This window comes from Agelaius tricolor, unplaced genomic scaffold, assembly GCF_023055355.1.
Source record: "Agelaius tricolor isolate 1412-34295 unplaced genomic scaffold, bAgeTri1.0.p SCAF_3, whole genome shotgun sequence".
NCBI classification, from domain to species: Eukaryota; Metazoa; Chordata; class Aves; order Passeriformes; family Icteridae; genus Agelaius; species Agelaius tricolor.
The window spans coordinates 54262008-54383903 of NW_027269263.1; the positions used below are offsets into that span (position 1 = coordinate 54262008).

Consider the following 121896-nt stretch of genomic DNA (forward strand, 5'->3'; position numbering starts at 1 on the left):
GTTTGCCCTTTCTTATAAATGCATAATATGCATACTCAAAAGTAAATCACAGGGGAAATAAATCCAGTTGCTTTTTTCTATTTGGAGAGCAAGAAATACTCCCAGAACCCTCTTGCATTCGTCCCTTCAGCAACTCCATAAACTTGTGGGGTGTTGAAGCACTGCCAGGAGAGGGGCAGTCATATTGCAGTGAGTTTTGTACTGCCTGCAGGTCTTCCACACAGACAGATTCCTTAAAGGTGTTTCGAGGCAGTGAAAGGCTGGAGAGCTGATGCTTAAAAACATTTTAAGGTGAGCTGTGGTACTGAATAAGCAAAGAGCAGTGGGGAGCCCCTGGCAGCTGCAGCAGAATATGGGCCTGTTCTTTACAGGACAAAAATGCTTCTTCTGTGTTTTGTCCTCGTGAGCTGTGAACGCTGAACAACACCAGCATTTCCATGGAGATGGAGGCATTGCGTATTGTTGAAGAAAGGATGTGAATTTTAAACAGAAATATGAGAGATCTCCAAATACTGCTCAGGAGGCAAGGCACTGTTGTGATAAAAAAGTGTGTTTTCCAGCCCCCTGCCACGGGCATGGAGGGCTGACACTGTTAACTCCTTCAGTTCCAAACCCAATAGGCACCAGGACAGTGAACAGTTTGTCAAAGCTTAAAATCTGTTCAGAGATAGCAAAGTACTTGTGTGCCTGAGCACTCAGCCCCACTTTTCCCATGATACATCATTTCCATGCCAGAGTGGCAGAAAGTGCTCTCCCTGCAACAAATTAGGGAACTTCAGTACTCTGAGGGAATGAGAGTCTAGGCTCAGCATCCTGAAGGATAAAACCATCAGATTTTGGATTCGCAGAAGAATTTAATATGAGGAGTTAACCACAAAAAAACCCCAAAAACCCATACATTCAAAATATTCTATGTCAGCTTTCCATTAACTGCCAGAAAACACAAGGGAAACACATTATTCAAGCCAAACAAGTATTAGGGGCACATATTTTATCATTTTACATCTTCTTGTGACTTGACACTTAACTTAAACTGTGCTTGAAACCAGGAGAAAGCAGAGAAAGACCCGTGAAGGTGACTTGGAAAGTGGTTTCACTTACTTCTAGCTGAAGAAGCTCTCTCCTCACATAAAGGTCCTTTAAGCTTTCTTAGGAATGGGCAATCACAGAAATATGAGAAACAAGGTGCATTGTGCACCTGCATGAAAAAGTCTTGGTCCACCACTGTGGAGGTGCAGGCAGCCTTGCAAAAGCCCTCACCTGGATGGGAGTGGAGCAGTCAGCCAGGAAAGCACATGGGAGGGATGCTTGGGAGACACACATGGAGGTGGCCAGCCCTACAAAAATAAGAGAGAAGGTACCTGAGAGAAGGCAGATGGGAGCAGATGTGTTTGCTAACCCTGCCACAAGGACTTTAGCATGGTGGGAGGCAGGGAGAATATCAGCTCCCTGCCCAGGCAAAGCAGGCTCTCTGCTTCCCAAGGGGGCTGGCTGGGGAAAGCACCCTGTGCTGCCAGTGCCTCCAGACCCACAGCTCTCCTGTCACACAGCACACAGGGGGCCCCAAGGAACAGGCACTGCCATGAGCAGCAGCACCAGGAAAGACTCCAAAGCCTGTCATTTATCTGCAAAGAGCTGAATGCTTTGTGAATTGTCATTATGAAATGACTTTCTTTTATTTAGGACCAGAGATGGAGGGAGCGGATTGGGAGTTAGGAACACAGCCTCATGTGCTGCATTTCTGTCTATGGGAAGTAAAGAAACTCTAGCCCAGCAATCTTTAGGGCTCAGCATCCTTTCATCTTCTCAGAGAGGCATGCCTGAAGCACTAACAGCCCTTCCTGACCCTCAGGCTTTCCCAAGCACTCCCTCCTGCTCCCCAGAACGCCCAGCTGCATGGGCCTGTCCCCATTTCCCGTCTGGTTGTAGATGGAAAATCTCACTCTTTATATATATATTCAGTTCTTTATATAAAAAGAACTCTGTTGCATTTGCAACAAAAATATCTGTTTATCCTAAGGACCTTGTTGTCTACAGTATATGTTGTTTCTGAGCCCTATACAATTAATTGCATGGGGGCAGGTCAAATTCTTGTCTTTCTCTGCTCTTCAGATGCTACAGGAAAAGAAGCATTTTACTTAATAATCTTGGTTAGACAAATGGCCCACTGAAGGCAATATTCATTAAAATTCCATATACATAAGAATCATTAAAACACAGAGCTGGCTTGTCCACACACACAAATTTTCTAGTGTTAAATCATGGAATTTTAGCACTTAATGATGTTAGAAAAAGAGTTAATATGGCAACAAACCACCAAAAAAACTCCTGCAGGCCTGAAATTCCCAGTAAAACTATAGCTTGTTTGCTGGGTTAGGGGTTTTTTTGTGGGGTTTTTTTCAATCAACCCACAATGTCTGGAAACCACAGACTGAAAATTTCTTATCATTGCTGTAAATAAAAACACTGTGTGGGAGAGAGAAAGCAGAAAACACCAGGCTGCCGTTTGGCATGAGACTTTTGGGAGCACAGGGATAAACCTGGCACAGGGCTGGGGGGACCTCCCTGGTCAAGCAGTGAGCCCTGTCCATTTCCAGCAGGCAGGTAATAGAACCTTCATAAACTGACCTAGATCCACCTTAAAGTTACTAAGGTAAATACATTTCCTCCCCTAGGACACTATGGTTCTTGTTCTTCTAATAGACTGGGACACTTCTGGTAATTTCCAGCTTATGTTTATTAAAGACCAGTTTATAGCCCACATCTAAGCTGGCCTCCAGATCAAATATCCCTGAGGACCTTTCCCTGAATATTGAATATATTCTCTCTCCTTCCACATTTTCCTAGGCTAAACACAGACCCTTTGCTGCCTCTGGAATGGCAGCTTTTCCTTTCCACAGACAGCCAAACCAATGGCAGTGTCCCTGCTGGACACTGCTGATCAGACCTGCATGTTTGCTCTCCAGAGGATGGGTATGGATTTGAAGGGGGTCTATGTGGTCAATCTTATCAATGCTAAAGTAGCCTTATGGCTTGAGGGTCTTTGATGCTTGAGGAAGGCCATGATTTACCATCCAATTATATTGGCAAAAATAGTTTATTTCCCTGGTGATATTCTCAAAGAGAGCCAAGGGAAAGCTTAGGAAGGACATCCACCTTTGTGGCTGTGGCAGGATGGGCTGAAAGCACAGCTCTCTACCACCACTCATGGCTGGGGCTCTCCCATTTCATGCCTCCCAGGCTGCTGATTAGCTTGGCCTTCGTGTGGGTGCATCCTTACACTCCATCCAAGTGAGATTTGGATGTGACAAAAGGATTCAACATCATGCAAGTTTCAGAGCGAGTGACAGGAGTACTAAAATCTAAGCAGAGCATAAACATACAAGGTTAGCATGATCAAAATGAAATTACCTTCTCCTTATTGTTCTTTTATAGACCACATATTGACCATGAAAGTGAACTGCTTTCTGCAGCATGTCCAATTGACTTTGGGAAACTTCCTTAAATCAAATTGGAAATGTTTTGCGATTTCTCAAGAGAATAAATGAGAAATAAATAGCAAAGCAGCATTTTGCTGAAGTGTCTAGTCACCAGTCATCATTAGATCTGACAGACAGAACAAGATGTTTGGACAACTTATTGAATACGGTCTGTTATCTAGCTATGTATCAAGGCTTTTGTCTGACATATCTATGGTATTCTTTATATAAAAAGAACTCTGCTGCATTTGCCACAAAAATATCTGTTTATCCTAAGGACCTTGTTGTCTACAGCATGGTGTTTCTGAGCCCTATATAATTTATTTCATGGCAACATAGCTCTCTGTTTTAATATTGCTGTGAAAAATCAGGACCATTGCTGTTTATCTGGTGAAGGGCAGACAAAAATCTGCTCTTATTTACACTTGAATAAATCTAAAACAAGTGTTGACTTAAGCTGCTAATCTAGATACCCACTGCTGTACCAGAGGAGAAACTCCTCCACTGAATGCTCATTTTTTTCAATAATGGCTGTCCCCGCATGGCTGAGCCCAGGGTCCTGACGAATAATGTACAGAGATTTTGAAAAAGTCATTTTTCTCCATCCTAGATCTTCAGACTTCCTCTGACCCTGACTCCAGCCTTTCTCTGCTGTGTTAGAGACTCAGAAACTTCAGAAACCTTTTCCCTGGACAGGAGCTTACAGGCCATGACCAAGGCACTTAAGCTCTTCTGGATGAATTATACTGAGCTCTTGGCATGCTCTAAGCTTTTCCAGACTTCAAATCATTCTTGCAGTATTTCTGTGTATCCTCTCCAATTTATCAGCATATTTTTTAAACTGGGTATCCAAGAAGTGGACAGTTTGTTCCAGTAAAGCTCTTGCTAATGCCTCACAGAGTGATAATTTCCCTTCCTACTTCTCATGAGTATTTCCTTCCCATGCAGCCATGCATTACTTTAGCACTTTAACCACTTGGCTAGTCTGGGAGCCCATCAGCAGCCAGCTATCCACCGTGAAAACACTTCCTGGCCACTGCTTGCTGAAATAGAGTCCAAAGTCCTGTCACTGGTAACTGCATAAAAATATTCCAGCTGTGCAGCTCCATCTCCAGCAATTCAGCCCACTGTTAAAATGTGTGTTACCCAAGGGAGCCCGAGCTGCTGTGACAATGGAGAGCTCTGAAGGGCTGCCCTTTGTCCCCCTCCTCCACACAGACTTTTTGCAGTCAAGTCCATGGGGTGTATTTGCACCCTGGCTGCAGAGAATGGGATGAGAGCAGGACCATGAGCAGGCACCTTGTGAGCACCTCCACTGGGACACTGCTTTCTTAGATATAAATAATATATATTAATATATATTAATATATAATTCTGAGATCTGTCCATCAGCTGATTTCTGAGCCTTTTGGTAGGGATTTGTAATGCTTTATGTAAAGAAATGCTGGGTTTTTTCAGCAGAATGTTATCCATTATGAAATTAAATGCCTTGCAGTGTCAAGCTTGGCAATGCTGTTGCTTTTATCAGTCAAATGCATCTCAAAGAAAAAGCAATATCAAGTTCAACAGAAATACTGCTCTGTGCTCATTTCCCTATACATACAAAAAAGCAATCAAACTGCAAAACCTTGGCAAATAAGAAAATATATTCAGTTATTTAAATTTTCAAAGAAAAATCTTTTGTTCATCCAGTTTGCAATGTACCTGAAAACAGAAAGGTGTTTTCTCCTTCCTGATATTCAGCAACTCCTAAAAAGTCTGAGACAGCCAATTTCACTCTCAAGCTATTTAAAGCAGATGGATTGTAGCCATGCACAAAACTCTCTTATGAATAAGTAAAACTACAGTTACTTATTATATTATATAATAGCCATTTGTAAAGAACTGATCATTGAAGCAGCTGAAGTTTTCAGCTTCTCCCTGCCTTGCTTTATTTAATTGCCTTTGTCTGCCTGGGTTTTGCTGGGCATTTACTGCCATCCAGTGCTTCTCTGAGATATGACTCCACCATCCACTATTAAGAGCTAACACAAAGCAAGAGTATTTGGCTCTTAAGGCACTCACTGACCTCATTTGGAGAAGTGCTACAGGTATTTTACAGCAATGAGCCATGGCTGTGCTGCAGCAGTGCCTGACTGTGCTGGCAGCTCCATCCTGGTGGGACTGGGCTGCCAAACCCTGCAGTCAGACCCTGCAGTCAGACCCTGCCTGTCCGACTTCCAAGGGGGCTGATTTGAGCTGCTGTTTCACAGCTGTCAAAGAGAAAATGTTTCATGATAAGAAATCTAAATGAAGGTTTGCTTCAAATCTTCCGTGATTTTTTTTTTAATTCACCGCATACAATTTGCTTTTGTGTTTTGTAGCCTGTAAGTACTCAGTGTTCACTGCTTCTGCTTGCCTGAAAGATAAAGCTCCATACTTGAAAAGCATTCATCTTACTGGTTTGTTTTGGTTTTTTTGTTTTGGGTTTTTTTATTTTTTGGACCAAACCCACACTTCATAAGAACTGCTCATGTTTATGCAATGTGTAAGAAGATTAAAATAGTAAAGATTTTAATTATACAATACCCATTTTTTTCATATTTGCATGAAATGTTGAATGACATTCATAATGAACTATCTATGAAGCAAAACACCCAATGCTACTCCAATATTATACTGCTTTCAATAAGACAGAATGCCTTAATTCTGCAAGGAATAAACTGCGTCAGGCTTTGGAAAGGCCAAAACTGTTCTCAGATCTCATGGGGGGGGAGAGAGAGAGAGAGAGAGAGAGGACACACCAAGTGCAACAAGAAGTTTAGGGTAGTGAGCCAGGGGGTCAGACTCAACGTTGATCCTGGCCAAGTTGCTCAGACCATGGTTTGGAAGCTCTGTACACACTCCTTGTTTGGTTGGGTAAGAGATACCTAAATAGTTTTATGTATCAAGCCATTGTATTTGTTCCAGCTAGGGGCACTTTCCTTGCTGCAATAAGATAATACATTGTGGTAAAAATGTACATAGGATGAAATGTGTGTTTGTTTATTTAAACTGATTTCTATTTTGCTTTGTATGGTGATTTAAGGAAGCCAGAATTTGTAGTATACAGCACTTACCCACTATTTTTATTGTGAGAGATCAAACATGGAAAGGCTGCCCTGAGAGGCTGTAGGGTGTCCACCCTTGGCTGACTGGACATGGTCCTGAGCACCTTGCTGTGACTGACCCTATTCTGAGCAGGGGATGGACTAGATGGTCTTCTGAGATGCTTCCAGCTTCAGCAAGTTAGTTTTGTGTGGTACAATGCATAGCTTCGTCCTGAAACAAAATGTTAGATGGACACAGGAAAAAGTTGTACACAACAATAAAATTATAGCCAAACACTTTAATTATGGTCATGAGCTAACCACCTTTCACTTTCCAGCAAGATAATGAATCTCTAATGACACAGAAACTCATAATAGCATTCATAAATATCACAAAAATTGATTTCCTACATATAAAAATGTTCAAGTACGTGCTTAAGTATTGGAATAAGCCTACTGTGATCAATTCTCAGATTTAGACTAAGCATGTGTTAGATGAACATATAAACTTTACCTCTTTTAGCATGTTCATTGCTCTGGTATCTATTCCAGACCACAGAGCTGGGTAGTAAAGGGCAAAAGGAAAGTTATATATCCTAGAAGTTGGTGTGTGTCCAGGTGAGATAGAAGTGAACTGGAAAAACGAGAGCCCAGAAAGGGGAAAAGCTGACCCAGAAAACACTTTCTGATACAACCATAAATTCCCCATGTAAAACTTCCAGCACATGCAGCTGAGCTGCTCCACATATCCCACCCAAGTTTGGCCTCAGAATGGAAACATAGGGGATTTTTTCTTCTACAGCTGTGTTTAACCAGGAAAGTTGGCATATGGGAAGCCTCTCAGCTATCCTGATCCAGTTTTCCTTGCCTGGCACAGCACCCCAGTGGTCACCCCATCCCCAGGTCCCAACAGGCACAGCTCTCCCTGAGCACCAAAGCCTTCATCTCCCCTTACCATAAATCCCCCCTACATGTACACATCCAGCCCCCAGCTTTCCCTTTCTCCTTGAGTAGAATCAAAAAGCTTCCATAAAGCTCAACTGCACAATAGGAAAAGAGATGGTGGTTTTAAACTAGAGGAGGATAGATTTAAACTATATATAATGAAGAGATGTTTTATGATGAGAGTGGTGAAACAGTGGTACAGGTTTCCCAGAGGGGTGGTGGATGCCCTATCCCTGGAGATATTCTAGGCCACGTTGGATGGGGCTCTGAGCAACATGATCTGGTTGCAGGTGTCATTGCAGGAAGGTTGGACTTTTAAAGGTCCCTCCCAGCCCAAATTATTCCATGAATCTGTGATTCTCTGATGTGAACACTCAGATCACCACACAGAGATGCCACACTGCACCTGAATGTTCTATCCTGAGCTGCTGTCCCAGTGCAGCAGGAGGCTGCAAGGAACTGCTCAGTGCAGTGTTTCAGTATTAGATTTTGTGCTGCTGTGTTAAATTTTATTTTAAAATAATAATAATAACTAAAAATCTTTGCCTCTATTTATCTCCCTGATTTAGAGAATTTCAACTGAACTTTACAAAAATTATTTTCCTCTTTATCATTGTTTTTAATTCTGCATTTCTTACATAGCTATGATTCAAAGAGGTTTAATTGGACTCATTTGGCTTTATAATAGATTCCAAATCCAAATAGTTTTATACCCTTCAGATGCCTACACAGTGATGGCACAGAAATGCTGATCTATTCTAATGGATCAAAACTAAACCTGTCCTACAGACTTCCACCCTAATCTAAAGCCAAACACCAAAAATAATAAAAAAAATCAGCCAGGATTTTACTGAAAATCTGTATAGGAGACCTGAACGCTGGGAGTGTGGGGGGATAGAATGTAAGAAAATAAAGACAGTGCAGAAGGTAATCTCACCCCTGAGGAGTTGCAGCTGTACTAATCACCAGAGATTAGGAACAGGCCTGCCCTTAATAGGCCACAGCTGTCCAATAAGGATGAGTGCTACAAAAGAGTGGGGTAGCTGGGTGAGGAGTGAGCTAGGGTTTGCTGGTTGTGCTGTAGAAGTTGGAGGCAGTGCTGTGAGGAGATGTCCATGAGAAATCACCAAGAAGGTATGGGGGCTTTGTAATAAGGTAATAACATGGGGGAGCAAACTGTCTTTTTTAATTTTTAGTAAGAAACAAAACAATTTATCATTGAAATTTTTTTAGTTACCTATTATGCCTTAAAAAAAAAAAACCTCAGACACCAAGAAATTGCTTGAGTTTTGTGATTTGTAAGTGTAGGAGTGAATGTTGTTTGTTGGTCTTGCTTTCTTAAAAGGAAAGTTAGAGTCTCATCCTATAGCTGGACCTACTAGCAGCTTTACCACTCATGTGAGCCCCTTTATATCAAAATTATGCTCTTAATTTTAGCCTGGCCACAGCTTGTCTAAAATGGGAGCACTGAGATCCATATGAGCTGTGATATTGCTTTACCCATGGCTCTAAATGAAAAAACTGACAATTTTAAAGTTTATTTTAAAATATCTTTATTTATTCTTAAATATCTGTTTTAAAACCTGTAACATACTGAAATCATAACAAAACACAAAAGGTTTGCTTTGGAAGTGTTGGAGGAATGGGTTTGTTTTCTCCAACTAGTGTCTTAAAATTGGTAAAAGACACTACTTTGCCCTTGTTGTCAGTGATAATTTTATAAGATATTTCATCTTCTGTTTCTTCAAAGTTTTATCTAACTAGGTGCTTGCCTTTCCAGTGCCTCAGCTCCCTATTTCACCATGCCTTAGTCTGTTACTCATACTCTGAGGTTTCTCACAGTGTGTAACCTACCTGCTTCTAAGCTTTACCACCTCTGAAGAACTCTTGACCTTCTAAATCTGCTGACCTGAAAATATTTAAAGCTACAAGGCCATCCCATCAACATCTCTCCTGCACTGCATCAGACTCAGTTTCTTCAGGGGCTCCTCATGTCACTCAAAGTTTAAATTCTCTTTGGTTTATACTTTCTTCATGCTTTTAGAAACTCTGTGAATCATGTGAATGCCTCTCCCCACATTTTTAATTTTGTTTCTGGATCTGAAATGAGCATAAATATGTGATGGATGCTACAGAGCCTTGGCAGACCTGCGCACTAAAACAAGTGAAGGAAAGGGAAAGAAAACTTGATTCGAGTTTAGCCACAAAGAACATTTGCCTGCTTCCTGCCTGATTGCACCCAGAAATCTCTTTAGTCATTTCACAGTGCCTGATTTGGCAGAAATCCCACAAAACCGAAGATATCAATTGGGCCCTGTCTAATGTGAGAGCAATCTGGGAGTCAACACAGTTCTGAAGGTAACACAGCACAGGTAAATTCACCACACAGAATGTGGTGGGTTGTTTGAGTCTCATTTTTCAAGATGGGAATTTGGTGCCATTACCAAAAACATTTGCAATGCTCCAGCAGGAGCTTTCTATCAAAAGAAGGTTTTGATTCAGCATTACTGTGGGTAAATGATGGATGTGGTTACACCAATGAGAGGATCCTCAGACTCTCAAGCCTTCTTGTGCTCCCAGGAGGCTGATGGGAATCCATAAGAAGCTGGGTTGAGAGAAAGCAAAGTAGGTTGCTGTCTAATTGACATTTCTTCCCCAGGATTTTTGTCTGTGTGTTAGCTAAGCCTGAAGATTAATGCTTAATGCTACAGGGGAAAATGGGCACAAAGGGAATCTAAACTCATGGCCCCAAGGTCTGCAGCTTCAGGAACAGGTATGAGATGTAGATTGCAGCTTGAAACCAAAACATCAAGATGTTTTCAGATTAGTTAGTGTTTTTTGAACAATTTGTTCAGATTTTTATGTGTGCTCATGTGAATATTCCAACCTGCATCAGGCCAAACAACAAATATTGAAGAGCTAATGTTCCCCCTTGGATACAAAACCCAATATGTACTTGGCAGTAGAAAACAAACAATCTGCAGTAGCTTAGAGGCTTAATTAAAAGCCAGGTATACCTGTGGTAAAAACTGGCAAACATTGACTTTTCAGTGGTTTCTGTGAGAAATTCAAAGAAAAAAACCAACCAGAATTCAAACCTACTTGACTTGACAGTGTGAAGAGAAAAGCAATTGTGAAGAGCAGCTGGGCTTTGGGAACACAGCCTTTACTGATGGAAGCCTTGGAGATAAATACAGCTTAGACAAGCACTAAAGTGATGTACAGCATAGAAAAAGTTACTTTAACAAGATGTAATTTATAGAGCTGTGTGTTTTTACTACCAGCTTGCAACTAAGAACTCAGAAAAGAGAAGTAGAAGTGCTTTTGAAATGGTGGAAACAAAATGTATTGCCGTCTTGGCCAAGGGATCTGAGCCAGTCCCTCAGCTCTTGCTGTGCAGCTGAACACCTCGTGGGAAATGCAGTGAAGCTCAGCAGAGATCACAGTGGCAGGATTTTAAAGAAATTACACTAAAACCTGCAGAGTTTATGTTTCTTTCAAAGGAACATTTGCTGTGAACCTTCCAAGAAAGACCCTCACTTGCTCTCAGCCTGGCTCACAAGTGAAATGCAAGCTGTCCTTGCAGAGCTCAGTGCTATTCAGCTGTCCTCAATGCACTTTCCAACAAGAAGCTGTTAATGGCCTCCAACAGGAGAGCAGATGAACAGGAAACACTTTCTGTGAAACTCTCCTCCTTGCTGCTGCTCTAAAACACACTCTAAGGCTCGTTCCATTTGTGTGAATGGTTTCTAAACAGCCCACTTATTTAAAACTCCATTTTTGCTGGGCTAACTCTCCCTCCTAGAAGGAGAGCCAGGGTGACATTTATAGCAGTGCCACAGCCAGAGCCCCCCTGCCAGCACAGAGCTCCTTCCTGCTGCATTCTGGCTCCACACTGATGCATTACCAGGGAGAAGATGCAACAGCAAATCCTTTCAGTCTTGTTCATCTGTTAGTCAAATAAACAGAGAGGGAAGCTGGTTAATCTGGTAACAGGAAGCCTTTCCTCACTGAAACATCACAGGCAATAAATAACCACTCAGTGGGTTTTTGTTTGTTCTCTTCATTGCTCTGTGACTGACAAAAGATAATTCATCTGGTGTTACATTTTAATGAAGAAAAACATATATTCATTAATACAGAAATCATATGGGGAAAACTGAAGATATTTGCAAAGAAAGGTTGTAATGGAAAATAAAACACACAATTTATAACTGACTTTAATCCTTTTCCTCCTTTCTTTTGGACAAGCTCATTACAGAAGAAGAACTGAATTTCTGCAGTAGCTGCCTTTGCTCACAGGCCTCTGATGAGCAATCAGCCCTGTGCACTGAAGCATGAACCCTATATGTGTACAGAAATTCATAGTTCAACAAATTCCCCAGATCAACCTGGAGATGGAATAACAACAGAATTAGATGTGTTATTAGAGATAGTGACCCAACACCTCCGTTTTTCTCCTTTCATTTACCTTTCCATTTGCCTGCCTCCATAATGACAAGCTGAGTCTGCCTTCACTCAGTCTCTTCTGTGATGAATTGTTTGATGAAACAATTTCTGCAGGCCAAAAATATTATGGTTTTCTTTTTAATTTGGATGTTGATTTTCTTGTGTTGCTATTCACATGGAAGCCACATATGGATGGAGGAGATAAAGGAAAATGTCACACTGTGCAGGCTTGGAATTAAAATAAAGTTCTTGCATCACAGTTTTTTTCATGGAGCAAAACACTTGAAAGATCCTGCATTTCTTCCACTTTTCTAAGAGGGATTACTCAGGGAGTTCATCTTGGCCAGTGAAAGCCACAACAATTTTGAAGTGGAACAGGCTCAATAATGGTAGTATCTCTTGTTGTCTACAAAGTAAACTTTTTATCTAAATGAAAAAAAGTTTTATCATTTCTATCTATTTTATCTAAATATTCCTCCTCCACATGAGGCTGCCACCATGACCCTGGCTGTGGCGATTTCCAAATGGCAGCTTCAGATCCTCTGTGGTGCCTGAGCCACAGCAATGGGCATCTCCATGACACCAACAATTTGGTTCATGCTCATTGCAATCTGGTTCTGGGAGCCAGAACCCTGATATCTCTGGCTCATCAGCAGCCTGCTCTGACCCTGATGAGGGTCTGATATCTTATAATTTGATACTGATATCAAATTATAAGGGTAGATTAGGTTCAGCATTTTTTGGGTACCTTTGCTTACCTTCTTCAAACCAGTCAAACCAAGTATTATATAATAAGAACATATACTCTATTATATGTGCGTATGTACAAAATAAGGAAAGGGTGGCAAGTCTCAATTTTGGATTTACTCAAATTTTGGATTTACTTCAAGCATCTCTCCTACAGAGGGTGGAGCAAGGAGCAAGTGTTGCACTAGGTAGGCATGGCTGGGCCAGGATGACACCAGAGAGTTTTCCAGGAGCATGCTGCCCAACTCCCAGCTTCTCAGAGCTGTTTTCTGGGGAGGGACTTCTCACTACCCATCACATGCTGACACAGGCTGTCAGCACTGTATGTGAATCAACAAGTAACACAGTTACCCCTAGGTAAAGGGAAGGTCATGCAAAAATATCATAAAATCAATACCTCATTTTTTCTAAATTTAATTTAAGTTTATTTTACAATTCATTGTAGCTGGAACCAGTGGCAGACAGACTCTAAGCCAGGTGCTGAGACAAGAGTATTTCCAGTTGTGCCTGTTGTGCCTCCTGCCCATGGAAAGGCTGCTGTAAGCACCAGCCTCTTGCCCCTGAAATTAGAGTTTGATCACTTGTTGAGTCACTCAGGATATAACAAGTTCCACATTTTCAGAAGTGAAAAAGGATTCAGCCTTGAACAGCAGGTGATATTTTTGTATTTCAGCTTAAACTTTTTTCTTAACAAGGAAAGGAGAGGCTTTTAATTTTCTAGGAGCCTTATAAAAATAGTCACAGTAACTTTACTTTGATAACTCCTGTCTGTCATATCTGGGACTTCAGATTCCTCTTGCCTCATGCAAGTGTTAAACCAAAGGAGCATCAGCGACACCAGCAGCACAGAGTCTGCCATTTCATCTATTTCATTATTTTATCTCAGCTCTTCCCCTCCTCTGCCAGCTGGCTAATATTTTTAAGATTTTCAGTCACTAAAATATATTTTAGAGCATATTTCATTAAACAGGAGAGTTTGGAGTCATACCCTTGATGTGTAACTTTAGTGAGGACAAATATTGAGTGACCCAGTTTGCAAGGGGGTGGCACTGCAGGGTGCCCCATCCCTGGATCAGACCTGGCTGGTGGCCAAGGGGTGATGTCTGTCACCTGCCTGTGTCAACTGTGCCTCTCTGGTAGGGCATCCAGTGTCCTTTGTCTTCACACAAGACCTCTCTGCTGGGTGGGAGCATCCTTCCTGCTGCTGGGGGGCATCACGACTCCTGCTGGCACCAAAAACCAAAACCAGCCTGCTCAATGATACTTATGGGTAAGAAGCACATTTACTTTATTCACTGAAGGGTTAAATACACTGCAGTGAATCAGAATTTGAAACAGCCTCCAAAAGACTAAAGGAAGTGCTGGTGTGCCTGGACAGCCTCAGCAGTGCTGCCTGAAGGTCTCTCTCCTGCTGCTGCCCCAGCCCCTGCACAGGCAGCTCCACATGGGCCATCCTTCATGTGCCCTCCACGGGCAGTGGAGCTCACCAGGCACCCCATGTGTGATGCCTTTCATTCATCCAAAGCCCCCCAGCTAAAGCATGTGTCCTGACAGGTACAGAGGCTTCCTGTGGTGAGTGCTGGGCTTTCCCCCCTGCCTGGTTCCCTTCAGAGCACAGACTGGGCTGAGGTCTCCCTCTGCAGATCTGCCAGTTGAGTCCCAGCCCAGAGTCACTGCCCATGGGCACAGCATCACCACTGGGGCTCTTCAGCTGAAGTGCCAGGGCTGCTGGCTCATGGGATCCACCATTCAGCTGACTGCCTTTGAGGACCTGAGTCCAAAAAGTTTGGGAACCAAGTTAACTTTGGATTTCCCTTCCCTGGTACCTCCTCAGCAGGACCAGATTCCTCACAGGGCACAAGTCTGATGTGACACCAGTGCTGGAGGATGCCCCTGAAGGTATTTTAATTAGTTCAGGGTGGCTTATTCTGCCATAGTGGCTCACAAAGGCCCCACAGCTTTATCATCTCAAAGCTCTGAGCTGATGTCTTTGATAGCAGCTTGCATTAGATCTGTTTGCCGTTAAATCATTAGCAGCCCATAAAAATTGAAAATAAATCAGGCTACTATTCCCCAGACTTTGGTCATTTCCTAATCTCATGGAAACACAAAAATAGCTATGCTAATGACATTGTTATGAATTTGGTTTTCTTGCTCATCATTACAATTTTAAAGTGGCTTAAATGGACTAGTAATCACCATAGCAACAAAGCAGCACTCAGAGGGACTACTATCAAGAGAATTTGATGTCTTAAAAAGGCATATGCTTTTTTTTTACATCTTTTCAATGAAATCTGGAGGTTTTTTCTGACTTTGAACCAGATAACAGACCTGAAACAACCAGGAAGAAAATATGCACATTCTCATAATAGCAGTGAATATCCCCAAATCTATACTTGTCATTTATCAATGCAAAGTTTAGGGGGCATGAATCGGGAAGCAAGTAGGAATTAGTCCACCAGGAAGGATTTAAGTATGTGTTGGGATAAAAATGCATTCCAGTTGCAAAAAGACAGCGTTGTACCTGGGAAAGCAAATAACTGAGGTCTGCAAGAAGATCACAGTGTCTTGCTGTGCCTCAGCCTTCAGAGAATTTTTTATAATAACCTTTCCTGCTTCTCCCTCCTCCTTCCATTGCTAAACATTCAAAGACTTAAAATTACTTGTCACAGTATACAGCAGAGTCTAACATGGTTATTTCAGTTGTTCCTTAGATACTGACAGCAACAGCTAATTATATTAGAGATGAGATATAATTTTTTTTAAATGTTTGCTACTGCCTGGCTAAAAATGTTTAGATCAATAATGACATTATCTGTTGTCTCTTTCCTATCTTTGCCCATTTTCTGGAAGATATGATGTGTTTCAGGAAAAACCAAACTGAATCAGAGATATAACAAAATTGTTACTGTAATTTTTTTAAATATTGAACCAGATCTGCATATAGGTCTGACAAACCCTCTCAATAAAAGCCCCTTCTGTGAAAATCAACCCACCTGCAGCTGAGGCTGGAGTGCTGGGATGTTCCATGCACTGTAAACCAGCACTGGGAAGCAGGAGGGAAGCCAGAGGCCAGTTTCTGCTTGAGCAGATATTTACCCATATTTACCTTATTTTGCCCTTCCTCCCCAGAATAGCTGACAGCAGTGACCAGGCAATAGAGACAGCAGGTACAGGCAATACCCCTGCCTCTGTGCAGGCCTCACACAGCAGCCTTAGGGCACAGGGCTTGCCATGCACAGCTCCTTGCAGCCCTGTAAAACCCAGTGGTTTCTGCTCAGGAGGGGCTGCCCCTTGGAGTGCCACAGAGCTCAAGGGGTGCCCTGTGGGGCTGAGCTCAGGATGGAGCTGTGGGTGGAGGGAGGCTGGGGAAGCAGTGGGGAGCTACCCCCAGCCACACTGGCCAGCCCCTGGGGCAACAGAAAGGGCACTCTTGAGGGTAAAGACATTTTCCAAGCTATTCTTCACTTTAGCTTATGTAGCTTATAAAGTGTGATGTGTTTCCATGTGGGGCTTACAGATTAGGTTCCCAGAGCTGTCACAGGCGCCCTCAGCCTCAGCAGCACTGAGAGAGAAGCCAACCCCACATTCCCCACCCTGGTCTGGTGTTGGTGGGTTCCACAGCTTGGGCAGCTCATGCTCTCAAAAAGCAAGGGGACAAAATCATAAAGATGGAGATAAATACAGCAGATGCTGGGATTTCTGGCACCAGTGCAAGGACACAGATCTGGGGGTGTTTAAGTGCAAGATAGCATTCTTTGCAGGCTGAGGATATGGGGTGTAACAGGAGCAGGACTCCCCCATCTAATGTGAGTTAGTCCTATCTTGGTTTTAAAAAGAGCAAGTGTCAGCAACTGTGTACACCTGCAAAAAATTTATACTCAGGCATTTGTTGACTGGGATCTGGGAAGCCTGAGCTTTCTCCCAGCAGCTGCCGCTGCTGCTATCCACACCACATCTTACAACTTAAAGATGAGATTTTTTGCAAAGATACAGGACAGCAGCAGTTTTTTTACAAGGCTTAACAACCCAGTCCTGTATTTACCTGCATTTTATAGCACCTCAGCAGTGCCACCACCCACCAAGCCACACAGTGGCACTCGGGCCCTGTGGGAGCATGATGTGGCTGGAGGCAGCTTTGGGAGCTGCAGTGGGAAAGCTGCAGGGGCAGCATGGGCTGGGTGGGGAGCAGGAGCAGGCTGGGTGGGGCTAAGGGTCTGGAAAATAGAGGGCTAAACATTGCCAGCCTCCATGAGAATGTATCTGCTGTGCACAGAGAGGTTAAGTTTTTTCAGTGCACACAGCTGCATGTCCACAGGCACGCATGCAGAAAGGAGGTAAAACTGAAGAATAACACGGGCTAAAAACGCAAATTAAATCAAAACCTTTTAAAATTTAAATTTAACATTGTCCAAGGTCCTTATTCATGGTTTTTAGGATGACAACATGCCACACATCAGATAGCATGCCTTCTTCTTCTGCATGGAGGCTGTGAAACAGTCCCTGCCTCTTTGCTCCTGCTTCCAAGAGGGATGAGTCTAACCCAGCATGCTCAAACAAAAAAGCCCACAACCTCTCCTGGCTGTATTTCCTGCCTCCTCTCTAACCATCTCTGCTCTTATTGCAATGGCCCCAAAAATTTGATGAGCAACAGCCACCCCCTCACCTTTTTTTTTTTTTTTTTTTTTCTTTTTTTTTTTTTTTTTTTTTTTGCCAGCCCTACTTGAAGTTTTGAGGGAAGGAGCCGGGCAAAAGGTGGTGCTTGAAGGAAGTGGATTTAGCAGATTAAACATACCTGTAACAACAGCATTCCAACTATTTAAATATTTGCACAATCAAATGCAGATTGCACACACAGACGTTTTAGCTCAGTTTCTTTGCACTATTCTTCATTACTATATGCTCAGGATTAGCCCTTAACATTTATCCAAGTTATATTCCAAAGTTACCTCTGAAATCTGACAGACATTGCAAACCTGACAAGGGGAACACAGAGGTAATTGTATGTCAGATCCCTTATGGCCACCAAGACCATACCTGGGCTGCAGATCCAGGGCAGCCAAACCAGCCTGTAACACCTCCTGTGCTTTCTGGGAAGAGGGATAATGCACTGCTCTTCTCACTGCTCTCGTCCTGTGCTGGGCTCCTGCCATTACAGGAAGGTTTGGTGAGCCCCAGCACTGGCATAAGATAGGAAGCAGAAGGCAGGGAGCTCTTAGTTTGGCATGAAACCACAGTCATCTTAAAATGTTTGCTTGAGCAGAGCTCAGGTTTTTCAAGGTGTTTACCCAGCTGGACATGGAGCCTGGCACTCCTGTAGAAGCAAGTGTTGACAGGCTCCTGTCATCTCCAAGCCAGGAGATGCACAGTAAGTCTTCACTAAGCTGTCCACATTGTCAGGAATAGAAAACAATAAAATTTCTCATAGAAATAAAAAAGTAGAAATAAATCTTAAGCAGGAGTTAGTAAACCAGCAAGTTCAAGATGTTTGCTGAGGTTTAGAGGATTTTGTGTTTATTTTCCCAAGAAGTCCCCAAATACAACTGGGATTTGCCACCTTGCATGATGACCACAGTGGTCATATTTGAAAATGTCTGTATTAGAGCAATACAGTAAAGCTAGATTTTTCATACAGGCATTCTTTATACACTTTTTGGCATATTTAAATGAAGAGTCTCAACATATTTTTACAGCTTTGAAGACAGTATCTCCCCTTTTTCTAAAAGCCCTCCTGAACCTTGCTCAGCCACAGATGGTGTGAGGAGCACCCACAGTCATCACAAGTTCAGTTTTGGACTCAAAGCTGCCTCTCCCTCATATCCTATCTGTCTTCCCTTCACCATCTCAGCCCTGCATCACACAGGTAAAGTTCAGAGCTTTGCTTTCCTTGGAAATTGCCCAGAGCCACTCATCTTGCAGAAGGATTTGAGCACAGAAACAGCTGCCACCACTCCATGAGCTGTGCATCAGGGCTGCTATTTTGGTAAGTCACAGGGGTCAGCACCCCATGAGGGCAATGTGAAGCTCCCTCTAGGAGCAGGAAAAGGGCTTTTTAAGGCATCTCCCCTGCCAGGCAAGTACTGGGAGTAATGATGACATCCTGTATAGCTTTGGAAACTTCTAGAGCATGTCCACTAACCAACACCAACACACTTCCTGCAGGCATCCCAAATGCAGGGTATTGCAAGAAAAACACATCTGAAACACAGGAAAGCCTTGCATTATGAGAGTAAAGAAAGGTAAATATACACATTCACACTTCATGCAAAATGTCCAGTGGAGGTTGCTGTTACCTCACACTCCAGGACCCATCAACAGTTTTTTCCCAAATAACATCTAGAAGATTTAATCCTTTTTACTTTTCTTCTTTTAAGAGCTTCTTTTCACCTCAAATACTTCTTGTATAGATCAAATTTCTACAAATATATAACTTGCATGATATTTTTAAGGATTATTAGGTTCAGAACCAACTCATGACTCTTATTCCTGCTGTGTGGCTGGTTAATATTTGTGACTGGCCAAAGACATTTCTGGGCAGGGGCAACATTTTTTCACAAAGCAAAACCAACACTGAATACAGTTGCTTTGTTCACAGACTTTATACCAGGAATCCTTCCCAAATGCTCATCTGACATAAATAACCTTAGGGAGAGGATCTGCAGAATTTCTTACTGGTTTAGCCATGATGGTTTAAAACCTCACGCCCTGTGCTCAAGAGATTGGCATGGGGATGCCTCAGCAAATAGCTTAGGCTCAAACATTCCTTCCCAAACACCATTTTTGCAGCAGGCAAAATCATCTATATCTACATTTGCTCCTCTGCAGATACATGCTTTACTCAACCAATGCTTGCACCAGTAAAACTGGCTTTTTCAAGAAGAGATTGTTTACTTTAAAGAGCTCACTCCACAAGTTAAAGAAGCATCTTCTTTCCCAGTCATGTAGATGATCAGGAGCAAAGACATGACAAATCAGCCTGAGGAAATGGAAGCCACTGAGTAATCCAAACCAGCAGATATAGCAATTTAGCTCCAATTTATACAAAATGGAAGATGTAAGAGGTGAAGGCAGCTTTAGTGAACTTGTGACATGCTCACTGGGACATGGTCTGTCAGTGTCTCTAAATAATCAGAAGTGAAATAACAGAGTTATTTTTGTGAGAGGAAGAAAACTGGAACAACACTGAAGGAGAAAAATAAAGGTCAGAGGAACCACTGGAAAAGTTCTGAATTCAAAACTTTCAGACAGCAAAGGAGAAATTTGGGAAATTTAGGAATGAAAAAAAGAGCAATTTTTATCAATATGTGGTATTGAATAGGGAAAGATAGTGAAAAAGGAAAACTGAAGGAAATCATTATCCATATGCAACTTTATGTCACAGAAATTGGAAACAATAGAAGGAACTTCAGTAGATAATACAAAAGCAGAAATTTTGCCTAATGCACATCTCAGCTAGGCTTTGCAGCTTTCAAGGTACAGAAAAGTGCCAGCTATTTAAAAACAGAGAAAGGTATTTATCTACCCCTCATCTCTCTGCTTCCCAGTCAAAGCCAACTTGACTAAATACAGCATCAGTTCAAGCTAAATCTAGTATTAAAGACATGCTCATAACTACACCCTTCAGGCACTGCATTACACCCACGTAACTTCTGGAGCATCCACAAATCAGTGAGGATACTGCTGCAAGGGACTGATCCCTTTGCAATACCCCAACCTCTCTAAGACAAAAAAAATCAACTTTTTACATCTTCTGTATTTCTTACCTTTGAAATAAAAATATTCAAAAGTCTAAGATGAGCCAATAATTAATGTACTAAACACTTAGCCTAACCTAAAACTAAGAAGAGCAACTTAGTGAATCCAAGGATTCAGCAGAAGAACTCAGACTTAACTGGAAAATTACTTAAAAGTAACAGCAAAAAACCCCTTAGCTTGTCGAAGCTGAAAGCTGTAACTGCCCTTTTATCATTAATGCAGGACTGCCCAAGGCCATGCCTTGCTCAGGTGCACTGAGCCACCGTGTGTGGGTGACACTGGAGAGGGTGGCTGGAAAGCCTTTCTGCAGCAGGGGCTGCAGTTACAGGGACAGCAGGTGAACAGCTTGTTCAGCTCAATTCTGTTTTCCATGGGCTGCTGAAGTGACCTTGGCACAGCAAGCACTATTTCCACAAAGACCAAGTCCCCTCACACACACCATGGTGTCTATAGCCAAAACCAGACTGCCAGGCTCCACCTTTTCCTTCCCCAAGGCCTCAGGCAGGTGGGATTGAATCCAACCTCTGTGAGTAGTGCTGCAGGTGCAACTCACCTTGTACAAACATTTAACAAAGAACACATTAAACCAGTACAAGAGGGAAGTTAAGTATTCTCTGAACAAGTTAAGTATTGTCAGAACACTTAAAATACCAGCCTAAAACACCATTATATCGCCAGCTGCATTGCTGCCACCAGGAGAAAACTAAATATTGAAATAAGGAGAGCAGCACACATTCACGTGTGGGGGATCCATCTCAGACTGGTCTATTTCAGCCGACACAAACACTTGGAGCATTGTAGGGGCAAACAAATGGGCAGGGTGGGCTGCTGAGAGCAGGGAGCTGAGGTGACACAGAGGCTGCAGAAGAGCTGCTCCTGATGAGGGAATGCTGCTCCTGATTAGGGAATGCTGCTGCTGATTAGGGAATGCTGCTGCTGATTAGGGAATGCTGCTGCTCCTGATGAGGGAATGCTGCTGCTGCTGCTAAGGGAATGCTGCTGCTGATGAGGGAATGCTGCTGCTGCTAAGGGAATGCTGCTGCTGATGAGGGAATGCTGCTGCTGCTGATGAGGGAATGCTGCTCCTGATTAGGGAATGCTGCTGCTGCTGATTAGGGAATGCTGCTCCTGATTAGGGAATGCTGCTGCTGCTAAGGGAATGCTGCTCCTGATGAGGGAATGTTGCTGCTGATGAGGGAATGCTGCTGCTGCTGCTAAGGGAATGCTGCTGCTGATGAGGGAATGCTGCTGCTGCTGCTAAGGGAATGCTGCTGCTGATGAGGGAATGCTGCTCCCGATTAGGGAATGCTGCTGCTGCTGCTAAGGGAATGCTGCTGCTGATGAGGGAATGCTGCTCCCGATTAGGGAATGCTGCTGCTGCTGCTAAGGGAATGCTGCTGCTGATGAGGGAATGCTGCTGCTGCTGAGGGAATGCTGCTGCTGATGAGGGAATGCTGCTCCTGATGAGGGAATGCTGCTGCTGCTGAGGGAATGCTGTTCCTGATGAGGGAATGCTGCTGCTGCTAAGGGAATGCTGCTGCTGAGCACCCCTCCCGCACACCCTGGGGGTGGAAAGGGCTTGTCCCTACCTCTGGCAGCACAGTGGAGTGGAGCTCTGGCTGACAGGAGCTTGTACTCCTCCCAGACCCTTGTGTCATCCATGCCCTCCTGCAGTGGCATCTTAGAAATCACTGCTTGATTTTTCATTCATTAAATTAACCACGTAACTCCACAGGGACCGATGTACTCACAGAAAGGACTATCACACACACCAAAACATACATACACTCTCCAATAAAGTAACATAATTATTTTAAATAAAATTCCAGTTCTTTGGGCTTCAAAAGCAATGACACCCACCCGCCTCCCCCCAGAAATGACTGTGAATCAGCCAAAAAGCACTAACTTACTTTGTTCCAAGAAAGCAGGTGTAGTTTTGATAGATACATAACTGAAGTTTGCACGAAACATTAGCACAAAGCATTTTTAGGTTTATTTAAATAAAAATTATAATTTATACAAGACTTTTTAAACAAACAAGATTTTCTTAAAAAATGTACAGGGCAAATAATTTCATTATTTCAATTATTCATACAGTATAAGTCTTCTGTCGAACAAAAGTTACACTGATAATGAATTATTTACAATTTCAAAATATAGACTCAAACTTCAGACATAAAAATTTTAACATCCATTATATTTCAATGATTAGTAGAAATTAAACATCTGCCAAAATGTACAGAGTTCAATAAAAACTACCAATGTTTTCAAACAGGTTTAAGTAGCCAAAAATCAGGTACATCCTTTCATCTCTTCACAGTTGGGTAAAATTCCTTTTCTCTTTGTCTGCAGAACGAGGGTAGAGTTTTGCTGCTGGCATCCTGTGTGATGTTGCTACTAATAAATAGCTTGTTTCATTCAATCTTGCCTCAAAAAAGCTACAGTGCACAGAAAGGCATGATTTCATATTTCAGCTTGTTTTGCTTTTGAATTTAAATGGTCAGTGATAAAGAATTAGTCAGTTTTCATCTCCCTTTTTTATTGTCTTTAAAAGGGACTCAAACTAACCAATGAACTTCTAAAGAAGTTAAATCCAATTACACGTGAATGATCCAGACATCCACAGACATGAACAGAATTGCAAATATAAACAGCAATCAGACAGACAGAATGACAAGAACATCACTTTCAGCTATTTAAAGCACTTTACATTAAGTGTTCCGACCCAGCCTGCTTCTGAAGTGCACCAGGCTGTACTGCAAAACTAAGGAGGAAGATTGGAATTTAAGGTGGGAGTTTCAGTGTGATCACACAAGTCCAGGATACATTCACTCACTGCCCATCCCCTCCTGCCCTCCAGAGGGTGCAGCGGGAGAGTAAAGCCCGAGTGAACACCCAGAGGTCACCTCCAGTCTCTGAAGTCAGGGACACCACGGGAGGAGCAGCTGTGCAGCAGGGAAACCGGATAACCCAATGTAAAGTGAAATTTGCAAAGTATGTACACAGATGTCTGTCAATTATATTACAACTCTATTTTAAAAAAAGCCTAAACAAAGAAATCCAGTCTGTTTTCTCTATACTAGAACCAATGTTGCATTGCAGTTTGCACTAGGTTTGCTGCTTTAAGGATTGCTAACTTTTAAGTTCACACTGTTAAAGCGTGGATTCATTTCAAACCTCAGCACATTAGATTTCGTAAGACATTTCTAATTTCTCCATTCAGAAAATAAATTTTAAGAGTATATTGTACACATGAGGCATTTCAGTCTGGGAAAAGGATAATGCTATCTTTTCTCCCTCTGGGAAGCCTAGGTGTGGTTAATTGTCCTGGCACCAGCAGTACAGATCCTTTAGCTCCTCCAGGAACCAGAATCTAGGACAACCCTGTACACGAGGGTCACCAGTGAAGGGTGGAAGGGGAGGAGGTAATAAGTGCAAGTCAACTGATTTCCTACTGAAACTGCTGTTATGATCAGAGTGAAGGTATAAATTACACTTGAAAAATGATACAAAAATAAGAAAAAGAGCATGCTCTCTGTAAAAAATATAGTTTTCTGTTTCTTCAAAAAAAAAAGATAACCTTAAAACACATCCAAGGGATTTTCTTCTTAAGACAAAATGAATGAATCTGATTAAGATTTATATAACATTAAGCTATTTTAATGCCTATTTTTTAGCTGCACTTGCTTTTCAAGGAAGATTCTAGAAAGAAAAGCCAAATTATAACATGTAGCAATTACAAAAAACATATTAACTGATTTTAAAGTAGTTTTGATGAGAAAGATTTAAGATCAATAATTTTTTCTTAAACATATAACCCGAATATGTAAAGTTATGAAACCATAAACTGTCAAGCTACATCCACTTTAAACGGTAGCAAAATGGAATTCCCACCAGTTCACTTGTATTTGAAGTTTCCAGGCCCTGAGTTACAGCTTACCAAAGGTGGTCTTAGAAATGCACCCATTTTTCAGGTCATGTACAGACATGTTCCAGTGCTACTCTAAAGTGAGAACTTGAAAATTGCATTTTAATCATTACAGTGGTTTCCTCCCCTGTTCTTGCTTACATTTCCACCCAGGGCATAACCCATCAGTGTTTCACTTTACAATACTCAAACAAATTATGATATTCAACACAATTGCTTCACATAAAATTTGTATTAAGTTCTCATATCCTACCTTTTCATGGCCAGACTAAAATAAGGTTTGTAGAGTTTGACCTCCACCTTCTTCATTCCTCCTGTACTTATTGACACACTTCAAGTTAAAACTGTGCTAAGAGTTAAACACCCTTTGGTGTTTGCTACCCCTCTCCCTCCTTCATTTTACCCCTTTCCTTACAAAGAAAGGAAATTCCTGTTAAAAAAAAACAGAGAAAAAAATCCATGAAATTAAATCTCATTTTACATAAGAATTTGCATCTCCATTGCTTTTTTTTAGGGCCATTCATATAATGTCTGGAGACATCTATACTGCTCAACTCAAAAGACATAGCAAAGGAAAAGACACTCAGGAAGGCTTGGCATAACTCCTACTGTGCTTTCATGAAAATGCAAATAAAACTCTAAACCTCTCAGATGGGTGCTATTATATAGAGTATAAAAGCTCTCTAATATTGAAGACAAAGGTCAATATGTGCTTTGCTGCTAGACAGGCCTGAGAGAGTTTAGAGGAGTGCAGCCTTCCTGTTTTACCTGGCAGTTGGGTTTAATTGTTATTAAAATTTAGTTCTGCAAGGGGGAAGACAGAAGCACACCAACGCTCCTCAAATTATGCTTTGAGAGAACTGGTGCTTTCAGTTGCTATATTATAGCATAATTTTATCACAAGGTAACTCAAGAAAAGAGCCAAATTAAAAAAGATCACATCTGAGTTTAGTTTAATCATTCCCACCTCAACACAAAAAGCCTTCAAGTCTTTAATGCATTACATACAAACGCCTTGTACATGCAACATGTACAACAGCTGAGCCCTTCTAGGACAAGTACCTATAGAAATATAATTATAAGATGCCTAACATTTTAGGAACAACATTTTGGTGCCCTCTTTTATAAAAAGTATCTGCCTGCCTTCCATCCTCTTGCTTTGGTTAATGAGGAAAGGAAGATATAGTTACAAACTTTCTCCTCCGATTCACTGTACAAGTAATTTAAACATCTCTGTGCAGGAAAAATTGAAGTTAACCAAACCAGTAAAACATCCTTCTGCAACGCAAAAATTAGCAAGGAGGAGTTATTTTAAATGCAGTTTTACATATGGAAATACTAAGAAGCTAATACTTCCTTGGTGTTGCCATCAGTTTTAATAAAGGACCCAATTAAAAACTCCAAGCTGAAGAAGGTGACTTCAGGCTGCTGCAGTCATCATTCTCACATCTCAGGGAAAAACAACTAAGATAAAGGGACAAATGAATCCCTAGTGACATCAGTGGAGATAAAGGGATCAATCTGTTCTATAGTCAGGTCTCCAAGCATCTTCCCAGCTTTTAATGTCAGTAAATAAACATTAAAAGTGCTTAATGTGCAAGGCTAATAGTGATGATAGCACTTTCACTGTTTTCATTTGGTTTTTTTGTCTTTTTTTACAAAAACCTTAAAAACAAACATGAAGGCATATATAAAATACACTTGGTTTATGTAACAGATAGAATATAAACCACCAGACAAGAAAAATTATTGCAAAATAGATGAGGATGTTCATTTTTTCACTACCAAGTCATACAAGAAGGAAGTTTCCTTTAGTTCTTCCAAGATAAGACACTAGCTTTCAGTGCTGGATGATGCAGACGTTATTTTCATGTATTGGCTGAAAATTGCCTCAAAAGCTTCATCTCTGTGTACCATGGCACCAAACACCAAAGGCTAAATGACAGAAAAAAACACATCATGTCAGTCCACAAAGAAAAATAATTTCCTCTAGGTGTATTTTCGTCAAGTCACTAGGAACAGATCAATTGTGGTAGAAATGCATTGATAAAGACAAAATAATCCTTTTCTCTATTAAATCCTTGACCACGTGGCATATTTTCTAATATTTTTCATTTCCTTAAAAACTTCATCTGAGGGTCAGGCCCTCCCACCTCAAAGCCTCCCCCCCATGGATACTCTCAAGCCAACAGCTTTTTGTTTCAGACTGCATAGCAGACTGCATGCTCCTGATGGAGGGTGCTGGGGAAAAGCTTTCTGAAGTGTTAGAGTAAAACACTCCAGATGCGCTAGACCAAGCTGAATATTTAATTCATTAAAATTCTGAAGACAAACATACTGAATAATACACAAGTGAATTTTTTTAAAAAGAAAAAAAGCCAGCCACTGGCATAAGGGGATAAAAAAGCCTTTATGCTGGTGCTAACCAGGGGAGGAAAAGAAGGTAAGAAATCCAACACAGCAAAGTACAGATACAGCCAGCTACTTACTTTCTGTGTAGATGGTGTTGATACAGCAATACCCATCCCTGATCCCGGGAGAACAGAGAGCACTTTATACTAAAAAAAGCAAAAAAAAAGCCACACACAAAGACATAAGATACCTTCTGTACTGAACAACTGCAAAAGATGCTGCAGAGGTTACACAATCCATCACTGGCCTGTCCTGCCAGCCACGACTAAGAGACCTCTAGTAAAAGCAGGATGAAGGCAGCTGCCATTCTCTGGAGTCTGATTCTCCTGGACTTGCTGGTGCAGCCTCAGCTGGACAGCCAGGACCCTTCTCTCCCCTTCCTGCCAGGAGCTGCAGGAAGCAGCCCCAGCCCGGGCACACAGGCAGGGCACTGAGAGATGGGGCTGGGTGAGCACCACCCACTGCTACAGCTGACACCCACCCACTCCTTGGAGGAACAGCAAGCAGACCAGAAAAAGCTTCTTTTTCAAAATTAGATAGAAAACAGGGTATCACAGAGCCACAGCATCATTAAGGTTGAAGAAGAGCTCCCACCTGTGACTGAACACCTCCATGCCACCTAAACCATAGCACCCAGTGGCACACACATGGATTGCTTGCTTGTTTTTTTACAAAGTCCATAAAGATAAGGAATACAGTTGGCTGAACTCAGAAGTATGCACAGGGAGAAAGTGACATTCAAGTCAGACCTGGGTTTCCCACCTCCAAATAAAACCACAGTACTTTTTTATGCTTGACTGCATGATCTCTGTCTCATTAAAAACACTACAAAGATGCAAAACAAACTTTATGGCAGTAAAGGCCTACTGAACAACAAAGTAAGTTGAAGCACGATGTTTGAAAGCCATTAATATGAATTATTAATTCCAGTAGGAATGTTCAATTTGAGCATAAGCTGTCTGCTTTATAGACATGTCAAAGAAATAGAAAAAATTAATTTGAAAATCTGGAGGTACTTATGCAGTAATAGACACCAGGCTGAGGTGCTTCTTTGCTCAACATGATTTAATCTGTTGTAAGGATGCAGCAGAAAGCAAGGGTGTCTGTGTTCAAGATAGAGATAAGTTCAGAAAGGGTAACAAAAAGTGATGTTAAAGGACACAGAGAGTGGTGCAAGGCACCAGTGAAGCCATTAGTAACCACAGGCTGATAAACCTCAACCAGAGGAAGGACAACATTGCCTTTGCACTGCTTCCAACCTTCCACTTCTTGCCTCTGTTACTGATGGGTCCCAACTAGATGAAACTCCAGCCCATCCCAGGCTGGCTATTCTAATGATCTAAAAATTTATATCATTATTTATCAATTCATCAATTTATTGTAATGATCTACATTTCTCCACTGATAACAATCCTGCCTCCCTCTAAGGCACCTACTTTTAAGATGGTGCATCTATCCATATTCATACCCAAACTGAAGTTAGTAATACACAGTTCCTGTTACCAATAGATCTTCTTAAGGCCTACACAGCTCTGGTCAACACTGGAGCTAGTAAACGACATGACTTAAATTTTAAAAAAATGCAGGAGTGTAAGGGTTTAGTAAACTAGTTTATCTTCATGCTCATAGCAAGATTGCTTGTGCTGAGTCTGAAAAAGCAGTTCTGTGAAATATTCATAATCAAAGAATTACATTCCACTTATACAAATTATCAGTGGCATGCTTTTCCAAAATAACAAAAGCACAAATACAAAACATGATTGGCTGAACAGAAAACCAGTCTTCTCCCCTGTTTCCAGCACCAACCAGACATACCTTCTGGATATCTGTTATGTCCGACAGCTTTATAACTTTATTTCTTTTTGATGAGCCGGATTTTGAGCTTTCAAAGCACAAGTAACTGAAAACAAGAAAAGAAAGTGTTCATTTTGATAGAGTGTTTTAAAATAAATTTCTCAAATATCTTCTTGTCTCTTCTGAAGTTTGAAATCTCACAAGTTAAAATAACTTTCAAAATAAAAAAAGACATTCAGTCTAGTTACGGTTTCTAATTTAGCACAAACATTTATAAATTCTAGCAGCTGGCTGGTGTGTCTGAAAGCCCAGAACATACAGTATGCATACACACAAGAATTCTTGTATTTATATCACTGCACTGAATGGTTAAACCTGACAAGCATTTTAAAGACACACAAGGGACATATATCCTTAAACAGTTGAAATACCAAATGTCAAAAGGCTTATATGTCTTTCACCATCCTAAAAGAAGATTAATGAGAAACACTGTGTTAGTTTCATGTTATTGTGCTGCAGACAAAAGCTCAGATTTCTAAACACTGGAGAGCAGCTTCCATCACTAGGTGACACTGCATACAGATGAGCTTTACTTCCTTTCATTACACTCCAAAGGAATTTCAGTGCACGACCCAAACAGTAATGACCATAGCTATTCAGTCCTGGGAGGCTGGGAGGTAAGCAAGGAAATTTTAAAAAACAACCACTCACCCATAAAAATTTGAATCCAAGGCTTATTTTTCAATTTTCTTTTTTGTTGCTGTTATTTCAAGGAAGCCACACATTCAGCTTGCTTGAAACAAAGCCCAAACTAAGAATATTTGTCAAATAGCTGTTGAGCACAATTTTCAAAGTTCGCTTAGGTTTTAGGTTTCTATTCTATTATCTATACAGTTAGTATGTTATCCACATCAAGAACTGCAGCTTCTAACAGCTGTCTGTACAGAGCTACTTTGCATTCCTATGCAAGCCTTTCCAAGGCAAAATCTCATCTGTTAAGCACAGCCACACAGCAGGCTCAGCTCTCCCTCTCCTGTGATACTGCCTTGAGGTTGCAAAGCACCTTGAAAAGGCATTTTTGTTTCAAAACACCATTAAAGGACCTTTTTTTGATTCAAACACTTTAATGTCTTGAATTTGCCTCCTAAGAAAGGTGTGGAGTGCAATGACTCACTTTTCTGTGACATAGAGAACTCCATTCCTGATGTAGTCTGTGGGCATCTTCCGATCTCTGTTGATCAAGCAACAGCGCCAGCCATTTTCACACACTGAAAAAGGCATAACAAGAAACCTGACTTAAAGAAAAAGAGAGAGACTGGCACTATCCCCAACAGACTCCTTATACAATAGAAAACACTGAATATTAAATTTTAGTGCTTAGAAAGAAAAGCCTAAATCAGGTGTTCCAGACACCATAACATCTGTTTTAACACTTATTTTGAAAAAAAAAAAAAAGAAAATAAAACCACCCACAGAATTATTCCCTTTAACTTGACTACTGGATTTGCATAACCATAAAAGGAACACCAGGCTGTGCACTCTTTCCAAGAGCTGCAAGGGTATGGAATGAAAGAGACCACCTCCATTTATCCTAATTTAAAGCAAGACCTTTAAATCAAAAGCTTACACCTACACAATGCACAGAAAAGGAATTCAATTTTAAATTATCCTTGGCTTTTTATGAAATATTCTACTAATGTAGCCTTGCTGTGGCATCATACCTGGCAAAGGGCGTTCATTCTCTGGCAGGTTAAAAACTTCATGGAAATTTCCTCTCTTGGTGGTATGAAAGCGACTTGTGTCTTCATCTTTGCTTATTCCAGTGGGGGCACTTGAGCCCACGTAACTCCTGGCAGTTGCTGTTTGAAGCTGCAGGAAAAGAAACATGACTCCAAAATCTGAGCAGCAACATTTAAGCTACACTCTCAAAAATAATTTAGCTAACTACTCTTTCTAAAAAAAAAAAAAAAAAAAAAAATCTATAATGCAACAATTTGCATTAACTACTTCCATAAATTAACTTCAGATTAGTGCACTGGGCTGCTGCTAGAGCACAAGCCTCTAACATGGTACCTGAACATAACCTTTCAAAGTGCTGCCCTTTGATGGACACACTTTGCTGGGGAGAAGCACATGGTGCTAAATGCACCTATCTTAAAATACCATTTTTTTACAGTAAATGCTATGTCTCATTAGATACAGCTAAGTCACTGCAAACAGCTCCAACGATTGTAACTAGTGGGATTACTAACAGACAATATCTTATCAGTACTTGGCTTGTTTTCAAGAGATCAACAAAGTATTACTGCACAAAAGGAGTTAGAAAGAAAAAAGAGAGAAAAAAAAGCCACAGAGAACTGAATAAGCTCAATATGAATACAAATGCTGGAAATGAAAGGAAGTTTTCCACACTATGATCCATACCTTTTCATGCCCTGACAGCTAGCAGGAAAAGAAACAAACAACACAAATGTGACAGTGACAAAAGAAAAAAAGTGAAATCTATTTAACAGTATAATACACAGAATAAAACATGAACTGAGTGGCACTGCAAGATTTTGCTCACAAACCAAGAGACTACACACAATGAATGCAATTAAAAATGAGTTACGAGTGGTTAGAGCACACCAGTTCAATTTATTCAGGTTGCATTAGAAGCAGTGATCTTTTCTGTGCTTTGAAGATGCACTGAATTTTTAGAGTGTTGACACATAAAACAAAATCTGAATGGCTGTTGGCATCCTTGGGAAGGAAAAAAGGTAGTATGGAGCTCCTAAAACCATAGTACTTGAGTAAAATCTACTTTTAAAAAGAGATTAAAAGTCACTGGAGACTGCTCTGGCAACAAGCCCTGCTCCTGGAAGGACAGCAGGCACTTTCTTTTGGACAGCTCTTCCATTTTCATCTTGGTGGGGCACCACATGATTCCAGAGCTGGCACCAGCAGCTCTGCTCTGAGCCCTCCCATGCACATGCAGTTAAACAAGTGGCAAACTGACAGCATGCCAGCCCAGGACTGAGCTCTTCTTCTGTACAGCCCAGTGCTGCTGAAGGCCAGGCAGCTTTCAGCTGCTTTTCTGCTACTCTGCACCAAATTGGCAGCACTCAACACCTCACAGGATTTACACACTAAGGAAACAAATCCAAAGCAAATGGAAACTTGTGAACTGCAATTGCTAACCAGAAACCAGACTGACAAAACAGGCACAGCAGAGGCCATCTGCCATCAGCCTTTTTAGGGTACCTGTAAGACAATGATGCCTCAGGGGGAAAAAATAAAGTTAACATGGAAAGCAAATGGCTGACGGTAATTAATAATACTTCTGAGGTGCTGAGTCCCTGGAAGCAAGGAAAATAACAGCTTCTTCAACAATATGTGTGCAACTAAAGATGAAAAGAATTTTCTGAAGACCTTCTTAGACAAGCTATTTGGCTGCACATGTACACAACCAGGTGAAGCACCATGGCCCAAAATATAAAAATGATCAAACCAAGAAGTTTAATACTCTTTGTGCTGGTATAAGGACTATTTCTGCTCTCTGCTACACTGCTTCCTACCTACCTGCTACATAAAGAGATTTAAAAAATTGAGTTTAAACTTCAGTACCATTACCCATCTGGTGGCTGAAAACATGAGTAGTTCTGCCCTTACTTCTAGTCCTGCCTAACACATGCAAATGTTTCCTCTTACCACTCAGGCTTGAGACAACCAATGGTCAATTACTGAGAGAAAAGTATTTCCATAAGCCTTAAGCCTTAAATCTAACTGGAAGTGATTTGATTTGTAATGCTAGGAGAGTCCTGATTGTCTAAAAACGTCACCAACAACCTGGAGGTATTCCTTTTCACTTGATCTGCCATCAGCTTTTGACATACCACCTTGACCCATCAGATACTGCTGTCAGGACTGCTCTCTAAGGACACAAGGTCAGAGTGCTGGAAAAGGCAATTAATATTGCATTGTGTCTGAGTTTACTCTGCCTTGCACACTGTTGAATAATAAGAAGCCAAAGCAAATGCACACATGCTGGCACTACATGTTTTGGGCTCTGCCTTTCCTATGAAAAAAAATTTAAAACTCTCTTTGGTTTTTACCTTTTAGTACAAAAAAACATTTTTCATACTATGAGGTTTGCAGAAATCTCTCAAGGAGTAAGAAAGTCTCTCTAAAATTACTGAGATGAAGTTAATGTTTTCAAAGGCATTTGGAAGCAGGTAATGCAGTCCTGCACATCCTTTCCAGGAAGACAAGCCAAGACCACTGAGCCAGACCTGGCAGTACAAAACCCTATCTCTACTTGCAAAACTAAAGCCATGAAGAAAAGCCAAAAGTAGTCATTACTCTCTAAGTTTATGGACTCAAGTTCAACAATTCAGAATCTTTCCACCTCTGAGGCAGATTAGAGAGACCCAGCAACATGATGTCACAACTACCACAGTATGTGAAAGATAACCTGGTAAGAGTGAGAAGCAGAGAAGCTTTCAAAATTATCTTCTGCAAGCAAGAGAAATACAGGCCATGGATAGCTTCATCCAAGTGCTTATTTACCCCTCTCATCCCTTGGAAAACAGGAACAGGAGACTCACTTTCTGTAAGAAACTGTCCTTGTCCACTTCCTTCTGAAATATTCAATTGTGCTGCAGTTATTTATTTTACCCTCTGCTCCACCACCCCCCAAGCCCCAGACTTCCTCTTAATAACTGAGGGTTAATATCTTATCCCTTTTACTCTCCAGTTGTATACCCAGGCTGAATTACTGCTCAGTACTGTGCACTTCAGACAGTACTCAGAAACTCCATGAATGCAATTAGATACTGTGCTAAGAGGCATTCAGCAAATGCTAAAATGGCATTAGACTCAAGGTTTACTATATCTATTTTAATTTTTAAACTAACAAACATTGACAAATCCCGGAATATGGAAAACCCTGACTCAGTTACCATGTCAGGCCCCAAAAGAATGTACCAAGATGCACAAAGCACAGTACTTAGTGATTTAACTATGACATTTAAAAAAAAAGAAAATGTACTGCTGGAGTACAACACGAAGTAATTTATCACCACTATGCTGAAAGGTCACCTGATACAAATAACCATGAGACATCATATCTAAATATGTAAACTACCTTACTACCTTTGTAAGTGATTATCCCATTAGAAAGCTGGATATTATACTCAAGCCTTTATCTGTTTTTTTAACTGCACTTCAATTTAAGTAAGTATGTAAATTTCCACTGAAAAAGGATGTCTAAGAATAGAGGAAGTGGATACAAAAATACTGTATTTGACAACAGAATTACACAGAATGTAGATTAAAGAAATTGGTATGAATATGGATGGTGTTATATTTGTGTGTTCAGCTTCATGATTCACAGTATCTCTATACATACATACACATTTTTGATAACTGATTCCTTTCATACAAGAAAAAGAATTCATAGAAGAACTGTAAATCTTAAAAATAATAAAAAAGGGATATTACTATCAACTAACATTGATTGTAAGGATTTAATTAACCTTCCCTTTAATGTGCTCTAGTCACTGGAGAAAAGGAAAAGGGAGAAAGGGATCTGATTTTCAGAGGCTGAGAACACAGGGACAAAAAGATTCATTACCCTTACCCGTCTCGACACTGTAGCATTAGATCTTTCTTTGAGCTGAGGATCTGTCAGGAGGCTTATCCAGATGATATAAGGAGTATCATACTTAGCTCTTAGTCTGGGGCATCGTTTGAAGATAAAATCAATAAGGAAAAACTTGACTCCAGCATAGAGTCCTGAAGAAAAAGGTCACTTCAATTTGAATGCTGAAGAGGCATTAAGAACATCACTGTTTTGATCATATTTTCAAAAGTTCACAAATGAAACAGAATTCTGTATATTTAGTCACAGTGTTAAAACCATTCTCCTAGGTTTACTATTTTGTTATTCTTCTTGCAACACCAGAAAATGATTTTTCTTTCCTTCCCATCCCCAGTTCTTTTAAACATTTACATATTCACTATAATGCAGAAGAACATTTGAATAATTCAAACATATGTTCCTTATTACCAGAAGCATTCTGAAAACATTATATACTACCAAAACAAAAAACACACCAGAGCATTCAACTATGCAGCTCCTGCAAGAATTTTAATGGCAACAGAGGGCTCTCATGTACTACATAAACCTCCACCTTCCAGTCCCAACTCTTATCTTATACAAGTTATTTCCTTGCATTCTGCCATTCAATATGGCCTTAAAATACTCTCTCAAAACTTAACTGAGTGCAATTCAGATCTCCTAAAAGTCAAAAATTATTCCTCACGCATCTAAATTCAATTGCTGTGTCAAGTGAACCTACATTTATGTTCATGCTAACTAAATGTAATACTAATTTGATTACATCATTAGTTTAATGAGAAAAAATTAGAATTCTTCGTTCACAGTACATGGCTTCATACCTTAGCCAAGAGTCTCATGATGTAGTGAGAACCCTTTTCTCAATTCCCAGCTGAGACTGAGTGTCTGTAACAGACCAGCTGCAGTCTGTTTGTTTTGTCCAGCCCATCCTCCAAGTTCTACCAGAAAGGTAAAACTATTACTTTTATTTTTTTCCTACACTGTCATTTTCATGCCTCCTGTGCCATGCCACATATTTCATCTACAAGGATGTATGAGCAAAAAACCCTCAACATACAGGATTTTCCAGAAGCCTTGGAGCTGACAGTCTGAGGAGTTCTGCTAACAGCTCATCATAGACTTCTCTTCAAGAAGCAAAAGCATTATCCAGTCTTTTCCTATTATACACTGAGATGGTTTTCAAAATGGTCATGGCAAATGATGCCAAGCACAATGAAAATACTTTAGAACACTGCATGATTTATTAATGCAGGTTTTCTCTCTTAAACTCTAAAATTCTCCCTCTAAAGATCATGTAAGTTTTAACCATTAAATCTAGACCGTAACAGATGAATTATTTATTGTGTTTACCCAATGCAAGCCCAATAATCCTGTAGGGCAAAAAGCAGGATGCAATAAAAGCTGCCCATAGAGCAATGTAGAGCTTCTGTGTTATTTCTGGCTGGACCCACATGAACAAGCTGAAAACAAAAAAAACCCAAAATTTTATTACCAGTGTTACAGATATTGGTCAAGTCTTGTTTTAAAAAGGAAGAAAATATCATATCAGATAACTTACTTTTTAAATTTCTCCAGTATGTCTGCCATCTTGCCAAAAAGGTTCTGCATAAGAAGCAAGAGAATTAAAACCAACTCCTGCATTGTTCTGGGGTTTTTTGTCCACATAATGAAAACAAATAGCTTTCTGACTTTGTTGGTAAGCAATTCCCAGAAGTGACTTTTTTAAAATTAATTTTTAGCCATTTATGCACTTCACAACTGAGTAAATACAGAACAGAATAGCAATACATGATGACTTCCATCTCATTTAACCTTGTTCTGTAACTTGTGATTGATCCTTAGAAGTGAAGAAATTTGATCCCACTGTCATGACTGGAAAGCATTTACATTATTGCAAATATTTTAAATTAAGCTGTCAATCTAAGAGTAAAGAGCTTCTCTTAGTAGGTAACAAAACTGAAGGTCTCTTCAGACATTTTGAGTGCTGAAATTTCAGGAAGTGGTTACTGAGTTCATCAAAAGGACTATTAGCTTCTTGGAAACAGACCATTATCAGGTTTTATAATAAACCATTAGAGACAGCAGATTTCAACTAATTCCAACAAATGGGGAGGCAACTGACCCCTGCTCAGGACTCAGGCCATATTCTCTGACCAATCCTTACCGTCAGAGCACCTGAAAATTTCACCTTCCCAATCAATTTCCCAAGGTGTTCATATAAACAGATGCACCAGGCCCAGCAGAAGGAAGGAGCTGAGCAGCCACAGTCAGCAGGGAAGGTTAAAGCCCCTCTGACAGCAGCACATCACCAAGCAGGGCACAAGGCTGCAGCTCAACTGCCTGCTGCAGTCACTCAGCTGCTACCTCAGCCAGCTCAGGGGGCTGGGAGAAAACCTTCCTTCAGCCTCTCCAGCACCAGCAGATTTCAGGGCTTGGAGGGGGTGGAGTTTTTTAAAACATGCTGTTTTAGAGATGAAGTGCAAACTGCTGAACTAACACAGCTAAACAGACCACAGCCTTCAGCTACATCTTAAAGGAACAGAGTCTCCTACATCAGTTTTATGACTAGCAGATTTGTGGAATGGATCCACACTCCAGAACATTTTGAAGATTCACCACCCAATCTACATTATCAGAAGCTTATATGATATATAAGGTAGAAAACTGTGAGAAGTTGCTTCTGTTCCCCTCCAGAGCTTGCTTGTTTAAAGGTGCAATTTTTTCTGCAGTCAGAGAACCTCAAACCACCATTCTCTGAAGCATCACGGCATTTCAAAAACTCCAGGAATCTTACTGAGATCTCCACTGCTCACAGATAAAGTTCCCTTTGCAAGAGAAGTATTTCTTCTTTAAGCATTTGTTTTCACATGCTGCTGAACAACAGCAACCTCCTTTGACCACCTGGAGCATGAACCCCCTTGTTCCCAAGGAGGCAGCCAGAGAGCAGCACAGTACCTGAGCCTTCTGAGCCACATCCAGAACAAGCTGGAACTTTTCAGACACAGTCAGGTCCTCTTTTGGGTGCTCCTTAAGCAAGAAAGAGACAATCCATTGATTTGCAGCTCAGATAAAATGTATTTTTACAGAACAAGGTGACTCCTCAACATTCTCAGCAATACTCATCTCACTTTTAATTGTCTCTACATTTACCATTTTCCTCTCTCGTTTCACAGCTATTTTTATGTCTTTCAGTGCTGGTTATTTTTAGTTTTCAATGCTCTGGGAGGTTCAGAGGAGACTTTAGCCTTATCTACAACTATCCAAAAGGAGGTTGTAATGAGGTGAGGGGGTCAGTCTTCTCTCCCAGGTAACAAGTGACAGACCAAGAGGAAATGGCCTCAAACTTTGCCAGGGGAGATGTAGATTGGCTATTCAGAAAAAATTTGTTCATTAAAAGGGTTATCAGGCCTTGAAACAGGCTGCCCAGGGATGGGGAGTCACTATCCCTGGAAGTATTTAAATGACACTTAGATCTGTCACTTAGGGATGTGTACCCAGACCCAGTGATGGGGCTGGCAATGCTGAATTAACAGATGGACTTGATGTTCTTAAAGAAAACAGATTGCAAGACTTCTTCAAGATCCCACAGGACCTAATTTGGGCCAAGCTGGCAAATTAAAATTCATTTCAGAAATGCGTTTTAGGTTTGGAATATTTTAGGGTGAAGCACCAAGAGTGCCCTTACTAAAGACTTTTAAATTACAAGAAAAAGAAAAAAAAATTGTGTCTTCACTTGCAGGTTGCTCTTCCTTCCTTTCCAACTACCCACACAAACACAGAGAAAGGTTTAAAGGTGCAATTTTTTCTGCAGGCATACAGGTGAAGCTGATCAAAGACCTACCATCTGTTCAGAAACTTCAGGCACAATGCTCCACTGTATTCTCCAACCCCTAGGAATGATGGAAATATTTAAAGAGAGCAAGAACTCCATCCATCAACATGGCTTATTTGTAAAAGGTTAAAAAGCAGTTTTCTGCAATAAGCACTTATGGCTTAAAAGCAAATAATATAATCCCCAAATTAACAAAGAACCCACAATATAACAGAAGCACAAGTGGCCAACAACAGCCAGCTTTAAAAATATTAGTTAAGTAGATACTAAACAGAATCACTACTTCTGGGTTTTACAATAAAACTTAATGGCGTGCATGGAGTAAAGGATTAGGAATATTTTTCTCTTCTTTTTCCATGTGAAGAAAATTACATCAACTTACTCAGAAGCCTATTTGCTACCAGCAATTTCCAGGGAATCCAATGTCAAACAAAATATCAATTAAGAAGTCAGAAAAGTAGTTTACAACATGAACATTAAGGTCCTCTACACCATTTTAAGGTGCATTAAAAAAAAAAAACAAAAACAAACAAAACAAAACAAAAAAACAAAAACCCCAATCACACAGACTTAATTTTTAGAAGAGATTGACTTTACAACTGGAAGATACTTTGGATAAAATATTTCAAGAGCTATGGAAAAAGGCAAAACTGCCATTTTAGGCCTAGGTGAACATTCTCTGCTGGGAAAAACAGCAAGCTTCAATATTGAAGGTGATGTTCTTCACGTACTCTAAACATTGCAGAATTAGAAATACCAGAATTTCAGTGCTGAGGGATTTGTCTGAGAGCATGCAACACTGTTTATGATAACCCAAGCCACAGGATACAAAGATAATTCCCAATAATAGCAAAAGATTATAGAAACTCAGCAATGACACTTAGGATATTTGAGTTTGAATTTCCCTGTGTTAAATGTAAGAAAAGGTAGCAGTTTATAATTCAGTGCAAGGATAACAAAACATCTTTCAAACAAAGCATTACTTAAGAGAGTAAGCTAATATTTATGCAAATACCTGGCTATGAGGTAATTTAGGGATAACCTCAAAATTGCTAAAAATAAGAACATAGGAATGGCCCAGCCATGCCATACAGCATTGATGTAAATCTGCAGATTAAGAAGAAAAACAAAACAAAGAGAGATACAGATTACAAACTGGGGTACAGTGAGTTACATGAAATACCACTTCCCACTGTGCTCTTGGGTTCAGAACCATGCAATTAATATAAAAAAATTAATAAATTTTAGCCACTCTGTATTTGACAATGGCCCCACACTCAGGAATGCAAAAACTAAGAATGAACCAGATCTCCAGAGATGACACTGAACTAGTTCTCAGCTGCCTCAGAGAGAGCATTGAGTACTATCAACACTATAATTACTTGAAGGGGTAGGAGGAAAAAAAAAAAAAGAGGTAAACCCTCAAGTCTGTGAATCTGCTACGTGACCATGATATGGCCAGCAATGGCACAGAAGCCATGGTATAGAAGTGGAATTACAGCAACTAGCCCCATACTGGGTAACAGGATAAACTCTCATTCTATTATTTCAGGTCAATTAAATCCAAATTCTTACCAAGACTAGAAAGATTGCAGGAAAACAGGTTTTATTTTATGTAAAAAGTACAAACACAAAAAGCTTCAAAAGGTATTCTGTACCCAGCTTCTGAAAACAGACTACAGTCTCTCTGTGAGAGACACTAGGGTTTTTACTGATAACCACAAAGTGAAACCTTGCTCTGGCTCCCAGGTCCCAGAGCTTTCAAAAAAAACCCAGCTAAAGTTTCTTCTTTCAGTTTTTATCTGAAATAGGGGCTTACCAGGTGAGGCAAGAGAAAAATCAGCAGATATGGAGAAGGGACAGACAGAGGGCACTGGGAGGGGAAGGCTCCTTCTCAATATTCATTCAGCTGTGCCATGCAAAATAGCAGAAGGACTATAACTTACAGATAATATTTAACAATAAGGTGTGTGACATTTTCACCACACAGCTATTGCCAAATCATTTGACAGAAATTCATTTCATATAGACTATGACCAAAAGAATTTAGATAATTTAATTAACAATAGGAGGAAGGAAAACAACCAAAACTCCACTAGATACTTATGTCTCTTTGCAGCATCCAAACCTCATTAAGATAGCATAGAAATGCTTGAACTTAGCTCACAGACCTGATGTTTGCACAGTGAATCCTACTGAAATCAAAGCATTTTCCTCTCATCAGTATGATCCTATCAAATGGCAAAGAGCCCTGATGGGGACAATCAAATGTAACCACTCTCAGCATTTCAGCCCTAGACAAGAAGAAACTTTGCAGAGGCTGAAGTAACCATTGAATTACCAGGTCTGGGAGACAAGAAACAAGAAAGGAGTGAACAACACCCAGACAGTTCTAAGTTATTTTAACAATTACAAAGCTAGGCTACAAAAGACCAAGGAAACACAATTTAACTGGTTTTATATATAACAGAAGTGACCACTACTGGTATTTTGTGTCAAATGAAATTACACTTTTTTGATTTGACTTGAACTGTAGCATAACCCCTACTCAGATACGGCAGTTTCAAAGAATTTCAGCAAATAATGTATTTTTTCAAGTTCTTACTACTCCTGGAGGAGTAGGATAACTTACAATAAAGGCAATAGCAGAAGTGTAGATAGAATACCAGTCTAATAAGGCAGAAAGATTCTTCACAAAATTTGTAACAGGTTTGGCACCTCTCTCTAAATGAAGTTGAGAAAAAACACAGTATTAGAATTAGCTGGGAGTGGTTAAATCACTTTTAAATTGCAAGCAATCAAATTAGAAAACTACAGGAATATTCACAACATGTAATGATAAAAAGGCTTATCCAAATGAAAAAAATTAAACTCACCAATGTAACTGAACAATTAAAGAATGCATTTCCAAAAAATGAAGTGTTACCTAAGACAAAGATTATGTCTCAACTCTGAAGTATAGACAAAGAAAAAATGATCAACATCATTTATAAGGGCACCCTGGATGCTAAAAGCAGCTTGTTCTCAGCCATGCTCACGCTACCCCAAAGACCACTGTACAGGTCAGTTTGTGTCACTGTAATACAATGTACATTAGTCTGACTGAATTACAAGGAACAACTTAGAATCACAGAATCATTTAGGTGGGAAAAGACCTTTATGATCATCATTGCATTTGACCATTAACCCAGCATTGCTAAATCCACCAAAACCCATGCCCCTAAATGATTTTCTCTGCAGAGCCTTCCCGCCCACCATCAGGTCAACACTCCTGTCCAAGCTGGTGTCATCTGCAAAGTGACATGGAGCACTCCATGCTGCTGTCCAGATCATTGATAAAGATACTGAACAGGACAGGCCCCAGTACGGAGCCCTGGGGAACACCACTTGTGACCAGGTGGGTGTAGCTCCATCCCCATCACTCTCTGGGCCTGGCCATCAGCCAGTTTTCTACCCAGCAAAGGCACTCCTGTCCAAGCCATGATCAGCCACTTTCTTAGGACAATGCTGTGGGAAACAGCACCAAAGGCTTTACTACAGCCCAGGTAGACAGAATCCAGAGCCTTTCCCTCCCTTGCTCTGCTTCACCAGCTAGATTGGAGCCAGGCTGGATCTCCTGGCTGTGTCTCTGCAGGACTCTACCCATTGCTAGCACTTTGCTGCTTACTCTTGCTAAGCCAGGCAGCCCAGCAGATGACCCCCTGAAGAGTCTGTGTGCCACCTCTGCAGCCTCTGGTCTGGCTGTCACTGCAGGGGAGACTGAGCTGTGCTGGGAGAGGCCCACACACAGGCACACCCAGCCAGCAAGAACAAGAGCAGCTCTTCCTCAGCTCCCTTAAGCCCTCATGTGTCCTTTTCACTACTTGGGCAAACTAGCCAGGGAACACAAGGAAACAGGAGAGGGCTGCTGCAAGGCCACCAAGGTGCCTGTTGCACCACATCAGTTTTGTGTTTCCTGATGAGAAGAAGGATGATCCCTCCTGCACAGAGAGCCTCAGAAGCTCTCACTCTCTTTTGCAGTAGAACTCACAACTTTTCAAGTCTTTCTTCAAGAGAGCCTCAGACTTGCTGTCCCAGTTTGGCTTGTGACCTATCCCAAACACACTTGCTATGTGAAGTAATTACACAACTATCACTGGATTTCCTTAAGCTCCAGCAGCACATCCAAAGCAGCAGATGAAGGAAGTGGAAGGGCACACCCAAGGCACTGGAAGAGCTCATGGACTCAAGTGCTGCTTCCACCTGCTCTGCTGCAGCAGCCTGCACCAAGCCCATAGGGAAGATTAGGACTTGAAAGACTGGAAATCACTGGTGACAACAACACTCTGGAGAGCTCTGAGTCGGGCTCCTTGGACAACAGGGATCTAGATTTTGTGGCTAACCTAGTGGAAGCTAGGAACCACCCAAAATTTAACTTTAATACTATTTTTTAAAAGGCATTCTGAAGGCAATGCATGTACACCACGGACAACAAATCACAAATATTCTCCCAAATGAAACCAGAACAAACACAACAAATAAAATATTGCTAAGTACTTACTTAATCTTCTCATATTTTCAGTCAACCTGAAAAATAACAGATAAAAGCAATTTGTTAAATAGACAACTAGTGCACACTTGTGTAGATTTTATCCTTGAAATACTCTTCACACTTAGAAACTATAAGCCTTTATTCTTGCCTACTCTTTATTATTTCTTGTTACAAAATGTGTTTCTACTAATACAATCTACCTTGCATCAGACCAAAAACTGAAGTTTAAAAGATCTCCAGCCTAACTAAGACTTTGTTCACTGTTTCTGGGAGGCATATGACAAAACCTGGTAAATAATACAAATCTTAATTTATTTCAGACAGTAGATAAACTTAAAATCTCACGTTTTGTCCAAAGTAGTCAAAAAACTTTTGAGGTAGTTCTGTACTTTTATTTGTTATTGAAACACTTGCTCAAACCATACAAATGTTGGTTAAAAAGAAAAAAAAAAGTGAGAAGAAAAGTAACTTGTAAAGGCACCAAGAATTTCTCAAAATGACATTAGGGATTTACCTTCTAGCACTAAGTGGCTCTTCTGTTTCCACTGTATTCTCTTCTGGCTGAAATCTGAAGTCCTCAACATACTCCCCAAATTTATCACAAAACCACTTATGGAGTCTTGAGGAGACTGTGTGACAGCTCTTATCTATAAAAAAGAAGCACTAAGTATCAGGATAATGCTAGAAGACACCTTTATCCAATGCCAGCCCGTTCCCACACACGGTGCTTTGTTGGGAAGCACACTTTGCTCAGCTTCCCCATCCCTCACCAACACTCTCTGTGGAAACTTGCAATTTACTTCTGCCATTGCACAGGAACCCAACTGCATTAAATTGGTAAAATAACACTAAAAGTGATTCCTGCATTGCTCTTGGGACAGTACATGAAAGCATCTTATTACCCAAAGTACGAAAAGTAAAACATCCTAACAAACAGTAATTTTTAGCAAACACAGTAAAAACATTTTCTGGTTAAGAGACTTCTGTAAACCAAAGCCCAACGTAAATCTCAGTGCTCCCTGTTGTGCTGAAGGGTCACCTTGGGAAAAGCAACTGCAAAGCAAAACACTCCTGAGCAAAGAGCTGGACAGCCACCCTGCAGCCACAGGGATTTGACAGAAAAGGGAGATGGAAACATAATCAAGATTCTGCTAGAGCCATTTTTACTTCCACTTTCCAACCACTGATAGTTCATAAAGATTTTGTGTGTGTGTGTCTTCATAGAGCTATACAAAAAAACCACACAGTTTCTTTTTCTCTAAAGTCAGCCTTCAGAAATTATGCTGAATATACCACTTTCTATATATGGAATATACAGTCATAATACTACCTGGGAAGTCTTACACAGCAAAATAATGAAGTGAAGCACACTTTCTGTGTGTCAGTTTCAGTGGAAAAATAACATAATATAGGGGTACATGGCAAGAAAATCAGGCTAAAAGCCTTAAGGCGCTGCAAGTGAGAATGAAAGAATCACCTCTAACTCACAAAATTGTGGTCTAGAAGGAACAGACAGACCATTTGGAAACACAGCTCAATACAGCAATGTCACCAAGAGGATACTGGTCATAACCATGACCAAATTTAGTACAGAATTCCATTAAATTAATATATGACTAAACAGAGGCATGGAAGATTCATCAGCCAATTACAACATCCAAAAAGATGCATTTAAGCTCATGAGAAAAAGCCACTGGTGCTCAGAAAATAGAATCAAACCATTTATTTATGATTTACAATGAAATCTAGAAAAAATAAGGAATCTAGTGACTGTTTACAGCTGGGACAACACTTCTATTTGAGAATAAAAATATGAAGTAGCTTCCCACATGCTAATACTTCAGAAAATACTGAGAAAGAGATTTTGACAAGAGGAAAAAAATGTCAGGTTGTAGCTCACATAACAGAAAGCAGTGACACTAGGGAAGTACAGGAGGGGAAATTTCAGATTTAGTCCACAGATTTAAAACCCTAAATCTCAATCACAAGCGGTAGGAAGGGAAGTAAAAGTGTACTGAAAGATTAAGAATTTAACTGTTGCCTTACTTCTTTCATACATCAGTAGTACATGATTGAATTCATAATTAGCATCAGCTTGAGAAATGGCAGTGTAGGTGTCCAGCAAATTAATAACTCTTAGTCTTACTCCTTCACTAGAATATCTCTTCTTTTAGATGAAGGAAGTAGTAATATGATTAAGGGCATAACAGACCTTCTGCAATTGAGAACAAAACAGAACATTTTTTCTATATATTACATATTTTCTGCTAAGTCAAGGATCAGCAAGGCATGCCAGAATGATGAAGTGAGCCAATAGGTTTCATTACATACCTAAAGGCCTTACAATACACAATAAATTCCTTGCTCAGGTATGCTAGGTCAACTACAAAAAGTAAATGCAGAATTATGTACAGAGAGAGAAGTTGCTTGAATTGTCATTTATAATCAGCTTCTTAAGAAGCAAGATTTGATCTTCTCAGGATCTAAAAAAAAAAAAAAAGAAAAAAATCCAACTGAACTAAAGTGCTGTTAGAGATCTGACCAGGCTCACCTGTTCCATTGGCTTGTGCCTGTGGCTTTGCAGGTTGCTGAGCTGCAGGCACCTCTTCTGCCCTACAAAGAAAACAGAAACAATGTGAAATGTTACAGAGGAAGAATTTATTCCCTTTTAGGTAAAGGAAACACCAGAGCCTCCGTGGTTTCCATAGCTGAGATTATACAATCATGACAAAAGAAAACCCAGCTTACACCCTTTCACAAAACTCAAAATATTCACTGCACTTAGGATCTTGGGAAATAGCACCCACTGTGAGGTGGGGTTTAGCCATTCCTGTCACCAACAGCTCCATTTCACCTTACAACAGCTCCATTTCATCTTACAACTGCTCAACAATGTAGTATTAAATTTCTTGCATTATTTATGCCTTTGTGTGGTATATTCATTGCAATGCCTGCCAGGAAAATTCTTCAGAGCCATGACTTTTCCCACAGCAAGAAATTAAAAGGGATTCTATATCACAAGTTGATAACCATAGCAGCAGAACAAAACCACAATTTAACACACAAATCTTGAATACTGCCATCGCTACTAGGGTCAAACAACTTCACAAGAGGAACAGGTGTTAAGAATGATTTAAAATGTTATGTTGTAAACTCTCAAAATACACAGATCACAACCAATTTGAAAAATAACATGAGAAATCAAATAGCCTGAAAAATTGCAACAAAAATGTTCTAAATATATGTCAAGAAGCTGGCATCATTGGTCTCACCTTTCAAAATGACTCAAGAATATTCTCATCCATTAAAAGTGAACAGATTTTTTAAAACACAAATGCTTTTGGCATTCTGTACATGTGCAAGGCTTCAAATTACATTTGTACACAGCCTCCAACTGCCAACCTGTGTTGAGAATACTTCAGGCTTCAGTCCCAAAGTCTTCATTCATCTATGCAGATATCATACAGTAAGATTTTTCTAAGGAAGCAGGAGCTTTGACAACTTAACACCAGCCACAGCAAGCTTTGGCAGGGAGTTGTATGATTGAGAAGATTACTTCTTGAAATAAAAGTGTCAGTTGTGCAATTTCATGATCACTCATTTATCAGGCAATGTAAGCATTTTTAAATGTTCCTTTCATCTTTTGCTCCTCAGAAAGAAAATCAAGTGAAACATGGTCAGCAAATGAAGAGCAAGGAGAGGGATCCCACAGCACTGGGCAGATTGCAGCAATACAGATGGACACACAGTTCTCTCTCCTGTTGTTCCTCTAGAAAGGATGTTAGGAAAAGATGTCACTGTACTGCCTGCACATGGAAAAGGTCATTACTACTGTGTGCTGCTCAACATTACCATACATCAATGAACATGATGGATAAACTACAGAACTTGTTACATCCCTTCCTTCCTTAGCATTCCTGATCCTTAATGAGCTTTCCACATCCTTGTTCATTTCTTAAAAGAACATTTAGAAGTAGTTTACTGATTTATGAATTACAGCTAAACATTTATTGGTGTTAATTAGCTGAATTCAATGTTTTTGGCTTTGAAAGACACTTGCTTTCATGATTCGTCAGGCCTTTCCCCATGGCTTCTGTATTTGCAGCAGAAAGTCCTTTTGAAAGTCACCTGAAATGTCATCAGTTTATTTTCTTTAGCTAAACTTTAACTTTGGTTCCTGTGCCATTTTGCCCCAAAATATATAATATATATTTATATTAACCTGTTATATAAGTCACAGGTTCCTCATCTAAAAACTCCTCCTATCCTTGCTTCTTCTCCCATATCCTTGCATCTCCTCCATTTCCAGCTCTCAAAAGACAGAGCAACAAACATGATCAAATTTGCACCAACTCTTACACAGTGGTATCTTGTTTTCCTCTACCAGCCACACATCAGATGGTTACACCACATATTGAGCATTTCAGCTGAAATCTGTCATTCAGGCTGTGTTTCACTGAAGCTGAAGCCACATTTAGGTGGAAAGGAGGTGGTCATCAGTTACTCAGCCCATTCCAGCTGTGTGGAGGCACTGACTAGGGTGGTGTCACACCAGAGCCAAGATGAGATCCCACCACTGTCAGCTGTCAGAGTCTTCAGGCTGGGTCTTCCTTTTGACATGCTGGGATGTGTTTTCAAAAGCAGCACAGCAACATTACTCCCCACATTTCTTGGGCAAAAAATCAAGAAAATCTCACCAAGAAGTAGCTCTGTACAGCAGCCTTACTGGGCTCCATCAGGAGCACATGACAGCTGGCTTTGGCCCTTCTTGGTGCTTTAGTTTCATTTTTCTGGCAATGTCTTACTTGCCATCTGCCTGTTACTTCTTCCCCATGAAGAACCTGACCTTTACGAATCATCAGGTTAATGACAGCTCATTACTGCACCTGTGAATCAGGTTATAATTAGCCACTTCAGACAGATCTGTGACAGGAAGCTCAGAATTCATTGTTTGGGCTTGCACACCTACTGGGAAGTTCAATTGTAAAACCAGGTCATGTTGAACCATCCAGTTCATCAAGACCACTGACAGAGGGAAGAAATTATCTTTCCAGGTTTCTGAACCACTCTTCATGCCAGAGATAATATAAAAGGCTGAAAAACACAAAGAGTCCCCAGAACAGCACTGTGTTCCTATGTGGGCTTCCTAACCACAGCCTGAACCTAAGAAAACAAGCTGCATTAAAATTCCTCTTGGACACACTTTCCACCCAGAAAAAGGGTGTAACTGGTAACACCAACACATCCCCAACATGAAGCTAGGTCATCTCTATGCAACTAGAGATTGCAGCCATTTAAAGCACAGGCTGTTTGAAACAGATAAGAGCAAGCTCAGACAGTGAAGGAGACAAACACAAACTGTCTTTTTTGTTTATTTTAATATACTGAGGTCAGGGAAGCATCAATATTAATGAATATTAGAGCTGTTCATGACCAGGTCACATGTACCTCTCAAAAGCAGCTAGCACACTCTGATGCAGTGTCCATTCAGAGCTGCCCCACAGAACAGCACCCAAGTGCTATTTAATTATTTAGTTGCAAGCATAACACAAAAGTTAAGGGAACCTTGACACTGAAGACCATTTCCCTAAAATAAACATTTTTGTTTATGCATATTAGGCCCTGAATACAGCTGCAAGTTGAGATGTCTGTGAATTAACAGACTCCCCAAAAAACAGGATGCAGACCAGAATGGCTGGACACAAGAGGTGCAATCACTGCCATGATGTTCTCAGACATATTCAAAGCAATTTTCCCACAGGCTAACTCCAAGTTCACAAGCAACCCACCACCAGTTTTTCAACCACTGTTGTAGAAGACACTCAAGGCTGTTAACACTTTTCCTACTGCTAAAAGCAACCTGAATATGTGTGTACTTCCATCAAAAGCACATTCCAACCTCATAAATGCAAAAATAAGCAGGTATTTTCTTAGCCTAGTTTAAAAACATATCTTTCAGGTATGCATGGCTTCTTACCCTGAAGAGCTGTTAAAAAACCAAGTTAAATAACTTTCATATTTTCCATCTCCTTTCCATTAAAACACACCAAACATTTCAGAAGTCCTTGCTATTCTCATCTACAATGAAGGAATAGTGATTTATGCAGAAGCATTGTCTATTTGGTCCTTGTAAAAATAGTTCACAATGGTACTAATAACAAGGTGTGCTGCATAAGTCACAAGCTCCTGGTAAGTGGTGTTGCAAAACTTTTTGTTATTTTTCTTTTCTGCATGACTGTAGCTCACAATTTGGAAAATATGGCAGTTACAGCTCACACAAACTATTCCAGATTATTTATGCATCATTCTGCTCACAATATGTCATAAGCTTCAGCTGCCATACCAAATGCTGGGATATTCTGAACTGTATCTGTGGAAACCTTCAGCTGAGGCCACTGTATCTCTGAATAATCAGATATACAAACAATAAACACCATGACAAACAAAAGCACCAAAAATCCTCTTCTTCCACTCTACCCTCTTCCCTGTGCACAACTGTGACCTCAATGAAGGAAGCCCATGTTCTTCACTAGAAAACAAGAATTTAGATTTTGAACTTGTTTTCTCCTTGCCAAACATTTTTCATCATGTTTTATATTGATACATGTATTATCTGCCTCACAAATACTTTTGAATACTGCAACTTTTAAAATAATTTCTTTCTTATACCAGAGCACAGTTTGATTTTCATTAGTATTAGTTTACTTCTGCAAACAAAAAGAACAGTACATGAAAACCCCAGCCTTCAACTAAGTACCACAAGGCTGCTCCCTCCCCTACCAGGGGACATATGAATCTCTATTTTAAAACTGCTAACAATAACCTTAGAAGCAGGGTGAATTTGACATAACCACACAGAACTTGCTGCAGCCACTTTGCTTAATAATTAAATTTCCATCAGGCCATATTTATTTATTAATAAATATTACTTTGCTTAATAAAATTAAATTTCCATCAGCCCATATTTAATTTCCAATTAAATATGGGCTATTACATATTTGACTATGTAAGCCAAAATTTCCTCTGTAGTCCTAATAAAAGTATTTTTAAATGTCTACAATGAGGTGCAAAATATAGTAAGCAGTGAAGAATTTCACACAATGAAGCACAAGTTAAGCAAAAATCATGGACAAACAAATTGTTCTCCTCTTGGGTAGGAACCAAAAAAATTTCAAAGTCTTATTTTGTTGTCACCTTATGCACCCTATCACAAAGAGGTTGAAATAGTAGTAAGACCAGTTAGAGAAACACTTCAGTAGAGAGGATAATTGGCTGAATGTAATCCCCAAGTGCAATACCCAAGCTGACAGGACTAATGCAATCCTTAGGGTATCTAAATAGCACTCAGGGAGCCATGTCATCCTACCTTAATTTAGCACTGTCACTCCTGCTAGAGGTTTGCTGTTGTTCACCACCCAACAAGGTACAGATGTCGACACAAATATTGATAAACAAAGACTGTCCATCTCTTTTCTCTGTAAAACCTGTGCTGATAAGCTGCAGTGGGCCAGATGAGACTCTGAGTCAGCCTTATTATTGTGAAACAGAGCAGGATGATGAGTACCACTGTGCAGAACCAGAGAGCTCCTCATCCTCCTCCAGGACTCACAGCCACAAGGAGATCCCTGTCCCCCTTCTCTGAGCATGACCTGAAGTCCAGGCACAGCCACCCTCGGGACAAAGCTGTGCCAGCTCTACAGACAAGCATGAGGAATTTGCATCTCAAGCAACTTCTTCAAGGCAGCAAGGCACAGGTGAGAAATTACCCTTGCCTGAAGCATCAGCTTCATCTACCAAGAGCAGGGAACAAGGCTCAGTGCTTTGCACAGCTGTCACTGTGCCAAGTGATCCTCTCAGCACACAGCAGGCTCAAGCTTCTCCTCCTCAGCTGTCCACTCCAACAGGCAATACCAGTCCAGACACACAGCCAGACCAACCAGCACAGGCAAGAAAATTGCACTCTCACATCCCAGCTGTAAGAGCAACTTTAAAATGTCACTCAAAAGAAGTCCAGATCAGGGCCACCTTCCCACTGCACAGTTGTGGTGCTGGCTTGGGAACCAGACTCTTCCACAAGGACCTTCAAGAGCCCCTTCTAAGCTGACATGGCAGGACAGGTCAAAGACTTCACATAGACCAACCCTGCACAGAACCAGTGATTTTGGAAAACCATCACTGTGAAATATCACCTGAAAAAATCCCACTGTAGTGGGTACTGAGAATAAGAGGGAAGGCCTAATCTATCTTTTATCTAAAGCCTTGGTGCACCAACACTCTGAATACTGCTCAAACTCTTAAAATGGTTAAAAGAATGGCAACCGAATTGATGAAGGGAATGCAGAACTCTTAAAGAGATAGTGGAAAAGCTGGAACACTTTAGTCTGGAGAGAATGTAAGAGAAGAAAGGGCTCATTAAGAATGGCAAATAAACTGAATGCTAAACAGTAATTCACCATTTCTTACAATTCTGTAACTTTGGGGCACTTCTTGAAACCACTATAAAATCTGTTAAAAAGGAAAGCAAATAAAATGCTTCTTTAGAGTTAAGAGGGGACTTCTGTAATGCATTGTCTCCACAGTTTCCAGAAGAAGACAGCTCCAGCAATTAATAGTGTTAAATAAATTCACGGATAACAGGTCTGCCAAGAGAGACTGAAGTGAGAGACAGCAATGTACCTTCTGATACCCTTAAATAAAGTATATATGTATGCTTACAATGAGTGGTTGAGGGAACAGGGGCTGTTTAGCCTGGAGAAAAGGAGGCTCAGGGGAGATCTCCCTGCTGTCCACAACTGCCTGAAAGGAGGCTGTAGCCAGGTGGGGGTCAGCCTCTTCTCTCAGGTCACAAGCTATAGGACAAAAAGAAATGACCTCGAGTTGCACCGGGGAGTTTTAGACTTGGTATTAGGAAAAATTCCTTCACCAAAAGGGGTCTCAAGCACTGGAACAGGCTACCAAGGGATGTGGTTGAGTCACCATCCCTGAGGATTTTAAGACATGTAGATGTGGCTCTGAACTGCATGGTTTAGTGGTGGCCTCAGCAGGGCTGGGTTAATGGTTGGACTTGATGGTCCTAAAGGTCTTTTCCAAACTAAATAATTCTATGATTCCATGGAAGCAGGAGGTAGACAGAGAACAGAAAGAAAGTAGGCCCAAATGTTTCCTATAAATAGCTCCTACTTTCACTGCTACCAGTGGATATGGACTGGCCTGAGAGGGAAGGTATTTTTATACCTGAGTACAGAATGAAGTGGGAGGTTGGGAAGAATTTGCATGGCACTGGGAAATCACATATCCAAGCAAAACATTTTGCCTGTCTGCTCTTGCTTGTCACCTCCCAGTAAGTGGCAGTGCTTAGCACGTGATCACCAACTCTGCCTGCACTGTGTCCTGATGACAGCACTGGGTGGGGAGCCACAGATGCTGCTGCTCAGCCCAGTGATCTCAGCTCCTGCTGGGGAAGGTACAACAGGCACAAGGGGTCCAGAACAACCAGCCCCAAGCAACTGCTGTGCTCTGAAGATCTGCTAAGCAGAGTAAGGAGAGACTGCATCAAATGAGATGCTTTGCATCATCAAGATGGATGCCCCTGAGGCTGAAAGGAGCGTGGGGAGGTGTTTCCATCTGTCACTGCAGTGGCAAGAAAGGCTCAAAGTCCAGTTACTCACATGCATTTAGGGCTTTGCTGTGGTGCTGGACATCCTTGCTGCTGCTAGAGTAAGAGTAACAAGGATTGGGCAGTCTGCAGAAGACACAGGTTTTGAGAAGGATAAGCATATGCAATGGCATGGCAAAGGCTCTGGCATTCAGTAGCTTCAGGAAGGAAAGATCCCAGAGGGAGAGCATCAGAAGAGGTGAAATGAAAAATATCTCAACTAGAAAGTGTCATGGCACTGCTATAGCTACAGCAGCACTTATGGCCAAGTAACTTACATGTACAACATGGATGTTAATGATGTCATTTTACAGGACAACATAGACAGCTGCTCTCTCTGTGACCAGTAATTTAATTTAAGAGCACCTGGGCTGGAAACATTTGCTTTTACCAGCACTTCCCAGAGACAGACAGAGATCTCAAGTGGCTTTCAGCTCTACAGTGAAGATGTTTCTCTTACCTTGCTTTAAGTACTTCATTGACTCTTTGTTCTAGTTCTAATCTCCTCTGCCGTTCCTTTTCTAGCTCCTGCCTTAATGTTTCAGCGTTTGTTTCTTCTCTCAGCTTCCTGAGCTCCTCCTCTGTTAATTAAAGAAGAAGAAGAAGAAGAAGATAAAGATTTAGTTACCCTGAAGTATTTCTATAAGAAATTTTAAAATCTAATTATGACAGATTTGGCGTGGGGATTTCTTTAGCTATGATATATATATATACCAAATATATATACCATATATATACCAAATATGTTCACCAGAAAAAGAAAAAAACAAGTATTCAAGGGATAGACAGATTTCATAAAAAGCACACAGCTGTATCAAGTACAAAATGTTTCATTACTGTTGTTAAGCCAGGAGGAAAACAGCTCCGAAGTTTTCTTTTCAAGATGCAAAATAAGCCCTTGGTACAAGATATCAGCTATCTTTACTTAAACATGACATACTCTTCATTCCCCAAAGAAATAATCAGCAGGAAAGGCTGTCTACTGCTAAATCCACTGGTCATAAAAAAAAAAAAAAAAAAAAAAAAAAAAAAAAAAAAAAAAAAAAAAAAAGTATCTGTTTTCTTCCCTCGTGTCTATGGGTGGGAAAACACAAAATCATACACTGAAAAGAAGTTATATGATGCCATATAAACCCATGCCCATCAATTTCTGGCACTAAGTCATACGGTGCCTCTATGAGCCTCAGAACCTTAAAATTTTAAGCAAGGGTTGTGAAACAAGAAACTAAGTTTAAATTTTTACACTTTTCCAAGGTTATTGGAAAAGTGTAAAAGCTACTAACTTCCATGTAATAATTATATATATAAATATACTCACATATTTACTTATACAAACACATAAACATTCTCACAACATTTTTCACAAGAAGTTAGTATCAAGTATGTATAAGGCTTTTTTGTGGCTAATTAGCCTTGCTTTTTGTCACTGGCAGTGTTCTTGCTCATGACCTTAATTTTACTCTAGAGCTAAAATGGAGTCACTATTACTGACAGCTTTTCCAGATAGGCATACATGAGATCATGGCAAAAATAAGATTGGGAGTCTCTCTCTCTTTTTTTTATCCTTTTAAAACCAAAATTTACTTTACTTTTTTTTTTTTTTTCTGGTATGGTTTTTGAGCACAATCACAACAATCAATAGCAGAACAGCAGGTGTATTTCAAGTTTACAGCAAACCAGAACAGAAACTACTTTCTATTTCTACTACCATTACAAGCACAATGGGTTCAGGCTTTTTACATTGTTTTACAAGACTGGAATACCATTTTATACCCTCCAGAGGGTTGTTACACAATGTCTTTTGTTTCTTCTCACATACTGCCTTCTAAATCTTTGATAATCAGAGAATTTTGGTATCTGAGCCTCACTGACTCCAAGCACCATGGCTCTTGAGAGGGTCTGAAGCCATAGTGCAAATGTCCAGAGGAGCTGGTGCACTCTCCGTGCCCTGCAGCAGGCCCTGTGCAGGGTGTCCAGTCCCTCCATCTGCTGACTGTCCTGCAGCAGAGCAGGAGCTTCAGAGCACAGAATTAGGAGAGATGGGAAGAAGATGCATGAATCAAGGGGACAACACTATGGCTTCCACAACTGAACTCCACCCCAAAGACAGGAGCACTGTTACCCATCTCCCCCGAGAGATGGTGACCCTGGGAAGAGGAGCTGGAGCACAGAAATCACCACCTTATCCCCAGCAACTGAAACTGAGAACCCCCAGGGGTGGGGCAGGGAAATGTCACTGGTGCAGAGGTATTGTCTCTCCTGTCCAGATATGGATATAAGGGCAGACTTCTACATGGGGCTGCTCCTAATGACATATCCACAAGGAATTTTAAATTCAACAAGAAAACTAAAATTTATAATTAATTTACCCTACTTTCAAGGGCTTGCCTTGTTCCAGAACAAGAGCCTGCACACAGCTGAGGGGAAACATCTGTTGCACTTCAAATGCACTGGAGCTTGTGCAATATCATGAAGATATCACAGAAAGTTCCAAAGCTTGCTAGAGACACTATCTTCTCAAGACCATTAAAGGGAAAAAATTCTTCATTACGCATTTTTTGTTTGATTAAAGAGGAAGTGACTATGCATTTTGTGTACATAAAAAACCACACAAATTATAAATTAACCTCAGTGTCCTTGAAAGTCAGATTTTCCAGCTTCCTTAATTCCAGCTGTTCTGATTGTGCTACATCTTGTACTACTAAAACCAAAACAAAACCTCCAGAAATTTTACCTCTTGTCCTCCAAAAAGGACAAGCAGTGCCAAGTATTCTATATGGAAAGAGGCAGAGTTAAAGGGTGCACAGTGAAAGAGGCAGAACTCCTATAAAACAAACAAACAAAAAAATAGAACATCCAATCCTTAAGGACTGTCATAGCTTCACATTTCAGAGCATTTCCTAACTTTCCCATACATGACTGCAATCTAAATCCACCTCATCAAGCCCTTAAAGCAGTATTTGTTGCTACTTTGGCAGCAGCGTGGTCTGGCACTGTAAAACCTTCGTGTTCAGTTAGTTAAATACTCCTGAGTCTGCTAAGCAACAGAGGCCACAGAGAAGGGAAGGGGGGGGAAGCTCTTCCTTGCTCTCTGCCCTGAAATAATCTACCATTTGGCCAAGCTCATCTACACTTTCAAAGCAAATTTCTCTGTCCCTGAAGAGCCCTCCTGCAGAATGACTGAAGCTGGCTACCAAGAGCAGAGGTCATGGACCCCTGAGAAGAATACACAAGAATATTTCACCATGGTATCTGTCTACTGAGTTTTACAGATGAGTACCATCCATGATGATGAGAATAGAGGGCTCCTTGGATTTCATCTGCAGTCAGTCAAAATTCAAACATCCTCTCCCCTCTGCACACACACAAAATGATAAAACATGAAACATCAAGCTTCAAGGTTCCAGATTAATCAGTTTCCATAATTTCCTTCCCAGGCACATCCATCATGGCTCACTATCTCCTCCAGAGCAAGAAACATTAAAATATTGCTGGAGGCTCAGTGCATGTCTTAGCTGGACACTCAGGTGAAGTGAGCAGCCATGAAGGTGACCTGGTTAGAGGGGGGAAATTACTAAAAGAAGAAAGTGTCTGCTGAAATACTGACAGAAAAAATGCTGGTATGCCTGGGAACCACACCTGGGAACCAGAAGCACAGTTGAAAAGTGCAGCTGGCCTCTCTGAAATGCACAGCCTGGTACCTACAAACCTGAGACACCCTGAGATAGCATTGATGAGCACAAAAACAAGGAAACACAACAGCCACTTATCATCTGAAAAGGTGAAAAGTAGTCCAAAAACAGGGAAAGCATCCTGAGGAAGTAAGACTTGGTAATTACCATTGGCTGTTTTATCTACAGGAAAAAGAAAACAGTCTAGAAAAACAATTGCACTGAGAGAACAGAAAACAACTTATATTGGCTATTCCAAGTGAAATATAGAAATTAACAGCATCTATTGGCTGCTGAAGTGGCAAAGTCCTACACTTACTTATTTCTGTCTAATATGATTTACTTTTTATCCAAAACAAAACTTCTGTCTCCAAGAACTTTGCATGCTGCACACAACCTTTCCTAAACGAGATGAACCCTTCACACAAACTTTCTAAGAAATCTTGGACCCTCACCCAGGACAACTTCCTCCAACATCTGGGATGGTCTGGCCCATTCTGACATCTGTCCAATAAACTGGATACTGGTATTAATGTAAACATTTTTATATGTGCATATAAATAATCCGTCATAATTACATTTTCTGTGGTTTTACTGGAAAGTTTGCTTAATTAGTGAAAATTTTCAGTAGCCTGTAACAGTATACACATATTTGGTTGCTGCCATACTATTGATTGCTCCCAGGAATTTGTAATAGCCCAATATATATTTTTATACACACACACATATATATATATATATTTGAGTTATAAATCATACATATTGTTGCTAGCCATTATTTTTGTCACAATATGTAATGAAGTGGAGAATTTAGAGTAAAAAACCTCCATGCCCTTGAGTCTTAGAGAAGCCTATGAACTCAGTCACAACCTCTAAATACCTACACACTGGGTAACTCTAGGTTTGGACAGCAAGTCTGACTCTGAAAAAAATGCTTTAGAAGCTCTCTAGCAAAGTCAACTTGCGTAGAAAAGCAGAACAATATCTGGATGCTACTGCTCTTTGAAAATGAGCTATAAAAGTCTGTGAGACAAGGCAACAGTGGTGTTTCAATGACAGTAATCACTACACTTCTTATTGCACTGTAAACCCTACGAGAATTGACCCCATAGTAAAGATCATCATCAGTGATGTATCTCACAGGTTACCAAAAGAACTTATCCATTTCAGTTTATCTACAGCATTTTATCCTCTGTGAAGTGTAATGGAAGTGTTGCACCTGAACTCTTAGGATTTGACAACTGAAATGGAAAGACTTAGCATTTCACAAAGCTTAGCTGATACCATTAAACTGCTACAAGACAGCAGCACCCAGTGTTTTTGTTGCATCATCTTACAACATCAGCCACTATGCCAAATGAAAAATTTCAGTTTGCTCCTCAGAATACTCACCTGTAAGAAACGTTCTGATAAAAAGCACTTTAACACCCAAGTGTTTAGTATTCAGTATTTAGTTCTGGTGTGACTGAACAGAATGTGAGTGGTGTTTAGAAAAGAAGGATGATACAGCAGGCTAGAAAGGCGTGGCAGAATGTTGGATTTCTAATTCAAAACTGCTTGTGCAGTAAAGCGGATGTTTCCCTTAATCCCAGGATTGGAGGTAGATTAGGGAGCCTCCTCATAGCTGTTTTATATAATACCATTTCTTCCTAGACCTACAGGTATGCTGCAAAATCCCCCTCTGGGACAAAGTGACCAAAAATTTATTTCAGAGCAGAGCCAGAGACTGCCAGTCACTGTTTCTAGCTGAAATTCACTGAATTCAGTCTAGTGTCAAATCTAAGGAATTTAATCTGAGTTAAAAACTAGAAACAGCAAAAAGCATGTGTGCAACCCTGTCATATTTACATGGGGAAACACCAGTACTTAACAGGACAAAAATAACCCTTCTACATCTATGTTAATCATGGTAAATCTCCTTACAACCCTTTGAACATTACTAGAGTTCAAGTATGTTATTTAATTGTTACTAAATACATTAAATCCCAACCACACACGTTCAGTCTGGATCTCACCAGTTGTGCTGATGGAGCTGGGAGCTGTCTCCAGGGCAGGCAGCTTCCACCCTTACCAGACTCCCTATTCCTACAGAAAGCTAATATGTTAACTTTGTCCCAAGGTAAACCCACTATATGACACTACTAACAAAATGTCAGGAGTCTGAAAACATCAGATATTTTTATCATCATAGACACTGAAGAGCTTTTAGTCTTCATCATTAAAACCAGCAGCAAATGGTAGTGCTGTGAAAGACATGGACCAGCTCCATCGCTTATGATAAAGCAAGGACAAACAAAGAATATTGTCTGACCAACAAGCAGTGATGGAGGAAGAACCTGCAATGGAATTCCCTAATCTGCTTTTTTCCTGCTTACACTTACTCTGGAATTTACATAACTCCTCTGAAGGCATGGTCACAATTCACAGCTACAACTAGATACAGCTTAACTGTGCATTATTTGTTACCTGTGCTGCTTCTAACCCATGATTCTCCTTCTCCAGGGCGTATGTTCTTTCCATCAGTGACTTGAGAACCATGGAGATTGCCAAAGAACTTATCATAAATCTACCCAAAAGATTTCAGATAAAACATTACCTTTTGATCCCAGACATTGTGAGATATTCTACTTCTTTGCATGCCAGATGCTTGGCAAAGTGCTTATTTAAGCCATCACTCTAGCAGCTCTACTTCATTAACTGTCCTTTCTTCCTTAAGTCAACTCTTACGTTCATGTTTGTTTCATGCTTGGATTTCTACACTTCACTTGGGAATCTTAAAGCTCACTGCTTAGGAGGATTGCTCTAAGGATTTTATGAAGAAGAACCTAAAAATGTCCTTTGTCAAAATGGATATGAGTATTCTTGTTCTCCATAGCTCTTCCAGAGATGAACAACTGGTCTGGAAGAACTCCTCTTTTTTTATTTTTTTGGGATTTTTTTTTTTCATTTGTGAACACCTTGGTTTGTCAATTTAATGGCTTTCCCTTGTGGTCAAGCCTCTTGCTTGTTTGCATTGATCTTTCATACAGCAGAAAAAGATTTTCTAATAGGAATATTGGTGTCATAAAAAGCCAAAAGGCAGACAGAATTATTAATGATTAAGTATCTTTACTGAGTGTATATCCTTCCCTCCTCTCTGCCCACTTTATACAGGCATTTGGTAGAGTGGAGAAGTGAAATGCTTAAATATAAACCCCACATTTTCAATATCACCTTTCTCCAGCTAAGTCTGCACACATCAAAACAAAGAAGTGACCTGTCATTTTCAGAACCAGTCATGCCAATTTCCCTTTAAAAACTTTAACACAGGTTTGGCAGTTAAACAATCGCTTTTTGCTTTGTTTTGTTTCCATCGTTCCTTTGTGTTTCCCTTTGCTCTTCCAAAGACAGAGCTCCTGCCCCAGTACTTACACTAAGGAGAGCTTTAAAAGACCAGTTTTTGAGCCTCTTTGCATATGCCTACAGGACAGGGAGCAGTGTGCTGACAGGGCTCCTGCTCTGCTGATAAGAAACAAGCCAACTCTGATCCAGAGACAGTGGAGGGAAGGCAGAGTCTGAAGCAGCATCCTCCCTCAGTCAGTTAATATTCACTGGTACTCTTCTCCTCACCTCAACACCAAGAGTTTCATATAAAGTGATCTCTTTCATGTGATGAGGAAAACTGATTTACAAAACACATCATATTTTATAAAGTCTTCTTCCTCTGTGCAAGCTGTTCCAGCCTCCTCTCTCACCATTCCTGTCATGTCCTACTTGGAGTGGGTGAGGTTAGAAAGAACTAAGATGCCATTGCTAAGGTTTGTACAAAATCATTAAGCTAACTACCAATTAGTAACTTTACATTTACATTTAGTGCTTTCAGTGGAGCTTTTTCATGTTGTAATAGACACAGACCTGGATTATTTCCCCTTCATTAGGGAAGGATTCTAAATTACACTTCCCGAAAATATAGCTTACTGAGACAGACCCCCTTCTCAAAACACCAAGTGGAAAGTTTTGTACTGCTAGATACACTTAAAAGTTCAGTTTAAAAGCAAAGAAAAATACTGCTCCTCTATGAATTTTCAGAAATTTCAGAGAATAAAAATGCCAGAAGTGTTGCAAAACCCACCTAAAATAAACAGAGCTGCAAAAATGTTGTCATTATTGCAGGAATGGTTTTCACTCTGTGGTTTTGGCAGAAGTGAAACAGTCTATAAATGTTGAAATAATGTCTGGCTTAGGAATAGCAGCAGGCTCTTCCAAGGCTTTTGTGTTACTAAGCTGAGCAGGGAAATGCAGGTTCCACGTGGAGCTCCCAAAATCTCTGTCCCAGTTATACAAAAGGGAGAGGCACAACAGTGCTGACCCTGCCTGGGTTTTCACACTATCTCTGCAATTATCAAAGCCAAGCTGGGCACCCAAAAAAAGGGCAGAAATAGGCACAGCCCACACACATAACAGAGTGTGTAGGTGGGATCTGTTCAAGGCTCCACGGCAGCTTGAACACGACATCGCTCTGAGCACTGTGCTGCATTTTTTGTGGTCCATCAGCCTCATGAAAGGCAGTGTGACAATACAAGATCCTGCAGCATTTGGACATCTTCACGTACAGCACCATCCCCTACATCATCACCAAGTGCATCCTTTGTACAATGACAAGGGCAGACTGCACAAGCCAGGCTCACACCAAGGAACAGCCCAGGACCCCAGCCTGCTGCTGTACTGGATGGAGTCACATCCTGTCCCTCTGCCCTGTCTCAGGAACCTCATGCTCTGGGAAGTCAAGCTGAGAGTGAGCAAAAGCCTAATCTGTCTCTCCCACCAGTCAGAGCAGAGTTTTTGAAGATGAGAAATGGAGATCTGAATGCTCATTAGTCTGTATTGAGGCCTGTTGACCCCCAAACAACTGCTCATGACTGCCTCTTCCAAAAGTGTTTCCAGGAAAATGAAGTCGGAGTTTTGGAGGGGTTTTTTTGTTTGTTTGTTTGGTTTTTTTTGCCCAGGAAGGCTAGAAATGAACTCAACATACACATTGAGTATGAGAACTCAACATACACATTGAGTATCTCTGGGTATAAGCAAAATCTTTCCTACAACTCTTAAGAAACTTTCTGTAGTTTTTGAGAAGTCTCCCAGACAGAAGTCAGACCTAGAAAAACTTTGAATTTTGTTAGGAAGCAAATGAGAGCAGCTCTAGTAAAGAGACAGCACTATAGCAAAGGCTGGACTCACATATTTTGACTGTGTCATCTCTGGGTGCCCAGGATAAACATTAAAGATTTCCTAAAAGTCACCATAGGCAAACCAGTCTTCATCAGAGGAACTCAACAATCTCAAAAGAGACAGGTAATCTCCCAGGGATACATTTTTAGTGCTAAGGAGTGCAGGATTTTAAACTGAAAGAAAGGAAGTTTAGAGGACGGAGTAAAGGATGTGAGAAACCCAGGGTAAGCTCCAGTACCACAGCACCCTCAACACTCACCAGCACACTTTATTTCAGAGCCCTTGGTGCAGCATCAGGACCACCTGGCCAAGGGTTGACCATGTAGCAAGGAATGGCCTTTATGGCCTACAGCTGGGATTTGGGTCTCTCAGATAAACACAGCAGCTGCTTATTCTCTTGCCAGGGTCTTCACCTGCTACGTAAATCAGCTCAAATCAGCTCTAGATTCTGCTTCATGATTTCTGAACCTAAGGTTCAGACTACAGGCTGCTAAGTCAGTATGAAAAGAGCAAAACCAATGCAGTCAATCTATTCTTCTGCTCCTCTCTAGCTCTGCTACTGCAGCTGGTGTGACCCTCACATCAGGAGAAATTAAAGAGAAGGTGTTCTGACACAGTTGGTAATTGGGCAGCTTCACTGCCTACTCCTCACACAGAATGACTGGCACTGTTTGAGGAGGTATAAGCATTTCTGCACAGAACTGGACTTTTCAGCATAGGTCCTTTGCTGGTCAGCACACGCTTGGCCTCTGAGGTTTAACACTTTCTAACATGCCAGTTCTGCCTGAGAATCATGTATGGTTTTCTAGAGCTCTATTTCCATGAGGTCAGTATTCTTCTAGGTTGTTCTTAGAAAGAATCATCAAGTCATTTATATCAGAAAGTGAAGTGAAAGCCAGAGAAAATCCTGTGGAGTTAGTCACATAAATGGTTCAAAAAGGCATGAGGATGAACAGTGTGCCAGAGCAGAAATTTCAGTGGGAAAGCAACATAATCCCAACTTCTTTTGTCATGTGGTATAAACACCATGACTGAGACCACTGATTTGGTGAGACCTTAAAGTATCCTGCCACAGGCTGCTGTGTGGTGTGGAATGCAAAAACCCTTTTGGGAGAGGATTATATTTCCTTCTACTACTCCTCATCCTCATGTGACGTTCCTTTGATTTAACAGTCCATGACTAACCCTCTTCTCTAAGAGTCACCAGGTTTATTCACTCTCAGCTGGTGCTACCAACTCCTCTTTCCTGAGCTGTTGAATTCCACATTGCAAAAGGTTTCAACACCCTTGAATTAGAATTAGCTAATACTTCATATAAACCACAGGATGCATGTGTGCTTACAAAGCACCTTGTGGCACCAGGACAAGAGCACTGATATCTCCAAAACTGCCCTCTATAAGCAGGCACAAGGAAGCAAGGTGTTTACCTCAAACAAAAAAGGTGCAAAAGCAGAAAGATTGTTTTGTTGGTTGTTTTGTCTTTCAAATGCAACAGCAGCAGGTACAATTTTATTTTTTGTTAAGATACAGCTAGGTTTTGAACTGCAAACTACTAACCTTAGCATATCAATCTAACTGCCCTGGGTCAGTAGTTGCCTTCCAAAACTGAGCCCTTAACTAGCCCAAGGCAGTGTTCACATGTATGAAAAACTAGGTTATAATAACAGGAAGTCCTTTAGAAATAAATAATTCTGATTGTCCCAGCTCCAAGACAAAGCTTTTTCCAACCACATGCACTGGAAACTCCAGCAGACTAAGCCCCTGGCACTCTTGATTCAGCTGCTGTTCCAAGATTTCTTCTGAAGGAACCCACACCAATACCACAAACCCAACAGGCACATTTTCAGCATTCCTATAATAAGGCTCAGAATGAGCCATTAGATCAAGAGATTAAGACCATTCCCACACAGACAGGAAAAGCAACTTTAGCCCCTTTAGCTGGGAGAATCAGATGATCCCTGCCCCTTGCTTAAGACATTATCCAAGATCCCATGCTCTGCATGCCTCAGCCTCCTGTCAATCCACAGCTTAAATCCCTTGCATTTCCAGACACATTTGATTTGCATTTACAGCTCTGCACATGCTAAGCAATTCCTCTCCATCTTCACATCTCTGGGAGTCTAGATTACCTCTTTGCTAAAGAAGACATTCATCTGACATCTCAGATGAAGATATTTCCCCCTTAGAGACAACAGCTTCTCTCCATACCTACTTGCTCTGGATTTCCCCTGCAGCTTGGAGAGGCTACAGTGAGGTTTGGGATGTGTTTCACTGAATGTGCTACTCAGCCAAACTGCACCCATTGCTGGTGCCTACTAACAGTGAATGGAGTTTAGAGAAAAACTTTAGCCAGGCACCTCAAATTACAGACCCACATCGACCTGCAGCTGTGTAATGTGTGTGTACATCACACATGACGTAGAGCTGAGAGGAAATCTCTCCTCCTTGAACCTCCTGCTTGATGGCATCAATACAAATAAAAGTACAGAAGAGACCAAAAAAAGTCAGAATCAAGCTGATAACAAGTAGAACCACAGCACATTAAAAAGCAAATGCATGAAACTTTATATATTTCCCTCACAAACTAGAAATTGCTTTGATTTTTGCATGCCCAGCTGGAGGAAATGGAGTATGTGGACCTGGCAAACAATATGCAAAATCACAATGCTAGCAAGGTGTCCTTAAGGGATTCCATAGTCAAAAATAGTATGGAAATACTGCAGAGCAACTAGTCTTCCTAAAAATCACCTACTGCAGCAATAGGATTTTAAAAAAATAAAGATCAGGCTTTCTTCCAAGGGCAAACTGAAGTGAACGAACTGCACATTTCAAGAATGTTTTTCTTCACACCATTAGTTCATTTTTGGGAAGAAAACAATAATGAAGGATTTCTAGTATCAAAAATCCCAAACCAACTCAAAAGAGAAGGAAAAAGGAAGGATAAGAACTCAGGAGCCATATGCAAAAGCTGAACTCCTACTTCACTCCAACTGACAAACATGGTGACCTATTTCATCCCAAAATTTTGAATGGAAAGTGGCCAAATAAGGGATAAGCTTTATTTTACTTATTTCTCAACCAGTTTATGACTCTTACTATTGCTTTTATGTAGAGAATTACAACCAATTGGTCAGGACAATGCTGTTATTTCACCTACAGCTAACATCAGGCTCTGCTGAAGTGGTGAGGGCTGGAGACATCCCTGGCTGACTCAGGGCACCCAGTTGAACCACCCCACTGGCCTGAACCCCCAAACATCTGCTCAAAGCTTACACAAAGGGGAAACTTTATCCTCCTTATCCTTCACCTTGGAGTTCACAACAAAGCTGTGCAAAGGAAAAATGATTCAGCTACAAGTAACAGTTGATCAGAAGGTTTTCAAATTACAGCAGGAACCTGAAGACTACCAATATTCTCAAACCTGTGTGCCCCATTTAGTTACTGTAAGAACATACTAAGAAGGAGAATGAATTCACCAGCCACGGAAGCGCTTGGGAGCCCTACCATGTTTTTACATCAAAAAGCACATCCCATTTCAAATCAGAAGTCAGTTCTGTTAAGTCCTGCTGTTTCTACTGCACATTGGATTGCATGGAGAAATCACATGTGTCCAACCTAGCCTAAAAAACAGCTGTGTAACAGGGGCTTAAGCAATGTACCTTTGGGGATGGAAGGAGTACATGGTAACTGTACCAAATAGTTAAATAAAAATCAAGTAAATCACTGAAACTAACAAGGCAAGTCAAACATTTCTTTCAGTTTTTACCTGACATTCCAACCATGATACCTCCTCCAGGTATCAGTGGAAGCTGACAGCAGCTTGTTATAAATTCCTGCCCAGTCTCCTTTATCAGGCCTCCCTCTTATACACATCAGGGGGAAAACATATCAAAGAAGTATTGCCAAGTGAAAAACAAGTCACAGAAAATTAATGACAAATCCTTGAGAACATGCTGAAGATAAAAACCTAAGTCTTGTCATTGGATTATAGCCTAGAAATTGAACAGAATCTACAGTCTTGTTATTTCTACTCCTTAGAAAATATCTGACAAGCTTTGAAGACATAAAAACAACCCTCATACTCTGAAGTTCAAAACCAAAATATTAAAATGGCCATTTTGGGAAGCAACTGAGCAAGAATTCTCATTAGTTTATAACAGAGATCTCTACTTGTATCAAGTTATTTTGTTTTCTGGTTTTCTGTTTTTAACTATCTTGTCTTATAAATCAACAGTTCAGACCTGCTGAGATAAAATCCCCAAAATCTTGCAGCTTCCCCTTGCCATGAATGACAACTTTTTCTCATTATACACACATATGTACACATATATAAGCATAAACCCAAAAAACCAGCACTTTAAATCTCCAGACCCTCTTCTCTGTATTTCTTACACCACTTACCAATAATACACATAATGTTAAGTGACACATGTTTTAAGGTGCATCATTTGTTGAAACAGCTGCCACGAAAATGAACTGGTCTCCCTGTCATAAATCTCTTCTTAGCAATTACTACTAGAAAGCAAAACACCTATTGCAGGCACATTAAGGTTGACTTAGTTCTAAGCCAACCTGCAGATGTCAACATCCAGACTTCAAGTACGCAGCTTTTGTCACATAGTGAGTACGTTGTGAGGAATGCAATGAGGAAAATATACCCAAGTGACCCAGAAACCCTGGGAATGCTTTTAAGTTCTTCTCAGGGAAGCATAAACCCACGTGCTATCTGCACATCAGCACACCTCAAAATTCTGATGCCAGCTCCTACTGTTAGAGAAACATTATTTCAGAAGTCCAAAACTATTCCTCTCCACAGAGCATTTTATACTTACGTAAAAAGTGTTTTTCCAGTAAGGCTATTTCCAGGTGACCTTTGATCTCATTCAGTCTGTCAGACTCTGTTCTGTTAAAATCCTGGACTCCTGAAGCCATGATGGTGGTCCCTGGACCAGCCTATAAGAAAGCCAGAACATACTGAAAGTTCAGAAGGATTTTTTTTTTTGTGTGTGTGTGTGTCATTTAAATACATCAACTGCTTTCTGGGGCAGTAAAGAAACAAGCATGTGAGAAACATGCAGGTATCAACAACTCTACATGCCTCTGTCAGCATCAGATTACCAAAATAAGTGAATGAAAGCTAATCAAATGTGAATTTACAGAACACAATTCTGCAAACCTTGGGAAGCCACAGAAAACAAGTATTTCCCACCACCACCACCCTCACCAGTTCTACTGCACCATGATTTAATCCCTTCTTCTGCTGACTGAAAAGCCATATTTATACTACTCCTCTCCTCTTCCCATAGAATGAATGGTCACTTTAAACAGAAAATTGTGAGGCCAGTAAAAGTAATACTTTTCTAAATAATTACTGAGCTAGTGGGAAGCACAAATTGTATATTTTAATATCCATCTATGGAATGTGTAATTTTCAAGATCTCTCAGCAAGGAAGGGGCTCCCCACTCTCCCACAGCAGTAACTCTCCCAGTCACTGCAGAAGGATGTTGCTGGTGCCCAGGAGCTCACCCTGGCAGGCCAGGGGAGTGGCAAATCAGAAGATTGCATGCCTCAACAGATTTACCAGCACCCCTTGAATGAACTCAGCAGAATACTGAAAATACTGCAGAAAGCAGGAATTAAAAAACAATTTAATTATTAGTGAGACCACTGACAATGTCCACCCCCATGAATTAAACACAGAAAAACCCCAAGGCCACAGAGCAGAAGGCAGGTGATGCCTTCTTTCTCTCATAAAGTGGGCAATTTCAGACAGCAGGGAAAAGGGTGGGTGAGGGCATCTCCTGGGTAATGGCTGCTCAGTGCTTGTGTACAGCCCCCACCAGGTATGAAAAATCCGTCAATGAGAATTACAGGAGTTTCTCTAGCAGCTTGTATTCAAAACCAAAGGGATAGATTGCAGAAGCCTACCTCTCAAAAATGATCTCAAGACAAAAAGGAATTTATTTACATATTCTGACTATTATCCACTCATTGTTTGAACCCTGAAAACACACAGGAACTGCATTCCTTTCAAACACCAGCTTGCATACATTTAACCATGACAGCTTAAATTACATACATATATAAATTCAAGTAATCTACAGGAGACATTAAATTCAGACATTTTCTATGTTTTAGGAAAGATGTGCAGAAAGCTTACTGACAGCAAAGTTGTCTTTTCACAGTTGGGATGGATTTGTACTTTCAAGATAAAACAGTGTGGAAATATCTATTAAACATCTGTTCTCTTGTTTGAAACTGAGTTTAAGAACAGATCCCGAGTTAAAGCCTCAGAATCTGTCTGTGCAGACATATTAGCAATCTGCAGGCAGTCACTGCCCAGCATTTACCTGGCACCAAGTCCCCACCTGGGCTTGCTGAACACAGTGCCAAGCAGAGATGCTATTTGCAGTCCCCCAAGCAGCACCCACCCACACAGCCCTCTGTCAATGCTGCTGGCCCTGCCGAGGAGGAGAAGCTGTTAGCTCAGCAGATCCACTCTGGATCTGGCAGGAACCACAGCACAGCAGAGAGGGACAGAGCCCAGGGCAGTCCTCACTCCAGGAGCTGCAGCACAGCGTCCCCCTCGCCATGCCCACATCTCCCCACCACTCCTGCCTTTAGCCAGGGAGGTGCAGTGAGAGATGCCATCTGCAACTGCTCCAGCCACTGCAGAAGATTATCAGAGACTCTTTTCAGATGAGCACAGGATGCAAATTGACCTCTGTGTTGATCTCTTATCAGCTGAGCTGGGCTGTATTTATTTACACTGCAAGATTTAGTGCTATCACTTGCCAGACATTTGGAGAGCCCCAAGGAGGATGGTGCTGCTGAAGCTGAAAAGCAGCACCCTTACAACATGGGCAGGCACAAGGGAAGTGTTATTAAAGTTCAGACTGCTGCCCAGGTGTTAATGCATGGCTTTCTGAATTGTACACCCACATCTAGCACACAGGGACAATCTCTGCTCCCAGCACACAGGATTTCACAGGGAGCTGCTGAAGAATCAATGCCACTGCTTAAATAATCAAATCACATCCAGGACAAGGAGCAAGGAGCTGTACTCAAAAGGAATGTGCCTGAACTCTGGACATCAGCCCTGTGCTTAGACAGCAGCTGGTCCCACCCCAGGTGAGGGAGGACAGGAAAAATAAGGGGCTAGCAAGTACCTAACCATATTCAAATTCTCATCCTCATTGAAGGTACTCAAGATATTTTACCCAAAGATGTGCTACATTTCAGAAATATGCCTGGAGAACCAGCTCTGCTTTTGCTTCTTCAGAGCTGTTGAGTGAATAATTAAAGCCCAGGATACCTTAACAGTGCCTCTGAGGAAGAGGTGCAGAGCACCGGGGAGAGTGATACCAGTTAACATGACTCATTCTTAGGGTTTCCAAATATGTTTATCTGCTAAAGCATTGGACCTAAGCAGCCTGACATCCACAGACAGGTTAAAAATCAGAAGGTACACATCTTTAAACTAGCTACAAAGCTTCTAACTTGGAGAGGAGAACAAAAGAGAAAGAAAATCCACTGAGTTAAAACATAAGGCTGCTCACTGGAATACTAGGAGCAAGAAAATGTAACTAACATGTAATAATAATAAAATTGTTTATTAAGATACACAGCGACACAAGTTTGGTGGTGCACCCAATTTCCAAAATTAACAACACCACAACATTTTATGAGTACCATTTAGAAACATTCAGAAAAACTGAGGATGCCCAGGACAGTGATATAGAAAACATTTAAGCAGATGTCTCTGTCAGTGAAGCTTTTTCCCCACACCAACACATCTAAGAAAACAAGAAATAATGTCTCTACATTTGCTGAAGGTCAACTACCTACCTCTGAATTCAAAAAAGTCCCTCTGTCTGAAGCTAGCATACCTGGATCAATTCACAAGTTATCAAAATCCTGGTATTAATTCCCGTTTTATCTGAGTAAAGGTTTCTCCTCTCTGCTGCCTCTGTGGACAGCGCTGGGACTCAGGCTGGATTACCTACTCTGCCCTGTACAGATGTCCTTTCCAGTTCCTGACTCACAGTAAAAGCCTTGAAGGCTTCCACAGATTTCTGCTTTTCCTTCTGCCTCTCTAGCTTTGACAGCATTTGACACAGGAGCCCTCTTAAAAGGTTGGCAATCGTTATTACTTAGCCAAGACCATGAGAAGAAGGCCTGGCAGTGCCTAGGAAGACAGAGAAATGCCCGAGGGGAACAGAGACAGAGGGGTTAAAGGAACATTTCTGATGACAACAGACTGCCTGTAACCCATTAGCAGAGCTCAGGGCTGCTTGTCCGAGCCACATCCAGCTCCACATCTAAAACCCACATCTCCCCACAAAAGTGTTTTCCAAAAGCCATCTGCAGTTCAGGCTTTTCACACAGCACTTCCCAGCCCAAGACTTCTCTGCCCTCCCTCTCCAAAACCCCTCCATCCTGCAGGCCCTGGGGTTTTGTTCTGTGTGCTGCCACTGCTGCTGTACAGCCACAGAAAGGGGCCCAGCCACTTCCCAGCTAAGTGGATGTGGATCTGTCCTCTCCACCTGCAGCACAGCATAACTTCAGTATCACACAGAAACACGACCGCCCAACTCTGTGCTTCTAATTTCCTTCCACAACATCATATGTATGTGGGAGATTTTTCTAGGAATATCTCACAAAATGGTGAAGTTTCCTTGGAGAAAAGCAGTTCTCAAAAGGATGAGGAGCAGTGAGGACACAACATGCCAATGCCAGGGGTAAAATCCTCCACTCAAATCACTCCTCAGAGCCCAGAAAGTGGCTGGGACACAACACAGGGAAGAGATAGTTTAAAATAGAAATTTTTAACTTGCATTCATTTGAGGAAAAAAAAAGGAGGGGAGAAGTCTTCAGCAATACAACAAACTACATAGCTTGTCTCATGAAGTTCTGCACTCCTGAGTTTTTCATCTGCACTGCATTTTCTTACTTCAAATTATGAAAGGGCTCCCCATGAATGATGCAATTACCTGCTGTAAGAAAAGGAAAAACTCAACAACATTGCTTAAGAATGAAAGCATCTGCATGAATAGTTAATTCTTAGTAGCTATTCATGGAAGCATACCCATACTGGCATGCTCCTAAACCACAGCTATATTCTACATAAATTTTTTAAAATCTAGTGCCAGCCAGATTCAGAGACTTTAACTTCTTAACTATAATGTTTGCATCATGCTTTATATCTTCCAATCCCTGTAAATGAGATGACCAACAGAGCAGCATTTGAGGTTTTAATTGACATGTGTCAGGGAAAAGCAAGCTATACTGCTTTTACAATTAAAGTAATGTTTTCTGTACCACAGTAACTCAGATTTAATCCTAGCACACTGGCAGGGAACTTGCATAAGTAGATTAGACTGCTTTCAGTACAATATGCCAGATACAAGAGAGCTTTACCAGTAATTCTCACTGCCAGGTTAGTGCCAGCCTCTACAGGTTTAAACACAGTTTGTTCTTTCTCTGTTCTGTGAAGGGGACGTGCTCTGTCTGCAGCACATTCATTCATACACCTGCATGTACAACAGGATCTTGTCTCCCCTTCTGTACAAACAGGAAGGGTAGCACTGAATAAAGGGGACTTTAATTACTGAGCAAGCAACATTGCCTCAATTTCTAATGTCACAACAAATCACATGCTAATTGATTTGGAACGGACCAGGTTCCTCCCTCTACCTATTTTGCAATTGTGGTGATTTTACAAAACAATGCAGAAAGAGCAGTGCTGCATAGAGTGTCTAATATCCTTGCCTTAAAAAAAAAACAAACAACCAGCTATGGTAAAGAGGGAATGAAGGAAGAAATCTAGGAAGCAATTCAGGAATTGAAAGAGATGCTTAGCAGAGAGTTAAATTTGTTAACCAGTATTGCTGTCTTGGCAATGATCTGATCACAGCATCCAAACACCCACAGGGACCCAAGAAAGTATCTCCTATTCAAGGCATATCTGGTAGCTGGGGCACTTAAATGAGAGGGGGAAACCCACACAAGCAAGCAGCCAGCCTGTAAGCTGAATCCAAACTAGTTCAAAAACTCTTTTTTGAACAAAAACTCTCAGAAACCACTGCAAATTCAAAGGAAAATATAAATCCTTCCACCTCCAGAGTCCTTGGACCAGGAGCTAGCTGGGTGCTTTACTCAAACACAGGTTAGGATGTTTATTATTGAACTAAATAGATAAAGCTCAGTTTAAAGATAAAGAACAGGAAATGACCTTATCTGGCCATCCTTTCTGTCTTTTCACAGAGTATGAATTTTACATGTGTGACTTCAGTAAGGCATGTGAAGTGTTGGGACTAAGTGCCACTGCACAATCTGTGGCCTGGGACTGAGCATTCACTTCATTTGCTGCAAGTGCAACAGAGGATGATGCTCCTCCTGGCAGATGGTCAGGGCTCTGCAATCACAAGCTTTTATGACAAGGCTTTTTACTCTGCAACCTCCATCTGCATCAAGCTTTTGCACTTGTTGTCAAGTTCAGATACATACCTAAAGGAGAGGCACATTTTTAAGAGCACTGTAACCCATGAAGGGTTCTTCACTTATATGACTGCACTGTGCTGTTCTAATAGACAGGGATCTTTCCTTAATGCCTCCATAATGAATAATACACCAGACAGGGGCATGGGAGGGAAGTAGAGAGGGGTAGAGATGAAGTCTTTGTCTAGGGAATGGCTGACAGTGAAGATGCTAGGACCCTAATTTTGGGTGCTATGCTCAGTTCCAAGCTACCAACCTTGCTCTTTCAAGACCATGAGTTCTGTACCCAGATTTCAATAGAAACAATGAAGGAACAGAAGTGGAAGCACAGTACAGTTCACATCTATCTGAAAAGACATGTAGCCTGACTTGCATTTACACAGAAGACTTGCATTGGTTTTTGTGTGCTTTCAACAGTTTCCCAAAGGTATTAAACAGGAAGAAACCAAGAAGATTTGGTTTTTCAATGATCAGTGGAATACAAGTATAATACTAAGTTGCTCACAGAGCCTATAAAACACCATGTACAAGCAATTTAAGTTATGAGTTTTAGACACTGAATTAAAACCCTTTCAGGCACAACTCAACTATATAATCTCAATAAGAAACAGACAAATAATTCAGAATTGCACTGTTTACACAACCTCAGACACCACTACTTTAATATTGATTTAACTATATAAGGATTGCTTTCTTTACTCTTGGCACCTCTGCAGCACAGGGGATTATTTCTTCTCCCTTCATTTGAGGGATGGGCAGCAGCACTGAGTGCACAGATGACTGTGAGGGCCAACTGCTAATCTCTCAAAATTCCCATCTGAAATTTATCCCTTATACATCAGACCTTTCTGCTCATAGCAATTGGCTTATTTTGCTCATACCTGTAACACAGGCACTGCTCTTGGGCTGTTCCAGCATCACCCTGGGTTTGGAGCTCCCAAACATCAGGAGCGGAGCAAAACAAGTTCGATGCCATTTCTGCTTTCCTCTCTTTCTTTCTCCCTGATTTTAAAGAACTGCCCTCAACTGTATGCAAGGACTTAGACCACAACAGCCTAGTGCAGAATGCAATCAGCCAGAAAGTAAATGCTTCTCCAAGTTCCCTTCTCAGCACACAGAGCTCAACATTTTGAGAAAACAGAGATCATCACTGCAGATGTGCATCTGTTAAGGCTTTATTACTATTCAAAACTACAAGTTTACCTTGCTGTGCCCTCAGCTGCCCTCCACACCACCCAGGAGCTACTATTCCCCTGAAGAAATACAGAAAATGGTACCTGGAGTTTAAGGCAGATCTTTCTGTAGCCTCTAGCTCTGCCATCCAGATACTTCTGATTAAATACAAAAGGCATATATACCAACACCAAGCATAAAGCCTGAAGTTTAATGAAAATAAGCCAGTATTTACCTACAAAAAACTCACAAAACACCACATTGGAAGGACAGCATCAGAGATTAGTCCCAGTATGCACAATACTTACATCTTAACAGATGACAAATGTCACAGACATATTTTATGAAAAATCCTTTCATTAGGATCTTTTCTCCTGAGAAGCTGAGAGGCTTCAGCTTCTCCATGCTTTGCTGCTTTGGAATGTGATTTGGAGAATTGTTTACCCAGAATGTGAAATTGTTTTTGCTTGATGATCAATGACAGCCACCTGTGTTGAAGCTGTGAGCAGTCACAAGATTTTATTATCATTCCATTCCTTTCTATTCCTTGCTAGCCTTCTGATTAAATCCTTCTTCTATTCTTTTAGCGTAGTTTTAATATATCCTTTTGTTTCAATATAATATATATCATAAAATAATAAATCAGCCTTCTGAAACATGGAGTCAAGATTCTCATCTCTTCCCATGTTGGAGTTGCCTGCAAATTCCACATTTGGTGACCCTGAGTGAGGAACATTGCCACAGATAAATGTCTTCAGTAGAATAAGAGCAAAGGAGTAGCATTTAACAGATTTCCTTGTCTGAGAAGCTTGAGAATTTACATGTAACAGACTTTTTGTGACCAAAACATGCTCTGTCATTACCACCTGTTTGTTCCATGATCATAGGAAAAACACTCTGGCAAGAAAGCTCTCTATAAGCAGGACTGTATGTAGTACCATAAAAGCCCACTTAAATTTAAAAAAGCTAATAGCTACAGAACTAGATACAAGCTGCCAACCCCAAAGGAGATGCATAAGCATATACAGTTGAAAATCTTAGTTTACAGCTTCCTGTGAGCAAGACCCATGCTCCTAGGAATGAGCCTTCAGACAATAGTCTGATTACATTTTGGGGATAAAAACTAGGAAGTTTTTAAGGGTGATATAAGTTCTGAATTCCAAGTCACTTCCACAATACAATTATACAAACAAATCTAAACTAATACTGTAGTACTCCAAGCTCATGGATCCACAGCTATTTTTAAACACTTGAAGGATTTTATTTTACATTTTTAACAAATATTTAACTTTTACTGAAGCCATGTCTTTGAAAAAGGTAGGTGTGCTTTGGTGCTTCTGCTTATAAGCACCAAAACGTTTTAGCACCCCCTTCACAGGTTTAAAACAGCTCTAATTGCATGGAAGCACTACTGGATACAACACTGCAGTGGAGAAGGAGCTGGTGTGACCTTCTAACACTAATGAAGCAACCAGAAGTCTTATCCTTAAAGTCCTGGACAGTGTCATTTGTGCAGATCTGAGCTCCTTAGGCTGCCTTTTCTCTTTCACATGTTCATTAGTAATTCAACAAAACAAATAAAAACCAGAGAGCATTCAGAAGCACATCCAAAGGTAACAAACCTGTCAACTCACAACATCTAAAATTAGAAGTAGGGACAAGGAACTCCAGTATTGAGAAATTAATTGATTTTTCCACAAAATGAAGGCCTATTCCTGGATAGTTACTTCCTAGCCCACAATCTTCAAGTTTTACAACCATAATATAAGGATAAAGAATTAGTAATTTCTATTATTTTTCTGCCTGAAAAGTAAATAACCTAATATAATATAATGATACTAATTTGAGTACTTACAGGGTCTCTCAACTCTTCATTGTCTCGAGCTGACGTTCGAGGTATCTTCACCGGGATTTCATCTCCACATTCAGTGTCTGAAGCATTTGGAGACTCTGCTAAATCAAGGAACTCATCTCTCTTGTGACCTCTGAACCTTATTTTGTCCAACTTCTTTAGCATGTTCAGCACTGCACTTTTCTGCTTTACCTTAACATGACGGTTGGAGTCTCTGCAAGATCAAGAAATCAGGAGTATTTTAGAAAGCTTGCAATAAATCTAAATACACACATTTCTATCACTAACTCCTCCCAACCATCTTTCAAGTGCCTTCCTGCCACTTGAGGAAAAACATGCTTAGCTTCTTAACAGGAGTTTTTTCCACAGTGTAACAGATGCATGGTTTAGTTTGCAGTAGTTGATCATTTACCTTCTTCCCAGACTATCATGGCCCCTCTCTCCTGGCAGCTTTTAAAGCAAGTCAGAATAGGCAAAAAGTAACAACCTGCACTCCAAAGAAAGATTAGGAAGTCAGTTCCTAACAGGTTGCTTGAAAAAAAAGGAAAGTTTAGCTGACAAGTCAATATCTTTCAATTTGTGATGCTTCTAATCAAAGGAAAATTCACCAAGCTTCATAACCAAGTTTTAAATTCCAAGAAAAACTAAAGCAAAAGAGTAAGGATGCCATCATATCTCACTATAACCTCAGCCTAACAAAACAAAGTACCAAAGGTTTATTGAAAAAAGCCACAGACAGATCCATGCAGAAGATTTCATTAAAAATTAGACAACTGAAACAGACCATAAATCATATTCAAACATACTGCCAAAATCCTTAAAATTACCAAACTTGACAATCTTGTATACCCCTGGAATTTTGCTTTCAGAAAGACAACAGAAGAAAGCTTTATTTATGTGTGTAAACTCATTGTAATGGCAGCTTTTCAAGACACTGCACTGTATAATTTCTGATTTAATCCAGACTTGCCAAACTGGTCCCATTCAAGAAATCACACTCTGTACCAAAGGTGCCAAGCTTCATCTTAAAAAAAAAAAAAAAAAAAAAGCCAAACCCAACATTTAGTTCTTTGATCCTGTCACTCCTGCTCTGTCAGTTTATAACAAAAAAGCCACAGTTATCTCAGCACACAGAGATTCATCTGGAGGATGATGCCATGCTCTAGCAAATGGATTTTTAAAAATCTGTTTTGAGGCACTTGTTCCTGGTACTACCCTTTTGTCCTCTATGGTCAGCACTACCATCCTCTTCATTAGAAGTCATGCTTGGCTTCATGGCACATCATCCCAGACACTGGTGTGAGATGGAAGTACAAAGGTAAATTCAGACTCATGTCACTTCAGGAGTAAAATAGAGAGCAAAATACAAAACCTTTTGCTACCACAGCCTTTGTACCTGAGGCAATTCTCACCTCCTAGGACAAACCTCTTTTCAACAAAGCTCTTCAACTTTCCCTATGGATTCTCCACTTAACCTAACACTTTGGCATTGACTATTCACTCCAAGTTCAAACGAGATCATTCCCTTCAAATATGTCTTAGTTTGCACCTCTGCCAAAGTTTATTAGCACCTTTCAATTAAACACAGAAGTTTTAAACCAATACAAACCCCTTACAGTACAGCTGGCAAAAAAACCCCACAAAATTCTTCCTTTATCAGAGATGCTTAAAGTTTCAACCTGTGTTTAATCTATCACTTATAGAGAAACACTTATGGTAACTCACACCAAGGTTATTTTCTAAGAACAGCTTCTCTTTGAAGTTCTTTTACTTGTCGGAGCTATGTTTAAAATAGAAACACTTCTTGCTCATTCATTGACTATTTGATGAAGAAACTTGTCAGCTATCACATCCAGAAATATCTCTAGGCCCTACTATTAATAGCAATTAGGGAACAAATGGTATGAGGGAAGTTTAAACCTCTGATAAGCACCAGCACCATTGTATGGTTCTCTCTCCCATCACAATGATCTCCATCTATGTTCAACCAGATTTACACACCATGTAGGAGACCTACAGCAAAGCAGCTGTAAAGCAAATCCTGTCTGCTCATCATCCATGCTGCCACTGCTAATGATACAGCAGTGCATGGAAATAATAAGGCATGGAAGAGTTATTCCTTTTCTGGAGTGGCTGGCAGCCCATAACGATGGAGGACAAGCATCCATCCCATGCCCTCTCAACCCCGCTCAGAGATGGAGCAGATGAGCATTGCTGTCCTGGACAGAAACAAGAGTCCTCAGTATTCTCCTCTAAAATCACATTTATTCCACTGATCCTCAAAGGACAGGGTTGGATCTGGACATCTTTTATAGCCTGGTATATCCAGCACTTCCACAGATGGATCAAGATGAGAATTCAGCTTTCTTTCCCCTTAAGCATAAATTCACATTCACTTGCACGTGTAAGAAATGAGAAGCATCAAAAACATCTGGAAACAAAGCAATCTCCAACCCTTTGAATGAAGACTGAGAGAAGCCACAAGGACAGTGAAGAGGCCCACTGCCCTAACTGCCAGGGATGGGCACCATTTGGGGAAATTGAGCTCCTTTCTCATCCTAGGATGGCTCATGCATTTCAGCCCAAGGTCACCAAATGACCTGGCCAACAGGTCACCCATGGACACATTTATGGTATTTTTTTACTCACAAAACTGATGACTTACCCCTAAGTATGTTACCGCCTAGCCTTTTAAAAATGCAATCCTTTCTTTAAATCACTCCACTGAATGAAGTCAGCATAAATTCTGATTTGACAGGTATGTCATGAGGGTCAATATTTCTAAAGGATTATTCAGTAGGTTAACCATTAAAGGAGGATATAGTAAAGAACCATACTCCAAGGCATTTCTGAAGTGCTTGAAGTACAAGAATCTGGTTTAAAAAAATATCTTCTCAGTTAAAATTTAAAAATAATAAGATCATTTTGTCTAAAAATTGTTTTGCATGTACCAGGTTCCCAAATTACTTACAGTTACATTACATTAACCTAAGCAGAAATGTAAGCTTGCCAACAAGCTCCTATGAAAACTCATTATCTGGCCTCCAGCCAAATGCTGGATCTAAGACAGGCTTTTTATGTCAGCAGCCTGTTCCTGCAACCAGCAACTTTTTTTATGCTGACATTTCAGCAGTTTCACTAGGAAAAAAGATTCTTGGAGATTCTGTATTCCAACTAACTTGAGTCAAATTTAGGCAAGCTTGGGGAAGCTTTTGTAAAATGAAAGACCAGAATCTAATCTAGAATTAGATTTACTGTAAAATACAGCAACTAAATATCAAAACACTCGCTTCACCATCACAGCTATTCATCCCTCACCTTCTCCCAACTACCTACCCTGGACCCATCCCTACCCAAACACCCATTCTGAGCCCAGTTGGTTCAGCTGTGATTATTTCAGGCTGTTTCTAGTAACTCCCCATACCCACTACATCAAAACCACCGTGCAACTCTCTGCATGTGAGGAGATCAGAGTGCAAAGGCAGACCCACATCTCACTCTGCTTGCAAACTAACTATTAACAAATATCATAACACTCTAATAAAAATACAAGTATTTTAATTCCATGCATTTTAAACACTGCCAAACATGCATTTCCCAACACTATCATACATGTGACAATAATCAAGTGAAAAAGGTCTATTTTCTCCATGCTTAAAAAACCTCCTAGCTAAAATAATCTTTAAAGATTTTCTTTTTAATTAACATTAATATTAATTTTCATTAATATTAATTATTAATATCTGCCATTAATATCTACCATCTAACACAAGTCCTTCAAGCCAGAGGCTTTATTCCTTTTAGAGAGGGCCAAGGAAGAGACGCCTTTATTTTGACCTAGCATGAAAAACCCTCAAACAACTTTCAGACCTTTATTTCAAGTGAATATATCAAGACCCAAAAACAACATACACTCACATTCCAAATTTATACTAAGAACAGAAAAATCAAGTTTTCCCGAACTTCCACATGAAAATTGTAAGGAGATCTACAAGAAATTTTTCAGCCTACGTTTATAGAGACGCTTCAGTAAGCAGACAGCCATTTCCAGGGAATATTGACAGCCACCCCTGCCATCTGGAGGGACTTGTGCATGAGATGTGTTCCCATGGACAACCCTCCCACCCCTTCGTGCCACTGCCACCCCATTTCTACTCCTGTATGGAGGAGGAAGAGGTTGGGATGCAGAGGGAACTCAGGGAAGTGCAGTAGCCAATGCACTGCTGCTGTCTGACACCTGCCTAAACTCTACCCCTTGTAGAGTCTCCTACAAGTAGTACACAGGTTTTGGTTTCCTGTTGTTGCATTTAGTTTTTACACAAGTACAGTCTGTGGCCTGGTAGACCCAGCAGGGATTGAACAGCGAAATCTTCATGTGCACTTCTCAGAGAAAGGGCTCTGCTTCACAACAGAGGGTTCAGTCAGTTTTCCTTAGCTGTTAACAAAACACAAACCTGCTACACAAAGTCAAACAGCATTGCCTCAGCAAGTGTTAGTCTGGAGCCTGAGGGAAAACAAACAAAGAAACCACTTAAAACATCATGGATGAATGTCATTCCAGGTCATAAAGGCCGTACAAGACTATGGTACAGTTGAGTAACCTTCAAGGCACCCATGTTCCTTTTGCTAGAAAAATAGCTTTTCAGAAAGCTGAAGATGACCTGCTAATCTAGCATACCCCTAGTTCTCATCTCTACATTCCATCTCCTTCATATTGTTCTTTCATTCTCAAAATGCATTTCTGCAGAAGTCCAGTGTAAGAGCCCTGGTATCCAAGAAAAGCCAGGCTGTGTGTGTATGAACAAATACAGACATTGTTGTCAACACCAGGACATTTTGGTCTTATCATGAGGAAGGGATGTACGAACTGAGGGAGTGGAAAGTATCAAGATTGTGTTTGGTATTCATTACTTCTACACTGAAATGCTCCTTAATAATATCCTGAGAGTTGATAGGAGAGCAGTAACACAAGACAAACTCAATCCATCCACATACACTGAAAATTAAGCTTGTTGTATTTTTTTCTAGACATGTTTAACTAAAACTGGAAGGAACAGCAAGTATATCTAAGCCTAATACAGATTCAGAGTCCTCTGTATAATGTTCTGTGCAAAAAGTTCCCTCCTGCTACATGATTTCACCCCCAATTTTTCATTTTAATGAATGGAATCTTATTTCAAGTCACTTTCCGAACATTTTGTACTTATTAATATTTAAGAAACTAACCAGAGAAAGATCAACTGCAACAGAGAGCTCCTTGTCTGCTAGCTTTTCACAGAATTAGAATGGGTCAGAGTGGAAGGAACCAAAGTGGTCATCTGGTCCAATCTCCCTACTCAAGCAGGGTCATCCTAGAACACAGGATAAAAGAAAAGGACACTTTTCTTCCCCCGTGCATAGACTTCTCCCAGACTACTCTCCAGAAGGCTCACAATTGTGAAGAAAGCCAAACTTTACCCACAGTTGTTCTTTAACAACAGAGAGTGATTTTGTAAAGGGCAAGTTTGTACCTTTCAAGAAAACTCTGCATTAAGCTCAACCCAAAGACATCTAGCACACAGAAGGGGCACAACTCACACTCACCATGGCCCTTTCATGAACAGCCCCAACATGAGATTGAGCTCATCCAGGACAATGCAACATTTCGGGTTCTCAGTGTAGGATGTCATCACTTGTCATTGGAAACCAAGACTGCAATACTTTGGGCCAAACATTCAGTTGGATTGGCCAAGAGCAGCCTACAAACACTCTGAAAATTACAAGGATTGCACAAGAGCCCTCAATTTCTGACATCACAAACACGCAAACAAATCTTCCAACTGAGCCCTCCCCACACTCATCACAACAGGTTCATCCTGAAATAACTCACTGCCTCAGCGTCACAGTGTGGTCAAGTCTTCCTTGAATTACATCACCCTTGGCTTCAGGGCCATAACATACCCAGAACAAACTCCTTTCTGGTTTTGAGTAATATCTATTAAAAGCTCCTGTCAGGGTCAGGAGTCCTTAAAACTCTAGGAACAGACTAGACTAGACAGGGATAGACTATGGGGATGGACTCTGGTGGCTTGTTTCTCTTCATAATAGATGAAGTTATCAGGCTACCTTTGAAGAAACATTATGCTTAGTAACTCAGGATTATTATGTCTGTAAGTTTGAAAGGAGACAAAAAAATCCCACCAGAATCACTTCCTCTGTGTACACACTCCCAGCAGAAGCAACACTCAGTTAACACAGTTTGGAAACCAACAGGAAGTTGTGCTTCAGTGTTGAGACTTAAAACAGATGCAGCTATTAATTAAGCATCAAGTCAAACAATTTATATTGTCCACTGGGAGGAGGAGGAGGGGAGGAAGAAAAGAGTGGAAAGCTGTGTAACATGTTCTGTAGTTCAATATGGGGACTGGAGATGAAGTTCAACACACAGATCTCGACTACCACTGCTGAGGTTGTCACAGCAACCATAACGCAGCTTCATGAATATGCATTATGGTAAAATCTATCTTTTTTTCCCCAAAAGGGAGTAACATGTCATTCAGCTCACAACATGAAGCTCCCTGGGAGACAAATCAGGACTGCACAGTAAAAGTGACTTGTCTTCAAAACCTTCAGCTTGGCTGCTGCAAACAAAAGGGCTGGGGGAAGAGGGGAGACCCAGAACATGGTGGCTTGGGGCTGTAGGGATCTCTTCTGTACCTTCCTCAGACAGTACTTCACACATATCTGGCAAAAATGTTAAGGCAGACATTCCCAAAATGAGCTGCTCAGTTCCTGCACAGTTGCAGACTTTAATCCCTCAAGCACCTGGGGACCAGCCCTTCAGTCAGCCAGGCAGCAGCACCAGTGACCCTCCACACCTCCAAAGAAGGATGGAGAAGGGGGAGCTGCTGCTCCACATCCAAGACAGCTGAAACTGGGGCCCTTGACCTGACCACCACTGGAAAATTGTGGGTGGACTGTTCACAAAAAAAAAAAAAAAACAATCCCAAACCACACACACGTCCCTACCCAGGTCAAACTCCATTGGGTCAAGGAACAAAAGGCACTAATTGTTTCCACTGAGTGTCTGTGGGAGTTGTACTTTATCCTGAACTCCCCACTTACCCTAACACCTCTTCCGCTAACAGAGAGCCACCATACACACTTCTTCTGTCTGGCATTGTGAAACCTGTCTCTCATTGTGAAACCTAAAATTAACAAGCTTTGTTAAATTAATTTGTCTGTAAATTGAGAATTTTAACCCCTGAACAGGAAGATGAAATTCATTCTTCCTCAGGACACCTGTGTGGGAGATAATAACAGTGAGACACTGGTTATGGCACCAGAAGAGCTGCACAAATAAACCTTGCCTGAAGACTTTGCCTGCAGAGAGGATCTCCAGCAGCATGTATAGACTGGAGGAGGCACCAGTTCAAGCCATGGCAGATAGCCTGTGAAAGGGTTAGCATGTCCTGGTAAAGGCTATTGCTGACATGAACTTATCCCTTCCAGGTCACCCACTGGGTCCTCCTTTCTCCCCTGCTGGGCTCCCATCCCAATCCCAGAGGAGCCCAGCCAAGCCTGAAGCCCTCTAGATCACAGGCTGACACCAAAGAGAGCAACCCCATTAATTTCTGCCACAGCCTTTACGTCATTTGATCACTCATGCAGTTTATCAGCTCATTGCTGAGCAACTAATTTTTGTGTTTGTTTTCTGGCAAGGTCAGTTTAATCAGAGCAGACAGGGATGCAGTCTCACTCCGGGAAGCACAGACTATTGGAAATTCTGCTACTCCCACACAGAAAACATTTCTGGTGGTGGTGGGAAGGGGGAGAAAGCATCCTTTTACAGGAGCCACCTGCACTTAAATGAGGTTAAACAACTGCAAAGCTTCACCCTAAAGACAGTGTTTATGAAGCTGCCACAAGGCACATTTCAGAAATTGGACTCAAGAGCTTCATTCCCTACTCTGAAGGACAGGGAAGAGTTTGTCACAGCTTGGCATTGACAAAAGGCTTTTTTCTGCTTCCTTGCTCTGAATTTTGTCTCCTAGTCAGGGCAGAGCTGAGGGTGAAGACAGGAAGATGAGCATCACCAGCTTAGCAAGAGCCTCTGCATATGAGAAGGTTCAGGCAGCTCAGAACTGGATGGGCTTCCAAAAGGTAAGAAGCTGGGGCACACAGCAAGTGCTGCCCTCAGCAAGAACAGCTTCTGCCTATAAAAACAGAGACATGGGGGTGACAAATGGGGCAGAAGGACAGGATACAATTAACACAGGGTAAGATTAAGTCATCACTGGGTTTATCTCCTCTTCCACTGTTCAAATGGAAACTGTAAGAAGTCTAACTTGACACAACACTCAGAATAATGCTGGTCTTTTGCAATCTACTTTAAAATAAATATTTAAAGTTGGAAGTACATATACTGGCAGGAGCATCTTATGCAGACTAATAAAGTTTATTAAGAAGGTAATCACTGACTGTTTATAAAAACTGTGAGCCCTGCCAGCCTTGAAGAATTTTGATTATATTCCTTCAATGTAAGAAAGAGCAAGTTATTGACACCTCTTTGATGCCAAGTTTTTCATCATCTCAACTGCATGTTCATCTTCAGAGGGTAACTACAGATAAATCAGAGAATGAAGGTACTGCTAAGAAAAAAAGACACTGTAGAAATGAGCTGCAACCCAAGCTTAAAAAAAGATTCTTTGAGAAGAGCCTTCCAAGGTCTATACACACTGGCTTGGTGCTAGCAGGTATTTCTTTGAGAGGTCTCTCAGAAGCAAGTGTCTCATCAGCTCAGGGTGTCTGATCACAGCTCACTCAGCAACCTATGAAAACAGAGCAAAGGTACACAGCATTGCCTAGTTTTGAAGAATGTCTGTGCATTCCTTTTTGTTTGTTGTGTGTAAAAACAAAGACATACCCAAGTGAAGCAGACACAGCTCACGGCTAACGAGCACAGCCTGACCAATCTCTGCTGTGCTCGTACAGCCACGAGCACAGCTGAGAGCACAAGCCAGGGCTGAAGGGGAGCCTGCCCCAGCCCTCACCACCTCTGCACCTCTGACATGTGAGAAACACTTCCCTGAGCCACACTGCCAAGCCTCCTGTGCACTGCGATCTCACTCACGGCCAGGCCATACAGAAGGAATTACTCAAGCTAAGAGGCAAAGGACCACAGGCTGCAACTGCTGTGTCACACATGCAGGGTAAAATGAACCCCCCTACCCTTCTGACACTAAGGAACCACAGGCCCTGGTTCCCAAATGCTTCCCAAATCACATATCTATCAGGGTACCTCACTGAGAACAAGAATAAGGGCCAGAGTACAGCAAGATGGTCTTTTCTGAGGGTCTTCTCTCAATTTAGGGAGACAATTCAGTAGAAGTCAACACTAGAACTTTGTGAGTATCCAGTTAACATGAAACCATCCTGATTCAAGTTTTCAGTGAAAGATTCCCAAGATGCAGTAATTTTGTGTACAACACTTTGTAACTTGTTTCTCCAAGTTTTAACTAGCCTACTGCTGATCTGAGAATTCATTAACCTTCTGAAATGTGAATGTTGCAAAAAAAAAAAAAAAATCGAGTATTTCAATTATGCTGACTACAAAAATCAAAAGACAGAAACAGCTGAGGAAAAGAACTGAGCATTTTACCAAACACCAGTAGCTCTCCAACTGCCATGCAGTTATAAAAATAATGTTAATGCATTAAAGATTTTTAGCTTCTCCCTTTGTGGTTAAATATAATATTGTAATTCCATTAAGAACTATAAAGACATAGCTAGCACATGCCAATTACAACCACCACTATAATTCAGCATCTTTTCTTTCCTACTTATATACTGGCCCTGAGCTTACAAAGAATGTGTATAATCTCCAAATCATAGACATTTCCACGCACGAAGCAGAGCTGCTGCTCATTCTATTCCTTGTCATTTTCTCCCAACAAATATCTGAAAATGCTTCTGAAGTTGGTGCTACAAATACACCAGAGAGGGAAGGGGGAAAAAAAGTTAAAATACACCATGGAATACACAAGTTTGCAGTATTATAATTACTCATCATGTCAAACCTCTAAATGAAGGGGCATAATATATTGTGTAAAAATTGCATAAATAATGCGTAAAAGGACAGGCACAACACAGAAAGATGGGGTTTATCAGAGTAAGTTAAATGAAGAAGTAAAACAGAAAGACCAAGTTTTATACAACAAGTCTGGCTTCAGTCATCAGTTGAATTTCTGGCACTGTCTGCACTACACAGCCCCTTGTAAAAGCCATGTAAACTATTCCTTGAAATCTTACCACAGAGTAAAAAGTCAAGGTCAAGTTCCCACCAGACTGACAGCAGCTCTGCTGGAAAGCAGCACTCTGGAAAAGAGCCTCCTTCATTCCACCCACGCAGCTTGTCAAAGGATGAGAGAGATATTTTACTCCACGTAGAAGAGTTAGGAAATAGCAGAGGAAGTTGTGTGACACAGGAAAGCACCGAATCTGGTCTCTAGTTATCACAGACCCCTCCTGCATGTCTTCTGACTGCCACCCTTTATGTAAGTCCAACTGCACTGCTCTTACATTTGCTGGGAAAAGAAAGAAATCACTGTACCTGAAATATGGGTTTGATATCTGAACTGCAACTACTTGTTTAAATAATTAACCTAGTGAAATAGCAGGCTCCAGATTGAAAAGCCCTGCTGCTCAAGGTAATCTTCCTTACAGGAGCAAACCTCTATTCTCTCACATTTCGAACTGCATCATTCCCACAGTAACCAGAATATCTGCTCTTTGTCCCCATGCTTACAGTGGAAATCCTAAAATTTTAAGAAACAAAACTCCCAGCTAGTGTAGCCATACCAGAGAGCAGAGGGTACAGTCCTGTGAGAAACTAGATCCCTAAGGAATAGAACCACAATCCTGCAAGTTAACCCTTTTGTTCAGTAAACTGCTGGGGTCTTCTGCCATAACTGCAGATCTTTCATTTCACATGTTGATTTTAACATGCTTGGGACAGCAAAACTCAGCAGAAATCCTTGCTATTAAATCTGATTCTCCCAAGAAGCAGCTGTGGTCTGGGCATCTCCTCCATGCTCTTTCCCAACAACCTCTGCCTGTAATATCAACTGCTGTCAAAAAAGCCAATTTGGGTGATACCACTGACTGCTCTAAGGTGAGGATTGAAGATGGACACCAGTCCAGCCCAGGAAAAGGCTGCCATACATGCTTAGCAGTAGTGAGAGTTCAGCAGGCAATGGATGGAGAAGTATGAAGGTGAGGCTGAGCAAAGTACATCCCCTCACCCCACCAACAGTCACAGATGGGGACCGTAGCCTATGAGGAAGTAGAATAACCTTGGAAAGAATGATGGAGAAGTCAGGGAGGGAAAGAAAAAAAAAAAAAAAGACATTACTCAAGTTTCCTGTGCATTCTTGTGTTTTCTCCCAAATTTTATTAGTTGACAAAACCTATTTCATTTTACACACAAAACCAAAATAACTCATCACTCAAGACACTCAACACTGCTGGAAACAAGCTCCAGCCAGCAATCATAATGCACTCATCTTCACACACACACACACAGGGCAGCTCAGCTCCCCACCTTCAGCAGCGTGGAGCATACACAGGCTGCCACAGGAACAGGGACAAAACATGGAGATGCATGGCCACATTCTACGAGCAATTTTGAGGCCTCCTTAGAGCAAGAATAGAGCCAAGAAAAACTAAAGAAAAAATTCCATAATTTCAAGGAAACACAAAAATTATGCTTCACATAAGTCTGTAAGGAAGACACAAAGGCTCTTCCTAACAATAAAGCACACAGCTGAGGTAATTACCATAAGCTTGCCCAGTTCATACTAATTTGGTGATATTTGTAAAAAATTAACATTTTAATGGTGCCTCTTATATTCTATCGCCTCATAACTGCAGATGACAAAGGAGTTAACAACTACATTTCTGAAGCTGCTTGAAACAACTGGAACAAGATTATCTTAGAGCAAGTCTTTAAATAAAGCAGGGCATGTCAACAAACCAGCTCCACTTCTCTGCCAAGGGGGAGCCTGCTGTCAGCATCACCACCAAAGTATACACATAGGCTAAGTGGCATTTCTCCCAAGAGAACCAGCTCCTCTCTAGAAACAGCAGTACTAGCTGGTTTCCACCAGGTTTCAACATGAGACATACTGAACACATGGAAAAGGAAAAAAAAATCTCTCCCAGATTGGTCCATTTGATCCCAAACATGGGGTAACACATGAATCCAATGCACTTAAGGGATCAGCTTTTTGGTTTATTAACCAAGCCTGTAAAAGCTCTCTAAATTACCATACTTTTTGCATGCTCTATTATAAAAAAAAACCCCAGCACTTTCTTGTCTCAAAATGTCACAGCTACAACGCAAAGCCTGTCAGGCTGCTAAAATAATCCAAAGCCAATGACAGCAAATAGCAACCTGGCACATGTTGAGCCTTCAGACTCAAAATAGATTTAAATTAACACAAAGATAGAGGGAGAGAGTTTAGTAACAAAGTGAAGAAACCAAGGGAAAAGAAATAAGATTCTATCAGTCATCATTTCAATCAGCCCAAACAAGTTAAAAGGCAGCTAGAGGATGGCATTTACGTCTGCCTCTAAGGCTGGGACAAGGGCCAGAACTACACTCCTTGATCTGACTTATTTATGCCATGCTGACACTTCAGTTGGCAACCATAAAGGTCCAGAGGTCAAAGTCCCCTGGGGCAGAGAGCCATGTATGTGTGTCTTTCCAAGCAGTCTGTCTGGAGCAGGGAAGCAAGGAGTCAGGAGCCACAGCCCTTGCAGCCACCCACCCACCTGCCACCATAAAACCACTTCAGCTGTGCCCAGTTCAAAGCTGCCTCAGTCCACAAAGGAGATTTCTGGAGAGATCCCACCTCTCTTCATCCAACCACTCCTACAAAATAGAGCGTTTTTCCAAGTCAAGAGAGAAGCCAGTGGTGCCTCATTTTAAAACTGAGAGGCCCCATCACCAGCTGAACGCCAGAGACCACCACAGACCTCTAAAGACCTCCTGAAAATTCTCTAAAGAATGTAAGAATGGATACAAATGAAGACAGAGAGCAACATTTTTGGCACTTCTGCCAGTTTCTTGACTGGGATTTGTTACAGCTCTAACTTATTCCCAATTACTTAAATAATATTCACATATTTAAATCTTGGAATTTTAAAACCTAAACCATAGATTTCACTTTTCAAGAAGGATTCCAAAAGTTGAATTACAAGTCAGGCTCAAATTCCAGTATAGGGATATCAAGACTTTTGTTTATACTACACAAATATTTTAACAGATAGAGTCTCTCAAAGTCATGGAAACTTGGAATTCTGAGACTTTTTGCATTAATGTCAGTATATGCAGAATATGATGGAACCACCAGCTAGTACTGAACTCCCACTAGCCTCTGATTTGCTTACATGATTGGCACAAAAGTTTAAAAAAAAGAAAAAAGAAAAAAGAAACAAGAAACAAGATAAAAAGAAAAAAAGAAAAAAGAAAAAGCTACACCATAGTATTCTTGAATATACTGGGATCTCCAGAGCAATATATGCCCAAAAGGAAACTACAAAACATCAAATTTGGTAAAGAGTAAGTAAAAGGAAAATGATATCTTTGGATTTCTTTGTTGTAGACAGCTGGAGCCTCCATCCAGCTGCAGGATCTGGGCAGACAGACTAAACTTGAGCAGGGACTTGGATGGCTGGAAATGGGAGTCTGCCCTAAACAACACCTTAGTCTTGGAAGAAGAGTTGATGAGTAACAGGGACTGGCTGTCTTTAGGGTGAAAAGAAAAGCTGTAAATACACAATGAAGGGATAGTTCATCTCCTATGGATACCCCTGCCAAATCATTTTATTTGTTGGATAGTACAAAAGCTTCAGAAACTAAACAGCAGCTTTAATCAGGGGCTGTTCTAGCTTTTAATTGCTGCACTCAACTTTGATGCCCCACAGCACACCAGGGGCATCAGACTTTTCAAAAAGGGGCATCAGGCTTTTCAATATTGCAACAAGCAAAATAAAAACCTCCCCTTACTAAAACCCTTCCTTCAGAAGAGGGAGGCACACAACCCAGAGACATGAAAGCAAGTTTTTCCAAATTAGAAGGATTGTTTCCTAGTAAGTGTGAAGGTTTCTGAGTGCCCAGGAATCACAACTGACACTGGGATCAGAAAGCTGGGTCTGATTTGTATACAACCAGCACTAAGAACTTTGACCAAGAGCTCACATATGTACAGAAAAAAAAAGCCTTTAGATTTGGTATATAGTTAACAAACATACAGAAGAGGTCAGACCACTTCCTACTGGCATTCTTACACAAGGGACTATACTGGCACACTGGACTATAATCACATTGCCAGTTATGACTACACTTTTCAAAACAACTTTTAAAGTAAAAGTTAAATCTACTGGTAAGTCCTTATTTAAAAATAAAAATAAGCTATTCCAATTATCAACTCATATGAAAGAAAACCTGCCAGCTTGTAGCTAATCTACCTCAAGATCTCGTGTCTGGTGCTTCCTCTGTGGTTCAGAACCTTCAGCAATGCATGTGTTTCCTAAACACAGTTTCCCATGTCTCATTTCACACAATGAGCAATCTGTGGTTGTTCAGCCATCTTCAAGGTGGAACCCCTTCACAGTGTTTCCAGTAAGTATATGGGTCTTCAACTGACTTTTCTTCTGACTTTTACAAGAATGCAGTATTAACCCATAACAACTAAACTACTGATTAAAAAAGTTCTAGAAAACATCACTCTGTGTAACTACCAACACCTAGTTCTGCTGGAGCTTTTGAAATGAGAATAAGTAGTTAAAAAAACCAAGGAAACGGATACTGTTTTTTGTGTCAGTCTATGTAGTGTTTTCAAAATTCATCTAACACAAATGTTCAACAGTTAAATGTGCACATGAAATATTTTGTTCAATGAATGAGGTCTGCTGTACTTTCACATTAGCTCTCAGATGTTATTATGAACTCTTAGCCAGATGAAAAGAAAGCCTCCTTCAGGGTAAAACAAACAGCTGTAGTTTGCTTCAGACAATAAGGAATACAAACTGCATGGAAGGATTTTCCATGATTTAACTGTCATCAACAACAGACTAATGAGTCACAGACAACAGCTTAATACTTAGAGCTTATAGCTAAAGAAAAAAATATTTATGCAATTTCAAAGTATTAACAACAAAACACAAAATGAGTTTTGAATAGATCCCTGTAGTGTCTCAAACCAGGTGAGCTGTAACCACCCAAGTGAAACTCAGAGTGGGCACTGGACACAGCCAGGCTTGCACTGCACCGGGAAAACCAGACTGAAAATGTCAGCCATTGTTTCCTACTCAAAAAGCATATACTGTCCCTGTTCTCCTTTAACAGAGGACTGCAAGGGCCAGAGAGCTTCACCAAGCAAATTCAAACTGCTAACAAAGTAAACTCCACATTCCGCCTGTAAAATATTCCAAGAAATGGTATTTGTGCTTCATTTATTTTCAAGAGGGATAAGTGATCCAGCATCAGAGGGAATCTTTGTTGGCAGAGGCCTCAAACTGGGGAAGAATTGCTACTGGAAGAAACAGAAAAGAAGCCGAAGTAGCTTTACAAAATGTGTATTTGCTGTAAAAATATTGCCTAATATAGTTTTCTGGGGAAGTCAGAACTATTCCACCTTGGCTGGTTATTCCCATGACTGAAAGTAAAAAGAGCTGTTGAATGCATGTACAATCATCAGCCTATAAGCAACCCTGCCAGGGAGGGAAGACAAAGTTTCTCAAAATAGGCTGAGACCTTTCTTAAGTATCAAAAGCTTTTGTTTTCAGAACATTTCTTCCAAATAGAAAAGGGCTTGTTTATTATTCCAGATAATCTGGAAGAGAACAGAGTTCTCATTTCTGCAGTGTTTTGAAAACTCTTGACATCAGTTTTATTTACCGCAAGTTTCCAGGAAGCTCTTCCATGTGAGGACAATCTTGCAAGCCCAGCACCTGGTAGCAGCTGGTAGTTCTCTTAAAGGATCACCATGCTCAGCCACACCGTTCACAGCTTTTTGGGAAGGGCATTCCCCACTGCACACCCACTGTGATCCCACAGAGCTGCTGAGACCACGCAGGGTTTTACACAAAACCAAGTCACACCACATTTTGGTACAAAAAGTGATCTCAGACACTTGGAGGTGTCCTCTGGGTTACTTTGTAGATTAGCTTTTAAAGGAGCGTGAGATATTGGATAAAAGCACTGCAGAAGTGCAAAGAATTATAAACTTAATCTAATTGTAGTAACACCTGCAAGTGGTTTAATGCTTTGAAAAGTCAGACTACACAAAGAATATATTCAGACAGATTGCCATTTTTCCTACTCCTTCCAACAACATAATCCTTGCAGGCAATGCAAGATTTAGTAGTCTTCAGAGATGGTTTTTACTATTATCTGATGATCCCATCAGTCCAAAGACTAGTGTAAGTCCCATGAGGATTCTTTGGATGTTTTGCTGCCCCTAAGTTCCACACTTCTCAGCTATCTTTGCTCCACACAAATCGGATGGCAGCTGCTGGGAATCAAACATCTCAGCTAAAGACAGCAAGGTGCATGAAGGCAACTCCTTTGGCACTACTCCCTGTCTCACAAGGGAGAAGGTGAGCAAGAGAGAAGATGAAGAAAGCCCCTAACACAAAAATGAGTTCAGAGATAGGATTGTGGATTACAGATCATCTTGCACTTGATTTCAATCAGGTAAAGGTCGTGCTCATCAGGGGCCATGTAACTGCAAGGAATATCACATTGAAGGTACACAGCATTTCATCTTTGGGTGCTTAAAATGCTATTGTTTTTTCCTGTTCCAACCTGGTATCTCGTTGCAGTACTTGGGCATTTCACAAAACACTCAAGAGCCCAGGCTATTGCTCTCTGCACTCCCAGAATGGGGTTACAGGTATTTTCAGACTGGGCTCTACTGCTAAGATCTCTAAGGCTCATACTGGACATCCCATTCTCTCCAGACAACACAGAAAGCATAAACTCACCCATTTTCTGGCTTATCCCTGGAACAAAGTCTGACACTGGTAGTGGTCCCACTACTAGGGAAGTGTCATGGGAAGCAGCTTTACCCAAAGCACACAATCATACAGTTCCCTGGATTCTGATCTGGAGCAAATTACAGTAAATTACAGGGTTTAGACACCTTCATCAGTCCTAACATAACTAGGCAGGTCACTGAAGCTGTACAGCTACAGACATCGCCTGGCTCTAAAAACAACATGGAAAAAAAAAAAAAGGATATCCTCATAACGCTTCTAACACAGCAGCAGGGACTACTCAAGGTGAAGTCCAAAAAATGCCTACATTTTAAGAGCTCCTTCTCCAGACACCTCATGTCTCCCCACCCCTATGGCTGTGACACTCCTGGAAAACTGCTGACAGTTAGAAATCTGTCACACCTCTGTGACACTTCCCCAGGAATTACAACACACTTCTGACCTTGAGAAGTGCAGCAAGGTATTTTAAAGCAGTTACTGTGCACACCTGGAAATGCAGGGAAGAGATCCAGAGAGAAAGAAAGAAAAACATGCAAACCATTTTCCAAATGCAGAAGGAATGTGGAGCCTCAGGTAGTAAAATACATAGTGAGAGGCTGGAGGATTTTTTTCTGAAGGTACCTCTAAAGCTAAAACTCTCTTAAGAAGTCAGTTTTTTCATACACATTTTGAACTTAAGAAGACAGTTTTCAAAATTTAAGTTAATGATAAATTTTAGTTTATGAATTAAACCCTGCCTTGAGAGCATCTAAAAATGCTTGTGCATCCTTCACTGAAAAACCTGGTACTAATTTTTGATCTCTGAATATTGGTCAGTTTCCAAACCAGTGAATTTGATATGTTCCCTATGTCAGTAACCCTGATACCTGACATGAATATTGAAGGAACAAGTGGCTTTTACAACATGGTAAAATGCCAAGCATTAGTAATGCTGGATACCGACACAAACTGCTGATAGTCCTGTCAAGAGATCTGGTAAGACAGTTTTAGCAGCTGGAAACTAACTGCACTCAGTCATTAACTGCATGCACCACGCCAGCCTGAAGGGTATGGTTTTGTCCTTTCCAATTAAGGTAAGTACAGACCTCTCATGCTGTGAAGTTACTTTTGGGGGGATACTAAGAAAATCTGAAAGGTGCCTATCTATTAACCATTGTATTTGGACATAGAGAAGGCAAGCAACTGCCAACTTCTTTTTCCACATGATTTTGCTATATTCTTTAAGAACCTTCAAAAAATCCTATCTTAACCAACAACACATACTAACAGTAACAGGATGTAAATATAATGTAAACCATTACATTTACTTAATGGTAAAGAAATTAGCATCCCCTCTCAAGGAGTTTGATGCAAAACCCAAGAATAAAGTGATATTTTGTGCTTTATGCCTTTTTCTTGTTCTTCTCTCTCCCTCCTGTCCATGACCAGCATTAGCAGCATTACACCAACATCTTTATTCTCCACCTAGAAGTGTTCACCTAAAAATAGAAGCCCTGTTGACCTAAAAATAAAGCCCCTGTTTACAAATTCCATACTGAACACCAACTACGGAATCACCCATATACGCACACAGCATCCAAACTTGCCTGGGTTTGTCTACAGACAGCTGCTCCCCTCCAGGCTCATCTCTGGGAGATGCAGCTATGCAGAAGAGCCCAGGGCTGGGCAGGGCAGCCCCAACAGAGCACAAGGGTGGCTGCTGGAGAGCCAAACCAGCCCACAGCAGGAATGTGCCCTCCCAAATGTAACCACAAATTCATTATTAGCTGCAATGAGCTCTGTTTCAGACAGGAGTCTGCATCAACACACCCCAAAAACACATGTCCCCATGTGACTCAGCATCCAATGCTTACACTTATTAGGGATGTGCAGCCAGCAAACCCAGTCATAAATCCCTTAATCACAGGTCAAAAGAGTTGTCAAAGCCTGCACTGATGGGATCAGCAAAATGCTGAAGTGTTTTAAACAAGGAACATTAGCTCCTATGGAAGGGCAGAAGAACTCAGAGTGCAAATCATCAGTGATTTACAGCACCAAAGTGATCTCTTGGACCTGCATCCAAAAAAAAAAAGGCACAATTTACTTTAGAAGTTTCTTATTTTTAAAGCATACTGGGAAACATGAGGCCAGAACTGTAGCATTGTGCCCAGTTCTGAGGGCCCCAGCACAAGAGATACATGAACATACTGGAGATAGTCCAGGAAAGGGACTGGAGCATCTCCTGTGAGGAGAGGCTGGGAGAGCTGGGACTGTTCTGCTTGAAGAAGAAAAGGCTCATGGGGGGGAGTTTATAAACTTAGATAAAAAGCTGAAGGGAGGGTGTAGAGGTGACAGAGCTGGGCCCAGCTCAGTGGTGCTGTGACAGAAGCACATCTAAGGGGCACACTGAAACAAAGGAAGTTCTCTCTGCACATCAGGGAACACTTTTTTTACTGTGGGCGTGACTGAGAATTTGCACAGGCTGCCCAAGAAGGTTGTGGAGTCATCATCCTTGGAGATACTCAAAGCCATCTAGACCTGTCCCTGAGCAACCTGCTTTAGCTGGCTCTGCTTGAGCCAAGAGTAGGATCAGGCATCCCCAGAGGACCCTTCTAACCTCAGTCATTCCATGATGCTGCAAAATAAAAGGACTAATTCTCTTCCATTACTGATGAGACACCTAGAGCAAGATTTAAAAGAATGCCTCAAACTTCATCCAAAGTGTATCTACAGGTGAAATGTTTTTTTTATTCACCACCAAAGAAAGCTTTCTGCATTAACCAGGATTCATAGGAAGCTGCAACCAAACAGAATTTCAGTTTTTATTAAAATGCAAACTAGTTTTTAAACTTAGAGACAATTTTGAGTATACTCAAGGCATGTTTAGAGAACACTTCCTGTGGGGTTTTTTTCCTCATTAACACAGGCAAATATTAAACATGTATAGTGGCCCAGGATGCAAACAGAAAGGATTTTTTCAATGCAAGCTGTGAATCTTTACTTTCCACTATCCTCAGAAGCAAAAAACCTGCATTTTCAATCATTTAAGCACCTCTGAAGATCTGGTCTTGTAAGCCATGGAATTAAATTTACTGCTCCCAGAGCATGCACCAGGAGAAAGGATTAGGTGTTCAAGAGAGAAGGGGAAACACAGCAAGAGTGCTCCCACCCACAAACACAGCATTTCTGATTTGCATCTGATAACTGCTCTTTCAGTTTAGTCAAGACAAGAAGATTTACTTTGCAAATGAAACCATACTAGTAAGGTGAAGAAAAACATCCAGAACCTACCCTCTCTGAAGACTGCAGAGCCTGTTAATATTTATGAAGTCTGAAGTAGCTTCAAAGACTCTTTACTTCATTTTTCTTATGTCATAACAAAAAGCAGCACTAAGTCATTAAATTTTAAGGGGAGTTCACAACTAAACTATAACTCTTTCAGTAAATTCTGACCTCTAGGAAAAGATGTTATTTCTTTGGTTTGGAAGTGCGTGTCCTATAGCAACGGCAATGAACACAAGGTGCAAAGAGGAAACTTGCATGTTCAGAAACTTCGAAGACCAAAACAGATAAAAACCTCAAAGCAGCCAACATTACAACTGAAGCACTACATTTGTTGTATTTCTATGCACAGATTATTACATGGATTAACCTGCCAGGTTAAGGGCAGTGGGCAGAGAGAAAATCTGTATTGGAAAACTCTGATTAAGCACTTACTGTCGAAAGCTTTCCCTCTGATCAAACTGTGTGTCATAAAAATAACACATTAGAGAAAGTGATCTCTCCTCCTAGCACGGATGCTGTCATGCAGATATTCTTTAGCTGCAAAAGTCAGTGTAGGAAAGAAATAGAACCAGTGTTACAGGATAATGCTAGAAAATTGTGTACTTTATTTGGGCCTGACACAGGTTTGAACAAGAGAGCCTCCAATTCAAGATGACCGAATTCTCTGAACATAATACTGGAGTATTTTAGATGCAGCCAGGGCCTTCAAGACTTTGAAGTTAGAGAGTATCACTGCTAAGCCTGATAAATACTGGGGGTAAGAGAGGGAGGTAGAGACCATGACAAATCATTGAATAGCTACATAACTTTAACCCAAAAAAATCAGTGAGGTATATGTTGCCCTTGACTCAAGCATTCATGAACAGCATTTATTACCCAGACCTATAAAAAAGAAAACATCAGGAAATGTGATCTATTACTCCTTAAATAAAAAATTATTCACTATAAAATTGTTAGTGGGACCATATGTTACACAAAACACAGACTGGTGTTCAAGAGTCCCTATACATTTGGTGGTGATACAGACAAAAAATAAAATGTGATTTTTCAGCATACAAAAGAAGGAGAGATGGGATCTTTGTTATTCTTCCAACAGATCTGTCATCACTTTGGGGGTTAAACAGCTAATGCCTCTCCCTAGTTCTGAAGTCTCTGTATTAAGGATTGAATACTCAAGTACCAAAATGATGCTGAAGACATACCACATATATGTAGTACAACATGTATGTACTTCATGTGTATCCACAGACAATGTTTCACACCCAGTACCTATACCTGACCTTTAACAGCAGCACTAATCACTTCTCAGACACTGAAAGGCTTCCCTTGCCAAAACAAAGTCTTCCAGTTGAGGATTTTCCCCCCAGGTCTCAAACAACACTGAATCTCTTTGGCACATAACACTGCTCCAGCCATTCATTTGTATAATGAACTTCTATTCCTATAACCTTTCAGTATCACTCATGGGAAGAGCAAGGGTAGGGGCAGGGAACAGTTTCTGCTGTAAATCACTGGGAATTAGATTCCAGCTGGAAGGACAGCAGGGCTGCAGTCAGTCCCCTGATTTTGCCTCCTCATTTGGGATCTCCCTCTACCAGTCTCCTTCAAACCAGGTCCCATGAAAGAGCAGAGCCAGGACAAGGCTTTTCCCAGCTGCTGCCTTAATTCCTCACCCCCCCACCCCGGGTACTGATGTGAGGTCACCAGGACACAGCAATGCTGGCAAGGCATCAGGCAGGAGGTGAAAGCCTGGGTGATGCCTTCGCCCAGAGCAGAAGCTGTACCATGCCAAGGAGTGGCACACACACATCCAAACAGCAGCAGCCAACCCCAGGCTGCTTGAGAGCCACCCCCTGGCCAAGGACACGCTGAGCACATCACATCTCAACAGTACCACAGTTAAATGAGGAAAAGAAACCAAACCAAACCTATCAGTCTGATACTTGAACTCAAGTTAGATCCACCTACCACTGTCTGAAACCAGCTCTGAGAGCTTACCTGCAGAGCAGGATGCACGGCATGGCTCATTTCAGTTCAGTCTGGCATCTCAGCCCAAAACCACCTTTATTAGGGCAGAGGGATGAGCCAAACATTCTTGTGGCAACCATATGAAAAATAGTGAAACATAACTCAGGCTTTCATGGAATTTTGCACAATTCAGTGCCATAACAACACCAATTTTGTATTTTATCAGTTTCAGAGCTAGCAGCTTAACTGTCAGCTTCTGAAGAACACAGACAAGGACTAAAAAAAGCCTTCCCTTTCTGAAGATGTGGTATTTGATAGCTAAACATGGCATTAAAAGAAGTAGTTAAGCTCACACTTCTAATTCTACGGAATGAAATTATTTATCACATGTTAAAAGTAAAGGCAGGATACTGCCAGATAATGCAAAGCACAGGGACCTGAGAGCCCTACTTTATTAAATATTTCCTCTCCCCACCCACATCTCAACCACCACTGGAAACATGATACCGAGAACTCGTCCATCATTCATTCCATAATCACACAAGCTTAACAGTACCACATCTACTAATCTAAAACTCTCGAGCTGCAGCAACACGGCCAGACACAAAAACATGACAAAAAACTGTCATTTCTCATTTGCCCCGTTTGTGCACGCAATGACCACAGGAGCACACAGAAGACCACAAAATCTACGCATACCTATTGACCTGTCTGCAGGAGTCCAGGCTGACATCCTGAATTGCAAAACAGCCATTTACCATGCCATCCTCTCTGTCTCCTCCCGAGTAAGCTCTCCAGCAGCATTCCTCTGCTTCTACTGCTCCAGCACTCCCGTGCCTCACTGCTCCACACCAAGAAGCATCCAGACACTGCATGCTCTGAGAAATCAGCACATTGCTGGCTGCTATTTAACATGAACGTGTGCCCAGCCCTGAACTCGGCTAGGCACAGCCACCGCTCAGGAATCAAGCCTCACAGCAGAACCTGCATTCCCAGCTCTTATTGCTAAATCGGATGCCACCCAGCTGCCACCCCGGCCGGGGGCGGGAGGAGGCAAAGGAGGGTGTGACGCAGCTCCCGCTGCTGCTCCTCGCCAAGGGAGATCCCTGCACGCAGCCGGGGAACACCGCCGAGCCCAGCCAAGGGCCGGGAGCGCGGCTCTGCCAGCCACCGCCACCGGCAGCCACCACAGCGGCCCCGAGACAGCAGCTGGGGAGCCCGGAGAGGTCGGGCTGCGTGTGCACACAAGGATGTGACCTTTACCGGGCTCACCGCCGCCCCATGCGCTGTGTTTACTACAGCCGGTGCCTTCTGGCTGGTGGCGGCGATGCCACCGCCTGTCCCCGCAGCCCAGGGCGGCTCCTCCGTGCCGGAGGGGCGCGGGGAGGAGACGAGGGCCACTGCTCCGCCCGGGAAGCGGGGAGGGAGCAGCCGGGCACCCCCTGCGCGCACGGGGACAGCCGTGCCGCAACCGCCCGGACAGCCGGGCCACCGGCCGAGACCTCCGTTGGCTGTCCCGCAACCTCCCGGTCCGCCCCTTCCCCCCGGCCTCGGGAGAGCCGAACAAAAGGGAGCGGAGGGACCAAAGGACAGCAACCCCCTCCCAAGAGTCCCCGTCCGGGGGTGGCGAGAGACACCGCGCCCCGCTGTCCCAAGGAGGTGGCGCCGGGCTAGTGGGTAAAGGTATGGACACCCAAAAAATTATTATTATTATTAGTACTAGTATTACTATTATTAGTATTATTAGTATTAATGCCTCCGAGACGGCCAGCGAGGCACTCACCCTGCTCGGAAATCGGAGCAAACTCTCATTCACGCTCCCCGCCGTGCCCAGGCCGCCGGAGCCAGGCGACGCCCCGAGAGCCGCCGGCCGCTGTGCTGAGCGGGGCCGGGCGCGGCCGGGGCCGGGCGCGCCCGCTCAGCCCGGACAAAGCGAGCGCGGCGCTGCTGCGGGCGAGGCGGCAGCAGGTGCCCGTCCGCCGCCGCGGCCGTGCCGAGCGCCCCGCGCAGCCGCCGCCGCCGCCGCAGCGCCCGAGCCGCTCGCCGGGGCCGCGCTGCGCGCCCGCCCCGCCCCCGGCGGCCCCGCGGCGGGAGCCCGCAGAGGCGGGGGCGGGCGGAGCCGGCGGGCGGGCTATGGGCGGTGCGGCACGGCCCGGGCCGCAGCGGCGGCGGCGCACAGCGAGGTGCCCCGCCGGTCGCAGCCCGGTCGGGACCGGAGGCGGGTCCCGGTCCCGCGGCCCACCCGGCGCGGCGGCCGCCGGATCTGCGCGGAGCGGCAGCGAGCAGCCCCCCCGGCCCCGCCGCCCGCACCTGCCCCGCGCCACGCCGGCGCCCGGAGCTCGCCTGCGGAGGAGTCCAGACGCCCAGCAGGCAAGACCCTCCCCTGCGCTGGCTGCCTGCCGTGCGGCAGCGGTGGGCACCGCACGCCGCAGTGTCCGCAGCGGGGCTGCGCTGCCCGGCGTGAGGGCTGCAGCACCGCCGTGCCGCGATGCGGTGTGCGGCCAGCCCTGCCCTGCCCTGCCTTGCCTTGTGCTCGACCCTGAGCCCCGCAGAATCGGGGCTTCGTCGTTCCCCGGGCTTGGCGAATGCACCGGAACGGTGTCAGCCTTGCCAGTGCTTTGCTGCCGTGGTGGGAGTCGTATCGCCGGAGCTCAGTGCGCTCCGGTTAACCGGGGGCGAAGGCGAAGCCCGGGCCGGGCACGGCCGTGGCGGGGCTGGGGCCGCAGCCGGCACTGCCCGCAGTGGGGCAGCGGTGCCCACGGGCCGGGCTGGCCCTCTGCAGCCTGACCGCACACATGCCGAGATGCCCGGGCCCCCGGGGAAGGAAGGGATTATCCTGTGTACAGACCCCCACTGTGTCAACACTCTGCGAGGTCGTTAATTATTTAGTGAGCGTATAGGGCTGTAAACCATTGCTCATGCACTGTTTGTTGTGTTTTGTGTTGCTTGTGGTTAACCCTGATCTTTTTTCCATAGCTTAAAAAATGCGGGGAGTATACGCCACAGGAAACCCTTTTATTTTTCATTCCCCTCACCTCCAGTCTCACGGGTTTGGTGATGCAGGGGCTGCCTAACAGAGTGGCTGCTGTGCAGCATAAGCAATATTATACAATTTTGTAATAGATTTGTCTACCTCAGCATGCGCCTCTAGCGCAGTGGAGATGAGCTGGGGTTTGCTGCGCGGCGTCCTCCAGCGAGCCCCTGAGAGGGTGGCCCTGTCTCCACTGCTTGTCTCCAGCAGATTTGTCCCTTTGCAGGGTGGTGATTGATGGCACGTTCTGTGCTCACCAGCATCCTTGTATTTCACGTCATCTCATGCCCTTTGCATGCAGGCTTTGTAACTCTTTCATTTTTTGATATCAAGAATTTATGAATCAAAAGGTGGGGGAGTGTGGAGGCTGAGTCAGATCGTGAAAAAGGAAAGCCAAATGAGAGTGTGCAATTGCATATCACATTTACAAACATGGTTTCATTCATCTCCATATGTTGCTCCTGTTACTACTAATAAAGCTCTGGTTTCTCAGACTGGAGCTACCCTGGGAGCACCAATCTTCCTGGCGTTTTTTCTCTATAGCCTCCATAGTATTTGTGTTACAATATGTTATTTTCCTGATTATGTTTTCATTATATTGAACAGGTAAATATCAGAAAGAATTTGATAATATGAATGTACTTCCCACACACTCCCTCTTGTTCCTATTATTTGATGTTCAGAGGAATGACAGTTTATTTACAGGCAGCAATTTCTTTCTCTCTCTCTACTGGGTAAATTTCCTAATTATAATAACAAAAAAAAAAAGCTTTTCTTCCTGAGTGCTTACCCCTGTTTCCTTCCTCTTTCTTTCCTCATTTTACTAATGATAGCCAAATCCAGCATGATGATTTTGGAGCTGCAGGAAATTTATCTACTGAAAGATTTCTACAGAAGCCCCTATAGGCAAAGGGAGCCAGAGACAAAGGTCCACTTTAAGCAGAATGGTGTCTGGGGTTTACTTCCCCAGCAGGGAGGTACAACTGTAGAGTGTACAGTAATTAGTTTAATCCAGCATTGAGAGAGAAGGAAGAATGATTGTATTGGGAAAGAGGTTTTTTCCAAGTATCAGATGTAAGATTTAAGCAGCAATTTCAATGACCTTTGTGACTTCTGTTTCAGACAAAAGGCAGCAACCTAGTACAAGGGTATCATTACCTTCTCCCAGTGTTGTCCTTTGTTCTCCTTGGGTTTAGCCTGTCACTTCCTAGGGTTTGCCTCTGTCCCTTGTTGGGACAGCAGCACCTCTCACCCGTGACTCTCAGAAGTGCTGTGCTAGCAAGTGATTTTTTTCCTGCTGCTCATTTCCCATCTCTGCTGTGCAAGGTCTTTTTTTCTTCTTGTGGCTCTTCTCATGAGTTTCTCTTTTCTGTGTCTTATTTATACTTAAGTATTTCTGCCTTACCAAACATTGTGCTCATTACTTTATCTTCCTCCTCTGGTTTTTTTGTCAACTCATTTATTTTCTCTCATTTTTGTTCCCCTTCATATATCTTCTTACATCTCTTTTTTTCCCCTCTGTGTCATTCTCTTTAAATCCTCTCCTTCTCTCTCTCCTTTCTGACATCTCGCTTCTGTCCATTGCCTAACTCTACCTTCCTCTTGACATTTCTTCTCCAAGCTGTTCCTCTGGTCACTGTCCTTTTCCTCCCTTACATTTACATATATTTTACTTTAATATTATGTATATATATGTATACCTATATTTCCACTCCAGATCTTTCACTCTTCAGCTGAAAACAAGAAATTACTCATGCTGAGAGTCTGATGCTATTTAACCCCTTTCTTAGCACCTGAAATACACTGTTCCTGCCCATCCTCAAACATATGTATTGGGTAGACTGGAGAACTATGTGGGAAATGTTCTTAAATTCAGATGTGTACTTGAGAAAGCCTCTTGCTCAGGCTGCACTGTGAACAGAGCAGGTGTTGTGCTCCCACTGACAGTACCAGAGGAGGACTTTAGGCCCCTTGAACTCAAGAACCTAATGACATTCTTTTTACATTTCTCAATTTTGGGGGTTTTTTTGGTAAATAAAAAGACTTAGTTTTTAAGTGAGGGACACTGCCATATCTTTGAAATATCCCTTGGATGCTGGAGTGACCCAAAATAATACCTCACAAAATGCAAAATGTTTTTCTTTTTTCTCCCCAATTGTTTTGTTTTATGCATTTGTTAAGCCAACTTTGTGCAGCTATTGGAAGAAATAGCTGCACAAAAGTGGTTTGAGAAATGCTTTCTCCTCAGCAGAGCTAAGCTCGTCCTCTGGAAAGGGTTCTGTGTGGGGTGAGACTGGGATTTCAGCTTGTCAGCTTCCCTTTTTTCTGGAGCCAGAGGGAGAGGAGAGAGCTGTGACTGCAGGATCATATGCATTGGGTGGGAGATGGAAGAGTAGATGCATAATCCAAAAATGCTACATTAACCTCAGAGGGTGGGGGGAAAAGTTGTTTAATAATTTTTTCCCTTGACTGTCACTGACTACAAACACCATCATTGAGGATTAAGGGCAATTGTTCAATTTTGCCATTTAGATGAGAGTCTTCATTTTTAAAAATATAATTTATTCTTTAAACTTCTTTTTTTCTGTGTTGTTCAAAGAGCTTACTACTAACTGGCTGGAATGAAAACAGCTCCATCCCACGGATTCCACCTCCGCTTTCTGGCAGCTTACCTGACTCATAAAGAGAGTGGGGGGTTCTATGTGCCACCTACAGCAGCTCAACATTTTCCTTTGTGGTGAGACTTAATCACCACCCTTGTCATATTATTTCATCGACCTTCTTGGAGTAGGAATTACCTTTCAAACCAGCCTTAAAACTTCCTATAAAAATAGGGTGAGGGTTTTTTCTTGAATTTGGTGAAAGTACATAGGCGGTCCAATGCAGCAAGATTTTCTGTGTTATTTTTTAAAAGATAACCTTTACCTGAGGACCACAGAAGAGAGAGTTTCCATTTGCAGAGGACATATCTGTGACATGAGATGTGTCACCTGGAGAGTTGAAATCCATCAGCTGAAGGCAGAGGACCATCCCCCAAGTAATCACTGCAGGTGGTGTGTGCTGAGGGGGAAACTGTGGGCTTTTAGCCACAATGGTCAAGGATGAGAGTGGGCAAAATTTGTCAGAGGCAGTACCTATATTAGAGTCAGGAAAGACAGACATGCCTTTGGGCACATCAGATCTCTGTTCCTTATAACCTGTTTGTGTAACCTCTGTGACTGTCACTTGTGGGGAGAGAGATCATATGAAGTAGGCTGATATTTGTCAAGCAGAAAATATTGCATGAGAGAAGACTGCAAGGTAGAAATGAAAACCATAAATAAATACATAAATAAATAAAACCAATAAATGAACACAGAGGTGGCAATGCAATAGGTAGTGTGTACAGGAAGCAATGGAAGAAAGGGTAGGAGAACAGAGCCACCCCAGGTTGTTGGGAGTTACAAAGAGGACTTAAGTTACACTATAAAGCTGGGGCAGAAAGCCTGTGACATTTTTTCTGAAGAAATTCTTGAAATGACGTAGGGGAAGGGCAGAAAGGGAGGTATTCTTGAGCTCAGCACTTAAAGATAAAACCAAGTGTGAAGAGAGGCCAGGGAAGGCATTTGGTAAGAGTCTCCTCATTTCTCTGTCACAAAGGCAGGTAGAAACAAGGAACAGGAAGGAAAGGGGAAAATTGAAAGGACTGAAGTGAACCATTGGTAAATATCAAAGAAGGGAGTGTAGGGAAGGGAAGCTGCTTCCCCATTGACAGAGTCCTCTTTGGGTCTTCTGGGTTACCTGAAAATTGACTGAGTGACAAGTGAGGTTCTACAAGATGGGAGACAGATAACCTTCTGTCAGGAAGGAGCTGTCTGACCACACCTAATGTAAATATAGGCTGTTTTCATTCTTGATGTGTTTGTCTTAAAATGCACTGCAAGTGCAGCAGCTCTGCCCCGAAGATATGGAGGCTGCAGCTGTCTGGACCTTCCAGTACCACCCTCCTCTTTCTTGCATGCCAGAATAATAACCCCATATTATCTCCTCTCCTGCTCTGTGGGTCCTCAGCCCAGCTCCAGTCATCCTCCTTTTCGACTGCAGCTGCCTGATAACTGGGACACAAGTCAAGAAAAGGACTTGGCAGTCACCTGCAAAGATGTGCTTCTGGAAGCAGAGGCACTAATGAGCTCTGTGCAGGGAGTGTGCTGGGGAGGCACCAGCAGGGAGGGAGGAGAGCAAAGGGTGAGCACTTCATCGGAGGAAGAAACAGCTTGGGAGGCTGTTGGACTAAGGCAGTGGGGAAACTAAGGGCGTGGAAAGCTCAGGAGGAAAGTGAATGTGGGAGGATGGAGCCAAGGAAGGTTAAAAATAACAGTCTTGTACAGCTAATATGACACTCCACTGGCATTTTAAACCTGCTGCCTTTCTGAGTTTTGAAAAGTGGACTTTACATTTAATTGTTCCAATTGCTACTGACCATCCAGGACCACTGCCATTTTGTCCAGCAGCCCCCATTTTCTTCACTGCTGGTCTAGTGGTTGCAACCAAGTCTTCAGCATATTGTTCTTTGCTTCCTTGCCTGATGTAAATATTGGTGTATCTCCAGTTATACCTTGACTTCTCTGGAAGGGAGATGGTGTTTTTTCGCTTGCATCAGCACATTTACCACACTAAATTCATGCAATAATGATGCTATCACAAATTAGAGGTAAATCAAAACACTATTCACAAGCAATTTGTACACTGTGGAATTTGGGTATGGGCTAACTTGACAGCCATTTCTTTTAAAGTTTCTGGAGGGCTGCCAGTTTTTCAGCCCTGTGGCTGTTCAAAGTACTGTGGTAGTCTCTGTATGAATACCACATGTGAGACAGGACCAGGTGGCAGCAGACCTGCTGGGGCTTTGAACCTCCTGGCACTTGTAATGGATGTGAGAAAAAGAAGGAAGGAACAATAAATAAAAGAATAAAGGAAAGAGAAGTACAAAGTGAAGGACATCTGTGCATTCTGATAACAATTCTTCAGTAGCACAGCACCATAAAAAAATGTTGCCTGGTTCATGTAGAGCAGTTACTTGCTATGCTGGAGCCATTTCCTAGAATTTATATAATATCAGGTTTTGTCTTTGAAATATGGAAGGAATTGATTTCTTTGTCTTTCTCTGCTCTTCCCTTGCCTTTATCCTCCCAGTTCCAACTAAGGATGTAAGTGTAAATCCCTTTCATCTCCAGTGTAAATTTATTCATGAACATTATAAAACTGTTTATTGTCAGTTCTTGTTTCAGAGTTTACTTTTACCTTCAATAACTCTTGTGTCTTTAGTGCTTGCCCCCATCTGTTTCTGGAGAAAAGCCAGCTTGCCTCTTCAGGGGAGCTTTGCCAGACCTGGCTGTCCCAGCCCTGCTTCTCTCCTTCCATCTAACAGATTCTCCATTTTCCTGTTTCCTACAGAAGATGACCTCTAATGCTCAGAGGACTCTCTGCCTGTGGTAATGTGATCTGGTGGCAGCAGCAGAAAAAAGTGTCAGTAGTCTTGGATCGTGTTCCCATTCCAGATATTGAATGATCTGGGGAAGGGCATTTATCTTTGTTTCCCTGCAGGCACCAGTAATAGTCATATATCTCTGTTTTACAGTAAAATTGCTTTTACCATGCCAAATTAATTATTAATACACACATTACAGTATTTTCACTATCCTGTAGAAATGAAATCAGATGCTGTGTCACTTGCTGTCCTTTAGCTTGTGACATGGCATGCAGTCCTTTTGGATATAGCTGTCTGGTGCCCCACCTTCTGTGTTTAAAGTCTGTATTCCCAGGCTTTACCACCATTATAAAGCAGCTTTCACATATCCCTGACTTTTTGATTGCATGCTTTCTGCTATTTTTTTCTGAAACCATTTTCAGGACTTGCTGAAATGTGAGTAATGTAGCTGGGAAGGGATGATTGAAGTGAGAGACTCATTTAGAAGGAATGTTGGTCATGATTGATTACAGCTGCACACATCATGCCCTTGCCTGACATTTCTCCCCATGTCGGGGGAGACTTGGTGGTGGTGAGGTCCAGGTCTGTTGAGCATACATGCCCTAGACCCATATAGATACCTGGAAGGTTGTTAAAAGGTTTTGCTGGGTTTATTTTATCCATGGCATTGAGAATATGTGGTAACTACATAGGTAGATCACTGCATTGTGATGTACCAATCACACCACTCATGAAACCCTTATGACCTTGGCCTGGTCTTCAGCCTAATATGGGCACGTAGCTTTCCACTTCAGCATGGGTTTATGTCCAAATTATTGTTCTCAGTCAGTGTGGCTTGGCCAAAGTACACATTTTGGGGTACAATCTCAGCTTTTGTTTCTTTTTGCTACACCAATTATCCATGGTGCTGGAACAGGGTTACAGGAGCCTGCCAAAGCCTGGGTGTGGGGGATGTAGGAGGAAGAGGTGCTGCATGTGTCTGCATTGGTTCCCACATAACTCCTACCTTAACTCAGAGCAGCTCTCATTTCTTGGTGAAGCTTCTTCTCCCTCTCCCACCCACTCTCTCCCTACGGCCTGCAGGTGTTGGGCTGTAGCTTCTCTCCTATTTTTGGCTCAATGGCTGAATTAGCACATTTTTAATGGATGCCTTTTGCAGCACTTATGGAAATAGCCTAGAATTTTGATAATTCTCCATTACTCCATAAAATGCATAAAAATAGTTTACTTAAATGTGGTAGCAGTTCTTTAGGCTTATTGTCATTACTAGTTTAGAGACCATGGTTCCACTGAAGGAGGAGTTATTTAGTGAGGTTTTGCTCTCCTTCTTTTCCAGAGAAATTGAAATTATGTGGATAAAGAGCAAGTGATTTTCATTTTTGATACAGCACAGAGCAATTAGTTTCAAGTCTGCAGTTTTTATTTTCAATAGCATAGGGTGTCATGGAATAAGTAAAGCACCTTTCTTCCATTGGTATTACAGACACCAGTCATCTATGATTTTGGTGCTCACACCCATCTCCACTAGTCTGTACATTGCAAACCACCAAAAATACATGTAGAGCTTGTGATGCTTGTGAGCAGTGGAGCTGCTGTGATGCCTTGCTCCTTCTGCCCAGCAGGATTGTCCCAGGTCAGCTGGACATCAGCTGCCCTCACATGGTGAGCAGGCTCTGACCTCCCCCTGCCTCCAGAGCAATTTTGCTGAGTTAGTCTGAGGATGGGAGCTAAACCCTGCAATTGGACACGGGGCGGCTGCTGACAGGCTGGCTCTCAGTGGGTCCAGTTGAGTTCAAGTGGGATATGAAGGGAAAAGAAGGCTGTTGCTTGAGAAAAGGATTCATGGCAGAAGCAGAAAATCCTGATGATTCTAGAACTTGGGGAGGAAGCTCATGCTGCATTTTATGTGTGAGGTTTTGAGTTATTGATAAAACATCATGAAATAAGTGAGCCTGCTTGTGTTCTCTGTTGGGCTTCTTGGCGATGATTGTGATAACACAGAATCACTGAATGGTCCAAGTTGGAAGGGACCCACAAGGATCATCATATTTAACTCCTACAGGTTTCTCAGAAACCCTGACCCTCTGTGGAAAGGCTGACTGCAGTGTAATTGTAGCAGGTGCTGGTACTGGGCGTACCCCACACACATTTAACAGGTATGGATCCGCAGAAAACGTCATTCTTCTTTCTGTATTTATTGGATACTTGCTCAAGCATGTAGATCACAGCTATCTCAACGCAAGTATGCAATGAGTACTCTTACAGATAATAAAGCTTTTTTAAATACTCCTTTATTAGCAGTAACAAAACCTTGATAAAATATGAGGTCTGATTTTTGTGAAGTAATGAGCCAGTGGATTCCAGTGGAAATCAATGTCAGCTGTTGGTGCTAAACATCTCTAAACATTTCACATAGGTGCTTTCAGACCTATGTTAAATCCCCATTGACTTCAGACACTCTTTGAATCAGTGTAAGATATGCAGTATTTAGTCTCCTGACAGTCATTCTTCTTGCAACATTGTCTCTCTATTGCTCTAGTTTACTCATGTGTAAGATTTTATTTTCTTGAAAACTTCAATGTATCTTCTCTGCAGAGAGCTCTGATGTAGGGCCCTGCTCCTTACTTTGTAGGTAATAATACAAAATCTCTGATTGAAACCCCTACAGCCTTGAGAATTACTTGCAACTTGGGCAGAAGTAGCACAAGAAATTACAGCTGTTACTGGTGATTAAAAATGTGCTTTCTAAAAATCTTAAATTGAAATTATAGAAAAGAACAGAAAAGATTTCTGTAGTATTCTGTAGAGAACTCCCAAGCAATGGGTTAGGACAAGCAAGATAAGAATCAGTCAAAGAGCTCGGACACAGTGCGCTGTTCTGCTTGTATTTGTTCTAAAGAAATCTGAAAATCTACGTGAGCATCATGGGTCTGTGTCAGGGACTGAGTTTGTAGCATTTTCCTTCTTTGTCAGTGAGTAGAGGTCATCTTCACTTTTAACCTATAGTCACAGCCCTCTGTTCACTAGAAAACTGCATGTGTCTATCCAATTTTGACAGGTAGCCATTAAATGAAAACCTCACAGGAGCAGAGATACAAAGTGCAGCGGAGCATGTGGAACTGAGGATGGGGTCTTGGTGCTGTTACTGGATTACCTGGGAGGAAGCCTAGGATCTCAAAACTGTTTTCTGCACCCCTCCACCACTGGAAGAAATCAAGCATTTCAGATTAGTTTACCTTATTTTAGGAAATTCTCCTCCTCCTTACTTTAAAGCAAATATTACCTCATCATCACATGCTAGACAACATACCAAGGGAAAAATTCTTTTCAGACCAAAATACAACTATCAGTTTTTGCACGAGGCAACATCACCAATGTCTCACAATGACTCATCATGCTTCTGCTTTATACCTGAGGCAGAGCTTGCTACCAGATAATCACAAATATTGTTTGTTTTCTCAACTATGACTATATAATGACACCTGACAGATGAACAAGTTCTTGTATAATAGTAGATGGCCGTACATAATAAAAGGAAGAGGATTTGCAGTTTGCAGAAATTCTCTTTTCCAATAACAGTCATTTGCAGTCATTACACATTGTAATTTGTAAACTATATTTACCAGATCTCACAAGCATTTCAGAGCAGGTGAATCCATTAGAAAGCCTTTTCTTTTTGGTGGAAATATTCCCTAATTTTTTACCCTTTGCGTTTCAAAGAAAATTAAACAAAAAGCAGCAGCAAATTTCATTTAGTATTTCTTGGAATGCAGGAATAAAGCCAGGTATTCTTTCTTTTATATAGTAGGAGAAAATGAGGAAAGGGGCAATAATTGGACAGAATGCACAGAACATTCTTATTTAAGGGGCAAAATTATCAGCAGTTGTCTATTGGTTCTCATTTGCTGCAGGAAGGATTAAAGTAGAACATCAGAAGATTAACAAATATCAGAATTTCAGGTGTCCAAATGATGAGAGCTTGAGTTTTTTCCTACAAATACTTAATTTGTCACCAAAACCTCCTAAGAACAAAATGCTGATTCTACAAATGTAACTTTTATGGTTGAATGGGAAATTACAAAATGGGCATGAGGATATACAGTGAATTCCCCAGAGCTCATCATAGCAAGGACAGCTTTCAAAAAGAAAAAAAAAGTTTAAAAAATCCAAGTGCTGTTTCCACCTCTGCATGAGGAGAGGTCCAAAAGGGCAGCTCACAGCCCACCCACAGTTACCCATGCATGCTGCTGGCAGCAGCTTGGCACTGGTCCTACAGACTCAGCAGCAAGGCCAAAAATGAACAAAAATCTTCCCTGCTTGTCTCTCTCCACTGATATATCAAGCCTGGGGATAGGAGACAGCATCAGGTTCCACGTGGGATTTCTCAGCAGGGCTCCTCTCCCATTTCAGATCTGAGAGACTGTGGTGATTTGTATCCTTGAATATGTTTTTCCGTTCGCTTTCCCTTTAATGATGCTGAAGAAAGGAGTGTCAGCACAAAGGAAGATGTATCTGTCACTGGCACTGCTCTGGTTTCTGGCAGGACTCAGGCTGCTGCTTGGAACTGGCTGGAAAAATTACTGTGCTTGGTTTTGTTGTTGGTTTTCTGAGGAAGGAAAAAACTGCCAGCACTGATAACTCAGAGCATACAAAGCCATAAAGAAAAAAACGTTCCCAGAGATTTTTCTCAAAAACCTAAAACTTTCCAAATGTGCTGCTTGAAAGTGCCTTCTCTTGCATGGCCATACCCTGCATCCCAGGGACCTCAGTGGCCTGGACCTGGGGATGAGCACCATCTCTTCTTAGGAGTCCATGTGGGAATCTCAGGCTGCAGTATCCCATGGGAGATGTCAGTCAAGGGAACACAGCTCATAAAGTGTTCATAAAGTTCTACCCAGTTTCAGTCTCCAAAAGTCACAGAATGGATGAGGTTGGAGGTGCCTCTGGCACACATCTACTCCAGTCCATGCTCAGAGCAGGGTCACCCACTGTGGGTTTCCCAGAGCTGTGTCCAGTTAGATTTTGAGTATCTCTAAGGATGGAGATCTTACAGCCTCTCTGAGCTACCCAATGCTTGGTCTGCCTCACAGTAGAGAAGTCAGTCATGCTGGCAACACTTCCAAAATAAAAGCCAATAATTGTTAACCTCTTCAGGTTCTCTCTCCAACTCTCTCTCTCTTTTTAACTTTTTTCCCTTAAGGAAACAAAGATATACAACTATTTTTATAAAAAGAAACCATTCTTTTGAAGGTCAGTTTTTGTTTTCCTCAACAAACTCTCCACAAGGACACTTTGGGAATAATCCTACTAGTTCTGTCTTTGTACCAGAGCAGCATCTGCTGTGGGTTGCACTGCACTGTTGACAGAAGGATTGGTAATACTGCTGACCATTATGAACATTATTTATTTAGCACCTGGCAAATGCACTCAGGCTCTGCCTGCTAGGCACTGCCCAAATAAACCACAAAGAGCAGAACCTGTTTTCAAAGATGATGTTATTTGCCTGTTAAACAGTCAGCTGCAAAGAAATGGGTGGAGAGAAGTACAAGCCCAACAAGTGCTGATCTCTGAACTTCAGCATCATTGCTTCCCCCATTGCAGCCGTGCATGGGAGGGGAGTGAGATCTGGGCTGTGCTACCCAATGGTGTTGGCTGATCAAATGGATGGAGATGTCCTGTAGATGTGATCTGTTCTGGAGCCCTGTGAAATCACTCTGATGCCTGTTGGGCTCTCTATTCATTTTTTTTTAAAGCTGCAGTAGAAGTGCACTTAAGAATTAATACTTATTTTAGAAGGAAATACTTTCTGAAATGCTCAAGAAATACTTGTTTGCATTTTTCAGTTGTGGTGTTTTTCAATGAGGAAATGAGCTCAAAAGAAAAAGGAGCAAGTGCACAGTTATTTCTTCCTGTAGAAAAATCTGAAAAAAATTTTCCATTGAAAAGGTATATTTTCAAGTCTACAAACAGGGGATTTCTTTTCCCAAGATTGTTTCCCAAATAGATAAGAAAAGGAAGAAAACTTGTGATTTCACCAGAGGAAGAAAATGTTGTGTTTAAGTGGGCAGGTGTCAGTTTTGAAGGGTGTCCAGAACTTTCAGGGCAGTTCAGCGCTTGCCATTCCAAATGCCACCACTGGGAAGAATGCCAGAAAAAACTAAGAAAGGACATGAGGTGGCAGAGTCAAAAACTTATCACATGAAAATCATGTCTTTGGAGAAGGAACTGCTGTTCTGGAGCAGAAACCCAGCTCTCAGGACACTGGTGCTGACTTTGGCTTCTAGACAGGAGCGTGTTTGGAGGGCTGTGGTGGAGACCTCTCTTCCCCACTCCACAGCATCCCAAGCAATGCCAGCCTGCCCTGGCATTGCTGGGAATAGCCCTGCCTGCAGTGCCCAGTGCTGGCCCTTGCCCAAGGGCTGCCAGAGCAGAGCCCAGCCCTGGTGCTCGCTGCAGGCAGCACCACACAGGCTGATTTGGAGCCATGGAGGGGATTTGGAAGCAGGAGCTGGTACCCACTGAGGTGTGGGTGGGCACATCAATCCAGACTCAGGATCAAAGGTGTCTCCTCCCACAGGGAGCAACTGAGAACTTGGTATGGGCTTGCTTGCAGCAGTGCTGCTGCATCTGGCTGTGATTGCAGATGGAGAAATCAGACATCCACTCCCTCTCTCCCAAGGAGGAGAGGCAGGGCTGAGCATGCAGCCATTGCCTTGGCACAGGCACTGTTTAGGTCCTGCTCTGATACTCAGAGTGTGCAGACCATATGTTACATCCCAGCTTTCTCTCTTCTGTTTACTTCTATCCATTTCCCATGTGCCAGCAGCCCTGAAGCTCTTTTTTCTCTACTAGTCTCTCTTGGCCAGCAGACTGTAATTCCTAGGCCATCTTCAAAGGAGATGCAGAGCAATAAAACCCAAGCCCTGGGGTGATGCTGTAAGCTCATCCTCCAACAAAACCTGGAGGAGCCTTGTCTTTCAGGGGATGATTTGAAGTGTTGTCTGAAACACAAAAGCATTTACCAGGTTGCAACACAGTTATTCCCCTTGGCCCATGAAGTAAAGTACATGTAAATTTGTAGTGTATGGGTGGCACACAGTTTTTTCATGGGTTTACATACTGGTTTTTTGTTACTGCACTTCTGGATGAGAGCAGTCAGCTGCAGGTCATGGCTCTGCATGTTGTGACCTAATGAAGAAAAACTCAGAGAGAGGATCAGGCATCTTTGGTGTAAACTGTCCTGCAAAGGCTCGCTGTCTTGAAAGCAAAAAGTATCAAATAACAGGAAATAATTTTTTCCATCAACATGTAGCCTGAAAGCACTTTGCTTTTTGACTCCTATCCACATTTCTGTTTCTCAGCCAGGTGATTCCTGCCACCTCCTCTAAGCTTTTCTACTCTCTGGTATTTTTGATAGCAAATGTGAATACTGATATATTCCTGTAGCTCAGCTTAAAACTGTATTGTTTTTTATATTTCACTGGATAACATGGTGTCAAACAATAGCCACAGAAATGCAAGCACCCTCAAAGTAAACTTCTGTCTACATGCAAATAAAAAGAGTTTGTTGGAGATTGTAAGCCACGTAAAATAATTTTGACCAGTCTCATGTGCCTGCAGTGATACCTTGCAACAGTCTTGGGCCCATTCCAGCAAGATTTGATTTAATCCGTACTGCAGTTAGTGTTTTCTTTGGAACTGCAGTGTTCTCAGAAAGATGTTCAGGCTCCATCTCATATTTACTGAGTAGATGCCAATTAGGCTTGTGTTCAGAGATGTTGACAAAGCCAGCGTTGTAGGTATTTAAACAAAAACAACAAAAAGCCATACACAACCAGAGAAATTCTTGCTGGCAGTTCAGAAATGCTGGCAGTTCAAAAATGCTTTTGCAGGGTCATGGGGTGTTCGTCTCAGATTCTGAGCTGTTACTTGCCTCCAACTCAGACTCTCTCTCCTTGCAGTACAATTATTCTGTAGAAGGTCAAAAAATAATTAGAATTTTTTTATTTTCTCTCCAAGCATCTCCAAGACACAACAAAAGAGCTCTCAGGATGCCGGAGCCAGCAAAGTCAACCTCGGCCCCCAAAAAGGGCTCCAAGAAAGCCGTGACAAAGACCCAGAAGAAGGGTGACAAGAAGCGCCACAAAAGCAGGAAAGAGAGCTACTCCATCTACGTCTACAAGGTGCTGAAGCAGGTGCACCCCGACACGGGCATCTCCTCCAAGGCCATGGGCATCATGAACTCCTTCGTCAACGACATCTTTGAGCGCATTGCCGGGGAAGCCTCGCGCCTGGCGCACTACAACAAGCGCTCCACCATCACCTCGCGCGAGATCCAGACGGCCGTGCGCCTGCTGCTGCCCGGCGAGCTGGCCAAGCACGCCGTGTCCGAGGGCACCAAGGCTGTCACCAAGTACACCAGCTCCAAATAGCTGGGTGCCTGTCCCCTCTGCAGCGGCACCATCGAGCGCAGGGCCCTCCACGCCAGCACAGGCAGGCAGCCATGGTCTGGGTGAACGGTCACAGCTATTGTCCACAGCAATCTGCAGCCTGGGGATGGGCACGAGAAGCTGCCCAGAGGAGGAGGAGACAGCAATCTGGATGTCAGCTGATTTTCATCATCTGCTCAGGATGTGGGAAGGATCTGCCAAGGCTGGCAGTGGAGGCCCCTGCTTTTACATCTCATTCAAAGAACTGACCAGCCATGGTTTATCCAGTCTCCTCTGTGCTTGGCAAACATTCCTGTTTGGCACTGGGAGGGGGGACTGGCAGCAGCGACACAGAGACACCCTCACTGAAGTCTTCCTGTTTGACTGCTTTCTCACAGTCATCTGATATGGGTACTGAGGAGTCAGCATCCTCTCTCTCAGAGCCTGAATCCCTCCTGGTGTGCAGTGCCTCAGCCCACCCCGTGCTGGCAGAAGTGGCATCAACAGCTACCAGGCACATATTGATTCAACAGCTATCTGTGCTTGACAGCCTGTTTTAAAGAGCAAGCCTGGCAGGCAGGCAGATGCCCACGTTGATAGCGAGCACTAATCCTCCTCCTTGCTCCTGATGGATGAGCCATGGAGCAGGATGAGGGTGCTGGAGCTGCCCACTGCCTCCCACCTTGTGCTGAGGTGGAGGGATGAACAAGGTGGGATGTTGGTAGTGGGTCTCTGTCTTTCCTGGCTGCTGCTTTGCCTGCCTTAGGACTTGCTTTGCCATGCAAGACATTGCTAATTCTGCTGCTTTTCAGAGACTTTTCCTGCCTTGATGCTGCCTGGGTGTTTTCTTCCACCATAAGTGTGGGCAAGATGGGGTGGTGCCCATGGGGGTCCCCTCTCCTGTGAGCAATAGGGTGGTGCAGGACAAACAGCACAGATGTTTTGGGCAGGGACTGAGGATTTGGGAAGGCATCTGGTGTGGGAGCACAGGTGGTTAGTGCATTTTGAGGGGTGGGAGGAAGCTCCCTTCCCTCAGAGATCGCTGCAGGCAGCTCGCCTGGCCCTGCCCTCCCAAATTCATTCAGAAATTGGAAAGCAAAAGCAAAATTGGGGCTGGGTGGATATATAGGGACACTTGCCTGCATCCCAGATATTTAAAAGATTAAATAGTTTTAAACTACTTCAAATACTCCCCATATCTTTTCAAAGTCCACAGTAAGGTGAGCAATAATAAAATCATGAAAAAGCCATAGAGGTTAAGGGAGGAATATCTTGGTTACAGGTTTATCTTGCCCAGGCTGCTGGATAGCAGAAGGGCCTGTGTAGAACTGGTGTGAAGTTGAAGCTTCCTACTCAAACCACAAAATTAGCCAACATTAAAAAAATAAATCAAAGCCTCTGGTAGGCAGTAACACTCAAATAAAAAATATTCATGTCTAAAATAACAACAGCTTTCTGCAACTTACTCTGTAAATAAAAGGAGCAGCAAGGAGATAGGATCCAGAACTAGGTGCAGATTCTCCCTAAGCTTCAGGACCTTGTTTTTAATTAAAATGTAAATTCATGCCCCAAAATAATAGCCATGCAGTACATTTCTATCTTTCCCCTGCCTTTATCGCTATCCTGTTTCTTTACACTTTGAGAGTGATTGGGACCTTTGGCAAACTTATGTTGCTTTTGGAGCTGTAGGACTCTGCAGCTCCAGAAGATTCTCATTGCAGTCATTTTTCCAGCTGGTCTGAGGCATAGCCCTGCTGAGAAGCCTAAGAGCAGCCTGGGGTCTCATGTGCTCTCTGTGCAAGAGTGAAGGTCAGTTTGTTTGTGGGCTGCTCACACACCCCTGCTTTGGCTGTGAGCACCCCACACTTGAGAGGGGGCTTTCCTCCCACACTGCTCAGTGATACCACACAGCTGTGTCTCATAGCCTGGTGCCAGCAGGAATCTCTGCTGACAGCTCTCAGAAAGAACCAAACCCATCTCCCTGGGTGCCAGCCCCCACAAGGAGCAGCTCCCAGCAACAGCACCTGTATTCAGTGTCAGTGGCATTGGTAACCTGGGCCTCTTGGCCAGGACACTTTGCAGGTGACAGCTTAGTACTTCCTTCTGTTTCCAGTCAAACAGTCAGAATCAGATACCAAAGATGAACATGTACCTGCAGTGAGCCCAGAGCCCCCATCCTTGACACCTGTGCCACAAGAAATCCAGGCAGTGGATGATGTATCAGGGAGGCTCTTGGCAGTGAAGGGCTGGATGGCATTGCTGGAGCTTTCTTCTTCTGTCCCTGTGAGCTGCAGGTCAGAATTCATCCCTGTGGGGAGCTCTCTTGAAGGCAGGAATTCAGAGTGGAATGAGCCCTCTCCAGTCCAAGCAGTGTGTTTGAGCTAGGACAAACATCTCCCAGGATCACCTGGCACAGCCTCTAAACTCTCACTCTTTTGAGCAGAGCAGAGTCCCACTTAAGTCTCCACGGGCTGCAAGAAATCAGGAAAATAAAATGAGGTATTGGCCCTCCAGGATCTCCTGGGCAGCTCAGGGAGCCAGGAATGAGGCTGGGCACTCAGATGGGAGCTGCTCGCTCCATACTCAGAGTACTGGTCCCATTTCCTTCTGCCACTGTTGTCATTCTCCATTTTTGGAGATTGTTTCAGAGAGAGGAGAACCAGTGATTTAAAGCTACAAAAATACTTGAAGGCTTAAAGAAGATTTTTTTATTGTCTAAAACCATGTGACTGAGACTGATCATGTCCATGCATTTATAGTTTAGGTTGTCTTTTTATTCATCATTTGCTCTTCACTGTCCATTTTTTTTGTGGTTTTTTTCACTCACTCCTGACAATGTGAAGCACAGGACTGAGGAACTGATCCATGTTAAAACAAAACTTTTTTCTTTTTTTCCTTTCTTTCAAGCTTTGTTTTAACCCTGTTCTGGTGGCTGCTCTGTTCTGTCATACATTTGTGCCAAGGCTGGTATAAGCTAGGAGTGACACAGAGAGCATTTGGGAAGTTAATGTACAGGGCACCATCCACCATGGTTAAATGGGAATTAGTTTGCATGTGATAAGCTTGGGCTGAGCCTTAATATTAGAGGCAACAGAAGGTGGTCTAAAAGTTCAAGGATTGATTGTCCTCTAAGTAATCTGAGGTGTGACATATTTCACAGTTTGCTGGTAAGGAGGTTTGCTGCAGAATATGGATTCTGCACTACAGGATCAGTGCTTTTAAAGAATACATATTTCCCGCTCTGGAATTGAGAAAATGTTTTAAAATTGAAGATAATATGCCAAGCACCACTGTCCCTACCTGATCCCCTCTGCTGTCCCAAAAGCATCTCTGGGCCATGCCTGTGTTTTGCCAATTAAAGTAAATCAACTACAGATTGAAAGTTGAAAAGGAAGATAAAAAAGGTAATACAGCCTTGATACTAACCTCATATTAACCCCAAGGATATCACTGTATTTGTTATTGTTATTTGTTTTCATGTACAATTTAAAGAGAAAACAAGCTGCTATAGAACTTCTGATTTTCCACCCTGCTTCCCCAGAAGGACCTAAAGTCCATCTGCCTTTCACAGCAGAGTTCAACCTATGGAGGAGCTGAGTGTCCCCAGCATGGAGGCTTGCTCCTGCTCAGGACAGACAGGTTTTTAGTCAAGCTTGGGGAAAATGAGCAAAAACCGGTGTGGAGGATGTGTGCCTGTCCTGGACACAGCTGTGTGCCCCACAAGGGACACTAAAGAGTCCTGCCCAGTGGAGCTGTGTGGCCTGTGCACCCTTCACTCTGGTGAGAGGCAGCCCCAAGTCCTGCCACCCCTGGAGTAGAGTTTGGCATGGCCTCTGCATAGCCCTGAGCTTCTGTTCCATCACAGCATTTCCTGAGGGTTTACATCCAGATCAAATTGTTTACAGGGAAAAGAAGAATGGGAACTGAATAATAAAAATCACTTAGTGACAGAACTTGGAGAGTGTCCTGGGACCACCACCTGGGGAGCAATCTTTCATGCTTACTCCATGCATGGTATCTCTTGGGCTTATGTACACAGAGTTTTTCTGACAATAAGTGTTACATCAAGTATGATCCATGTTAAATTGCTGCTGGGTTATGACTTTAGTGCTAATTACCTGCTTTCTGTTAAGTGTCTAAATAAAATGTAACTTCCAGCCTGTTGGAAGTCAATGGTACCCAGCTGTTGGGGTGTCTTTGCTTCTGCCTTATCACTAGTGTTCCCCCAAGCCCTGCATCTCTCTTTCTCCATGATATTTCCTCCAGGCCTGGGGTGACAGCAGCCACCCTTCCAGCAGAGATGGAGCACAGCTGATCCTGACAGAGGGTCAGTCAAAAACCAGAGGAGCCCCTCACTGAAGGGATACCACAGGCTGCCACTGGAGTCCTCATGGGCTGTCACTCAACCAAACATCAGTGCAACATAAACATCTGGTTTTGCTCAAACCTTCCAATGATCTTGTCCCAGGCAGAGCTGAGCCTGCCATCTGTCCTTGCCACACTCCTGCTTGGGGTGTGCTCTGCCTGGCACCCATCATTTACCCCCAAGCAGAAGCAGTTTGGACGGAACAACGTGAGATCCTGTGGCTAAGGAAGTGTTTTATGCACATTCAGAATTTCTGTTCGTCTGAGTTAACAATTGCTAACACTAGAAACATCTTTTCTTGGGCTCTGAGACGTTTATAGGCAACAACCATGGGATGAGATGTAGCATTTGAAAACCCCAGAAAGAAAAAGATCTTCCCTTTAAGGAATGGTTGGTAAATGCACTCCAGTGAAACACTTACCTGCTGGACATCAGCATCATAATGCATTCACTGGAGTGGGAAATGCATGGGCCATGCTGGACACTGTCTGCTGGAGAAACAAGACTTCAGACATGGCATATAACAGCAATCAGAGCTAAAAGTGTTTCTAGTGTCTCTAAAAAAATACAAGCTTAACATAATTGGATAAATTAGTATTTAGAGGGGGAAAAAAAAAACCAACTAGCTGATCTGAAGTATTTATTTCCAAGGAAATAAATTTTAATACCTGTGCTGATTTCCATTTTCAGACTCCTTTCCAGAGAAACACCCACATGCACTTTCAAAACAGAGCTGACACCAAGGTATCACAAAGACCCAAACCAGGTTATAAAAGGTAGAGCACAACTCTATGGTCATGCTTCTCCAGGATGTTGGGAGATAACTTTTTTTTTAAATTATCCAGTTATTATCTAATAATTGCTGACTGGTTATTCAAAGACCATTAAGTGGACTCAGGTGCCAGATGAATGTTGGCAGAACCAAGTAGAAGAACTCAGGAACATCAAAATAACTGATGAGAGGGTGAGGTTTGAATTAAGAGGAGCAGTCCTTCATGGAATGAGCAGTCCACCTGTAGAGCCTTTGCCAATGGCTGTTGAAGATGCTAGAACTGGCTCAAGGACAAACTACTGGGAGAAAAAGTCTTTAAGTCTTGCTAAACACATAAACTATGCTGAGAGCTATTATAGGCTGAGAGAATATAGAAAGGAAGAAACTGTGTGTGTCTGTCCTATTCCCACAGTCTTTCTTGCCTGTTCTGTCACAGCCACAGCTGGAAACAGGATTTTGGGTTGGATGCACCAAAGGGCTGGTCTGTACACACATGAACTCTAAAGAGTTTCAGGCAGTTTTCTTAGGTCTATGGAGCTTAGATCCAAGCATAAAAGGAAGTTTTTTACCTTGCTTTTCTGTCTGCTCCTGCACTTGCTTTGAAGGTTATGTGGATTCTGTTACCCTGGATTACATGAAAGATGTAAGAGATGTTTTGTTTCTAAAATAGTTAGGGTTAATAAGCACAGATGTTATGAGAATGAGGAATGGAGTTTCTCCTTTCTCATATAATGGAAAGCTGTTCTCAAAAACATTTGTCATTTTCTCCCTTGAAGCAGTTGATTTAAAAAAAAAATACACCATTTCCTGCTTTTTAATGTCCATAATGCTAATTCCATCCCCTGGCAAAAAAAAAAAAAATCTCTAACAGAAATTCATCCAGAAAAAAATTCTTACAGATTTAACTGTCTTCAAATAAAAGAATATTCCAATAGTAATAAAAATGGGAAGGTTGGTGGGAATGAGAAGGGAATGGCCATGGGTGGGTGTGACGCACCAGAAGGGACCAAAAGGACTGTAAGTGACTGCTGCAAGATTGACAGCTGCTGGTGGAACTCTCTGAGGAGCTTACCAAGATGCCAGCACACACAGTGTGCTGTGGTTTGGATACAGGAAATAAAGGACAGGGAGTGAATCCTGCTAACTCCCAGGGCTGGAGCAGGAGGGACGGTGTAGCTGCTACCAGAAAAGGTACAAAAGGCACATCCAGAGCCAGCACATGTCACCAATTCAAGGGCAACTCAGGAGATGTGATGCAGACATGAGGGCATCATCCCTCATGCTCAAAGCAATTGCAAAGTTGGGCACACATATCCTGTGTGCTGGTCAGACAGCTTGGATACATCTCACGAGGGTGCTGCTGCTGTAAAATAGCCTTGTCTGCCAATAAGGACACAAAGTCACCCTCCCATAGGGATTTGTGTTCAGTTTGCTACACTGTGGCTGCTCATCAGTCTGTTGGGTACATCCAGCCATGGGGCAGGAAAACTCTCATCTTCTGGGCACCGCTCCCATTCATGGGCATTAAACCTCCTCCTAATCAGGTGTGGAAAGCGTTCTTTATACAAAGTAAAGCCCTATTTGCCGAGACTCAGAAGAATGTCCAGCACAACTTTTCAAATAAACCAGGAGATGTTTCTGATCTAACCTGCCCCATGGACTCAACACATTCTGGTGAATACAATGCCTGCCTCTGAAAAACTCACTCTGGATGGGAGAGCTACGAGTGCAGCTGATACAAGCACCCAGTGTCCAATCTTTGCCTGACACTGACTGGAGGTAAAAAACAAAAAAGGAGGGAACATAAGTGCACCACATTGAATTTCACTGAAGTGAAGGAAATGTGAGGGTATTGAATTTTTTTTTTTGGTATGCTTTTGGTTTGTTTGGGTTGCCATAGTATTCAAGGGGTTCAAGGAAGCCTGGTCTTGCAGGCACAGATGGAAACAGGCTATTGAAATGCTCCATCCCAATAAAACCTGCCCTTGCACAAAGCTTTCTGAGGCATGACTAAGTTATAGCAAAGCAGGAGGCCTACAACAGTGAGGGCTGCCTGAGCACGTTGAGAGGAAGATGGTTGCTTTGTTGGGAGGTTGCTTTTTTTGGGATGAACATGTATCTCACAACTCATTTCTCCTGTCATCAAGGTAATAAAAAGTCACATCTGAGTATTTGTAGGGGGATACATGAATGTGGGTAAATGAAGGTGGTACAGAATGTAATCTTATCCCCTAAAGAGTTGCAGCTGAACCAATTACTAAAGATTAGGAGCAGGCTTGATGTTAACAGGCCACAGCTGTAGCAAATAAGAAGAGTGTTATAAAAGAGTGGATTGGTGGGACCTGGAGTCAGTTGGCCACTGTGAGGACAAGGAAGAGTCAGTGCCTAGAGGAGCTGCCTACAAGAAACATCAAGAAGGTACAAAACTCTAGCAGTATGGAACCCTTGCAATGTAATGACAATAGAACTCTTTCAATATAATAACAACAAGTATTGACTTCAGAGATGCAGGATCCTCCCATCTCTTCCACAAACACCCTGCAAATGCTGCATCAACTGTACTCACACTAAGTCCACACTGCTCCTATGCTGACTTGCACTCTGGCCCTGGGTTAGAACCAAACAACTGCAGATTGAAGTGGAAAATCCACAGTAGAGTGTGGTGGTGTTCACAGGGGTCCCAGGACCAGGGAAGACATGAGAATCTCGACTCCATGTTTCAGAAGGCTGATTTATTATTTTATGATAAATCTTATGTTAAAAGAAAATTATATATTAAAACTTACTAAAAGAATAGAAGAAAGTATTTCACCAGGGGAAAGGAAAGGAAAGCTCGTGTCTTTCAGAGAGTCTGAGCCAGCTGACTGTGATTTGCCATTAATTAGAAACAACCAACATGGACCAATCAAAGATGCACCTGTTGAATTCCACAGCAGCAG

General features: G+C 41.9%; 2 protein-coding genes across 6 annotated transcripts; one reads left to right on the forward strand and one right to left on the reverse strand.

The window, feature by feature from the left end:
* Window positions 1-22413: 22413 nt before the first annotated feature.
* On the reverse strand, window positions 22414-98946 carry GRAMD4 (GRAM domain containing 4). Of its 2 annotated transcripts, none has more exons than XM_071423857.1 (19): window positions 98676-98946; window positions 74621-74831; window positions 65924-66044; window positions 52676-52796; window positions 45112-45173; window positions 43075-43207; window positions 42570-42595; window positions 40662-40753; window positions 39045-39136; window positions 38039-38087; window positions 37153-37224; window positions 35756-35799; window positions 35548-35657; window positions 34198-34352; window positions 30299-30446; window positions 29752-29845; window positions 28599-28683; window positions 26861-26929; window positions 22414-26306 (listed from the first exon to the last, which is right to left on the reverse strand). In XM_071423857.1, exons 1-19 carry the CDS (start codon window positions 98702-98704, stop codon window positions 26205-26207), a joined length of 1815 nt encoding a protein of 604 aa, XP_071279958.1. In that variant the 5' UTR covers window positions 98705-98946; the 3' UTR covers window positions 22414-26204. The 2 variants fall into 2 exon arrangements, with proteins under 2 accessions (XP_071279958.1, XP_071279957.1); XM_071423856.1 differs by lacking the exon at window positions 98676-98946 and adding an exon at window positions 97592-97898.
* Window positions 98419-117997, forward strand: LOC139588459 (histone H2B 5-like). 4 transcript variants are annotated; one of them, XM_071423861.1, is made up of 2 exons: window positions 98419-98575; window positions 113410-117997. In XM_071423861.1, the coding sequence occupies exon 2, from the start codon at window positions 113442-113444 to the stop codon at window positions 113820-113822; it is 381 nt and encodes a 126-aa protein (XP_071279962.1). In that variant the 5' UTR covers window positions 98419-98575; window positions 113410-113441; the 3' UTR covers window positions 113823-117997. The 4 variants fall into 4 exon arrangements, with proteins under 4 accessions (XP_071279962.1, XP_071279961.1, XP_071279959.1 ...); XM_071423860.1 differs by lacking the exon at window positions 98419-98575 and adding an exon at window positions 99001-99262; XM_071423858.1 differs by lacking the exon at window positions 98419-98575 and adding an exon at window positions 105340-105428.
* Window positions 117998-121896: the final 3899 nt, after the last annotated feature.

What these genes read in the sequence shown, in the direction of transcription:
- GRAMD4 (XM_071423856.1), bottom strand. Translation starts at nt 97,767, where the DNA reads ATGCAGTGTCTGGATGCTTCTTGGTGTGGAGCAGTGAGGCACGGGAGT. An exon ending in TGAAAATATGAGAAGATTAA is followed by an intron (nt 40,754 to 42,569) that starts GTAAGTACTTAG and finishes AACTTCATTTAG; the next exon opens with AGAGAGGTGCCAAACCTGTT. An exon ending in GTTCTCTATGTCACAGAAAA is followed by an intron (nt 28,684 to 29,751) that starts GTGAGTCATTGC and finishes TCTTGTTTTCAG; the next exon opens with TTACTTGTGCTTTGAAAGCT.
- LOC139588459 (XM_071423861.1), top strand. Translation starts at nt 113,442, where the DNA reads ATGCCGGAGCCAGCAAAGTCAACCTCGGCCCCCAAAAAGGGCTCCAAG.